We start from the raw sequence: 144,179 nt of genomic DNA on the forward strand, positions 1-144,179 counted from the left end.
AGCTCAGCAGTAGACTGCCAAGAGTTTCCACATTATGCTGAGTAAATGTTGAAAAGAAGATACTATGGGGCTAGGGGAGGATGGGGCTAGGGGAGGATGGGGCTAGGGGGGGATGGGGCTAGGGGGGATGGGGTTGGAGAGGGTTGGGGGAGGCATGCAACACACAAGTATACCATCAGAGACATCAACTAATCTTTAGAAGCGTGGTTATAGATTAATCAAATCAAACTTTATTTGTCACATGCACCGACTACAACAAGTGTAGACCTTACCGTGTAATGCTTACAAGCCCTTAACCAACAGTGCAGTTCAAGAAGAGTTAAGAAAATATTTACCAAATAAACGAAAATAAAAAAAGAACAAGTAACACAATAACGAGCTATATACAGGGGGTACAGGTTAGAGGTCATTTGTACACGTACAGTGCCTTGTGAAAGTATTCGGCCCCCTTGAACTTTGCAACCTTTTGCCACATTTCAGGCTTCAAACATAAAGATATAAAACTGTATTTTTTTGTGAAGAATCAACAACAAGTGGGACACAATCATGAAGTGGAACGACATTTATTGGATATTTCAAACTTTTTTAACAAATCAAACACTGAAAAATTGGGCGTGCAAAATTATTCAGCCCCTTTACTTTCAGTGCAGCAAACTCTCTCCAGAAGTTCAGTGAGGATCTCTTTAGGATGTTTTTAACGTACAAAACAATTGGCGATTAAATCAAACATAACGAACTCACATCAATGAGCTTGGAAAAAAATGTCAGTTTTTCCAGAGCGCGCTCCTGTAAACGCGTGACACCCAAGTGTTTGGCCCACCAAGCAGTCAAAACTCGTGCCATTTTCTCCGTTGCACGTTTCACTGTAAGACGGGAGCGCACCGAAGAGACAGAAACTGTTCCCAGAGCCATAGCTGGTTGGGAAGGGTGGGGGCGATGACGTCAAAGTTGGGGGAATTTTCTAAGGAGGGAGACAGAGTTTGGAAGAATGGCTGCCCTGTGAGTTCTGCTTTACATACAGACATAATTCGAACGGTTTTAGAAGCTTTAGAGTGTTTTCTATTCAATAATAATTATTATATGCATATATTAGCAATTTTGAACAGTTTTTATTTTAGTTTACTTTGGGCACACCATTCATCCAAAAGGGGGCAGTATTTCCCATAGCCCTAACTTGGCTCTCCGGTACTGCTTGCCGTGCGGTAGCAGAGAAAACAGTCAATGACTTGGGTGATTGGAGTCTCTAACAATTTTATGGGCTTTTTCATTTGACACTGACTATTATATAGGTCCTGGATTGCAGGAAGCTTGGCCCCAGTGATGTGCTGGGCCATACGCAGTACCATACCAGGTGGTGACGCAACCGGTCATGATGCTCTCGATGGTGCAGCTGTAGAACTTTTTGAGGATGTTGGAACCCATGCCAAATCTTTTCAGTCTCCTGAGAGGGAAAAGGTTTTGTTGTGCCCTCTTCACAACTGTCTTGGTGTGTTTGGACCATGATAGATCACTGGTGATGTGGACACCAATGAACTTGAAACTCTCGACTCGCTCCACTACAGTCCCGTTGATGTTAATGGGGGCCTGTTCGGCCCGCCTTTTCCTGTAGTCCATGATCAGCTCCTTTTTCTTGCTCACATTGAGGGAGAGGTTGTTGTCCTGCCACCACACTGCCAGTTCTCTGACCTCCTCCCTAAAATCAAATCAAATCAAATTTATTTGTCACATACACATGGTTAGCAGATGTTAATGCGAGTGTAGCGAAATGCTTGTGCTTCTAGTTCCGATAATGCAGTAATAACCAACAAGTAATCTAACTAACAATTCCTAAACTACTGTTTATACACAGTGTAAGGGGATAAAGAATATGTACATAAGGATATATGAATGAGTGATGGTACAGAGCAGCATAGGCAAGATACAGTAGATGGTATCGAGTACAGTATATACATATGAGATGAGTATGTAAACAAAGTGGCATAGTTAAAGTGGCTAGTGATACATGTATTAAATAAGGATGCAGTCGATAGAGTACAGTATATAGGTATGCATATGAGATGAATAATGTAGGGTAAGTAACATTATATAAGGTAGCATTGTTTAAAGTGGCTAGTGATATATTTACATAATTTCCCATCAATTCCCATTATTAAAGTGGCTGAAGTTGAGTCAGTGTCAGTGTGTTGGCAGCAGCCACTCAATGTTAGTGGTGGCTGTTTAACAGTCTGATGGCCTTGAGATAGAAGCTGTTTTTCAGTCTCTCGGTCCCAGCTTTGATGCACCTGTACTGACCTCGCCTTCTGGATGATAGCGGGGTGAACAGGCAGTGGCTCGGGTGGTTGATGTCCTTGATGATCTTTATGGCCTTCCTGTAACATCGGGTGGTGTAGGTGTCCTGGAGGACAGGTAGTTTGCCCCCGGTGATGCATTGTGCAGACCTCACTACCCTCTGGAGAGCCTTACGGTTGAGGGCGGAGCAGTTGCCATACCAGGCGGTGATACAGCCCGCCAGGATGCTCTTGATTGTGCATCTGTAGAAGTTTGTGAGTGCTTTTGGTGACAAGCCGAATTTCTTCAGCCTCCTGAGGTTGAAGAGGCGCTGCTGCGCCTTCTTCACAATGCTGTCTGTGTGAGTGGACCAATTCAGTTTGTCTGTGATGTGTATGCCGAGGAACTTAAAACTTGCTACTCTCTCCACTACTGTTCCATCGATGTGGATAGGGGGGTGTTCCCTCTGCTGTTTCCTGAAGTCCACAATCATCTCCTTAGTTTTGTTGACGTTGAGTGTGAGGTTATTTTCTGACACCACACTCCGAGGGCCCTCACCTCCTCCCTGTAGGCCGTCTCGTCGTTGTTGGTAATCAAGCCTACCACTGTTGTGTCGTCCGCAAACTTGATGATTGATAGGCTGTCTCATCGTTGTCAGTAATCAGGCCTACCATTGTTGTGTTCTCAGCAAACTTAATGATGGCGTTGGAGTCGTGTTTGGCCACGCATTCATGGGTGAACAGGGAGTACAGGAGGGGACTAGGTACACACCCCTGAGGGGCCCCAGTGTTGAGGATCAGCATGGCAGGTGTGTTGTTGCCTACCTTTACCACCTGGGGGCATCCCAACAGGAAGTCCAGGATCCAGAGGGATGTGTTTTGTCCCAGGGTTCTTAGCTTATTGATGAGCTTCGTGGGCACTATGGCATTGAACGATGAGCTGTAGTCAATGAACAGCATTCTCACATATATGTTCCTTTTGTCCAGGTGGGAAAGGGCAGTGTGGACTGCGATTGAAATTGTGTCATCTATGGATCTGTTGGGGCGGTATGCGTTTTGGAGTGGGTCTAGGGTATTCGGGAGGATGCTGTGGATGTGAGCCATGACCAGCCTTTCCAAGCACTTCAAGGCTAACAGAGTTCAACACAATCGGTAACTGTTGGTATCTGTTACCAAATTATGCCTAGTAGTGCTTGATTGAATGAATACCAAAGTGGTAGGTAGAAATGACATGTAAATACCTAGTGATTTCTGTACTGTAAGCTAGAGTGCTAAAGTATTATCAGAGGCTGGTGCAGAAGGTAATGTCTTGGCAAGGCCACCAGGGGAGTGTTTCTAACAGCAGAACCAGTCTGTCACCCAGGTTAGGTACATACAGTTACTACCTGCTCACTGCTTAGACCAGGGGTCCACCTGGCCTTACACCTCAGGATGTAGAGGATTCATTGATGTTTATATTGTATTTCCTGTCCCAGATGCTCACATTGAAAAGCACTATTTTGTGTGCCTTTCATGTTTTTCTCCCATTATGACAAATCTAGTGTTTTGTGATCTTGTTGTACAGGTCCTGAACAGGCATTGATATCATAGCAAATCATGAAATAGTGATTATTTTTTCTTCCCAATAAAACAACGTTTTTACATTTTCTGAAATGTTTCCTTTATTGAGAAGGTGTGACACAACCAGAATTGATACAAATTTGACCTAAAAAGGTACCTTATGAAATATGAATATGTACATTAGGTGTGTTTTTCTAAATGTTGTCTTCAGGTTATCTTGGTTAGTATTTAAGTCAATAAATAAGTTTTAAAAAGACTAGTAAAGTTTTCCTCAACATCATGCCATCCTTCACATGCCATTTTCACCACTGAACTCAAGTAACCCCACCAGTCAGGCAGCGTTTCTGATTACATCCCCATCCTTGCTGCCCTGGCAACAAGCTCCTCCCCTCATTGTCATCACATCACCCTATCTCTTAGCAATACCCTCACACCCACACACCCCTGCTCTGTGATTGGTTCATTCATTTTCATTATAAAATATGACAACTAGCTATGGGTACATTCGTAAATTTTTACTCTGGAGTGCCAGAGGGATTTCGTAAATTCAGAGCGAACTCTCGGAGAGTTCAGAGAGCACACTGGCCGCTCTGGCTGAGGAGTAGGGTTGATCCGAGCAATCTGACCTCACAACAGCAGTCAAGCACCCAAGCTAACGTTGGCTAGCTTGCTAGCTACTTCCAGACACAAATTAAAGAACACCTCACTCTGACCATTACTCGCCCTAGCAGAGCTGATTAGGCTGTTTTAATTGTATCCTGAGCGTTGGTGCCTGTAACTGTGCTGCTGGCAACAATTAAATTACGCGTTTTATTGCCGACGTTTACTGACACCGGCCATATTCAACGGGTGTTGAGCGTTTCAGTTATTCTGCGATCTGGCACACCCAGACGAGTGTTTTGAAATCAGAGTAGATAGCCAGAGTGAATTTACAAACGCACCCTATGATCACAGCTGTCGGAATTTGGGTGTGTACTAACTACCACGTTTGTCAGCGCTAACTGTACATTCACCACAATAACCCGTTTCAGGTGTGATGTGGTTGCTCCACAAGTTCAACCTAAAGAATGTCAGTGGCCTACTGACTTTGTTAAAACTTCCAGTAACACTATAAGAAAACGTACATGAATAAGCATTAATAAACTATTTTATAACCTATAAAGTAAATACCTATCCAGTTATTCATTACAATTTACTCCTCATATTATAAGCATTACCATTCATGAACATTTGCATTTGACTGTATAAAGCATTATAAGCAATTATAAACATTTTATAATGGATTATTCATGAACGCCATTATAAATAGTTACCAAACCTCTTGTTAAGCAATACAAAAGCCGCTGAATACTTTGCTGCAATAAAAATAAATTATCCCTCTATACACGTGAAACAATGGGAATGCAATGTTTCAATGATTAAAAAGTGAAATGTTATATATATATATATATATATATATATATATATATATATATATATATATATATATATATATATATATATATATATGACTCCCTAAATTCGACCAGGTGATCGAACACATGCGTTGATATATACCTTTTACAATGTCAACCACAGGTGACCGACCATACAATTCTTACTAATGATATTAAACATAGTATTGGCCTAATCTGCGCTAGTAGATTTCCAAATACATTACATATACTGTAAAAAAAAAATACATTCGTTTATTAATTCATGATTAATAGTTTAGGGGAACAATATTTACCTGGTCTAGGCTAAATCCACCATTCTTTAATGGCATATCCATCTCCAATAAATTGCATTGCAAAAAAATCCTACACATTCTGAATAAAAAGGGGGAAAATCTAATTGATCAAGATAGTCAAATATGTGTTTCCCAAAGTCCATGGACTATTGCAACCGCATGTGTCCTCCTTTCTGCAAGATTTCGAAATTAGTTATTGTTCAATCAGAGTGAAATCTGAACACGGCTCAGGTAAGTGATGGTTCTACGCTTTGAATTTGAGTGATGAACTTGGCTTTGGGTTTGACCAATATAAAAGGGCGGGGGAAACTGAGCTAGGTTACTGGTGTACTCGGATGATCCATCCAGTGCTACCCGAATGAACTACAGTAACCTTGCCATCCTGTTTCTTCCGTTTTTTTTCTCCCGAATCCACAGCGGCGTTCAGCGAATCACCCCATCACTGGCTGAGACTGGGAGTCCTGCCTCTTTTCTCATTGGACTGAACAGCCCAGAGAAGCTGTCAGCCCATGTGGCGTGGCCGGGGAGAGCATGTCAGACATTTAAATGAAATAGAGAAAGGGATTCATAGAAGCGAGAGAAATTAGAAGGGCTTGGCAGGGAACGGAAGCAGAGACACACACTGACACAGGCAAGCGCACTCTCACCGACGGAAGATAAGGGATTTTCGAGGAACATTTTGCTAACCGTTTCCTCACTAACATTTCGCAATCCCTTTGGTGTTTTCTACTGATATTAAAACACCTAACTACAGGTAAGTTGTTCTGATATTGCGAGACTATCAATGCTTTACCGATGTTAGCTTGCTCTAGCTTCTTCATCAAGTTGGCGGATGAGATGCCCATGATGACCGGCATAGTATAAACATCAACGAACTCGGAACTGGATTTCACTTAGCTGGCTATTATCAGCCACACACTTCCTCGTTACAACGTTCATGCATTTTAGAGTTATAATAGCTAGCTGACTAATTCCCAGAAATAGCGACATTTTAGCGAGGGTAACTATCAAGTTAAAGCCAATATGACTCCAAGTGATGCGGCAACCTCTGCTAGGGCTAGGCTAGCAGTTGTCACTCTTGCTCAATAATAAAATATGTAGTCATCACTGCTTGGATGCCAAGTTAGCACGTTGTAATCAATTACTATTCACTGATGCCCTTGTTCTTCTGCTTGCTAGAGGGTTGTTTGCGTGTCTGGCCCTGGTCTACATTTGGTAGCAGCACAAGATACAGTAACAGGCTGCGTAGTTTACACTACAGGTCTTGTCTGAATATTTGTGGAGGAGCGCAAAGGCCCAGTGATTATCTAGGCCTACTGTACATAAAAGGGTAATTAATCATTCAAGAAATTGTCTTGTTTTTTTTCTCCAGCTGTGGTGCTGCCTTGGATGGTATTGAGTTGGATGCCTATTGCCTACCTTGTGAGAGCCTTTTTGCTGATACTAGCCTTTCTGATCCAATTTTGGTTAATTTTTTTTTTGCATGTTTGACATCTAATCTCGTGAGAGCTGAGCATGATACAGTTTTCTCAACCTCTTACTGTAATCACACAATGAGTCATATTGTAAAACTCAGTGTAGCTATCCTTGTCTCTGAACACAATCTGTTTCACTGTCAAGTTCCACCCCTGTCACCTCCTGAACTTGACTTAATAAGTCCCCAAGGGTCTAGTATGAATCTGAGATTTGTGCCTAAGCCATTGAAAAGAGATGGCCTAATCTAACTGCAGACTAATACAGAGCAATACACAGACCAATATCACAAATGGATACCAATGTTTGGTGAGCCTACCTATCCCAGTACCCTAGCTCTCTATACTCTCCCTGAGTGAAGGAGCTGGACTGGTGAGAGGCAAGAGAAGGCCCATTCTAAAGCCTAGGTGTGGAATTTACCATGTTTCAAGTGTGTGTCAAGCAACCTTTCCACATGTGACCTAGCTGGACAAATCACCAACAGAGCTCTGTCCTACCAGCCAATATGTTGGGTGTTTCTCAAGATGTTCATGTTCCATTACCTGGCATTTGCAGACCGATGACATGCAGTGCTCTTTAGCCCTCCCGTAGAGAGCGGTATTCTAGGCACGGGATGAAATGTCCTGGCTTTGAGAGATGTAGTCTATAACTAGTGGAATTAGTCATGTTGCTCTGTATTACCCTCCAGGTGTTTTTCAGGTGTTCTAATATATAACCTAAGTGACAAGTTGAGTCAAGTCGTGTACCTCTATTTTTATTTAACCTATTTAACTAGGGAAGTCAGTTAAGAACACATTCTTATTTACAAGGACGGCCTACCAAAAGGCAAAAGGCCTCCTGCGGGGACGGGGTCTGGGATTTAAAAAATTTAAATAACATGTATAAATATAGGACAAAACACACATCACGACAAGGGACAACATTACATAAAGAGAGACCTAAGACAACAACATGTTAGCAGCACAGAACATGGAACATTGGGCACAGACAACAGCACAAAGGGCAAGAAGGTAGAGACCACAATACATCATGCAAAGCAGCCTATTTGAGGCAGGTGAAACTATTACACAAGGTACATGGCCTAGATTGGAACACATTGTATTTTTGATAGATTGTCATCCATACAGATTCATTGTCATCCGTACAAGAACACGGATATTATTTTCCTGTACAGATGTTGGTCAGTAGCATGTCACTCCCTCATCAATTGAGTTATTAAATTAAACAACATGGCTGTGGAGGACTGAGTGAGACTGTGGCAGACAGAAAACGCGGGAGAGAGGGAAAAGAAGGGAGACCGAGACTGGGGGGAGAAAGAGACGGAAGCACCAAGGGACAGGGAGAGAGAGAGAAACACCCACAAGGGAAAGCGGTGTTATCTATGGCATGGTGCCACTGTAGTTGTCATTGTGTTGCTTCAGCTAGGCCTATATCCAACACATGTAATCAATCAAGGCCCTGCCTCAGTGATGTGATCCAGGTCAGGTAGATGATAATCCACCGTAATCCCTGTAAGATATTTACAAACCTGCTCCTACCCATCCCTCTGGGGGGAATGGTGATCAGGAGGAGGTGTTTATACTCTATTGTGACTGCTGTTTAGAGTGTAGACTATTATTAGTGAGAAGGTTGGTTCTCTGAACTAAATGAGAAAGACGTGTTCAACAGGCCTCTCTTCTTCAAGCTTCAAGCTCTTCAAGCAACCGTTCACCTACAGCTTCTTTGTTTAGCCTTGTCTCGTCCAATGGATCTTGATTTACCTATTTGTCTGTATATTGTGATAGACAGGTAATCGGCTAATACAGCAGTGGTCTTTACTGAGCTGTTAGCATGGAGCTAAGGGACACACACACACACACACAAAGCCTATACATCAGGGATCATCAACTAGATTCACTCGCAGGCCAATTTCTTTCTTGAGGGAATGGTTGGGGGGCTGGAACATAATTACAAATCATTTCGGCTTCTTACGGTCAATTTGCAGTTTACAAACAGATAATGTTTGACTAAAACAATAATTTCAAACCTTGCTTATATTTAGTATACGATTTGTGTCTCTGTTAGTGTAACGGATGTGAAACGGCTAGCTAGTCAGCGGTGGTGTGCGCTAAATAGTGTTTCAATCTGTGACGTCACTTGCTCTGAGACCTTGAAGTAGTGGTTCCCCTTGATCTGTAAGGGCCGTGGCTTTTGTGGAGCGATGGCTAACGATGCTTCGTGGGTGACTGTTGTTAATGTGTGCAGAGGGTCCCTGGTTCGCGCCCGGGTATGGGCGAGGGGACGGTCTAAAGTTATACTGTTATGCGTGGGAATAATTGGGAAATTATTTCCAAAAATTAAAATCACCTGGAGCTGGCTACCTGCTGTTTTTAGTCCTTTATGTCCAATAATAAAATTAACTTTTTTGGAGAACCCCATAGTAACAAAGGATTGGAAAAAAACATTCCATCTTTCACTCATCCTCTTCTAATTATCCCCTATTTTCTCTTGCTTTATCGCCTCTGTTTCGTTCTCTCTGAGGTGTGAGAGTAAGGGGACCCAGTGCCTTGGCAAGAGTTGAATAGGTTCCCATGCAATGCAGTTCTCAGACCTGTGTGTTGGAATGTGTGTCCATTTTGGCTGCTATTTGCCCTTTGAAAGCCAAGATTAGTATTTTAACCTGTCAACTATTTTCTAAAGAGACAAGCTCAGGCCTAGTTATTTTCATTTTAATCCTCCCAAACAAGTTATTTTTCAAATTTTATTTCACATTTTATTTTTTTACAGATAAATCAGTTAACTAATTCTTATTTACATTGACGACTGTCCAACAAATCATTAAACAACATATCTATAAACAACAATTACACTATACACACAACTTTCTATGGCAGAGTGACCAAATGATCCCTTATTGATGTCACTTAAATCCACTTCAATCAGTGTAGATGAGAGGTTGTTAACCCTTTTTTTAACCTTTATTTAAGAACAAATTCTTGTTTTCAATGACAGCCTAGGAACAGTGGGTTAACTGCCTTGTTCAGGGGCAGAACGGCAGATTTTTACCTTGTCAGCTCGGGGATTTGATCTTGCAACCATTCCAGTTACTAGTCCAACGCTCTAACCACTAGGCTACCTGCTGCCCCAAATGATCTGTTTTTAAGCCTTGAGACAATTGAGACGTGGATTGTGTATGTGTGTCATTCAGAGGGTGACTGGGCAAGACAAAATATTAAAGTGCCTTTGAACGGGGTATGGTAGTAGGTACCAGGAGCACCGTTATTTGCCAAGAACTGCAAGGCTGCTTGGTTTTTCTTATGCTCAACAGTTTCCTGTGCCCTAGGCTTCTAGCAGAATGTAGGCCTAGCCACACACATTTGAATGACAGCACCGCTTTGTACTGTCGGCCGTTTCCACGCCAGTTGGAGTGGAAAATACCTTTAGTCATGTAGTGTATGTGGACACCTGCCCGTTGAACATCTCATTTCAAAATCCTGGGCATTAATACGGAGTTGTCCCCCCCCAATCCACTAATTTGAAAGGGTGTCCACATACCTTTGTGTGTGAGATTGAGATATATATATATCTCAATCTCAATCTCAAACTCAGCAAAAAAAGAAACGTCCTCTCACTGTCAACTGCATTTATTTTCAGCAAACTTAACATGTTTAAATATTTGTATGAACATAACAAGGTTCAACAACTGAGACAAACTGAACAGGTTCCACAGACATGTATGTCCTGTAGGAAATCACTCACAGAACAAGCAGTATGGCTGGTGGCATTGTCATGCTGGAGGGTCATGTCAGGATGAGCCTGCAGGAAGGGTACTACATGAGGGAGGAGGATGTCTTCCCTGTAACGCACTACATTGAGATTGCCTGCAATGACAACAAGCTCATTCCGATGATGCTGTGACACACCGCCCCAGACCATGACGGAACCCCCACCTCCAAATCGATCTTGCTCCAGAGCACAGGCCTCGGTGTAACGCTCATTCCTTTGACGATAAACGTGAATCCGACCATCACCCCTGGTGAGACAAAACCGCGACTCGTCAGTGAAGAGCACTTTTTGCCAGTCCTGTCTGGTCCAGCAACGGTGGGTTTGTGCCCATAGGCGGCTTTGTTGTCGGTGATGTCTGGTGAGGACCTGCCTTACAACAGGCTAACAAACCCTCAGTCCAGCCTCTCTCAGCCTATTGTGGACAGTCTGAGCACTGATGGAGGGATTGTGCGTTCCTGGTGTTACCCAGGCAGTTGTTGTTGCCTTCCTGTACCTGTCCTGCAGGTGTCATGTTCGGATGTACTGATCCTGTGCAGGTGTTGTTACACGTGGTCTGCCACTGCGAGGACGATCAGCTGTCCGTCCTGTCTCCCTGTAACACTGTCTTAGGCGTCTCACAGTACGGACATGGCAATTTATTGCCCTGGCCACATTTTTTTATTTCACCTTTATTTAACCAGGTAGGCAAGTTGAGAACAAGTTCTCATTTACAATTGCAACCTGGCCAAGATAAAGCAAAGCAGTTCGACACATACAACGACACAGAGTTACACATGGAGTAAAACAAACATACAGTCAATAATACAGTATAAACAAGTCTATATACGATGTGAGCAAATGAGGTGAGATAAGGGAGGTAAAGGCTAAAAAAGGCCATGGTGGCAAAGTAAATACAATATAGCAAGTAAAACACTGGAATGGTAGATTTGCAATGGAAGAATGTGCAAAGTAGAAATAAAAATAATGGGGTGCAAAGGAGCTAAATAAATTAATTAATTAAATACAGTAGGGAAAGAGGTAGTTGTTTGGGCTAAATTATAGGTGGGCTATGTACAGGTGCAGTAATCTGTGAGCTGCTCTGACAGTTGGTGCTTAAAGCTAGTGAGGGAGATAAGTGTTTCCAGTTTCAGTGCTTTTTGTAGTTCGTTCCAGTCATTGGCAGCAGAGAACTGGAAGGAGAGGCGGCCAAAGAAAGAATTGGTTTTGGGGGTGACGAGAGAGATACACCTGCTGGAGTGTGTGCTACAGGTGGGAGATGCCATGGTGACCAGCGAGCTGAGATATGGGGGGACTTTACCTAGCAGGGTCTTGAAGATGACATGGAGCCAGTGGGTTTGGCGACGAGTATGAAGCGAGGGCCAGCCAACGAGAGCGTACAGGTCGCAATGGTGGGTAGTATATGGGGCTTTGGTGACAAAACGGATTGCACTGTGATAGACTGCATCCAATTTGTTGAGTAGGGTATTGGAGGCTATTTTGTAAATGACATCGCCAAAGTCGAGGATTGGTAGGATGGTCAATTTTACAAGGGTATGTTTGGCAGCATGAGTGAAGGATGCTTTGTTGCGAAATAGGAAGCCAATTCTATATTTAACTTTGGATTGGAGATGTTTGATGTGGGTCTGGAAGGAGAGTTTATAGTCTCACCAGACACCTAGGTATTTGTAGTTGTCCACGTATTCTAAGTCAGAGCCGTCCAGAGTAGTGATGTTGGACAGGCGGGCAGGTAGCGATCGGTTGAAGAGCATGCATTTACTTTTACTTGTATTTAAGAGCAATTGGAGGCCACGGGAGGAGAGTTGTATGGCATTGAAGCTAGCCTGGAGGGTTGTTAACACAGTGTCCAAAGAAGGGCCAGAAGTATACAGAATGGTGTCGTCTGCGTAGAGGTGGATCAGAGGCTCACCAGCAGCAAGAGCGACCTCATTGATGTATACAGAGAAGAGAGTCGGTCCAAGAATTGAACCCTGTGGCACCCCCATAGACTGCCAGAGGTCCGGACAGCAGACCCTCCGATTTGACACACTGAACTCTATCAGAGAAGTAGTTGGTGAACCAGGCGAGGCAATCATTGAAGAAACCAAGGCTGTTGAGTCTGCCGATGAGGATGTGGTGATTGACAAGAGTCGAAAGCCTTGACCAGATAAATGAATACGGCTGCACAGTAATGTTTCTTATCGATGGCGGTTAAGATATCGTTTAGGACCTTGAACGTGGCTGAGGTGCACCCATGACCAGCTCTGAAACCAGATTGCATAGCAGAGAAGGTATGATGAGATTCGAAATGGTCGGTAATCTGTTTGTTGACTTGGCTTTCGAAGACCTTTAGAAAGGCATGATAGGATAGATCTAGGTCTGTAGCAGTTTGGGTCAAGAGTGTCCCCCCCTTTGAAGAGGGGGATGACCGCAGCTGCTTTCCAATCTTGGGGAATCTCAGACGACATGAAAGAGAGGTTGAACAGGCTAGTAATAGGGGTGGCAACAATTTCGGCAGATAATTTTAGAAAGAAAGGGTCCAGATTGTCTAGCCTGGCTAATTTGTAGGGGTCCAGATTTTGCAGCTCTTTCAGAACATCAGCTGAACGGATTTGGGAAAAGGAGAAATGGGGAAGGCTTGGGCGAGTTGCTGTGGAGGGTGCAGTGCTGTTGACCGGGGTAGGAGTAGCCAGGTGGAAAGCATGGCCAGCCGTAGAAAAATGCTTATTGAAATTCTCAATTATGGTGGATTTATCAGTGGTGACAGTGTTTCCTATCTCCAGTGCAGTGGGCAGCTGGGAGGAGGTGTTCTTATTCTCCATGGACTCTACAGTGTCCCAGAACTTTTTTGAGTTAGTGTTGCAGGATGCAAATTTCTGCTTGAAAAAGCTAGCCTTGGCTTTTCTAACTGTCTGTGTATAATGGTTTCTAGCTTCCCTGAACAGCTGCATATCACGGGGCTGTTCGATGCTAATGCAGAACGCCATAGGATATTTTTGTGTTGGTTAACCTCTCTGGGACACCCGACACGCAAGCGTCCCACCTTGCCAACAATAAATGCAAATGCGCTACACCAAATGCTAATAGCACTCGTGAAAACTCAAACGTTCATTAAAACTCACATGCAGGGTACTCAATTCAAGCTACACTCGTTGTGAATCTAGCCAACGAGTCAGATTTTTAAAATGCTTTTCGGCGAAAGCATGAGAAGCTATTATCTGATAGCATGCAACACCCCGAAATACCAGAAGGGGACGTAAACAAAAGAATTAGCGTAGCCGGCACTACACAAAACGCAGAAATAAAATATAAAACATTCATTACCTTTGACGAGCTTCTTTGTTGGCACTCCTCTATGTCCCATAAACATCACAATTGGGTATTTTTTTTTCGATTAAATCGGTCCTTGAATACCCAAAATGTCAATTTATGAAGACCGTCAGATCCAGGAAAAACACAGTTTTTAAACGCAACGTTATTTTTTAAAATTAAAAAAGTTGCCTATAAATTTTGACAAAACACTTCAAACTACTTCTGTAATCCAACTTTAGGTATTAGTAAACGTTAATAAACAATCAAATTGATCACGAAGCGATCTGTATTCAATAGGCACAAGTTTGGAAAACGTAGCCCACTTTTCCGGTTGCATTTTTCCCAGCTGTGGACGTGAAAACCGGATGTGGCTATTACTCAGATGACCAAGGATTTAGTTGCATCGAAATCACAACACTGGCGACATCGTGTGGAAGCTGTAGGAACTGTAATCCCATCCTTAAGTATTTTTCCTTCCAATAGACAATACATAGACTGGCGGATTGATTTTTTTCTCAGTCGATTTTGTGATCAGGTTTCCTTGCGATTTTGACCACGGAACTCGTTCTGTTGTACAGTGTCTTGCGAAAGTATTCGGCCCCCTTGAACTTTGCGACCTTTTGCCACATTTCACCCTTCAAACAAAGATATAAAACTGTATTTTTTTGTGAAGAATCAACAACAAGTGGGACACAATCATGAAGTGGAACGACATTTATTGCATATTTCTAACTTTTTTAACAAATCAAAAACTGAAAAATTGGGCGTGCAAAATTATTCAGCCCCTTTACTTTCAGTGCAGCAAACTCTCTCCAGAAGTTCAGTGAGGATCTCTGAATGATCCAATGTTGACCTAAATGACTAATGATGATAAATACAATCCACCTGTGTGTAATCAAGTCTCCGTAAAAATGCACATGCACTGTGATAGTCTCAGAGGTATACATCAAAAAATTACATGGAATCATAACACTCATCTCAACAGGCAAATATCATGGGGTAGCCTAGTGGTTAGAGCATTGGACGAGTAACCAGAAAGAAGGTTGCAAGTTCAAATCCCTGAGCTGACAAGGTACAAATCTGCCGTTCTGCCCCTGAACAGGCAGTTGACCCACTGTTCCTAGGCCAACATTGAAAATAAGAATTTGTTCTTAACTGACTTGTCTAGTAAAATAAAGGTTAAAAAAAGGCATCATAATTAATACACACAAATATCATGATGTTATCATAAGGTGCCAGATAACTCAAACCAAGTATATTTCTGTGTATCTTAGGCACCTTTGGATCTGTCTGTGTCCTCCCGACTGGTGGTTATTTTTTTAAACAAACTAAATCTGCTTCTCTGCATCTCTGTGTAAAAGCTTGAAAGGATGTGAGTCTTATTCTGTATGTTTAGTAATTTTGTGCTATACGGAAGTCTAGCAACCTTGCCAGCAGGCATGCCAGCTAAGATGGTTAGACAAGCTACTCTAACTTGATTGAAGCCTGAAATAGCTTGGTAGTTAGGTTCCCATCTCCCAACCTCAACTATCTAGCTGGCCAGCCAAAACCAACTTCATAAAATTGCAATAGTGGCTGGTATTGCAGACAAACATGTATTTATCAAAAAGGAATCAATAGGTTACATAAATCAAATGAATTTACACACGAGTCCTGTCCATCACCAGCACCTAAAATCAAATCAAACTCTGTGTGTCACTTTACACTCTCTCTCTCTCTCTCTCCACTGATGATACTGTCTGCACACACTGGTGTATCTAGTGTCCTGCCAAGCATACCTTTGGTCCATGGAGCACCTTGGAAGGAACCACCTACTGGGGGGGACTCTGCCTGGTCCAGTCATCGTGCCCCCTCTGCAAAATACCGCTGACAGATCATTTTAGAAATGATTAGTACCAAACGTGGGCTTACAAAATTAAGTTTAGTAAAAAAAAAATGTAAACAGGACAAATCTGAGGAGCTTGTGCCCCCTATGAGCGTGACACCTCTGTTAATATATTTTAATGTTGAATAAATTAATGTGAAATTGTATTTCAGAATGAAGACTTACTCCATACTTTAGAGCACACTAGAAGGAGTATAATGACACCAAGATGTTGTCTGTGCCATATACGGTTCATAGGGTCTTAGAGGACACATGTATAGGTCGAAAATTAAAATTTCTTCATGGATTTTGTCAAAGGGTTTGTGATACAAATGTAGAAAGCATGTTAAACATCCTTCCTCCCAAATGAAGTTCCTATGTGAGAATTGCCGGAACAATCTGCGATACCAAAAATATTTTCCGTTCCCGCTGGCGTGGATTCGGCCGTTACGTTAAATGGGACGCTGTGGAAGGAAGGGGACTCTGTTCCATTCTCATTTAATTTTGTAGAGTTATCAGGGGAAGGTAGATATGCGTCAGTGGACTGACACAGACACACTGGCTCACAAACTCACTGGGCTCTTTGTATTCAGATGTTACACACACACATAGCAGCCAATCATCTGGTGTTATGATAATATGCTGCATTCACAGCAGCTAATTTTTATTTATTTAACCTTTTTTTAACTAGGCAAGTCAGTTAAGAACAAATTGTTATTTTACAATGACGGCCTCCCAGATGGCCTTACCAGAAGGTCTCCTGCTGGGACGGGGGCTGGGATTGAAAATAACTGATGTCAGAAGGTGAATTCACCAATTTGTTAGTCGCTCTGGATAAGAGCGTCTGCTAAATGACTTAAATGTAAATGTTAAATGAACTAAATAAATCAAATATAAATATTGGACCAAACACACAGCACGACATGAGACAACACTACATAGAGAACTAAGAAGACAACGACACAGCATGGTAGCAACACATAACGACACGGCATGGGTAGCAACACATAACGACACGGCATGGTAGCAACACATGACGACACGGCATGGGTAGCAACACATAACGACACGGCATGGTAGCAACACATGACGACACGGCATGGTAGCAACACATGACGACACGGCATGGTAGCAACACATGACGACACGGCATGGGTAGCAACACATAACGACACGGCATGGGTAGCAACACATAACGACACGGCATGGTAGCAACACATGACGACACGGCATGGGTAGCAACACATGACGACACGGCATGGTAGCAACACATGACGACACGGCATGGTAGCAACACATGACGACACGGCATGGTAGCAACACATGACGACACGGCATGGGTAGCAACACATGACGACACGGCATGGTAGCAACACATGACGACACGGCATGGTAGCAACACATGACGACACGGCATGGTAGCAACACATGACGACACGGCATGGTAGCAACACATGACGACACGGCATGGTAGCAACACATGACGACACGGCATGGTAGCAACACATGACGACACGGCATGGTAGCAACACATGACGACACGGCATGGTAGCAACACATGACGACACGGCATGGTAGCAACACATGACGACACGGCATGGTAGCAACACATGGCGACACGGCATGGTAGCAACACATGGCGACACGGCATGGTAGCAACACATGGCGACACGGCATGGTAGCAACACATGGCGACACGGCATGGTAGCAACACATGGCGACACGGCATTGCAGCAACACATGGCGACACGGCATTGCAGCAACACATGGCGACACGGCATTGCAGCAACACATGGCGACACGGCATTGCAGCAACACAAGGCGACACGGCATTGCAGCAACACATGGCGACACGGCATTGCAGCAACACATGGCGACACGGCATTGCAGCAACACATGGCGACACGGCATTGCAGCAACACATGGCGACACGGCATTGCAGCAACACATGGCGACACGGCATTGCAGCAACACATGGCGACACGGCATGGCAGCAACACATGGCGACACGGCATGGCAGCAACACATGGCGACACGGCATGGCAGCACAAAACATGATACAAACATTATTGGGCACAGACAACCGCACAAAGGGAAAGAAGGTAGAGACAACAATACATCACGCGAAGCAGCCACAACTGTCAGTAAGAGTGTCCATGATTGAGTCTTTGAATGAAAAGATGGAGATAAAACTGCCCAGTTTGAGTGTTTGTTGCAACTCTTTCCAGTCGCTAGCTGCAGTGAACTGAAAAGAGGAGCGACCCAGGGATGTGTGCTTTGGGGACCTTTAACAGAATGTGACTGGCAGAACGGGTGTTGTATGTGGAGGATGAGGGCTGCAGTAGGTATTTCAGATAGGAGGGAGTAAGGCCTAACAGGGTTTTATAAATAAGCATCAACCAGTGGGTCTTGCGATGGGGAACACAGAGATGACCAGTTTATAGAGGAGTATAGAGTGCAGTGATGTGTCCTATAAGGAACACTGTTGTTATAAGAATGCTGCATTCACAGCAGCCAATCATCTGGTGTTATTAATAATAAAGAGAAACCGAACGTGCTGTCCTTGTCTCTGTATGGTACATCATCGCCACTCTTGATTGGTTAACCAGGTTAACTCTCACTGTCCGACGAGCTAACTAGGTTAACTGCGTAAAGCAGTGTTTTTCAATTCTGGTGCTGGGGACCCACAGGGTGTGCACTGTGCAGGCTTTTGTTCTAGCCCAGTAACTCATCTGTAGCCTACATGAAGACCTTGATAAGTTGAATGAGCTGGGTGGGCTGGAACAAAAGCCTGCACTTTCTATACCGTAGCTCTCTAGGATTTAAAGAGCACTGCTGTAAAACTCTTCCAAAAGAGTTCTTGGTACTGTAGGGACTGAGTTCTACTAGCTGTATGGGGGGCTCCGGTTGGTGCCCCTGCCTTGTGTGAGAGGGACAACCGTAGTCTACTGTGTGTTGGACGAGGGAACAGCTAGCTACAGCTAGGAGCAGAGCACTTCTTAGTCAACTGGGATTCACTGGTTGGCCAATCCCCTGCTGTCTCATTGGTTGGCTGGCCTGCATGGAATTGCCTGTCCCAGAAACCAGGAACAAAGTTTGAGCTGGATGATGAGTTGACTCTACTGTTCACTTGCTCTCGACTGCTCACACAGAGTAGCCTACCATCTCTACTTCTCTTCTTAAACCGATGCAGATATTGACCCCTCCCTCTGTCTCAGTGAGTGTTGCCCAGCCCGGTGCTGTCGCCTGCGGTGAACTAGCTGGTTTATAATGCTGGGCTGAACGTGACCTTGTGTTATAGAGGCTTTCATGGCTGGTTTCCACAAGGTAATGCAGACCCTCCTTGCTGCCTGGTCAAGCAGTTACAGAGAATCTATTGTCAGTCTAATAAGATGCCTTGCAGGGGGTGAGGGAGTTTATAGCCGCCGGCTACTGTCTGTCCGTGTGGCTGCAAGCACTGACATGTTTGTGTGGGGAATGGGAACGCCACAATAGAGTTGTTTTTTGTCTAGACTTTTATGTCTCCTCTCTTCATTTCTTTAAATTGTCTCGGTCTCCACTTCCCTACTCCGAGTTCACCATTTTCTCATGCTGTAGTTTTCTGATTATCTGTGGTGCTGCTGCCATCTTGCACCAGTTCTTGTGTAATAGATTGTGTGTCAATGAAATGACAGTAATGTGGAGAAATACAGGTTAAATGAAATGACCCTCTAACTAGGATTGTGATGATACTAGTATACCTGATCTTTCCATGGCAGAAAGAGTGAAAGAAGCAGACAACTCTTTGGTCCTTTTGTCAAACAGACTATTGTGTGCTATAGCTTAAATAATGTTCTTAATTCATCCGCTTCATGTTTCTCAGCTGTGATTTACATGTTGTTATTTAACTCGGCAAGTCAGTTAAGAACAAATTCTTATTTACGATGATGTCCAAACCCGGATGATGCTGGGCCAATTGTGCCTCGAATCGAACCAGGGTCTGTAGTGACGCCTCTACGACTGAGATGCCTTAGACTGTAGCGCCACTCGGGAGCCCCACAATAAAGACTGAAAAGCACTTTCCCATCGGGCAAGTCAGGAGCATTTCTTTGATTTTGGTTGCCTTGGTGTTAATTAGCTATTCACCTGCAGAAGTAGCATGTATTGCCTGCGTTTCACATAGACACGGAATCAGAAAGATCACTATTGGAATTCTTTTATATTTTGGTTGTCATCAGTAAAATACATTCTCAGAGCAGGCTCAACTTGTCTGTCTCCACTTTAAGCGGGAGGAACCCGAAAGATCAGTTTTAGGCTACTGGAGGTAGGCTCCACTTGTTTCGACAGCTCCATTCACTTGCCCCAGGCAATAAGGCAACTCTTAATGTCAATCCCTGCTTCTGAGTATCGTGATACTGGTACCTTGTCAACACTACTTCTAACGCTCTCTCTCTCCCACAGTAACCCTTCCTTCCCAGGATGGAGGAGATTGTTGTAGCAGGGATATCGGGCCGCCTTCCTGAGTCGGACAACCTGGAGGAATTCTGGGAGAACCTCTTCAATGGGGTTGACATGGTAACAGAAGATGACCGACGGTGGAAGCCAGGTGAGCCCCTGTGACCTTTCCATGACCCGGACTATTATGACCCACAAACATCAGACTTGTTGCTGTTGTTTATTTCAAAATCATTTGAACTCTGAAAGGACTCTGAAAACCTCAGACTGACACACAGGCTACCTTGCATCCCAGCGTTCTGCTCTGTAAACTGATGAGTAGCTTGTTGTATCCTGATGTGCGTGTACTGCCTAGTCCTGGATGTTGCATCAACCACATGACAGGAAATACTTCCCTTCCCGAGAAGAACATTCTGATCACAGACCTGGTTAGCTGTACTTTGCATCACCATCAATGTCAGCAGTTCAATGAGTAGAATGCTGAATGCTTCCTCCACAGGCCTTACTGGCCCATTCAGTCAGTGCCCAGCACCCACTACCCACATGAAGTAACCCACATGAACACAAATGAACCCTGGCTAGCGCTGGTGGCCATTAGCTGTAAGATGAGCCTTTGATGTGTGAGACTGTGAGAGAGTTGCTCTGTAGTCACTGAAGGAGTTTTGTGTCTGTCTGCTCTGCTGCCGTTGCTGTTCACCACCTGGCTGGGGTGCTGGGCTGTTGGCACTGCTTCTCCTTCGTGGCTTGGCTTGCTTAGATTCTCTCTCATCTCTCTCTCTCTCTCTCTCTCTCTCTCTCTCTCTCTCTCTCTCTCTCTCTCTCCTCTGCCTAATTCACTCCCTCTTTATTTCCTCTCTTGTTTTGCCTTTCTCTCCATATTTTTCTTCTTAGCCCCGTCTCACCTCCGTAGCTCTCTCTCTCTCTCTCTCTCCCTCTCTCTCTCTTTTTCCTCTCTGTGAATAGCACCTCTCATCAGTCAGTGCCTGGCAACCAGCTAAAGCTCGCATTCATGTGCAAAAAGGCCCTGGGCTGATGGCACCTCAACCCTAAGACCACACACCACAGGAGAGGAGGGAAAGAAGGGAGGAGAGGGCCTTGTATGCTGCATAGAAACACTGAGAGGAATGAACAGTCCTGCTTTAGATGTGTGTGTGAAACTATGACATTCATTCACTATTACATTCATGTCCCATGAATCTGTTCAGATGATCCAGTCAGTGACTACAGGTAGAACATGATGACTGGGACACGCGGTGACATGGTTATTTATCCCTTAATGCTCACTGTGCCATTCCCATTCATTCCTAGGTCTGTACGGTCTTCCCAAGAGGAACGGCAAGCTGAAGGATATCAGCCGGTTCGATGCTGCGTTCTTCGGGGTCCATCCCAAACAGGCCCACACCATGGACCCTCAGCTTCGCCTCATGCTGGAGATTGCCTACGAAGCCATTGTAGACGGAGGTGAGGAGAGGGATGAGTAGATGTGTATAGATACATTTTACTGTGTCTCTCTTTTACAAAGATTTCCAAATAAAATGTATTTGTTTATTTGGATCCCTGTGAATAGCTGTTACTAACAGCTGCTCTTCCTGTCATCCATAGATGACATTATCCACATGTCAAAAAGTGAATGTTTCAACGCTCATAGACCTGTGTGTGAGATTAGTTAATGTGTGTGTACAGGTCTGAACCCGACAGAGCTGCGTGGCAGCAGGACAGGTGTTTACATTGGGGTGAGCGGCTCGGAGGCGGGCGAGGCCTTCAGCAGAGACCCCGAGGAGTTGCTAGGATACAGCATGACGGGCTGCCAGCGTGCCATGTTTGCCAACCGTCTGTCCTACTTCTTTGACTTCAATGGTATGACCTCATCTAGCACGGCTGTGGCTTCTCTTAAGCTCTTATGGTATCAGCTGTCATCAAAAAGATAATCTTATCCTTAACTGAACATTCTCCTGTGTTTGTCTCATCTCTCTCTGTCCCCCTCTCTCACCATCTCTCTCTCTCACCATCTCTCTCTCCGTCTCTCTCACCATCTCTCTCTCCGTCTCTCCGTCCCTCTCTCTGTCCCTCTCTCTCTCCGTCTCTCTGTCCCTCTCTCTCTCCGTCTCTCTGTCCCTCTCTCTCTCCGTCTCTCTGTCCCTCTCTCTCTCCGTCTCTCTGTCCCTCTCTCTGTCCGTCTCTCTGTCCCTCTCTCTGTCCGTCTCTCTGTCCCTCTCTCTCTCCGTCTCTCTGTCCCTCTCTCTGTCCGTCTCTCTGTCCCTCTCTCTCACCGTCTCTCTGTCCCTCTCTCTGTCCCTCTCTCGCCCCCTCTCTCGCCCCCTCTCTCTCTCTCGCCCCCTCTCTCTCTCTCGCCCCCTCTCTCTCTCGCCCCCGCTCTCTCTCTCGCCCCCTCTCTCTCTCTCTCTCGCCCCCGCTCTCTCTCTCGCCCCCGCTCTCTCTCTCTCTCTCGCCCCCTCTCTCTCTCTCTCTCGCCCCCTCTCGCTCTCTCTCTCGCCCCCTCTCGCTCTCTCTCTCGCTCTCTCTCGCCCCCGCTCGCTCTCTCTCTCGCCCCCGCTCGCTCTCTCTCGCCCCCGCTCGCTCTCTCTCTCGCCCCCGCTCGCTCTCTCTCTCGCCCCCGCTCGCTCTCTCTGTCCCTCCAGGGCCTAGCACAGCAATCGACACTGCCTGCTCCTCCAGCCTATTGGCTTTGGAGAACGCCTTCAATGCCATTCGCCACGGACACTGTGACTCCGCCCTGGTGGGAGGGGTCAACCTGCTGCTCAAGCCAAACACCTCGGTGCAGTTCATGAAGCTGGGCATGCTCAGTCCGGACGGAACCTGCAAGTCCTTCGACTCCTCAGGTAAGAGGGTGAGAGACCTGGGTTGTGTTCGGAATGTGGCAGTGTGCAGCATTAAATGTTGGAGATAAAATGCTTCTCATGCTGAAAGCACACCCGCATACAGCAGAACTATTATCTGGTTTGGCCCTGAAAGCACACTAACATTACTTTCTGGTGCGGTCCTCTATGTGTTCCCCCAGGAAACGGGTACTGTCGTTCAGAGGCTGCAGTGGCGGTGCTTTTGACCAGACGCTCCATGGCTAAGAGGGTATACGCCACGGTACTCAACGCTGGTAACAACACTGACGGATACAAGGAGCAGGGTGAGAGAACGCCTCATTATAACACACCACTGAGAGTACCTGCCCAGTCTGGAATGAAACCCTGGACCTAGTCACTATCCCCAAGGTACTGAGAGGAAGAACTCTCAAACCTAGCATGGTTTCTGTCTTATATACACTTCTAGCACCTCTCTTTAACTTTTTCCACATCTAAAAGGGTTTTAATATTGTAAGTAACATTGTCATATTTCTGCCTAACTCTCTGGTAGGTTGCATATAGTTTTCACAGCAATTTTCACCCCAACGTGTGGCCTGCCTTACGTATGTGCCCTGTACTATAAATGCCAAGCAGTAACCCAGTAGAAACATACTTTTTGTGGAGAAACACAATTCCCTTGGCCTCTTATTTCCCATAATCCCTTTTGGTCTATTGTCCAATGGGTTGTGAGGCCTCACTGACCCACCCATTGTTTTCCTGATGCCCCAGTGTAACTCCCCTGTTATCTGTGGTGTACTCAGGAAGAGCCAGGTCCAACTCTTTGAAGTACAGATGGACGTACAGATGAGAGTGTAATAGAGATTCCCAGTCATTCCATACCACACTTCACCCCCATGCCCCCCTCCCTCTGCTCTGCCAAGTCTGTCTGCCTGTCACACACAACAGTAAACACACTCCCAGACTGGTGATCCAGTCACAACGTACTGGCCTGCCGTATTTTGAAGATCAGGCCGGCCCCATTCTTAGCTCCTCCGGGGTGATGTTTCCCCCAGGTACAGATCTAGGATCAGCTTCCCCTTACTCAAACCTTTACCATTAGTGCGGAAAATTCAAAACTGACCCGCGATCAGGGGCAACCTTACCCTACACCGCTCTTATCCATGTGGGTGACATTTATTATACAACATTACATAACAGTTCTCTATGAATGGCTACAGAAAATACCAATTAATTGATTGAAGTGTTTGTCCCAGGTGTGACGTTCCCTTCAGGTGAGATGCAGCAGAGGCTGGTACGTTCTCTCTACCAGGAGGTCAACATCACCCCTGACCAGGTGGAGTACATTGAGGCCCACGGCACCGGGACCAAGGTGAACACACACACTTGATTCATTGTTGTTGGATCATGTTCCAGAATGTTCTGTGGACGGTGTTCTGTCCCATTCCTCCCCCCTGATACATCTGGTTCCCCTGGTGACCTCAGCCCATTCTCCTTCCAGGTCGGCGACCCACAGGAAGTGAATGGGATTGTCAGTGTGTTCTGTCAATCAAAGCGTGACCCGCTGCTCATTGGGTCCACCAAGTCCAACATGGGCCACCCAGAGCCCGCCTCTGGCCTGTCTGCACTGGCCAAGGTGAGAACTGGTCTGGGTTAACCTCTAGAACACCCGTTGTCATGTACAAAATCACAATATGTGCAGGCTTTTGGCCAAGCCCAGCACTAAGACATGTCTCTCTCTCTCCCTCCAGGTCGTGTTGTCTCTGGAGCGAGGTGTGTGGGCTCCCAACATCCACTACAACAGCCCCAACACCGACATCCCTGCCCTTAGTGACGGCCGCCTCCGCGTCGTCAACGAGCCCATACCAGTCCGCGGCGGCATCGTTGGCATCAACTCCTTCGGATTTGGAGGCTCCAACGTTCATGTGATCCTCCGCCCCCCTGGTTTTGACACCCCAAAAAACATCAAAGCGCCTCCCAAGATCCCCTCTGAGTCCTCTCCAGTACCCAGGCTCCTCCAGGCCTGCGGGCGCACAGAGGAGGCTGTCTCCACCCTCCTCAGCAAGGGGAAGGAACACTCGGGCAATGACAACTTCCTGTGTCTGCTGAACGAGGTGTCTGGGGTGCCCACAGCGGGGATGCCCTACAGGGGCTACGCTCTGATTGGCTCCAAGGATGATGTCACAGAGGTGCAGAAGAATGAGGCCACGCCCCGACCACTGTGGTACGTCTGCTCAGGTAAGAGAGAGGACTGGGTAGGAGAGGAAATGAGAAGTTGCCTCTAACCACTGCTTCAGGGTCAGATGTAACAATTATTCAACCCTTAACCTAATGGTTGGTGTTAGTGTTAGGGTTGGGGGCAGGGGGCAGGATAATGTGTTCCTAGATCTGTGGTTAAGGGCAACTTCTACCTCGAGTGATGACAGCAAAGAGGTTTAAGAGAGAGGTGTGTGTGTGTGTGTTGTGTATATCTCAGGTATGGGCACCCAGTGGGGTGGGATGGGGCGCAGTCTGATGCAACTGCCAGACTTTCGGGAGTCCATCTTGCGTTCGGACATAGCATTGAAGGACACAGGGATGTGTGTGTCCAGTCTGCTCATGGAGGCTGATGAGAGCACCTTCGAGGACACAGTCCAAGCCTTCGTAGGCCTCGCTGCCATACAGGTACGCTGGTGCAGTCGTCTTAACTAAGAGCAGACCACCATTTTTACAGAAGGAGGGGCACCATTTTAACTAAGAGGAAGGGGGAAATAGCACTGAAACCAAAAGGCTATGGCCTCCAAAGGCCACACAATGCCTCTGACACATCAAGGTGTTGTACTAGGTTCCTAAAGATAACCCCGGTCTGTCCCCCCCTCTCAGATCGCCCAGATTGACCTGCTCCAGAAGCTGGGTCTGCAGCCAGACGGCATTGTGGGCCACAGTGTGGGAGAGCTGGCCTGTGGCTATGCAGACGGATCCCTCAGTCACAGTGAGGCTATCCTGGCAGCCTACTGGAGAGGGAGGTCCATTAACGAGGCTAACCTGCCCCCTGGTGGCATGGCTGCAGTCGGTAAGTGTGTGTGTGTGTGTCTTTTGAATTGGGATCAGTTGGTTTGCCTCTAACTCGCTCTCTCTTCTTCAGGTCTGACCTGGGCAGAGTGTAAGGCACAATGTCCCCAGGGTGTGGTTCCAGCCTGTCACAACGCTGAAGACACCGTCACCATCTCTGGCCCTGCGGTAACACATTTTGGTCCAAATCCCTGCAGTTGTATCTATCATTAGCGTTATACATTGTCAAAGATCATTTTATACTGTTGAGACCAATTGTGTCTGTAACCTACATTTTTTGTCTGTGAAAACCATCTTCCTGAAACTGGCACTGTGTACCTGTTTTCTGTCTGCAGGAGGCAGTGAGGAGGTTTGTATCAGAGCTGAAGGAGAGTGGTGTGTTTGCCAAGGAGGTTCGTAGTGCTGGTGTAGCCTTCCATTCTTACTACATGGCCTCCATCGCTCCCGCCCTGCTGGCTGCTCTCAAGAGGGTAAGACGACGTGTGTCAAACGGTTTGGGGTTTTAACTGTCATTTCAGGAGGAGAATCTAAACTACCTTCATGAACTGAAAAATTCCTATTCACTCGAAATTCATTTAATTTCACCTGCCAAATGTACTTAATTTTGTCTCTCCCTCCTCCCCCTTTGTAGGTGATCAAGGAGCCTAAGCAGAGGTCTGCCAGGTGGATCAGTACATCTATCCCCCAGAAGGACTGGAACAGCCCGCTGGCTCTGTACTCCTCAGCAGAGTACCATTGTAATAACCTGGTCAGCCCTGTCCTCTTCCAGGAGGGCCTGAGCCTGGTGCCTGATAACGCTGTGGTTGTGGAGATAGCACCACACGCTCTGCTGCAGGTTAGACTACACACTATATAGACAGCACCACACGCTCTGCTGCAGGTTAGACTACACGCTATATAGACAGCACCACACGCTCTGCTGCAGGTTAGACTACACGCTATATAGACAGCACCACACGCTCTGCTGCAGGTTAGACTACACGCTATATAGACAGCACCACACGCTCTGCTGCAGGTTAGACTACACGCTATATAGACAGCACCACACGCTCTGCTGCAGGTTAGACTACACGCTATATAGACAGCACCACACGCTCTGCTGCAGGTTAGACTACACGCTATATAGACAGCACCACACGCTCTGCTGCAGGTTAGACTACACGCTATATAGACAGCACCACACGCTCTGCTGCAGGTTAGACTACACGCTATATAGACAGCACCACACGCTCTGCTGCAGGTTAGACTACACGCTATATAGACAGTACCACACGCTCTGCTGCAGGTTAGACTACACGCTATATAGACAGCACCACACGCTCTGCTGCAGGTTAGACTACACGCTATATAGACAGCACCACACGCTCTGCTGCAGGTTAGACTACACGCTATATAGACAGCACCACACGCTCTGCTGCAGGTTAGACTACACGCTATATAGACAGCACCACACGCTCTGCTGCAGGTTAGACTACACGCTATATAGACAGCACCACACGCTCTGCTGCAGGTTAGACTACACGCTATATAGACAGCACCACACGCTCTGCTGCAGGTTAGACTACACGCTATATAGACAGCACCACATGCACTGCTGCAGGTTAGACTACACGCTATATAGACAGCACCACACGCTCTGCTGCAGGTTAGACTACACGCTATATAGACAGCACCACACGCTCTGCTGCAGGTTAGACTACACGCTATATAGACAGCACCACACGCTCTGCTGCAGGTTAGACTACACGCTATATAGACAGCACCACATGCACTGCTGCAGGTTAGACCACATGCTATATAGACAGCACCACATGCACTGCTGCAGGTTAGACTACACGCTATATAAACAGCACCACACGCTCTGCTGCAGGTTAGACTACACGCTATATAGACAGCACCACACGCTCTGCTGCAGGTTAGACTACACGCTATATAGACAGCACCACACGCTCTGCTGCAGGTTAGACTACACGCTATATAGACAGCACCACATGCACTGCTGCAGGTTAGACTACACGCTATATAAACAGCACCACACGCTCTGCTGCAGGTTAGACCACACGCTATATAGACAGCACCACACGCTCTGCTGCAGGTTAGACTACACGCTATATAGACAGCACCACACGCTCTGCTGCAGGTTAGACTACACGCTATATAGACAGCACCACACGCTCTGCTGCAGGTTAGACTACACGCTATATAGACAGCACCACACGCTCTGCTGCAGGTTAGACTACACGCTATATAAACAGCACCACACGCTCTGCTGCAGGTTAGACTACACGCTATATAGACAGCACCACACGCTCTGCTGCAGGTTAGACCACACGCTATATAGACAGCACCACACGCTCTGCTGCAGGTTAGACTACACGCTATATAGACAGTACCACACGCTCTGCTGCAGGTTAGACTACACGCTATATAGACAGCACCACACGCTCTGCTGCAGGTTAGACTACACGCTATATAGACAGCACCACACGCTCTGCTGCAGGTTAGACTACACGCTATATAGACAGCACCACATGCACTGCTGCAGGTTAGACCACATGCTATATAGACAGCACCACACGCTCTGCTGCAGGTTAGACTACACGCTATATAGACAGCACCACATGCACTGCTGCAGGTTAGACCACATGCTATATAGACAGCACCACACGCTCTGCTGCAGGTTAGACTACACGCTATATAGACAGCACCACACGCTCTGCTGCAGGTTAGACTACACGCTATATAGACAGCACCACACGCTCTGCTGCAGGTTAGACAACACGCTATATAGACAGCACCACACGCTCTGCTGCAGGTTAGACTACACGCTATATAGACAGCACCACACGCTCTGCTGCAGGTTAGACTACACGCTATATAGACAGCACCACACGCTCTGCTGCAGGTTAGACTACACGCTATATAGACAGCACCACACGCTCTGCTGCAGGTTAGACTACACGCTATATAGACAGCACCACACGCTCTGCTGCAGGTTAGACTACACGCTATATAGACAGCACCACACGCTCTGCTGCAGGTTAGACTACACGCTATATAGACAGCACCACATGCACTGCTGCAGGTTAGACCACATGCTATATAGACAGCACCACACGCTCTGCTGCAGGTTAGACTACACGCTATATAGACAGCACCACACGCTCTGCTGCAGGTTAGACTACACGCTATATAGACAGCACCACACGCTCTGCTGCAGGTTAGACAACACGCTATATAGACAGCACCACACGCTCTGCTGCTGTTTAGACTACACGCTATATAGACAGCACCACACGCTCTGCTGCAGGTTAGACTACACGCTATATAGACAGCACCACACGCTCTGCTGCAGGTTAGACTACACGCTATATAGACAGCACCACACGCTCTGCTGCAGGTTAGACTACACGCTATATAGACAGCACCACACGCTCTGCTGCAGGTTAGACTACACGCTATATAGACAGCACCACACGCTCTGCTGCAGGTTAGACAACACGCTATATAGACAGCACCACACGCTCTGCTGCAGGTTAGACTACACGCTATATAGACAGCACCACACGCTCTGCTGCAGGTTAGACTACACGCTATATAGACAGCACCACACGCTCTGCTGCAGGTTAGACTACACGCTATATAGACAGCACCACACGCTCTGCTGCAGGTTAGACTACACGCTATATAGACAGCACCACACGCTCTGCTGCAGGTTAGACTACACGCTATATAGACAGCACCACACGCTCTGCTGCAGGTTAGACTACACGCTATATAGACAGCACCACACGCTCTGCTGCAGGTTAGACTACACGCTATATAGACAGCACCACACGCTCTGCTGCAGGTTAGACTACACGCTATATAGACAGCACCACACGCTCTGCTGCAGGTTAGACTACACGCTATATAGACAGCACCACACGCTCTGCTGCAGGTTAGACTACACGCTATATAGACAGCACCACATGCACTGCTGCAGGTTAGACCACATGCTATATAGACAGCACCACATGCACTGCTGCAGGTTAGACTACACGCTATATAAACAGCACCACACGCTCTGCTGCAGGTTAGACTACACGCTATATAGACAGCACCACACGCTCTGCTGCAGGTTAGACTACACGCTATATAGACAGCACCACACGCTCTGCTGCAGGTTAGACTACACGCTATATAGACAGCACCACATGCACTGCTGCAGGTTAGACTACACGCTATATAAACAGCACCACACGCTCTGCTGCAGGTTAGACCACACGCTATATAGACAGCACCACACGCTCTGCTGCAGGTTAGACTACACGCTATATAGACAGCACCACACGCTCTGCTGCAGGTTAGACTACACGCTATATAGACAGCACCACACGCTCTGCTGCAGGTTAGACTACACGCTATATAGACAGCACCACACGCTCTGCTGCAGGTTAGACTACACGCTATATAAACAGCACCACACGCTCTGCTGCAGGTTAGACTACACGCTATATAGACAGCACCACACGCTCTGCTGCAGGTTAGACCACACGCTATATAGACAGCACCACACGCTCTGCTGCAGGTTAGACTACACGCTATATAGACAGCACCACACGCTCTGCTGCAGGTTAGACTACACGCTATATAGACAGCACCACACGCTCTGCTGCAGGTTAGACTACACGCTATATAGACAGCACCACACGCTCTGCTGCAGGTTAGACTACACGCTATATAGACAGCACCACATGCACTGCTGCAGGTTAGACCACATGCTATATAGACAGCACCACACGCTCTGCTGCAGGTTAGACTACACGCTATATAGACAGCACCACATGCACTGCTGCAGGTTAGACCACATGCTATATAGACAGCACCACACGCTCTGCTGCAGGTTAGACTACACGCTATATAGACAGCACCACACGCTCTGCTGCAGGTTAGACTACACGCTATATAGACAGCACCACACGCTCTGCTGCAGGTTAGACAACACGCTATATAGACAGCACCACACGCTCTGCTGCAGGTTAGACTACACGCTATATAGACAGCACCACACGCTCTGCTGCAGGTTAGACTACACGCTATATAGACAGCACCACACGCTCTGCTGCAGGTTAGACTACACGCTATATAGACAGCACCACACGCTCTGCTGCAGGTTAGACTACACGCTATATAGACAGCACCACACGCTCTGCTGCAGGTTAGACTACACGCTATATAGACAGCACCACACGCTCTGCTGCAGGTTAGACTACACGCTATATAGACAGCACCACACGCTCTGCTGCAGGTTAGACTACACGCTATATAGACAGCACCACACGCTCTGCTGCAGGTTAGACCACACGCTATATAGACAGCACCACACGCTCTGCTGCAGGTTAGACTACACGCTATATAGACAGCACCACACGCTCTGCTGCAGGTTAGACTACACGCTATATAGACAGCACCACACGCTCTGCTGCAGGTTAGACTACACGCTATATAGACAGCACCACACGCTCTGCTGCAGGTTAGACTACACGCTATATAGACAGCACCACACGCTCTGCTGCAGGTTAGACTACACGCTATATAGACAGCACCACACGCTCTGCTGCAGGTTAGACTACACGCTATATAGACAGCACCACACGCTCTGCTGCAGGTTAGACTACACGCTATATAGACAGCACCACACGCTCTGCTGCAGGTTAGACTACACGCTATATAGACAGCACCACACGCTCTGCTGCAGGTTAGACTACACGCTATATAGACAGCACCACACGCTCTGCTGCAGGTTAGACTACACGCTATATAGACAGCACCACACGCTCTGCTGCAGGTTAGACTACACGCTATATAGACAGCACCACACGCTCTGCTGCAGGTTAGACTACACGCTATATAGACAGCACCACACGCTCTGCTGCAGGTTAGACTACACGCTATATAGACAGCACCACACGCTCTGCTGCAGGTTAGACTACACGCTATATAGACAGCACCACACGCTCTGCTGCAGGTTAGACCACACGCTATATAGACAGCACCACACGCTCTGCTGCAGGTTAGACTACACGCTATATAGACAGCACCACACGCTCTGCTGCAGGTTAGACTACACGCTATATAGACAGCACCACACGCTCTGCTGCAGGTTAGACCACACGCTATATAGACAGCACCACACGCTCTGCTGCAGGTTAGACTACACGCTATATAGACAGCACCACACGCTCTGCTGCAGGTTAGACCACACGCTATATAGACAGCACCACACGCTCTGCTGCAGGTTAGACCACACGCTATATAGACAGCACCACACGCTCTGCTGCAGGTTAGACTACACGCTATATAGACAGCACCACACGCTCTGCTGCAGGTTAGACTACACGCTATATAGACAGCACCACACGCTCTGCTGCAGGTTAGACTACACGCTATATAGACAGCACCACACGCTCTGCTGCAGGTTAGACTACACGCTATATAGACAGCACCACACGCTCTGCTGCAGGTTAGACCACATGCTATATAGACAGCACCACACGCTCTGCTGCAGGTTAGACTACACGCTATATAGACAGCACCACACGCTCTGCTGCAGGTTAGACTACACGCTATATAGACAGCACCACACGCTCTGCTGCAGGTTAGACTACACGCTATATAGACAGCACCACACGCTCTGCTGCAGGTTAGACTACACGCTATATAGACAGCACCACACGCTCTGCTGCAGGTTAGACTACACGCTATATAGACAGCACCACACGCTCTGCTGCAGGTTAGACTACACGCTATATAGACAGCACCACACGCTCTGCTGCAGGTTAGACTACACGCTATATAGACAGCACCACACGCTCTGCTGCAGGTTAGACTACACGCTATATAGACAGCACCACACGCTCTGCTGCAGGTTAGACTACACGCTATATAGACAGCACCACACGCTCTGCTGCAGGTTAGACTACACGCTATATAGACAGCACCACACGCTCTGCTGCAGGTTAGACTACACGCTATATAGACAGCACCACACGCTCTGCTGCAGGTTAGACTACACGCTATATAGACAGCACCACACGCTCTGCTGCAGGTTAGACTACACGCTATATAGACAGCACCACACGCTCTGCTGCAGGTTAGACTACACGCTATATAGACAGCACCACACGCTCTGCTGCAGGTTAGACTACACGCTATATAGACAGCACCACACGCTCTGCTGCAGGTTAGACTACACGCTATATAGACAGCACCACACGCTCTGCTGCAGGTTAGACTACACGCTATATAGACAGCACCACACGCTCTGCTGCAGGTTAGACTACACGCTATATAGACAGCACCACACGCTCTGCTGCAGGTTAGACTACACGCTATATAGACAGCACCACACGCTCTGCTGCAGGTTAGACCACACGCTATATAGACAGCACCACACGCTCTGCTGCAGGTTAGACCACACGCTATATAGACAGCACCACACGCTCTGCTGCAGGTTAGACTACACGCTATATAGACAGCACCACACGCTCTGCTGCAGGTTAGACTACACGCTATATAGACAGCACCACACGCTCTGCTGCAGGTTAGACTACACGCTATATAGACAGCACCACACGCTCTGCTGCAGGTTAGACTACACGCTATATAGACAGCACCACACGCTCTGCTGCAGGTTAGACCACATGCTATATAGACAGCACCACACGCTCTGCTGCAGGTTAGACTACACGCTATATAGACAGCACCACACGCTCTGCTGCAGGTTAGACTACACGCTATATAGACAGCACCACACGCTCTGCTGCAGGTTAGACTACACGCTATATAGACAGCACCACACGCTCTGCTGCAGGTTAGACTACACGCTATATAGACAGCACCACACGCTCTGCTGCAGGTTAGACTACACGCTATATAGACAGCACCACACGCTCTGCTGCAGGTTAGACTACACGCTATATAGACAGCACCACACGCTCTGCTGCAGGTTAGACTACACGCTATATAGACAGCACCACACGCTCTGCTGCAGGTTAGACTACACGCTATATAGACAGCACCACACGCTCTGCTGCAGGTTAGACTACACGCTATATAGACAGCACCACACGCTCTGCTGCAGGTTAGACTACACGCTATATAGACAGCACCACACGCTCTGCTGCAGGTTAGACAGCACACTGCTGCAGGTTAGACTACACGCTATATAGACAGCACCACACGCTCTGCTGCAGGTTAGACTACACGCTATATAGACAGCACCACACGCTCTGCTGCAGGTTAGACTACACGCTATATAGACAGCACCACACGCTCTGCTGCAGGTTAGACTACACGCTATATAGACAGCACCACACGCTCTGCTGCAGGTTAGACTACACGCTATATAGACAGCACCACACGCTCTGCTGCAGGTTAGACTACACGCTATATAGACAGCACCACACGCTCTGCTGCAGGTTAGACTACACGCTATATAGACAGCACCACACGCTCTGCTGCAGGTTAGACCACACGCTATATAGACAGCACCACACGCTCTGCTGCAGGTTAGACCACATGCTATATAGACAGCACCACACGCTCTGCTGCAGGTTAGACTACACGCTATATAGACAGCACCACACGCTCTGCTGCAGGTTAGACTACACGCTATATAGACAGCACCACACGCTCTGCTGCAGGTTAGACCACACGCTATATAGACAGCACCACACGCTCTGCTGCAGGTTAGACCACACGCTATATAGACAGCACCACACGCTCTGCTGCAGGTTAGACTACACGCTATATAGACAGCACCACACGCTCTGCTGCAGGTTAGACCACACGCTATATAGACAGCACCACACGCTCTGCTGCAGGTTAGACTACACGCTATATAGACAGCACCACACGCTCTGCTGCAGGTTAGACTACACGCTATATAGACAGCACCACACGCTCTGCTGCAGGTTAGACTACACGCTATATAGACAGCACCACACGCTCTGCTGCAGGTTAGACCACACGCTATATAGACAGCACCACACGCTCTGCTGCAGGTTAGACTACACGCTATATAGACAGCACCACACGCTCTGCTGCAGGTTAGACTATAGACAGCACCACGCTATATAGACAGCACCACACGCTCTGCTGCAGGTTAGACTACACGCTATATAGACAGCACCACACGCTCTGCTGCAGGTTAGACCACATGCTATATAGACAGCACCACACGCTCTGCTGCAGGTTAGACTACACGCTATATAGACAGCACCACACGCTCTGCTGCAGGTTAGACTACACGCTATATAGACAGCACCACACGCTCTGCTGCAGGTTAGACTACACGCTATATAGACAGCACCACACGCTCTGCTGCAGGTTAGACCACACGCTATATAGACAGCACCACACGCTCTGCTGCAGGTTAGACCACACGCTATATAGACAGCACCACACGCTCTGCTGCAGGTTAGACCACACGCTATATAGACAGCACCACACGCTCTGCTGCAGGTTAGACTACACGCTATATAGACAGCACCACACGCTCTGCTGCAGGTTAGACCACATGCTATATAGACAGCACCACACGCTCTGCTGCAGGTTAGACCACATGCTATATAGACAGCACCAGACGCTCTGCTGCAGGTTAGACCACACGCTATATAGACAGCACCACACGCTCTGCTGCAGGTTAGACCACACGCTATATAGACAGCACCACACGCTCTGCTGCAGGTTAGACTACACGCTATATAGACAGCACCACACGCTCTTCTGCAGGTTAGACTACACGCTATATAGACAGCACCACACGCTCTGCTGCAGGTTAGACTACACGCTATATAGACAGCACCACACGCTCTGCTGCAGGTTAGACTACACGCTATATAGACAGCACCACACGCTCTGCTGCAGGTTAGACTACACGCTATATAGACAGCACCACACGCTCTGCTGCAGGTTAGACTACACGCTATATAGACAGCACCACACGCTCTGCTGCAGGTTAGACCACACGCTATATAGACAGCACCACACGCTCTGCTGCAGGTTAGACTACACGCTATATAGACAGCACCACACGCTCTGCTGCAGGTTAGACTACACGCTATATAGACAGCACCACACGCTCTGCTGCAGGTTAGACCACACGCTATATAGACAGCACCACACGCTCTGCTGCAGGTTAGACCACACGCTATATAGACAGCACCACACGCTCTGCTGCAGGTTAGACCACACGCTATATAGACAGCACCACACGCTCTGCTGCAGGTTAGACTACACGCTATATAGACAGCACCACACGCTCTGCTGCAGGTTAGACTACACGCTATATAGACAGCACCACACGCTCTGCTGCAGGTTAGACTACACGCTATATAGACAGCACCACACGCTCTGCTGCAGGTTAGACCACACGCTATATAGACAGCACCACACGCTCTGCTGCAGGTTAGACCACACGCTATATAGACAGCACCACACGCTCTGCTGCAGGTTAGACTACACGCTATATAGACAGCACCACACGCTCTGCTGCAGGTTAGACCACACGCTATATAGACAGCACCACACGCTCTGCTGCAGGTTAGACCACACGCTATATAGACAGCACCACACGCTCTGCTGCAGGTTAGACTACACGCTATATAGACAGCACCACACGCTCTGCTGCAGGTTAGACCACACGCTATATAGACAGCACCACACGCTCTGCTGCAGGTTAGACCACACGCTATATAGACAGCACCACACGCTCTGCTGCAGGTTAGACTACACGCTATATAGACAGCACCACACGCTCTGCTGCAGGTTAGACTACACGCTATATAGACAGCACCACACGCTCTGCTGCAGGTTAGACTACACGCTATATAGACAGCACCACACGCTCTGCTGCAGGTTAGACTACACGCTATATAGACAGCACCACACGCTCTGCTGCAGGTTAGACCACACGCTATATAGACAGCACCACACGCTCTGCTGACAGCAGGTTAGACTACACGCTATATAGACAGCACCACACGCTCTGCTGCAGGTTAGACTACACGCTATATAGACAGCACCACACGCTCTGCTGCAGGTTAGACTACACGCTATATAGACAGCACCACACGCTCTGCTGCAGGTTAGACTACACGCTATATAGACAGCACCACACGCTCTGCTGCAGGTTAGACTACACGCTATATAGACAGCACCACACGCTCTGCTGCAGGTTAGACTACACGCTATATAGACAGCACCACACGCTCTGCTGCAGGTTAGACTACACGCTATATAGACAGCACCACACGCTCTGCTGCAGGTTAGACTACACGCTATATAGACAGCACCACACGCTCTGCTGCAGGTTAGACTACACGCTATATAGACAGCACCACACGCTCTGCTGCAGGTTAGACTACACGCTATATAGACAGCACCATAGACAGCACGCTCTGCTGCAGGTTAGACTACACGCTATATAGACAGCACCACACGCTCTGCTGCAGGTTAGACTACACGCTATATAGACAGCACCACACGCTCTGCTGCAGGTTAGACTACACGCTATATAGACAGCACCACACGCTCTGCTGCAGGTTAGACTACACGCTATATAGACAGCACCACACGCTCTGCTGCAGGTTAGACTACACGCTATATAGACAGCACCACACGCTCTGCTGCAGGTTAGACTACACGCTATATAGACAGCACCACACGCTCTGCTGCAGGTTAGACTACACGCTATATAGACAGCACCACACGCTCTGCTGCAGGTTAGACCACACGCTATATAGACAGCACCACACGCTCTGCTGCAGGTTAGACCACACGCTATATAGACAGCACCACACGCTCTGCTGCAGGTTAGACTACACGCTATATAGACAGCACCACACGCTCTGCTGCAGGTTAGACTACACGCTATATAGACAGCACCACACGCTCTGCTGCAGGTTAGACCACACGCTATATAGACAGCACCACACGCTCTGCTGCAGGTTAGACCACACGCTATATAGACAGCACCACACGCTCTGCTGCAGGTTAGACTACACGCTATATAGACAGCACCACACGCTCTGCTGCAGGTTAGACCACACGCTATATAGACAGCACCACACGCTCTGCTGCAGGTTAGACTACACGCTATATAGACAGCACCACACGCTCTGCTGCAGGTTAGACTACACGCTATATAGACAGCACCACACGCTCTGCTGCAGGTTAGACTACACGCTATATAGACAGCACCACACGCTCTGCTGCAGGTTAGACCACACGCTATATAGACAGCACCACACGCTCTGCTGCAGGTTAGACTACACGCTATATAGACAGCACCACACGCTCTGCTGCAGGTTAGACTACACGCTATATAGACAGCACCACACGCTCTGCTGCAGGTTAGACTACACGCTATATAGACAGCACCACACGCTCTGCTGCAGGTTAGACCACATGCTATATAGACAGCACCACACGCTCTGCTGCAGGTTAGACTACACGCTATATAGACAGCACCACACGCTCTGCTGCAGGTTAGACTACACGCTATATAGACAGCACCACACGCTCTGCTGCAGGTTAGACTACACGCTATATAGACAGCACCACACGCTCTGCTGCAGGTTAGACCACACGCTATATAGACAGCACCACACGCTCTGCTGCAGGTTAGACCACACGCTATATAGACAGCACCACACGCTCTGCTGCAGGTTAGACCACACGCTATATAGACAGCACCACACGCTCTGCTGCAGGTTAGACTACACGCTATATAGACAGCACCACACGCTCTGCTGCAGGTTAGACCACATGCTATATAGACAGCACCACACGCTCTGCTGCAGGTTAGACCACATGCTATATAGACAGCACCAGACGCTCTGCTGCAGGTTAGACCACACGCTATATAGACAGCACCACACGCTCTGCTGCAGGTTAGACCACACGCTATATAGACAGCACCACACGCTCTGCTGCAGGTTAGACTACACGCTATATAGACAGCACCACACGCTCTGCTGCAGGTTAGACTACACGCTATATAGACAGCACCACACGCTCTGCTGCAGGTTAAACTACACGCTATATAGACAGCACCACACGCTCTGCTGCAGGTTAGACTACACGCTATATAGACAGCACCACACGCTCTGCTGCAGGTTAGACTACACGCTATATAGACAGCACCACACGCTCTGCTGCAGGTTAGACTACACGCTATATAGACAGCACCACACGCTCTGCTGCAGGTTAGACCACACGCTATATAGACAGCACCACACGCTCTGCTGCAGGTTAGACTACACGCTATATAGACAGCACCACACGCTCTGCTGCAGGTTAGACTACACGCTATATAGACAGCACCACACGCTCTGCTGCAGGTTAGACTACACGCTATATAGACAGCACCACACGCTCTGCTGCAGGTTAGACCACACGCTATATAGACAGCACCACACGCTCTGCTGCAGGTTAGACCACACGCTATATAGACAGCACCACACGCTCTGCTGCAGGTTAGACCACACGCTATATAGACAGCACCACACGCTCTGCTGCAGGTTAGACCACACGCTATATAGACAGCACCACACGCTCTGCTGCAGGTTAGACCACACGCTATATAGACAGCACCACACGCTCTGCTGCAGGTTAGACCACACGCTATATAGACAGCACCACACGCTCTGCTGCAGGTTAGACTACACGCTATATAGACAGCACCACACGCTCTGCTGCAGGTTAGACTACACGCTATATAGACAGCACCACACGCTCTGCTGCAGGTTAGACTACACGCTGTATAGACAGCACCACACGCTCTGCTGCAGGTTAGACCACACGCTGTATAGACAGCACCACACGCTCTGCTGCAGGTTAGACCACACGCTATATAGACAGCACCACACGCTCTGCTGCAGGTTAGACTACACGCTATATAGACAGCACCACACGCTCTGCTGCAGGTTAGACCACACGCTATATAGACACACACAGGAGGTGGCTCCACTCATTCACTACTGCTGTGAATACACAGTGTCACAATGTGACCGTTTTCTCCTCTCAGAAACACACACACCTGACATGTATGCACATACTTACAGTTGAAGTCGGAAGTTTACATACACTTAGGTTGGAGTCATTAAAACTCATTTTTTAACCACTCCACAAGTTTCTTGTTAACAAACTATAGTTTTGGCAAGTCGGTTAGGACATCTACTTTGTGCATTACACAAGTAGTTTTTCCAACAATTGTTTACAGACAGATTATTTCACTTATAATTCACTGTATCACAATTCCAGTGGATCAGAAGTTTACATACACTAAGTTGACTGTGCCTTTAAACAGCTTGGAAAATTCCAGAAAATGTCATGGCTTTAGAAGCTTCTGATAGGCTAATTGACATCATTTGAGTCAATTGGAGGTGTACCTGTGGATGTATTTCAAGGCCTACCTTCAAACTCAGTGCCTCTTTGCTTGACATCATGGGAAAATCAAAAGAAATCAGCCAAGACCTCAGAAAAAAATTGTAGACCTCCACAAGTCATCCTTGGTAGCAATTTTCAAACACCTGAAGGTACCACCGTTCATCATTACAAACAATAGTATGCAAGTATAAACACCATGGGACCATGCATCCGTCATACCGCTCAGGAAGGAGACGTGTTCAGTCTCCTAGGACGTACTTTGGTGTGAAAAGTGCAAATCAATCCCAGAACAACAGCAAAGGACCTTGTGAAGAAGCTGGAGGAAACAGGTTCAAAAGTATCTATATCCACAGTAGAATGAGTCCTATATCGACATTACCTGAAAGGCCGCTCAGCAAGGAAGAAGCCACTGCTCCAAAACCGCCATAACAAAAGCCAGACTACGGTTTGCAACTGCACATGGGGACAAAGATCGTAATTTTTTTCTGGTCTGATGAAACAAAAATAGAACTGTTTGGCCATAATGACCATCGTTATGTTTGGAGGAAAAAGGGGGAGGATGCTTCCAAGCTGAAGAACACCATCCCAACCGTGAAGCACAGGGTTGGCAGTTGTGGGATTGCTTTGCTGCAGGAGGGACTGGTTGCTTCAATATACACTGCTCAAAAAAATAAAGGGAACACTAAAATAACACATCCTAGATCTGAATGAATGAAATATTCTTATTAAATACTTTTCTTTACATAGTTGAATGTGCTGACAACAAAATCACACAAATTATCAATGGAAATCAAATTTATCAACCCATGGAGGTCTGGATTTGGAGTCCCACTCAAAATTAAAGTGGAAAACTACACTACGGGCTGATCCAACTTTGATGTACTTGTGTGGGTTGTAGACTCAGTCTCATGCTACCACTAGAGTAAAAGCACCGCCAGCATTCAAAAGTGACCAAAACATCAGCCAGGAAGCATAGGAACTGAGAAGTGGTCTGTGGTCACCACCTGCAGAACCACTCCTTTATTGGGGGTATCTTGCTAATTGCCTATAATTTCCACCTGTTGTCTATTCCATTTGCACAACAGCATGTGAAATGTATTGTCAATCAGTGTTGCTTCCTAAGTGGACAGTTTGATTTCACAGAATTGTGATTGACTTGGAGTTATATTGTTTTGTTTAAGTGTTCCCTTTATTTTTTTGAGCAGTGTATCTACCATCTATTTTGTGAAGTGCACATCTCAAGACATCAGTCAGGAAGTTAAAGCTTGGTCACATGGGTCTTCCAAATGAACAATGACCCCAAGCATACTTCCAAAGTTATGGCTTAAGGACAACAAGGTCCAGGTATTGGAGTAGCCTTCACAAAGCCCTGACTTCAAACCTATAGAAAATGTGTGGGCAGAACTGAAAAAGCGTGTGCGAGCAAGGAGGCCTACAGACTTGACTCAGTTACGCCAGCTCTGTCAGGAGGAATTTATTGTGGGAAGCTTGTGGAAGGCTCCCTGAAACGTTTGACCCAAGTTCAACAATTTAAAGGCAATGCTACCAAATACTAATTGAGTGTATGTAAACGTCTGACCCACTGGGCATGTGATGAAATAAATAAAAGCTGAAATCAATCATTATCTCTACTATTTTTCTGACATTTCACATTCTTAAAACAAGGTGGTGATCCTAACTGACCTAAGACAGGGAATATTTGCTAGGATTAAATGTCAGGAATTGTGAAACTGAGTTTAAATGTATTTGGCTAAGGTGTATGTACACTTCCAACTTCAACTGTATCTGTTGTGGTCATTACTCTGTGTGAAACTGCTCTGTCTCCCCCTGCAGGCGATCCTGAAGCGCAGCCTGAAGCCCACGTGTTCCATCCTGCCCCTGATGAGGAGAGGCCATGCCAACAACCTGGAGTTCTTCCTCTCTCACATCGGCAAGGTCTACATGAACGGGTCCGTCTGCTGACATGCCATGCCTCTAATGTCATCATTATGCAACTGATGCACTTCTATTCTGAACCTAATTCAGCTTTATATGGTGTTGTTGTTTTAATAAAGACACCAGCTATGTTCCAATACTGCAAGATGGCATTCTGACCTTGCTTTGACATAATGTTAATCTCATAAACTCTGATGGTCCATAGTACAAGCCAAAACATGCATGTAATAAAATGTTTAGTTTTGAGTCCTAGAAAAGCTATACTTGTGTCAGATGCCTCAATACCAAGCATCTCTCCTTTGTGTCCAGGATCAACGTGGCCAGTAAGCAGCTGTACCCGCACGTGGAGTACCCGGTGCCCGCGGGCACCCCTCTGATCTCCCCCCTGGTGCAGTGGGATCACACCCAGACCTGGGATGTACCCAAGGCTGAGGACTTCCCTGCTGGTTCTGGAGGGTCCACCTCAGCTACCATCTATAACATTGGTGAGAGACATGCATACACCGACACAGAACACACACATACAAAGTTGTACGTCCACACACACTCTATCGGACAATAACAGAGTTGTTCTCCTCTTCCCCTAGACATGAACCCAGAGTCTCCAGACTACTATATGATTGGCCACTGCATCGATGGGCGTGTCTTGTACCCGGCCACGGGTTACCTGGTGCTAGCCTGGAGGACCCTGGTGAGGAGCCTTGGAGTTGTCATGGAAACCACCCCTGTCAACTTCGAGGACGTCACCATCCACAGGGCCACCATCTTACCCAAGACTGGTGAGAGAGGGATGGATGAAGGCAGGGGAGGTATTCGATCATGGGTTGTCTGTTTGGGTTGTCAATCTTTTGCTGTGGTTCATTGCTGACCTTCAATGTGCACTCACCCGGTCTCTCTCCCTCTCCCCCACACCCATCCCTCTCTCCCCCCTCCCTCTCTCTCCACGCGCTCTCTCTCTCTCCACACCCTCTCTCTCTCCCCCCACGCTCTCTTTCCACGCCCGCTCTCTCTCTCCCCCCACGCTCTCTCTCTCCCCCCACGCTCTCTCTCTCCCCCCACGCTCTCTCTCTCCGTCTTCTCTCTGTCAGGTTCAGTCCAGTTGGAGGTGCGTGTCATGCCCGCCACCAGTCGGTTTGAGGTGTCTGAGAATGGCAACCTGGCTGTCAGTGGTATGTATACTCTCCTATAAGCATCCAAGATAAATGTTTGATTTGTAAATCAGGATGGTTTCTACATGCTCTGTTACATGCTAATAACTACTGTATACACAGTCACTATGAACTCTACATGCATGCCTTCTCCTTGGTCCTCCACATGGTCTCTCACCTTATCCCATGCTCCTCGCTGTCTGTGCAGGCAAGGTGAGCATTCTGGAGGACTCTGCTCTGGACTCATTTTGCTCTCAGATCGGTAAGCCTGTCGCCGGGGACGACGGTGACCCCGAACTGCGCCTGACGGCCCATGACATCTACAAGGAGCTCCGTCTCCGCGGTTACGACTATGGCAAGACCTTCCAGGGCATCCTGGAGTCCAACAATGCAGGTGTGTGTCTGTCAGAGAGAAAGACTCTGTGAACCTCTTTATGAAGGCTTATTTCCTACTGGGTGGCTACTAAGATGGGTCGTTCGTTGTAGTAAGTACTAGAAGTTGTTTTCCTCAGTCATTGGTTGATTCCCTCTGATCTTGCTCTATCCCTGTCTGTGATTGGTTGTAGGTGACAGTGGGAAGCTGCAGTGGACCGGTAACTGGGTGACCTTCCTGGACACCATGCTGCAGATGATCGTGGTTGGCCTATCAGGACGCAGCCTTCGCCTACCCACGCGGATCCGCTCTGTATGTGTGGACCCCAACATCCACCAGGAGAGGGTCACTGACTATGCAGAGGGGAAGAAAGGTGTGTAACAACACACACTCGCTCCACTCAATATTAAGTGTGTTTATTATTTCCTCTGACTGTTCCCTCTCTCATCCCAGTGGTGGACGTCCACGTCAGCCGTTGCCTTGACAACATTGTGGCCGGCGGAGTCCAGATCTGCGGCCTGCACGCCACGGTAGCGCCGCGTCGTCAGCAACAACAGAGCCCGCCCACCCTGGAGGAATTTGTGTTCGTTCCCTACCTGGAGACAGAATGCCTGTCAGCCAATGACAAACTAGGAGACCAACTAAAGAACTGTAAAGGTTAGATGTCTACTTCCTGTTGCCTTTATCATCCCAACAGTGAGAAAATAATTTGACTTTCAGCTTCACTGTTTTAAAATATGTATTGCAGCCCTTACCTATACAGCCCCTACCTATACAGCCCCTACCTATACAGCCCCTACCTATACAGCCCCTACCTATACAGCCCCTACCTATACAGCCCCTACCTATACAGCCCCTACCTATACAGCCCCTACCTATACAGCCCCTACCTATACAGCCCCTACCTATACAGCCCCTACCTATACAGCCCCTACCTATACAGCCCCTACCTATACAGCCCTTACCTATACAGCCCTTACCTATACAGCCCCTACCTATACAGCCCCTACCTATACAGCCCTTACCTATACAGCCCCCACCTATACAGCCCCTACCTATACAGCCCCTACCTATACAGCCCCTACCTATACAGCCCTTACCTATACAGCCCTTACCTATACAGCCCTTACCTATACAGCCCCTACCTATACAGCCCCTACCTATACAGCCCCTACCTATACAGCCCCTACCTATACAGCCCTTACCTATACAGCCCTTACCTATACAGCCCCTACCTATACAGCCCCTACCTATACAGCCCCTACCTATACAGCCCTTACCTATACAGCCCCCACCTATACAGCCCCCACCTATACAGCCCCCACCTATACAGCCCCCACCTATACAGCCCCTACCTATACAGCCCCTACCTATACAGCCCTTACCTATACAGCCCCCACCTATACAGCCCCCACCTATACAGCCCCCACCTATACAGCCCCTACCTATACAGCCCCTACCTATACAGCCCCTACCTATACAGCCCCCACCTATACAGCCCCTACCTATACAGCCCCTACCTATACAGCCCCTACCTATACAGCCCCTACCTATACAGCCCCTACCTATACAGCCCCTACCTATACAGCCCCCACCTATACAGCCCCTACCTATACAAATAATACTAAAAATAATCACAAAGGGTTAAATACTGTCAATCTAAGTGGATTCCTTTTTAAAATACAAGTTCTGTGTTTCATGCATCTCTCCAGGTCTGATCCACAAGCTGCAGAAGAAGCTGGCTCCTCAGGGCGTCAAGCTCTCCATCCCTGGTCTAGAGGGGGTGTCTGGCCCTGCTGTACCCAGCCCAGAGCCCTCTGAGCCTGGCTTGCTGCGGCTGCTGTCTCTGCTGTGCGGTCTGGAGCTGAACGGTAACCTGCGGTCAGAGCTGGAGCAGACTGTTGAGAAGGAGAGGGCTTGTCTCCTCCAGGACACCCTGCTACATGGACTGCTGGACGGCCCAGCCCTCAGACACTGCCTGGACACAGCCCTGGAGAACTCTACCCCCGGGAAGATCAAAGTCTTGGAGGTGAGCTAGACTCGTGATACTACAAAGCCTTTGTCTGGGGACGCGATAAAGAGATTTAACAAGAAGAAAGTGACAAAGAAAACATATTTGAATGAATCTTTAGTTCTTCTCCTAGACCATCAGGCTCTCCTCTCTAACCCGGCTCTGTCTCTCCCCGTCAGGCTCTCTCCAGCGACGGTCGTCTCTTCTCCCGCGCCGTGCCCCTCCTCAACATCCAGCCAATGCTCCGCCTTGACTATGTTGCCACGGCAATGACCCTCGACCTCCTGACCCCTCATCAGACCACCCTGGACGCCCTGGGAGTCACAGCGGCACAGTGGGACCCCCACCAGGGCCCCGTGCCCGGGGGAGAAGTCGGAGGGGCTGACCTGGTGGTGTGTAATCACGCCTGGGGGCCCCTGGGAGTCGGGGCAGAGGTGGTGGTAGAGAACCTGGCCTCTGGGGCCAAAGAAGGGGGCTTTGTGATGCTCCACACCCTATTGAAGGGAGAGACTCTGGCGGAGACCGTGGCCTTCCTCACCTCCAAGGACAGCAAGACCAACCATCAGAGACTGTTCTCGCAGGTCAGTCACACTGCAATGGACAACCGAAGCCCATAACTATTCTTAGCCCTTAGCTACTCTTCAAGTATCATAGCAGGGCCCTATCAGCTTCAGGCAGTATTTAGTGAGGATCCATAAACTGACCATACAGTCACCTGTGACCGTTCTCTCAGTGATGACCTGTTATGATGTCTAATCCTGCAGCTGTTCTTCTCCTCCTATTCTCTAGGCTGAGTGGGAGAAGTTGTTCTCTGATGCGTCTCTCAAATTGGTGGCTGTTAGGAAGTCCTTCTATGGCTCTGCCCTATTCCTGTGTCGCCGTCGGTTACCCAGCAAACAGCCCATCTTCCTGCCTGTTGACAGCATGGACTACCAGTGGGTGGACACACTCAAGGTGAGGGAGTGTGGCTCTGCGTCTGTGTTAACTCCTTTTTAAGTGCTTATAAGCCTTTATAACTGTCTCTCCTCCCCAGGCGACGCTGGCTGAGCCCTCGGACTCTCCGGTCTGGCTGACTGCTACCCAGACCCACTCTGGGGTGGTGGGCATGGTCAACTGTCTGCGCCAGGAGCCTGGTGGCAACCGCATACGGTGAGATGAAGCCTGGTTTGAAACAAGCCCGCCCCTTCCCCTAGACTGTTGATCTGAAAGGATTGAATTGGTATTAGCAGCACAGTTGTGTACGCCTTAAAAGCACAGATGTGTGTGTCTGTGTATATATTAGAAAGGTAGTAGCTTGGCTGTGAATCACAGACTAAAGCTGTACCTCTCTCTCTCCCCCCACAGGTGTGCATTTGTGTCCAACCTGTGTGAGTCCACTGTGGGGCCCACCCTGCAGCCTACCCATAGTTCCATGAGGTCTGTGCTGGAGGGAGACCTGTGTATGAACGTGTTCAGGGATGGACACTGGGGAATGTTCAGACACCAGCTCATCTCTCAGGGTACGACAACACGCTGCCATCTCTCTTCTCACACGTTCAGTTATTACATAGGAGCTTGATGATATAATTATTCCCTAATGATAAATACTAGAAGAGTTGATGTCAGACTAGCCCTAGGCTCAAGAATACCAATCTTAACATCTCTCCTCTCAGATCTGAGTGAGGAGTTGACAGAGCAGGCTTACGTTAACGTGTTGACCCGCGGTGACCTCTCCTCCCTGCGTTGGATCGCCTCGCCCCTCCGTCATTTTGTGGCGAGCAGCCCCCACGTGCAGCTGTGTCGGGTCTACTACAGCTCCCTCAACTTCAGAGACATCATGCTGGCCACCGGGAAACTGCCACCGGACGCCATCCCAGGTACACACATCACTTTGGAGACAAACGCACAGGGACACTCCCGCACAGCCAGATTTACTCACACACACACACACACACACACACACACACACACACACCCACAACAACCTGACTACCCTCTCCCTCTGTAGGTGACCTGGCCCTGCAGCAGTGCATGTTGGGTATGGAGTTCTCAGGTCGTGACCCCAGCGGTAGGCGTGTGATGGGGCTGTTGCCTGCTAAAGGCCTGGCCACTTGCGTTGACGCTGACACACGCTTCCTCTGGGACGTCCCAGACAGCTGGTGAGGCACTGGGATGATCCCAAAGGACACCCTATTCCCTATGCAGTGCACTTAAGTGGGGGTGGCAGGTAGCCTAGTGGTTAGAGCATTGGCCTAGTAAACAAAAGTTTGCAAGATCGAATCCATGAGCTGACAAGGTAAAAATCTGTCGTTCTGCCCCTGAACAGCCAGTTAACCCACTGTTCCTAGGCCGTCATTGAAAATAAGAATTTGTTCTTAACTGACTTGCCTAGTTAAAAAAAGTAGCATTTTAAATCCTAATAAATAAGAGGGAACCTAATCCAAGATCAGCGCTCCTATAATTTGGGAATACAGAGCCATAGTCCGTTCCCAGAACATCACAGATTTTCTATCTATTTACTGGTGATGTCTTATGCATTTTGACTAAGGTATCGTTAGTAACTTAAGGTTTCTCTCTAGGACCCTGGAGCAGGCTGCGTCGGTGCCAGTGGTCTATTCTACAGCCTACTACTCGCTGGTGGTGCGAGGCAGGCTCCGCCCAGGCGAGAGTGTCCTCATCCACTCAGGGTCAGGGGGCGTTGGCCAGGCTGCCATCGCCATTGCACTCAGTCAGCACTGTAGGGTTTTCACTACTGTTGGTGAGTACTGGAGACACACTCAGCCTGTTAGTGCCAGGATTGTCAGTGCATTTAGCCATAGATGTGTGTCTGTAACCTGTGTTTGTGTTCTGTCTCAGGTTCAGCAGAGAAGCGTGCCTACCTACAGGAGCGCTTCCCCCAGCTCACCGCTGAGTCCTTCGCCAACTCTAGAGACGCCACCTTCGAACAGCACGTCCTGCTACACACACAGGGAAAAGGTCAGACACACTTTAGATATCAGCTCCTTTCCAAACTTGCCTCACACAAAACACTTCAACGATACTCACCCAACATGTCACTGAACTATGCAGTCATACCTTGCACACATACCTTATGTTAAGCCATCAAATCCAGCATACGTTTTACCCACCAATATATTGGTGGCCCCAGCGGGAATTGAACCCACGACCCTTGGCACTGCATGCTCCAATGAGCCACAAAGGACAAATTAAATGTGGTCTTATTTATCCTGAATGTCTCTGTGTTTAGTGAACATGTTATTGTGTATCCTGGATGTCTCTGTGTTTAGGAGTGAACATGGTATTGTGTATCCTGGATGTCTCTGTGTTTAGGAGTGAACATGGTGTTGTGTATCCTGGATGTCTCTGTGTTTAGGAGTGAACATGGTGTTGTGTATCCTGGATGTCTCTGTGTTTAGGAGTGAACATAGTGTTGTGTATCCTGGATGTCTCTGTGTTTAGTGAACATGGTGTTGTGTATCCTGGATGTCTCTGTGTTTAGTGAACATGGTATCGTGTATCCTGGATGTCTCTGTGTTTAGGAGTGAACATGGTGTTGTGTATCCTGGATGTCTCTGTGTTTAGGAGTGAACATGGTGTTGTGTGTCCTGGATGTCTCTGTGTTTAGGAGTGAACATGGTGTTGTGTATCCTGGATGTCTCTGTGTTTAGGAGTGAACATGGTGTTGTGTATCCTGGATGTCTCTGTGTTTAGGAGTGAACATGGTGTTGTGTATCCTGGATGTCTCTGTGTTTAGGAGTGAACATGGTGTTGTGTATCCTGGATGTCTCTGTGTTTAGGAGTGAACATGGTGTTGTGTATCCTGGATGTGTCTGTGTTTAGGAGTGAACATGGTATTGTGTATCCTGGATGTCTCTGTGTTTAGGAGTGAACATGGTGTTGTGTATCCTGGATGTGTCTGTGTTTAGGAGTGAACATGGTGTTGTGTATCCTGGATGTCTCTGTGTTTAGGAGTGAACATGGTGTTGTGTATCCTGGATGTATCTGTGTTTAGGAGTGAACATGGTGTTGTGTATCCTGGATGTCTCTGTGTTTAGGAGTGAACATGGTATTGTGTATCCTGGATGTCTCTGTGTTTAGGAGTGAACATGGTGTTGTGTATCCTGGATGTCTCTGTGTTTAGGAGTGAACATGGTGTTGTGTATCCTGGATGTGTCTGTGTTTAGGAGTGAACATGGTGTTGTGTATCCTGGATGTCTCTGTGTTTAGGAGTGAACATGGTATTGTGTATCCTGGATGTCTCTGTGTTTAGGAGTGAACATGGTATTGTTAATCCTGGATGTCTCTGTGTTTAGGAGTGAACATGGTGTTGTGTATCCTGGATGTGTCTGTGTTTAGTGAACATAGTGTTGTGTATCCTGGATGTCTCTGTGTTTAGGAGTGAACATGGTGTTGTGTATCCTGGATGTCTCTGTGTTTAGGAGTGAACATGGTGTTGTGTATCCTGGATGTCTCTGTGTTTAGGAGTGAACATGGTGTTGTGTATCCTGGATGTCTCTGTGTTTAGGAGTGAACATGGTGTTGTGTATCCTGGATGTCTCTGTGTTTAGGAGTGAACATGGTGTTGTGTATCCTGGATGTGTCTGTGTTTAGGAGTGAACATGGTATTGTGTATCCTGGATGTCTCTGTGTTTAGGAGTGAACATGGTGTTGTGTATCCTGGATGTGTCTGTGTTTAGGAGTGAACATGGTGTTGTGTATCCTGGATGTCTCTGTGTTTAGGAGTGAACATGGTGTTGTGTATCCTGGATGTATCTGTGTTTAGGAGTGAACATGGTGTTGTGTATCCTGGATGTCTCTGTGTTTAGGAGTGAACATGGTGTTGTGTATCCTGGATGTCTCTGTGTTTAGGAGTGAACATGGTGTTGTGTATCCTGGATGTGTCTGTGTTTAGGAGTGAACATGGTGTTGTGTATCCTGGATGTCTCTGTGTTTAGGAGTGAACATGGTATTGTGTATCCTGGATGTCTCTGTGTTTAGGAGTGAACATGGTATTGTGTATCCTGGATGTCTCTGTGTTTAGGAGTGAACATGGTATTGTTAATCCTGGATGTCTCTGTGTTTAGGAGTGAACATGGTGTTGTGTATCCTGGATGTGTCTGTGTTTAGTGAACATAGTGTTGTGTATCCTGGATGTGTCTGTGTGTAGGAGTGAACATGGTGTTGTGTATCCTGGATGTGTCTGTGTTTAGTGAACATGGTGTTGTGTATCCTGGATGTGTCTGTGTTTAGTGAACATGGTGTTGTGTGTCCTGGATGTGTCTGTGTGTAGGAGTGAACATGGTGTTGTGTATCCTGGATGTGTCTGTGTTTAGTGAACATAGTGTTGTGTATCCTGGATGTGTCTGTGTTTAGGAGTGAACATGGTGTTGTGTATCCTGGATGTGTCTGTGTTTAGGAGTGAACATGGTGTTGAACTCCCTGGCTGAGGAGAAGCTGCAGGCCAGTCTTCGCTGTCTGGCTCGACACGGACGCTTCCTGGAGATCGGCAAATACGACCTGTCCAACAACTCCCCTCTGGGTCAGTACACTGCAACTCCCCTCTGGGTCAGTACACTGCAACTCCCCTCTGGGTCAGTACACTGCAACTCCCCTCTGGGTCAGTACACTGCAACTCCCCTCTGGGTCAGTACACTGCAACTCCCCTCTGGGTCAGTACACTGCAACTCCCCTCTGGGTCAGTACACTGCAACTCCCCTCTGGGTCAGTACACTGCAACGGCTCTCTGCATGGCAGCTATTTTGTCCCCAACTCACTGTGCCACTGCAGCTGATCTATCTGACATGCGTTCCTGTTTCCCTCAGGAATGGCTCTCTTCCTGAAGAACGTGGCGTTCCACGGAATCCTACTGGACGCCCTGTTTGAGGAGGGGAACCGGGAGTGGGAGGAGGTGTCCCAGCTGCTGAAGGAGGGCATTGTGGGAGGTGTAGTCAAGCCTCTGAGGACTACAGTGTTTGAGAGAGACCAGGTGGAGGAGGCCTTCAGATACATGGCCCAGGGAAAACACATCGGCAAAGTACAGCTGCAGGTCAGTTACTGAACTCGTTCCTTAGCTGATTTTTCTTCCTCACAAAAAAAGCTTTTTCCATTTCCTCAATTTGCTTTTTAAACCTTTCCATCACTTGTTTTTTATATTTTTCCTCTCAACACTAATTTGCTTACAACACTACTTTACAGACATATTACACGTTTATGATGCTGTTGTAACACAGTTATTTCTACTAATCACACTTATCACTGTTTTTAATTCTAGTCTGATATATATTTGTGTTGTATCTGATGTCTTTCTCTAGGTGCGTTCTGAGGAGATGGGTAATGGTACCCAGGCGGTGGGCTCGCCCCTCTCCCTCCCCGCCATCTGCCGTACCTTCTGCCCCGCCTCCCACTCTTACATCATCACCGGGGGACTGGGTGGCTTCGGGCTGGAGCTCGCCCATTGGCTGACGGAGAGGGGCGCCCGCAAACTGGTGCTCACCTCCAGATCGGGCATCCGCAACGGTAAGAGAGACAATAACTTTTACGGCTAACCAAGCCATTGTGCTTGGCAAGTCCGTTAAGAACAAATTCTTATTTTACAATAACGGCCTACCAGAGAACGGTGGGTTAACTGCCTGTTTCAAGGGCAGAACACCAGATTTTTACCTTGTCAGCTCTAACCACTAGGCTACCTAGTCGGCACCCTCCACTTGTCTAGGTGGAGGGTGCCGTTAGCGACACGCAGAAGTTAGCTACACGCTGCTGATTTGTTAGTGACAGTTCAGTCACCTTTGTCATTGTCGGTTCATGTTGCTAGGTTACCAGGCCAAGCGTGTGCGTGAGTGGCAGGGGATGGGCGTGCAGGTGCTGGTTTCCACCAGTGACGTCAGCACCCAGGAGGGGGCAGAGCAACTCATTAACGAGGCCTGCAGGTTGGGGCCTGTGGGAGGAGTCTTTCACCTTGCCATGGTAACGACCCCCTCCTACCTGTACACTGTTCTCACCTGTCTTAACCTGTCTCCTTCACCTGTCCCTGTTTCACCAGTCTCATCTCTCTCTCTAACCTGTCTGTCTCTCTCCTGTCTGTGTGTGTACCAGGTGTTGAAGGATGGTATGCTAGAGAATCTGACTCCTCAGCTGTTCCTGGATGTCAACCAACCCAAATACAACGGCACCCTCCACCTAGACAAGTGAGATGGCATTCTCCAGCCTAATATAGTGCTATCCTCAACCTTGGCTCTGCCTCGCTTCCCTCAGAAGAGAGTCAAATTAGTTTGGTTTGAATTTAAGGTGAAATCCAAAACAATGGTTGAAAAACAAAAATAATATATATTTTAGATCAAGAAATATTTGAGACTCAAGAACCCACATTATCAAATTGTGGAGACAAAAATTAATATCTCATATTCTTATTTTTTTCTCCTCAGTGTGACCAGAAAGATGTGTCCAGACCTCAGTTACTTCGTAGCCTTCTCCTCTGTGAGCTGCGGCCGCGGCAACGCCGGCCAGAGTAACTATGGTTACGCTAACTCTGCCATGGAGCGCGTGTGTGAGCAGCGGCTCCACGACAGCCTGCCTGGATTGGCTGTCCAGTGGGGCGCCATTGGTGACGTGGGCGTTGTCCTGGAGACCATAGGCGGTAATGACGTGGTAGTGGGTGGAACTCTCCCACAGCGCATCACTTCCTGTTTGGAGGTGCTGGACCGCTTCCTGTGCGAGCGGCGTCCGGTGATGTCGAGCTTCGTGCTGGCAGAGAGGAGCGTGGTGAAGAGCGAAGGAACCGGACAGAGAGACCTGGTGGAGGCTGTTGCTCATATACTGGGTAAGAGAGGTTCCATTCTGATATTCCAGAAGTCATGCTGGCGCCCCATTGTTGGTCAGGATTTTGCATCCCTAATTTGGTATGTATTCGTGATGTGTGTTTGATATGTAACTTCTCACCCTCCCTCCCTCTCTCAGGTGTACGTGATGTCAGCAGCCTGAACGCTGACGCCTCATTGGCTGATCTGGGTCTGGACTCTCTTATGGGCGTGGAAGTGCGTCAGACACTGGAGCGCGACTACGACATTGTCATGGCAATGAGGGAGATCCGACAGCTCACCATCAACAAGCTCAGAGAGCTGTCTAGCCAACCGGCAGGAACAGCAGGTGTGTGTGTGTTGTGTGTTTGTGTGTGTTTCTTGGGATCATGTCTCTCACTCTCTCTCTTACTCTAGAGTCCCGTCAGTCTCCAGTGAAGAAGGGAGGAGTGCGTTCTCTGTTGGAGTCGGACCTCAGTTTGATGCTGGTCAACCCAGACAGCCCCACGGTCTCACGTCTCAACGAGGTGCAGAGTGTTGAGCGCCCGCTGTTCCTGGTCCACCCTATAGAGGGATCCATCGCTGCCTTCCGAACGCTCACCGCCAAGCTCAGTGTTCCCTGCTACGGCCTGCAGTGCACTAAAGGTACACATGAAGACATATACAGACGCGCGCACAAATGCCTTGCAAAAGTATTCATTCCCTTGGTGTGTTTCATATTGTCTTGCATTACAACCTGTAATTTAAATGGATTTTTATTTGGATTTCATGTAATGGACATACACAAAATATTCCAAATTAAAAAGGGAAAAGTGGTGCGTGCATATGTATTCACCCCCTTTGCTGTGAAGCTCCTAAATAAGATCTGGTGCAGCCAATTACCTTCAGAAGTCACATAACTAGTTGGATTGCACACAGGTGGACTTTATTTAAGTGTCTTATGATCTCAGTATATACAGTGGGGCAAAAGAGTATTTAGGCAGACACCAATTGTGCAAGTTCTCCCACTTAAAAATATGAGAGGCCTGTAATTTTCATCATAGGTACACTTCAACTATGACAGACAAAATGAGATTTTTTATTTATTTATTTGCAAATTTTGGTGGAAAATAAGTAAATCTTAACTCTATTTCTTGAACTGTATTGTTGGTTAAGGGCTTGTAAGTAAGCATTTCATTGTAATGTCTAGACCTGTTGTTTTCGACGCATGGGACAAATGAACTTTGATTTAACCTTGATCTAAATGACTCAACCATCCATCTCTCTAGCTGCTCCGTTGGACAGTATCCAGTCTCTGGCTGCATACTATGTGGAGTGTATATGTCAGGTACGTAATATACTAACCACAGCTTTGTTTGTCATGTACATTTAGGTCAATTATAGATAATTAGTGATTTATAAATAACTGTCTCTGTTTTTTGTGTGTAAAGGTGCAATCAGAGGGTCCGTACCGGATCGCCGGATACTCCTTTGGAGCCTGCGTGGCGTTTGAGATGTGTTCTCAGCTGCAGGCACAGGGTAGGACCGTAGAGTACCTCTTCCTCTTCGACGGATCACACTCCTACGTCGCCGCTTACACACAGGTGAGCACTTAAGGACACGTGGATACACAGACGGACACGGATAGATACACGGATAGACACGTGGATACACAGACGGACACGGATAGATACACGGATAGACACGTGGATACACAGACGGACACGGATAGATACACGGATAGACACGTGGATACACAGACGGACACGGATAGACACACAGACGGACACGGATAGACACACAGACGGACACGGATAGACACAGACGGACACGTGGATACACAGACGGACACGGATAGACACACAGACGGACACGGATAGACACACAGACGGACACGGATAGACACACAGACGGACACGGATAGACACACAGACGGACACGGATAGACACACAGACGGACACGGATAGACACACAGACGGACACGGATAGACACACAGACGGACACGTGGATACACAGACGGACACGGATAGACACACAGACGGACACGTGGATACACAGACGGACACGGATAGACACACAGACGGACACGGATAGACACACAGACGGACACGGATAGACACACAGACGGACACGGATAGACACACAGACGGACACGGATAGACACACAGACGGACACGGATAGACACACAGACGGACACGGATAGACACACAGACGGACACGTGGATACACAGACGGACACGGATAGACACACAGACGGACACGTGGATACACAGACGGACACGGATAGACACACAGACGGACACGTGGATACACAGACGGACACGGATAGACACACAGACGGACACGGATAGACACACAGACGGACACGTGGATACACAGACGGACACGGATAGACACACAGACGGACACGGATAGACACACAGACGGACACGTGGATACACAGACGGACACGGATAGACACACAGACAGACACGGATAGACACGTGGCTACACAGACGGACACGGATAGACACACAGACAGACACGGATAGACACGTGGATACACAGACGGACACGGATAGACACACAGACGGACACGGATAGACACACAGACGGACACGTGGATACACGGACGGACACGGATAGACACACGGACGGACACGGATAGACACACAGACGGACACGTGGATACACGGACGGACACGGATAGACACACGGACGGACACGGATAGACACACGGACGGACACGGATAGACACACGGACGGACACGGATAGACACACGGACGGACACGGATAGACACACGGACGGACACGGATAGACACACGGACGGACACGGATAGACACACGGACGGACACTGATAGACACACGGACGGACACGGATAGACACACGGACGGACACGGATAGACACACGGACGGACACGGATAGACACACGGACGGACACGGATAGACACACGGACGGACACGGATAGACACGGATAGACACGTGGATACACGGACGGACACGGATAGACACACGGACGGACACGGATAGACACACGGACGGACACGGATAGACACACGGACGGACACGGATAGACACACGGACGGACACGGATAGACACACGGACGGACACGGATAGACACACGGACGGACACGGATAGACACACGGACGGACACGGATAGACACACGGACGGACACGGATAGACACACGGACGGACACGGATAGACACACGGACGGACACGGATAGACACACGGACGGACACGGATAGACACACGGACGGACACGGATAGACACACGGACGGACACGGATAGACACACGGACGGACACGGATAGACACACGGACGGACACGGATAGACACACGGACAGACACGTGGATACACGGACGGACACGGATAGACACACGGACGGACACGGATAGACACACGGACGGACACGGATAGACACACGGACGGACACGGATAGACACACGGACGGACACGGATAGACACACGGACGGACACGGATAGACACACGGACGGACACGTGGATACACGGACGGACACGGACAGACACGTGGATACACGGAAGGACACGGACAGACACGTGGATACACGGACGGACACGGATAGACACGTGGATACACGGACGGACACGGATAGACACGTGGATACACGGACGGACACGGATAGACACGTGGATACACGGACGGACACGGATAGACACGTGGATACACGGACGGACACGGATAGACACGTGGATACACGGACGGACACGGATAGACACGTGGATACACGGACGGACACGGATAGACACGTGGATACACGGACGGACACGGATAGACACGTGGATACACGGACGGACACGGATAGACACGTGGATACACGGACGGACACGGATAGACACGTGGATACACGGACGGACACGGATAGACACGTGGATACACGGACGGACACGGATAGACACGTGGATACACGGACGGACACGGATAGACGCGTGGATACACGGACGGACACGGATAGACGCGTGGATACACGGACGGACACGGATAGACACGTGGATACACGGACGGACACGGATAGACACGTGGATACACGGACGGACACGGATAGACACGTGGATACACGGACGGACACGGATAGACACGTGGATACACGGACGGACACGGATAGACACGTGGATACACGGACGGACACGGATAGACACGTGGATACACGGACGGACACGGATAGACACGTGGATACACGGACGGACACGGATAGACACGTGGATACACGGACGGACACGGATAGATACACAGTCGGACAGACGCGAATACACACAAACACACAAACGGATACACGCGAATACACACGCACACACACATCGGTGACAAGTGTGTCTACATACTGACCCACAGATGACATGTTAACAGGATGTACATGTAAACAGAGGCCCTCAGGCACATGCATACTCAGTTACCTCAAAGTGAACTCTACTGCAACACTCCTAACCTCATGATTAACCACAGTGTAGAGTTAGAATGCCAACACGAACCACGGTGTAGAGTTAGAATACCAACACAAACCACAGTGTAGAGTTAGAATACCAACACAAACCACAGTGTAGAGTTAGAATACCAACACAAACCACAGTGTAGAGTTAGAATACCAACACAAACCACAGTGTAGAGTTAGAATACCAACACGAACCACAGTGTAGAGTTAGAATACCAACACGAACCACAGTGTAGAGTTAGAATACCAACACGAACCACAGTGTAGAGTTAGAATACCAACACGAACCACAGTGTAGAGTTAGAATACCAACACGAACCACTGTGTAGTGTAGAGTTAGAATACCAACACGAACCACTGTGTAGTGTAGAGTTAGAATACCAACACGAACCACTGTGTAGTGTAGAGTTAGAATACCAACACGAACCACTGTGTAGTGTAGAGTTAGAATACCAATACGAACCACTGTGTAGTGTAGAGTTAGAATACCAACACGAACCACTGTGTAGTGTAGAGTTAGAATACCAACACGAACCACAGTGTAGTGTAGAGTTAGAATACCAACACGAACCACAGTGTAGTGTAGAGTTAGAATGCCAACACGAACCACAGTGTAGTGTAGAGTTAGAATACCAACACAAACCACAGTGTAGTGTAGAGTTAGAATACCAACACAAACCACAGTGTAGTGTAGAGTTAGAATACCAACACAAACCACAGTGTAGTGTAGAGTTAGAATACCAACAAGAATCACAGTGTAGTTAGAATACCAACAAGAATCACAGTGTAGTGTAGAGTTAGAATACCAACACAAACCACAGTGTAGAGTAGAGTTAGAATACCAACAAGAATCACAGTGTAGTTAGAATACCAACACGAGCCACAGTGTAGTGTGGAGTTAGAATAACAACACGAACCACAGTGTAGAGTGAGAATACCAACACGAACCACAGTGTAGAGTTCTGTGGAGTTTGAATACCAACATTAGTTTATTTTCCTTTCAGAGCTACAAATCCAAGCTGACGCCTGGTAATGAGTCAGAGGCAGAGACTGAAGCTATGTGTGCCTTCATCCAGCAGTTTACTGGCATCGAGTACAGCAAGGTACCCATCTCTCTCTCCCTCTCTCTCTCTCTGTGTACCTCTCTCTGTGTAGGGAAATAAATAATAGAATTAATAATAATATAATATAATATTCCAAAAGCATAAAGACATTTCAAATGTCTATGTGCAAATAGTTCAAAGGGAAAATAAATAAACATAAATGTGGGTTGTATTTTTCAATGGTGTTTGTTCTTCACTGGTTGCCCTTTTCTTGTGGCAAACAGGTCACACATCTTGCTGCTGTGATGGCACACTGTGGTATTTCACTCAATAGATTCATTAAAATTGGATTTGTTTTCAAATTCTTTGTGGGTCTGTGTAATCTGAGGGAAATATGTGTCTTTAATATTGTCATACATTTGGCAGGAGTTTAGGAAGTGCTCAGTTTCTACCTCATTTTCTGGGCAGTGTGCACATAGCCTGTCTTCTCTTGAGAGCCAGGTCTGCCTACGGCGGCCTTTCTCAATAGCAAGGCTATAATCACTGAGTCTGTACATAGTCAAAGATTTTCTTAATTTTGGTCAGTCATAATCTGCCACTGTGTACTATCTGTTTAGGGCCCAATAGCTTTCTAGTTTGTTCTGTTTCTTTGTTAATTATTTTATAATGTATTAGGGTAGCCTAGTGGTTAGAGTGTTGGACTAGTAACCGAAAGGTTGCAAGTTCAAATCCCCGAGCTGACAAGGTACAAATCTGTCCTTCTGCCCCTGAACAGGCAGTTAACCCACTGTTCCTAGGCTGTCATTGAAAATAAGTATTAGTTCTTAACTGACTTGCCTAGTTAAATAAAGATAAAAAAGATATATTTTTTGTTTTCTCATGATTTGGTTGGGTCTAATTGTGTTGCTGTGCTGGGGGTGTGTTTGTGAACAGAGCCCCAGGACCAGCTTGCTTAGGGGACTCTTCTCCAGGTTCATCTCTCTAGGGGATGGCTTTGTTATGGAAGGTTTGAGATTCACTTCCTTTTAGGTGGTTGTAGAATTTAACGTCTCTTTTCTGGATTTTGATTAGCTGGATATCGGCCTGCATTATTTAGTGTTTTACATTGTTTTTGCAAAATTCTGCATTCAGTCTCAATTTGGTGTTTGTCACATTTTAATTTATTTTATTCTTGGTTGGTGACCAGACCCCAGACCTCACAACCATAAAGGACAATGGGTTCTATAACTGATTCAAGTATTTTTAGCCAGATCGTAATTGGTATGTCAAATTTTATGTTCTTTTGATGGCAAATAAGGACTTTCTTGCCTTGTCTCTCAGATCTTACACAGCTTTGTGGAAGTTACCTGTGGTGTTGATGTTTAGGCCGAGGTATGTATAGTTTGTGTGCTCTAGGGCAACAGTGTCTAGATGCAATTTGTATTTGTGGTCCTGGCAACTGGACCTTTTTTTGGAACACCATTATTTTGGTCTGAGATTTACTGTCAGGGCACAGGTCTGACAGAATCTGTGCAGAAGATGTAGGTGCTGCTGTAGGCCCTCCTTGGTTGGTGACAGAAGCACCAGGTCATCAGTAGTCATTTGACTTCAGATTCTAGTGGGGTGAGGCTGGGTGCTGCAGACTGTTCTAGTTCCGTTGCCAATTCGTTGATATATCTGTTTAAGAGGACGGGGCTTAAGCTGCATCCCTGTCTCACCCCATGGCCCTGTGGAAAGAAATGTGTTGACACATTTAACCCCACACCTGTTTGTTTACATGGAGGAAAAACATACAACATTATAAAATCCAACACCACTTTCCATAAATTTATATACCAGACCCTCATGCCAAATTGAATCAACAAAGCCTTTGTTTCGGGTTGTTTGTTTGTCACAGGGTGTGCATGGTAAATACTTGGTCTGTCATCTGGTAATTTTGTAAAAATCCAATTTGATATTTGCTCAGTACATTTTTTTCACCGAGAAAATATATGTCTGCTATTAATGATAACTCTCTCTCTCCTTCTACCACCCTCCCCCTCTCTGTCTAGTTGTTGGAGACCCTCCTCCCTCTGTCTGATCTGAAAGCCCGTGTCAACATGGCGGTGGACCTCATCACCTCCAGCCATAAGAATGTCAGCAAAGACTCCCTGCGATTCGCCGCCGCCACCTTCTACTACAAACTCAAGGCTGCCGACGGTTACGTCCCGGCAACCAAATACCATGGCAACGTCACCCTGCTCCGCGCCAAGGCCAGCAGCGACTACGGAGACAACTTGGGGGCCGACTACAAACTGAACGAGGTGATTGCACACACACACACACACACACACACACACACACACACACACACACACACACACACACACACACACACACACACACACACACACACACACACACACACACACACAACTATAATAACTATAATAACTGTTTTTGTTTCTCCCCAGGTGTGTGATGGTAAGGTGTCGGTTCACGTCATCGAGGGAGACCACCGCAGCTTCCTGGAAGGAGAGGGGGTTGAGTCTATCAGCAGCATCATCCACAGCTCATTGGCCGAGCCACGCATTAGTGCCCGAGAGGGTTAGACCAGTCCCGCCCATTCCCAGCCCTCTCCCCCAATAGCATCAACTTCTCCTATCATCAAATCTAAACCCCATTGATCAATACATATAATGGACGCAATCCCCCACCAATTAAAGCTCGTCTGGCTGCACAGGGTATGTTCCCATGGGAACAAATCGTGCTGTATGTTATGCTACCAATAAGCTCCTCTGTTTTATTTATTTTTTACCCTGTCTCTTTATCATGTTTGGAACGGTATAATAAATGTCCATACTGGTAATCCTGCTACAACTGGAAACACGCTGGCTCAACCCAATAGCTAGCCTAGCATGTGAGCCTGGCTGTGTTGCCAACTGACCAATGACTAGATAACCTACCTAGCTGCTGTGTTATGATACTGCTAAACGGTGTGTCGTTACCTTGATGATAAAGCTGTGTGGGTGGACCCTTTTTATCTACTCATGGTGTGTTTGTGCATGTATTTGCATGTTTTATCTTATGCCAAACCCTAGCAGTGCCCTAATGATGCAGACATAGGTCTGTTCCACCTGGACGTAGCCTCCTGCCTCTTTCACATGTCTAACACCTGTTCAAGCACTGTACCTGTTACCAAGTGTGACGTTGACATTGTTACATGGTTGTCTTGTGTTTGGGTAGGTTTTATTCTGTTTGTTTTGCATCAGGGTTTCTTTATCAGATTTGGTCAGAAGTTAAGTTATGATCCCTATTTTAGTAGATTTTGATGTGTTTTGTTGCCTTGCAGAGATGGTGACTGTTGTAGTATTGTTACACTGGTCTACTTAAGGTAGGTTCACACAGTGACATGCAGAAGACTCCTCGTCTTGAGAACTAAAGGTGTTATGGTCGCTACAAGGAAATGGATCAAGTGTTTGACTGATGCCATATTTGATCAAGTTAATGACTTTATTACCTATTCAGCTGTTTCCTAGACTCCATGTCTTCCCAGTTAAGAACTGAACCTTTTGAAAACAACCGTATTCTTCTGGGTTGAGATTTGTGTGTGTTTTCTTTCCTGTGTGAGGACACCTTTTTAAGAGGACTGATTAGATATCTACAGTTCACGTTTCTATGATGTCGGGTTATTTGACAGAAAAAGTCATTTAAATTGCTGCTGTTTAAAAATGTATGATGTTCTGTGACTACAATGGATTACTGAATTAACATTGCTGTCTTTTCCTTAAATGGGAAGACATTTTCCAACATTCCTGAAATATTGTTACACAAGACTAATTTTAAATACTTGAATAATACTGCTGTCAACCTGCAATGCTTCAAAACTCTTTGGCACTTATTTGAAAGGAAATTGAGCAATAGTCCAGTATTTGGGTAGTGCCATACAAGTGATGTCCTGCTAAACATATGGTCGTGTTCACTATAGGGCACAACGTAGCAAAATGCTTTGCAACTGAAGATGAGCTTTCATTTTTGGTGCCCACTGAACATGACCAGATTTGACTGTCTCACTGAAAGAGTAGTAGTTTGTCCAAGCTTCCATTTAGTTTGTACTGTGGAGTCATTGATCTGAAGAATGGGCCTCGTTGAGGAGTAGGTAGAATTGACCCCTAACCACTAGTCCAGAAACAGGTATTTTACTGTCTTCCCGTTAGGACTGTTGGGAGGGTAATCTGATCCTATTGTACATCTGTGGTTACGAGGCAACTTTAGACCTCTATCTTGTTTTTGACTCCCATGATCTTTGCTGTCCCCTAAAGGTCCTCTAAGATCTTGGGTCCAATCCCAGAATGCAACAGACTGACCTGACTTCTGAGACTTCTAATCAGGTCTATGAAGAGTCGGGTGACTAATTTGAACCCTGTGATTGGCTGCAGTAAAAAGGAGGAGGAAATTGACGGTGTGCTCCTCTAGTTGTATTTATTGTATTAGTCCAAATAAAGAACTATCACTAACATCCTGCCTCACTGTCTGTTCTATGTAAACTTAACAAGGACATTATAGTTCTCAGCAAGTAGTGTATTCAACAGATTTGAGAGGTTGGCATGGAATATAATGAGAGCACTTGTTATGCACCAAATACGTATATGGGGTTACTTTATTGCCCTGGGCAAGTTCAGGCTGATCTGTGGTTGCCCCGTTAGGCAGGTGACATTTTTCACTGAAAACAACCAACCACTGCCTGTATCCTGATCTTTCTTGTTCTTCCCAATTGTCAGTATTTCAATTAAACAAGTTATGTTTGTGTAAACAGCTTTTTTCACAAGTGTCTATAATCTTTGGGCATTCATGACATACTCCTGGCCTTTCACACCTTAATGTCAATCCCTGCGTATAACTGACCATACATCCCCACACATTCCTTATGCAATCAGATGTCCTGTGTCTCTAAATGGCTGTTATTCCTTTGCTGGTCATGTGTTTGTGTCATATAGAAGTTACCACTAAAAAGTTACACAGCATTCGGCTATGAGGGCCATCTGCTTCTACGTTCACGACAGGTCTGCCTCTGCCTTTAAAGTTAGTGTGGACAGAGAAGTGTTTTGTGTGTGTTCCTTTGAGGTTGAGTACAGATGATGTGAGAGTGATAAAATGTATGCACACATGACTTTTTTTATTTTACTAGGCAAGTCAGTTAAGAACAAATTCTTATTTTCAATGAAGGCCTAGGAACAGTGGGTTAACTGCCTGTTCAGGGGCAGAACGACAATTTTTACCTTGTCAGCTCGGGGATTTGAACTTTCAACCTTTCAGTTACCAGTCCAACGCTCTAACCACTAGGCTACCCTGCCGCCCCGTTAGTCATGTTGGTTAAAAGCATCTGCTAAATGGAATGTTATGTATTATAAGAAACAAGACCACTGGATTGGCCTTTCAGTCCAACAGGGGGCTATCTAGTGCTCAGACACAAGGGAAGCTTCCCAAATGAAACCCTATTCTCTACATAGTGCACTGCTCTGGTCAATGTAGTGCACTATGTAGGGAATAGGGTGTCATTTGGGACAAAGGTAGGGCTGGGACACTCAGAGGAGCAACAGATTGTTTTTCAGAAAAGGACCACCCTGCGAGGCAGACTGATTAAACCACAGCCTTGGATGTTCAAAGGCTGTTATGATACAGAGAGGGAGAGATATACATCGAAATGCATATACACTCACTGTCCTCTCTCTGTTGATGTTCATCATCTGAATAAAGCCAATGAACTGCTGTCTATCTGTCCTATCCTGTGACAGGTGGAATTTAAAATGAGGCGTGTGTTAATCACCTCAAATTTCTTTCCCTGGAAATCAGAGGTTGAGAAGAAAAGGTTTGCAGAAAAGCACAATAATTATTTATATCCACGGCCACAAAGTTGAAGTGAGGACAAGTTTACAACAGCCTGCATGTTAGGATTGCACTTCCTCAATGATGATAAATGATAGATATGTGTTTTATGATGCTATCTGTGTTGGGGGGATGAATGCCTGCTGGTCTAGGACGAGGTAATGATGTTATACTGAATGGTTATTAGAGACTACAGCAGCAGAAGTCATCTCACAGAGGATCAGTCAAAGATCCATCTCTTTTTCTGTAACACACTATTCTCTCTCTCTCTCTCCTCCTATCCTGTCTTTCATCCTCTCACTCTCCTTCCAGAATCCTCTGTCCCTTCATCACCTTCTCTCATTCCTTCCATCTATCCTTGTTGTCACAGTCATGGCTTAAGGGCTCTGTGGTAATATCTTCCTCAATGCCAAGACACAGGTTGTCCTCTACAGAGCCTTGGATTTAACAAGAGCCACATCTCAGAGGACGGCGAGAGAGAAATTACTTTTCCCCTTAAGTGGAAATGAAGCGCCAGTCAACTCCTCAGAGCCTCGTCCTTTCTCCTGAAAAATGACCCTTCTCTCTCGTCCTCCTTCCTTCCCTCCCCGAAGACAGGTTTCCATCTGTGAGTGGTAAATTACCCCTCCAAGTGGCTGTGTCGAGACAGTGGAAAATGAATTAAGGTTGGTCTGCATCCATGGTGTGATTCTAACTCATCTGCTCCTGTCAAAGTGGAAGTCTCTCTAAATCTGAGAGTTCTGGTTCAGTGTTCTGGGCCAATGGGGCAACAGACTGGCGTCACAGGAAGAGTGGGATGGGATGGAGTTTGGGGGGTTGAGAGGGGCATCACTCAACACTGATAGAGTGTGTGTGTAGGGGAGGCTTGTGTGTGTGTTTGTGTGAGAGCTAAAGTGAGTGAGAGAAAGAGAGCACAGAGAGTGAGAGAAACTTTCACTTGAGTCAGTGTGTCTGTGTATCTTCAGGAAGTAGAGGTACAGTGTAAGCCCCAATGTGCTGTCATTACTCAAAACATTGAAGGAAACCTGTTGCACTTAATTCAAATATCAGAGTACAGTTACTAAAGTGATGTTGTAGTCATTACTCAAACCGATAGAGTCACTGTGACCCTGTAGGGGGTCCAAGTTTGAGTTGTATCAGCTTGAACATTTTTAGGAAGCCTCACCTCCAATACAATTTCCCAGTGTGCCTTGCCTTTTCGAGTGAATTGTAGGATTACCACCCATGACTGTGTTTGTTAGTGACATAGACATGGTTGTTGAATTCGTTCATTCCAGTCCTGTGGCCTTCACCAAGTGAGTTCCTAGGTAAATATTATAATTACAGTTTTTATGACAATACATTACATACCTAATGAGACCTTATTTTTAGGCCTAGATTTACCCTAACACAGTGGCCTGAAACTCATGGTGAGGGTTGCAAAATTCCAGTAAGTTTCCCAGAAATCTTCCAACCTAGATTTCTGGAAAAAATGGGACTACCTAGCCATTTAAACTGGAACAACCATTTCAGTAACGGGCTAAAAAGAATCTAACTAAATGATTGGATTAGTTTAGAAAAATTCATATTATTTATCTTTGTGTAGCTAGCATAAGATGAATTAATTAATCAATCAATGTACTTGAAAAAACACAGATATTAAAAACTTTAAAAAAAATACTTTCAGTAAAGCATGCTGAGTAAAAAGTGAATCTGTTATTATAATTTAAAATAATGTAGTTGGTGTGACTTCTCATTTAGTTTTGAGTCAGAACCACATAAACATTTGAAGTAATAATGGCTTTACCTTGACTTTGATTGTCAAAACATGATCTGTTTCACCTGTCTTTGTGCTTGTCTGCACCCCCTCCAGGTGCTGCCCCTCTTCCCCATCATCCCCAGTGTACATATACCTGTGGTCTCTGTTTTGTTTCGTCAAGCCTATCAGTGGTTTTTCCCATGCTCCTGGCTGTCTCTAGTTCCTTTTTATTTTTTATTTTTTTGCTTTTCTGGTTTTGACCATTCTACCTGTCCTGACCCTGAGCCGGCCTGTCGTTCTGTACCTTGCCATACTACCCTGACCTCTGCCTGCCGTTCTGTACCTTGCCATACTACCCTGGATTACTGACCTCTGCCTGCCGTTCTGTACCTTGCCATACTACCCTGGATTACTGACCTCTGCCTGCTGTTCTGTACTGTTCAGATTCTGCTCTGGACTACTGACCTCTGCGTGCCCTTGACCTGTCGTTTGCCTGCCCTCCTGTTTAAGTAATACATGTTTGTTACTTTGAAACTGTCTGCATCTGGGTCTTTTCCTGAGCCTTGACATTGAGTTCAATTTACTAGAATTATTTGAGTAAGAAATGCCTTGGGATTAACAGTTTACCAGTAAAGATTTATGAAGTAGGAAATGAAGATACCACACTTCCTGGAATATGTTGGATTCCCAGTAATCCCTATCCTGTCCCTCGTCTACCTTCTGACAGTTAATAATGTGTGCTGAAGTTGCCTCTGTAGATACACACCTGTTTCTCTTCAAATCCCTTACGTTCGTTGAAATTTAGAACAAATCCTGCAGGGGAGACAACAAATGCAGAACCACTTATTAAAGTTCTTGTGGATGCTTATTTTTTAGTGCCACTGAAGCCCTGTTTATACGTGGTTCTAACATGCGGCCTTCATCCTGATCTTGTTCACATGCTGATTGTGCCCAGATTTTTAGACAACTGTAGATGATTAAAAGACGCATTGTGATCTGATTGTTATTGTGACACTTATAAGTGTAAACAGACAACATCAGGTTAAGATCAGGACAAGTTCAGGACATGTGTAAATGGCAGGTATAAACAGGACTAGAGAGAAACTCAAGGGAAACCTGTATTTTCTCTAATAGTGGCAGAAGACGACTTATAGTTATTTCTGCTGGCCATGATGCACGGTTCCAATTTCATATGATGACCCTTGCATTATAACACAAGGATGATATCACACCTTTTGTGTGCAGTAAGGGAGAAGCTGGGCAGATCGACACGTACACACACACCTAAATGAACCACGCACACACACACACACACACACACACCAGGCACGTCCATAGATAGGAGTCTACATGTCCCTTTGTGCTCTCACTAGCCAAGTGAAGTGTCATTTTGGGTGGTATATAACAAAAACATAGTATTGTTGTTCTGAACGCCCGGTATCCAAACATGCATGGCTTGAGAGGCTTGAGATGTGGTCCAGTAGAGTGTGTGAAGCTTGCTACCTAGTTTAAATATCAACAGTAGTGCCACAGCTACATAACATTTTATTAACACCTGATAACACTTGATTTACATCATTATAGAGCTGCTGCTTCAAGGAGCGGGATTCTAACCCAGAAGATATCCTGCTATGCACTCCGACAAACCATCAAACAGGCAAAACTTCCGTACAGGGCCAAGATCGAATCGTACTGCACCGGCTCCGACGCTAGTCGGATGTGGCAGGGCTTGCAAACTATTACAGACCACAAAGGCAAGCACAGCCTCAAGCTGCCCAGTGACACAAGCCTACCAGATGAGCTAAATTACATCTATGCTCGCTTCGAGGCAAGTAACACTGATACATGCATGAGAGCATCAGCTGTTCCGGACGACTGTGTGATCATGCTCTCTGTAGCCGATGTGAGTAAGACATTTAAACAGGTCAACATTCAGACGGATTACCAGGACGTGTACTCCGAGCATAAGCTGACAAACTGGCAAGTGTCTTCACTGACATTTTCAACCTCTCCCTGTCTGTAATACCAACATGTTTCAAGCAGACCACCATAGTGTTGGGCACAGGGACTAACGTAACCTGCCTAAATGACTACCGACCCGTAACACTCACTTCTGCGGCCATGAAGTGCTTTGAAGGCTGGTCAGGGCTCACATCAAAACCATTATCCCAGAAAACCTAGACCCACTCCAATTTACATACCTCCCCAACAGATCCACAGATGATGCAATCTCTATTGCACTCCACACTGCCCTTTCACACCTGGACAAAATGAACACCTAAGTGAGAATGCTATTCATTGAGAACAGCTCAGCATTCAACACCATAGTGCCCTCAACGCTCATCACTAAGCTAAGGGCCCTGGGACTAAACACCTCCCTCTGCAACTGGATCCTGGACTTCCTGACGGGACGCCCCCAGGTGGTAAGGGTAGGTAACAATACATCTGCCACGCTGATCCTCAACACGGGGGCCCCTCAGGGGTGCGTGCTCAGTCCCCTCCTGTACTCCCAGGCACGAATCCAACACCGTCATTAAGTTTGCCGATGACACAACAGTGGTAGGCCTGATCAACAACGAGACAGCCTATAGGGAGGAGGTCAAAGACCTGGTCGTGTGGTGCCAGGACAACAACTTCTCCCTCAGTGTGATCAAGACACAGGAGATGATTGTGCACTACAGGAAAAGGAGGAGCGAACACGCTCCCATTATCCTTGTTGAGGCTGTAGTGGAGCAGGTCAAGAATTTCAAGTTCCTTGATGTCCACATCACCAACAAACTAACATGATCCAAGCACACCAAGACCGTCGTGAAGAGAGCATGACAAAACCTATTCCCCCTCATCACTGGGGCCAAGCTTCCTGCCATCCAGGACCTCTATACCTGGCGGTGTCAGAGGAAGGCCCTAAGAATGGTCAAAGACTCCAGCCACCCTAGTCATAGACTGTTCTCTCTGCTACCACACGGAAAGCAGTACCGGAGCGCCAAGTCTAGGTCCAAGGCTTCTAAACAGCTTCTACCCCCAAGCCATAAGACTCCTAAACAGCTAATCAAATGGTTACCCAGACGACTTGCATTGCCCCCCATTTTACTCTGCTGCTACTCTCTGTTAATTATGTATGCATAGTCACTTTAATAAATCTAACTAGATGTGTATATTACCTCAACAACCTTGACTAACCTGTGCCCCAGCACATTGACTCTGTACCGGTACCCCCGCTATTGTTATTTTACTGCTGCTCTTTTATTATTTGTTACTTTTGGTTCTTATTTTCTTTTCTTATTTTTTCTCCTTAAAACTGCATTGTTGGTCAAGGGCTTGTAAGTAAGCATATCACTGTAAGGTCTAAACCCATTGTTTTCGGCGCACGTGACAAAAACAATTTGATTTGATCATCAATTTTCTGTCTGGTTGGCTGTTTCAGAGAGAGGCAGAAAGACATGCTGAAGAGTGGCTGTATCAACGACCCTTCACTCAACACCATCCCTTCATCAGCCAAGAGTAGCACGTGTGTCTGGGCAGCAGCACATATACTAACATATCCACACATGCCACCAGCCAGCCAGTCATATATCGTGGGTTATTAATATTATATTAAGAACTTATTATTTAAGAACTTATTAAGAGCTTTGAAGATAAACCCAAATCAGTAAAACATTTTTTTACATCAATCATAGCCCACATTTTTTTTACATCAATCATAGCCCACCCTCTTTTCCGGATGTCAATCATCCTGATGTCAATCATTCTGATGTCAACCATGTCTTTAGGAGGAACTGTAGCTTAACTAGCTTGCTTACAATTTGTGATGTGTGTGTCTTTTTTTAAGCAGGGGGGTTAATTTTGATCACCTGCCCCCTGAAAGGTCTGTGCATGGCCCTGACACACACACACACACCACATAACCATTCAATTCAATTCAATCATTTCATTGTTATTCATATTGTTATTCACATACTTCATGAACTCAACGGATTTCTTTGAGGTGTTTTCTGGAGAGCTCTCCTGAAACTGATTCATTCTGATTCTGCCTTTCTCCACTTCATCTACTTACTCCTTACAGGAGATGAGACCCAGGAGTGGCTGTGGGTTAACACAGTGATTTCTGTAGTCATCATGTTGACTTGGGATGAATTTCTGGCTCCTCAAGTTTTGAGGTTGCAGCCCAAGCCAACATCTGTGATATCTGTGCTATTTCACTCATTTCAGTATTCATGGCTTAGTTGTTATTGTGTTGTTGTTTTAATGTGTTATTTTTGTCTAAAAAGACAAATGTCTTGTGCCATTGTTAGAAATGTCTTAAATCCACTCTTACCCTATAATGTCCGGAGCCTGCTGGTTTTCTGTTCTACCTGATCATTATTTGCACCCACCAAGTGTCCCAGGTCTAACTCAGTCCCTGGTTAGAGGGGAAACATTTAAAAAGCAGTCGAACTGGCTTCGAGATCCAGAGTTGAGTTAGAGGGCACTAGAGCTTCAAAAGTATATGGGTTGCTGTGTAGCCTGAATATCTTTCACTCAGTTTCCCTGTATTCCAAAACATACAATGACAACAATGCCCTTTCTGTCTCTGTTTTTTTCTCTCTCTCTCTCTCCTCCTCATCCTCACTCCATCCTAGTCTTTGTGTTAACCATGAGCATCTAGCAGTAGGTACAGTACATGAGATGTTTCTGCTTCCTCTCGCTCTCTCTCACCTCCCTCTCTCCCTCTCCATTATCACCTGGGCTGTATATCCACTCTAACAGAAAACGGTCATTTATATGGTAATTCTGGGTATATCCATCAATGTAAAAATGTATAGGGGACAGATTGGAGTGGCTGCAAGTCTTGAACCTTTACTAGTTGAGCATTTTGCCATGTGTCGTGGAGATTCAGTGCTGAGAGAGATTTGGTCATTTCTTCAAACAATCATCTTTATTTAATATCGATTAATTATTGCAATAATGATGCTGGTCGATCCCCCACCCTTGTGTTGGACCGAGTAACCTAACCTTTACACAAATGCAGAGTACTATACATAGCTGACACTAACAATGCTCAGTCATGGTTGGTTCAACCCCCCTCAAAGTGCATCATAAGCAACACTGGGTTCGTCCTGTCGTTATCTGCATGTGGGTTGTAGTCTTAACCCCACTCTGACTTAGTTTACCAGATGCAAGGATGATTTTGAGACATTGAGGAATTGTTCTACTCCTAAACTATCCCTAGATAAACACGTGATTGTCTATGTAATGCAGTCTTTAACTTACTTGTCAGCTCAAACCATCTCTGTTGACCATACGCCCAGATGAGCTGCAGGGAACTAGAGTGCAGACCATAAAAACACAGGATTTGTTCCTTCTGTAGCAATCTATTGGTCTCTATTGTCTAACCATTCGTGACGTCCAAGTTCACACCATCCGTCTCTTTGGTTTGTAGAGATTGTAATTCCAACCATTTCAACATGTACAGTGCCTTGCAAAAGTATTCCGTGAATAGTTATGACGCTCAAGTTTCCTTTTTTTGTGTCTTATTTCTTGTTCGTTTCACAATAAAATATATTTTGCATCTTCAAAGTGGGAGGCATGTTGTGTAAATCAAATGATACAAACTGCCCAAAAATCTATTTTAATTCCAGGTTGTGAGGCAACAAAATAGTAAAAATGCCAAGGGGTGTGAATACTTTTGCAAGCCACTGTAGTTATCACACCTTAATCATCTAATTGTACTCTATTCTATATACGACCAAGGTCTTGGCATAATGACCCTATCATGTCATTGCCTAACGTCACATCTAGGACGTTCCTAATTCGCGGTGTGTTGCTTAGGGCACTATCCTAAGTTGATAACTACATAAAAAGTCTACAGCTGTAAGGCAGCAGTTTTAGGCAGTCTACAGGGATGACCTATGGAACTCTGTGGAGAAACTGGTGAGTACTGTAGCTGTAGAGTCAAATGCCTCAGAGTAAATGTTAAACTTCACTAAGGCTGGTATTTTGTTCGGAACCTTAAGTGATCCGGCCATAAATCCTCATTAAATATTCCATTGTACATGTGTGTTTGTGCTTACACAAGCGCACATACTGTAACGGCTTTCTTCTACCTCCTTCTCTGACGAAGAGGTGGAATAAGGATCGGACCAAAATGCAACGTGGTTCGTTCGATACATCTTTAATGAAGAAGAACACGAAGAATACAAAACAACAAACGTCGAAAACCGAAACAGCCCTGACTGGTGCAACAAACACAGAGACAGGAACAATCACCCACAAACACACAGTGAAACCCAGGCTACCTAAATATGGTTCCCAATCAGAGACAACTATAATCACCTGACTCTGATTGAGAACCGCCTCAGGCAGCCACAGACCAATCTATACACCCCACACAACCCCAAGACGAAACACACTACAAATAAACCCATGTCACACCCTGGCCTGACCCAATAAATGAAAATAACATAATAAATACAGACCAGGGCGTGACACATACCAAGGGAAAGAAACCAAGTATCCAGGGAGGCTGAAACCTGTTCAGAATGAGTCTGATGTCACCAGACAATTTCCAGGTCATTGCCTGGAGGTCAGTAAGAATTGATGTCGACCTCGATATGTGTTAAGGGGACCTGTAGTAGTTTTACTACACGTCAATGTGTCTTACACCATTTTATTGGTTATAGGTATGAAGGTGTCTATTTCACAGCTATGTTATCCACGGAGGAGCTAACCTCACGATGGAAGTACTCTCTTAGCACTGAACCAGTCGTATGCAGTGTGATCATGGTTCATGACTTCTAATAACCTTCTTCCTGAATGAAGGGTTCTATTTATTAGTGGGCATGTGTGTTAACCATCAGAAGAATGTTCTGGAGAATCCCTTACACGTGTTGCAATCTGAGTGACTACTGTCGTAGATAATTGTTACAGAAATATAATACTGTCTATAGAAATATAATACTCTCAGAAGAAACTTTTGAATTCAATGTAGACTTTAATACAAATTATTAAAAGCCGTGCTGATCCGCGGAAAAGCCGCCGCTTCTCAACACTGGTCTGCTTTTATACATACATAGTATTGGGGTACATCACATATGTAAATAAAGTTACTCCCCCTTAGTATCTGCTTTTGGTTACAACGATGGCAGAACTCTTTCCATGTTCTAAAAATAATGTATGTACTGCATGCCTATGTTTTACGTGTTAGTCATCAGTTATCTTGCCTACATCTTTCTTCCTGTACCCTGCTGACCACAGCACGTTCAGCTGTCATGAATGCACGTATGGTCTTGGTTAATGTATTCCTACAAAAATAGAGTATGGTCTGGGTGTCATATGGCCTGGATATCATCTTCTCTTAATGTGCATGTCCTTGCTACTTCAGCCTAGCAGCCAAACCTATCTACATGCAATGCTGAGCTTTCTTCAATGGTTTGCTCCAACACTACTAACTAACTAATTTGACCGATTGTGGCTGGACTGACTGTGCTGGCATTGTCACTGGTACTCAAGGGGACCAGTTGTCCTATCAATTTATTTTGAAATGTTATCCTACTAGAACACATAATTAGAGCATGTTACAAGTTGCATTGTAGTTGAAACTACACATGGCAAGGAATGATTCTTTTTTTCCATTTGTTTTGGAGGTATAACGTCCACTGGACCTTTACAACCAGTGTGGTACACCTCAGTAATATCTTAGATGTGTTCTAAGGTTATCCCCGTCGAGGGGCCTGTCTGAACCACACTGTTCTCATAGGGACATTTACAACTAGATTTGTTTTCTGCTCTGGCGGCCTTGTACAGTGTTGCACGTTCATCTCAACTACAAGCAGGAAGGATGTTGCTCATTCACCGAGACTGCTGGCTTGAAATCATGAAAAGAATGGTCAATCAAGTTTGCCGATGGAATGTGTCGAGATATCGTAATATCTCCTTGGATCGTATTCTGCATTGGTCTATCTTTTGATCGTCCTTTAACCCTTGTGCTCTGACAATTGGACAATTGGTATGGGTTGAGTGCAGGAACGTAGAGAACAGCGGTAGCGGTAGTTATGTCGATTTACTTTACAGTTATTTTGACCGCGGTGGTTATTGGAGTTTTGGTTCATGGTAGAAACAGTTGTTGTGCGTCATCTCTCAACGCTCCAATACCTGATAATGCAGCCTCTAACTGGAGTGAGTGGTCCTGGTCAAACTTCAAAACCGAGATGTCAAGACTCTTGGGGTTTTGATGCCTCAAAATCTGTGCTTGCAAGCTCTCTGAGTTGTAAGATAGGCAAGCCAATGTGGGCTGTAGGGCCCAAGTAGGTAATGAAGGTGGGATACATGTTCGACAGAAACATTTGTTTCAGTGGTAACAGCTCTTCCATTCCTGTTTCAGTGAGAAGCCAAAGGTAAGCTGAACGAAGCCTATGATATTAAGCTTGTGGGTGTTCATTCCGTGCTTGTTTGACAGTGTTAGCCAGTGAGCTATTGTGTTTGTGAGAATCAGCACTATAAAAATTGGCTTAATTATTTATTTACTAACTAAATAACAACAGAATTACATAAACACACACACAATAGATCATATGTTGGTTACTAACATGATACAAAGAAAAGTCCCTGATGGACGAAATCGATATGACGGCTTGGTAGACAAAGGAAAGGGGTGGGGACAGCTCAAGAGCGGGAAACTCAGAGTGGACCCACGTACATGCAGTTGATAACTACAATCGTGGAAATGCTAATACTTTGAACATGAACAGACACTCATTTGAAAAGGAATGGCAATTTACATATTTACGAGAGTATGCATGTGTCTCTCTCTGTGATCGCCAGTCCTTCTGCTGGAGAGAGTCGACAAAGTCTATGGTTGCGCTCCTCTGGTCGCCAAGAACTTTGTAGCTCTGTTATTATGGAAACGTCAGGCGTACTGATGGTTGTTGCATAGGGAAATGTTCTTGAGAATGGATCTTTCAGAGTAGCATTGTTCTTAGAGTTGAGCTGTTAGAATAGATGCTTCTGCTGTAGTCGGTATCCTCGTCCTAGTCCTACGCACATTTTCAGCTGCAGACTGGTAAAGCGGTGTCTAAGATTTGCTCCTTCTGTAGAAATAAATTGGTCTCTATTGTAGAACCATTCGTGACGTCTCCTTGGTTTGTAGAGATTTAAATTCCAGCAATTTCACCATGTAGCTACCGCTCCATGCTCTCTGGTCTAATGTACATTTTGTCACGGGTGGTTTTATACCCTTCTGGAAAAAGGGGGCATTCTATGACTCCGTCGTATTGTCTGTGCTCACGTGGGTGTGGTCACCGACTAGTTAAATCTTTATATGAAAAACCATTCTCTCATTTAGAAGGCTAACATCACATTTCATCTTCTCATAATTAGTTTCATATTTAATCATATACATTCCACAACATTCAGAGATACAGTTATGTTGTTCTGCTGTGGTAGTTACATTACAAATAATTAAGGAATTTGACATGATTGTTCTTTATGTATCCACGGACAATTTCAACTGATTGGAATACAGAAATATTGTTATATTATTCAACCTTTTGAGGTTGCCATACTGCAAAGTCTTTCTCTGTGGTAACAAAGGGATTATCGACTTTCATTTTGGCTGAGTGGGGAAAGGAGTTTCGATATTTAAGACCGTCATAAACCTGATGTGGGAGAGAGAGAGGGGGGCCTATGATCCTCACCAAAAAGGGGATGTCATGACAATGTTTATCACCGACAGTATGTAGGTAGAGGTACATATTTATCAATGACAGTAGGTAGGTAGAGGTACATATTTATCAATGACAGCAGGTAGGTAGAGGTCCATATTTATCAATGACAGTAGGTAGGTAGAGGTACATATTTATCAATGACAGTCAGCAGCTAGAGGTCCATATTTATCATTGACAGTAGGTAGGTAGAGCTACATATTTATCACTGACAGTAGGTAGACAGAGTACATATCACTGACAGTAGGTAGGTAGAGGTACATATTTAATACTGAGCGTAGGTAGGCAGAGTACATATCACTGACAGTAGGTAGAGCTACATATTTATCACTGACAGTAGGTAGGTAGGTAGAGGTACATATTTATCACTGACAGTAGGTAGGCAGAGTACATACCACTGACAGTAGGTAGAGCTACATATTTATCAATGACAGTAGGTAGGTAGAGGTTCATATTCATCACTGACAGTAGGTAGGTAGAGGTCCATATTCATGACTGACAGTAGGTAGGTAGAGCTACATATTTATCACTGACAGTAGGTAGACAGAGTACATATCACTGACAGTAGGTAGAGCTACATATTTATCAATGACAGTAGGTAGGTAGAGTACATATCACTAAAAGTAGGCAGGTAAAGGTATATATTTATCACCGAGATTAGGTAGGTAGAGTACATATCACTGACAGTAGGTAGGTCGAGTACATATCACTGACAGTAGGTAGTGGTACATATTTATCACTGACAGTAGGTCAGTAGAGGTACATATTAATCACTGACAGTAGGTAGTGGTACATATTTATCACTGACAGTAGGCAGGTAGAGGTACATATTAATCACTGACAGTAGGTAGGTAGAGGTCCATATTCATCACTGACAGTAGGTAAGTAGAGATCCATATTCATCACTTACAGTAGGTAGGTAGAGCTACATATTTATCACTGACAGTAGGTAGACAGAGTACATACTGACAGTTGGTAAGGTAGAGGTCCATATTCATCACTGACAGTAGGTAGAGCTACATATTTATCAATGACAGTAGGTAGGTAGAGCTACATATTCATCACTTACAGTAGGTAGGTAGAGCTACATATTTATCACTGACAGTTGGTAGGTAGAGGTCCATATTCATCACTGACAGTAGGTAGGCAGAGTACATATCACTGACAGTGGGTAGAGCTACATATTTATCAATGACAGTAGGTAGGTAGGTAGAGGTACATATTTATCACTGACAGTAGGTAGGCAGAGTACATATCACTGACAGTAGGTAGAGCTACATATTTGTCAATGACAGTAGGTAGGTAGAGATATATATTTATCACTGACAGTAGGTAGGCAGAGTACATATCACTGACAGTAGGTAGAGCTACATATTTATCACTGACAGTAGGTAGGTAGGTAGGTAGGTAGGTAGAGGTACATATTTATCACTGACAGTAGGTAGGCAGAGTACATATCACTGACAGTAGGCAGGTAGAGATGCATATTTATCACTGACAGTAGGTAGGCAGAGTACATATCATTGACAGTAGGTAGGTAGACGTTTATTTTTATCACTGACAGTAGGTTATAAGAGTGCATATCAATGACAGTAGGTAGAGCTACATATTTATCACTGACAGTAGGTAGGTAGAGGTCCATATTTATCAATGACAGTAGGCAGGTAGAGGTACATATTTATTACTGACAGTAGGTAGGTAGAGTACATATCACTGACAGTAGGTAGAGGTACATATTTATTACTGACAGTAGGTTGTTAGAGTACATATCACTGACAGTAGGTAGGTCGAGTACATATCACTGACAGTAGGTAGAGGTCCATATTTATCACTGACAGTAGGCAGGTAGAGGTCCATATTTATCAATGACAGTAGGCAGGTAGAGATATATATTTATCACTGACAGTAGGCAGGTAGAGGTCCATATTCATCACTGACAGTAGGTAGGTAGAGGTCAATATTCATCACTGACAGTAGGCAGGTAGAGGTCCATATTCATCACTGACAGTAGGCAGGTAGAGGTCCATATTCATCACTGACAGTAGGCAGGTAGAGGTACATATTTATTACTGACAGTAGGTAGGTAGAGTACATATCACTGACAGTAGGTAGAGCTACATATTTATCAATGACAGTAGGTAGGTAGGTAGAGGTCCATATTCAGCACTGACAGTAGGTAGGTAGAGGTCCATATTTATCAATGACAGTAGGCAGGTAGAGGTACATATTTATTACTGACAGTAGGTAGGTAGAGTACATATCACTGACAGTAGGTAGAGGTACATATTTATTACTGACAGTAGGTAGGTAGAGTACATATCAATGACAGTAGGTAGGTCGAGTACATATCACTGACAGTAGGTAGAGGTCCATATTCATCATTGACAGTAGGCAGGTAGAGATATATATTTATCACTGACAGTAGGCAGGTAGAGGTCCATATTCATCACTGACAGTAGGTAGGTAGAGGTATATATTCATCACTGACAGTAGGCAGGTAGAGGTCCATATTTATCAATGACAGTAGGCAGGTAGAGGTATATATTTATCACTGACAGTAGGCAGGTAGAGGTCCATATTCATCACTGACAGTAGGTAGGTAGAGGTCAATATTCATCACTGACAGTAGGCAGGTAGAGGTCCATATTTATCAATGACAGTAGGCAGGTAGAGATATATATTTATCACTGACAGTAGGCAGGTAGAGGTCCATATTCATCACTGACAGTAGGTAGGTAGAGGTATATATTCATCACTGACAGTAGGTAGGTAGAGGTCACTATTCATCACTGACAGTAGGTAGGTAGAGGTCAATATTCATCACTGACAGTAGGTAGGTAGAGGTCAATATTCATCACTGACAGTAGGTAGGTAGAGGTCAATATTCATCACTGACAGTAGGTAGGTAGAGGTCAATATTCATCACTGACAGTAGGTAGGTAGAGGTCAATATTCATCACTGACAGTAGGTAGGTAGAGGTCAATATTCATCACTGACAGTAGGTAGGTCGAGTACATATCACTGACAGTAGGCAGGTAGAAGTATATATTTATCACTGACAGTAGGCAGGTAGAAGTATATATTTATCACTGACAGTAGGCAGGTAGAAGTATATATTTATCACTGACAGTTAGTAGGTAGAGGTACATATTTAATACTGAGCGTAGGTAGGCAGAGTACATATCACTGACAGTAGGTAGAGCTACATATTTATCACTGACAGTAGGTAGGTAGGTAGAGGTACAAATTTATCACTGACAGTAGGTAGGCAGAGTACATATCACTGACAGTAGGTAGGTAGAGGTACATATTTAATACTGAGCGTAGGTAGGCAGAGTACATATCACTGACAGTAGGTAGAGCTACATATTTATCACTGACAGTAGGTAGGTAGGTAGAGGTACATATTTATCACTGACAGTAGGTAGGCAGAGTACATACCACTGACAGTAGGTAGAGCTACATATTTATCAATGACAGTAGGTAGGTAGAGGTCCATATTCATCACTGACAGTAGGTAGGTAGAGGTCCATATTCATGACTGACAGTAGGTAGGTAGAGCTACATATTTATCACTGACAGTAGGTAGACAGAGTACATATCACTGACAGTAGGTAGAGCTACATATTTATCAATGACAGTAGGTAGGTAGAGTACATATCACTAAAAGTAGGCAGGTAAAGGTATATATTTATCACCGAGATTAGGTAGGTAGAGTACATATCACTGACAGTAGGTAGGTCGAGTACATATCACTGACAGTAGGTAGTGGTACATATTTATCACTGACAGTAGGTCAGTAGAGGTACATATTAATCACTGACAGTAGGTAGTGGTACATATTTATCACTGACAGTAGGCAGGTAGAGGTACATATTAATCACTGACAGTAGGTAGGTAGAGGTCCATATTCATCACTGACAGTAGGTAAGTAGAGATCCATATTCATCACTTACAGTAGGTAGGTAGAGCTACATATTTATCACTGACAGTAGGTAGACAGAGTACATACTGACAGTTGGTAGGTAGAGGTCCATATTCATCACTGACAGTAGGTAGAGCTACATATTTATCAATGACAGTAGGTAGGTAGAGCTACATATTCATCACTTACAGTAGGTAGGTAGAGCTACATATTTATCACTGACAGTTGGTAGGTAGAGGTCCATATTCATCACTGACAGTAGGTAGGCAGAGTACATATCACTGACAGTGGGTAGAGCTACATATTTATCAATGACAGTAGGTAGGTAGGTAGAGGTACATATTTATCACTGACAGTAGGTAGGCAGAGTACATATCACTGACAGTAGGTAGAGCTACATATTTGTCAATGACAGTAGGTAGGTAGAGATATATATTTATCACTGACAGTAGGTAGGCAGAGTACATATCACTGACAGTAGGTAGAGCTACATATTTATCACTGACAGTAGGTAGGTAGGTAGGTAGGTAGGTAGGTAGGTAGGTAGGTAGGTAGGTAGAGGTACATATTTATCACTGACAGTAGGTAGGCAGAGTACATATCACTGACAGTAGGCAGGTAGAGATGCATATTTATCACTGACAGTAGGTAGGCAGAGTACATATAATTGACAGTAGGTAGGTAGACGTTTATTTTTATCACTGACAGTAGGTTATAAGAGTGCATATCAATGACAGTAGGTAGAGCTACATATTTATCACTGACAGTAGGTAGGTAGAGGTCCATATTTATCAATGACAGTAGGCAGGTAGAGGTACATATTTATTACTGACAGTAGGTAGGTAGAGTACATATCACTGACAGTAGGTAGAGGGACATATTTATTACTGACAGTAGGTTGTTAGAGTACATATCACTGACAGTAGGTAGGTCGAGTACATATCACTGACAGTAGGTAGAGGTCCATATTTATCACTGACAGTAGGCAGGTAGAGGTCCATATTTATCAATGACAGTAGGCAGGTAGAGATATATATTTATCACTGACAGTAGGCAGGTAGAGGTCCATATTCATCACTGACAGTAGGTAGGTAGAGGTCAATATTCATCACTGACAGTAGGCAGGTAGAGGTCCATATTCATCACTGACAGTAGGCAGGTAGAGGTCCATATTCATCACTGACAGTAGGCAGGTAGAGGTACATATTTATTACTGACAGTAGGTAGGTAGAGTACATATCACTGACAGTAGGTAGAGCTACATATTTATCAATGACAGTAGGTAGGTAGGTAGAGGTCCATATTCAGCACTGACAGTAGGTAGGTAGAGATGCATATTTATCACTGACAGTAGGTAGGTAGAGGTCCATATTTATCAATGACAGTAGGCAGGTAGAGGTACATATTTATTACTGACAGTAGGTAGGTAGAGTACATATCACTGACAGTAGGTAGAGGTACATATTTATTACTGACAGTAGGTAGGTAGAGTACATATCACTGACAGTAGGTAGGTCGAGTACATATCACTGACAGTAGGTAGAGGTCCATATTCATCATTGACAGTAGGCAGGTAGAGATATATATTTATCACTGACAGTAGGCAGGTAGAGGTCCATATTCATCACTGACAGTAGGTAGGTAGAGGTCAATATTCATCACTGACAGTAGGCAGGTAGAGGTCCATATTTATCAATGACAGTAGGCAGGTAGAGATATATATTTATCACTGACAGTAGGCAGGTAGAGGTCCATATTCATCACTGACAGTAGGTAGGTAGAGGTATATATTCATCACTGACAGTAGGTAGGTAGAGGTCAATATTCATCACTGACAGTAGGTAGGTAGAGGTCAATATTCATCACTGACAGTAGGTAGGCAGAGGTCAATATTCATCACTGACAGTAGGTAGGTAGAGGTCAATATTCATCACTGACAGTAGGTAGGTAGAGGTCCATATTTATCAATGACAGTAGGCAGGTAGAGGTACATATTTATTACTGACAGTAGGTAGGTAGAGTACATATCACTGACAGTAGGTAGAGCTACATATTTATCAATGACAGTAGTTAGGTCGAGTACATATCACTGACAGTAGGTAGGTAGAGTACATATCACTGACAGTAGGTAGTGGTACATATTTATCACTGACAGTAGGCAGGTAGAAGTATATATTTATCACTGACAGTAGGTAGGTAGAGGTCCATATTCATCACTGACAGTAGGTAGGCAGAGTACATATCACTGACAGTAGGTAGAGCTACATATTTATCAATGACAGTAGGTAGGTAGAGATGCATATTTATCACTGACAGTAGGTAGGCAGAGTACATATCAATGACAGTAATTAGAGCTATATATTTATCACTGACAGTAGGTAGGTAGAGATGCATATTTATCACTGACAGTAGGTAGGCAGAGTACATATCAATGACAGTAATTAGAGCTACATATTTATCACTGACAGTAGGCAGGTAGAGCTACATATTTATCACTGACAGTAGGTCGGTAGAGGTCCATATTTATCAATCACAGTAGGCAGGCAAAGGTACATATTTATCACTGACAGTAGGCAGGTAGAGGTATATAGTTATCACTAAGATTAGTTAGGTAGAGTACATATCACTGACAGTAGGTAGGTCGAGTACATATCACTGACAGTAGGCAGGTAGAAGTATATATTTATCACTGACAGTAGGCAGGTAGAAGTATATATTTATCACTGACAGTAGGTAGGTAGAGGTCCATATTCATCACTGACAGTAGGTAGGCAGAGATGCATATTTATCACTGACAGTAGGTAGGTAGAGTACATATCACTGACAGTAGGTAGAGCTACATATTTATCAATGACAGTAGGTAGGTAGAGATACATATTTATCACTGACAGTAGGTAGGCAGAGTACATATCACTGACAATAGGTAGGCAGAGTACATATCACTGACAGTAGGCAGGTAGAAGTATATATTTATCACTGACAGTAGGCAGGTAGAAGTATATATTCATAACTGACAGTAGGTAGGCAGAGATTTATATTTATCACTGACAGTAGGTAGGTAGAGGTCCATATTCATCACTGACAGTAGGTAGGCAGAGATGCATATTTATCACTGACAGTAGGTAGGTAGAGTACATATCACTGACAGTAGGTAGAGCTACATATTTATCAATGACAGTAGGTAGGTAGAGGTCCATATTTATCACTGACAGTAGGTTATAAGAGTGCATATCAATGACAGTAGGTACGTAGAGGTCCATATTTATCACTGACAGTAGGTCGGTAGAGGTCCATATTTATCACTGACAGTAGGTCGGTAGAGGTCCATATTCATCACTGACAGTAGGCAGGTAGAGGTATATATTTATCACTGACAGTAGGTCGGTAGAGGTCCATATTTATCACTGACAGTAGGCAGGTAGAGGTATATATTTATCACTGACAGTAGGCAGGTAGAGATATATATTTATTACTGACAGTAGGTAGGTAGAGTACATATCACTGACGGTAGGTAGAGCTACATATGTATCACTGACAGTAGGTAGGTAGAGTACATATCACTGAAAGTAGGTAGAGCTACATATTTATCACTGACAGTAGGTAGGTAGGTAGGTAGGTAGGTAGGTAGGTAGGTAGGTAGGTAGGTAGGTAGGTAGGTAGAGGTACATATTTATCACTGACAGTAGGTAGGCAGAGTACATATCACTGACAGTAGGCAGGTAGAGATGCATATTTATCACTGACAGTAGGTAGGCAGAGTACATATCATTGACGATAGGTAGGTAGACGTTTATTTTTATCACTGACAGTAGGTTATAAGAGTGCATATCAATGACAGTAGGTAGAGCTACATATTTATCACTGACAGTAGGTAGGTAGAGGTCCATATTTATCAATGACAGTAGGCAGGTAGAGGTACATATTTATTACTGACAGTAGGTAGGTAGAGTACATATCACTGACAGTAGGTAGAGGTACATATTTATTACTGACAGTAGGTTGTTAGAGTACATATCACTGACAGTAGGTAGGTCGAGTACATATCACTGACAGTAGGTAGAGGTCCATATTTATCACTGACAGTAGGCAGGTAGAGGTCCATATTTATCAATGACAGTAGGCAGGTAGAGATATATATTTATCACTGACAGTAGGCAGGTAGAGGTCCATATTCATCACTGACAGTAGGTAGGTAGAGGTCAATATTCATCACTGACAGTAGGCAGGTAGAGGTCCATATTCATCACTGACAGTAGGCAGGTAGAGGTCCATATTCATCACTGACAGTAGGGAGGTAGAGGTACATATTTATTACTGACAGTAGGTAGGTAGAGTACATATCACTGACAGTAGGTAGAGCTACATATTTATCAATGACAGTAGGTAGGTAGGTAGAGGTCCATATTCAGCACTGACAGTAGGTAGGTAGAGATGCATATTTATCACTGACAGTAGGTAGGTAGAGGTCCATATTCAGCACTGACAGTAGGTAGGTAGAGGTCCATATTTATCAATGACAGTAGGCAGGTAGAGGTCCATATTTATCACTGACAGTAGGCAGGTAGAAGTATATCTTTATCACTGACAGTAGGTAGGTAGAGCTACATATTTATCACTGACAGTAGGTAGACAGAGTACATATCACTGACAGTTGGTAGGTAGAGGTCCATATTCATCACTGACAGTAGTTAGGCAGAGATGCATATTTATCACTGACAGTAGGTCGGTAGAGTACATATCACTGACAGTAGGTAGAGCTACATATTTATCAATGACAGTAGGTAGGTAGAGATACATATTTATCACTGACAGTAGGTAGGCAGAGTACATATCACTGACAGTAGGTAGACAGAGTACATATCACTGACAGTAGGCAGGTAGAAGTATATATTTATCACTGACAGTAGGCAGGTAGAAGTATATATTCAGCACTGACAGTAGGTAGGTAGAGGTCCATATTTATCAATGACAGTAGGCAGGTAGAGGTACATATTTATTACTGACAGTAGGTAGGTAGAGTACATATCACTGACAGTAGGTAGAGGTACATATTTATTACTGACAGTAGGTAGGTAGAGAACATATCACTGACAGTAGGTAGGTCGAGTACATATCACTGACAGTAGGTAGAGGTCCATATTCATCATTGACAGTAGGCAGGTAGAGATATATATTTATCACTGACAGTAGGCAGGTAGAGGTCCATATTCATCACTGACAGTAGGTAGGTAGAGGTCAATATTCATCACTGACAGTAGGCAGGTAGAGGTCCATATTTATCAATGACAGTAGGCAGGTAGAGATATATATTTATCACTGACAGTAGGCAGGTAGAGGTCCATATTCATCACTGACAGTAGGTAGGTAGAGGTATATATTCATCACTGACAGTAGGTAGGTAGAGGTCAATATTCATCACTGACAGTAGGTAGGTAGAGGTCAATATTCATCACTGACAGTAGGTAGGCAGAGGTCAATATTCATCACTGACAGTAGGTAGGTAGAGGTCAATATTCATCACTGACAGTAGGTAGGTAGAGGTCCATATTTATCACTGACAGTAGGCAGGTAGAGGTCCATATTTATCAATGACAGTAGGCAGGTAGAGATATATATTTATCACTGACAGTAGGCAGGTAGAGGTCCATATTCATCACTGACAGTAGGTAGGTAGAGGTCAATATTCATCACTGACAGTAGGCAGGTAGAGGTCCATATTCATCACTGACAGTAGGCAGGTAGAGGTCCATATTCATCACTGACAGTAGGGAGGTAGAGGTACATATTTATTACTGACAGTAGGTAGGTAGAGTACATATCACTGACAGTAGGTAGAGCTACATATTTATCAATGACAGTAGGTAGGTAGGTAGAGGTCCATATTCAGCACTGACAGTAGGTAGGTAGAGATGCATATTTATCACTGACAGTAGGTAGGTAGAGGTCCATATTCAGCACTGACAGTAGGTAGGTAGAGGTCCATATTTATCAATGACAGTAGGCAGGTAGAGGTCCATATTTATCACTGACAGTAGGCAGGTAGAAGTATATCTTTATCACTGACAGTAGGTAGGTAGAGCTACATATTTATCACTGACAGTAGGTAGACAGAGTACATATCACTGACAGTTGGTAGGTAGAGGTCCATATTCATCACTGACAGTAGTTAGGCAGAGATGCATATTTATCACTGACAGTAGGTCGGTAGAGTACATATCACTGACAGTAGGTAGAGCTACATATTTATCAATGACAGTAGGTAGGTAGAGATACATATTTATCACTGACAGTAGGTAGGCAGAGTACATATCACTGACAGTAGGTAGACAGAGTACATATCACTGACAGTAGGCAGGTAGAAGTATATATTTATCACTGACAGTAGGCAGGTAGAAGTATATATTCAGCACTGACAGTAGGTAGGTAGAGGTCCATATTTATCAATGACAGTAGGCAGGTAGAGGTACATATTTATTACTGACAGTAGGTAGGTAGAGTACATATCACTGACAGTAGGTAGAGGTACATATTTATTACTGACAGTAGGTAGGTAGAGAACATATCACTGACAGTAGGTAGGTCGAGTACATATCACTGACAGTAGGTAGAGGTCCATATTCATCATTGACAGTAGGCAGGTAGAGATATATATTTATCACTGACAGTAGGCAGGTAGAGGTCCATATTCATCACTGACAGTAGGTAGGTAGAGGTCAATATTCATCACTGACAGTAGGCAGGTAGAGGTCCATATTTATCAATGACAGTAGGCAGGTAGAGATATATATTTATCACTGACAGTAGGCAGGTAGAGGTCCATATTCATCACTGACAGTAGGTAGGTAGAGGTATATATTCATCACTGACAGTAGGTAGGTAGAGGTCAATATTCATCACTGACAGTAGGTAGGTAGAGGTCAATATTCATCACTGACAGTAGGTAGGCAGAGGTCAATATTCATCACTGACAGTAGGTAGGTAGAGGTCAATATTCATCACTGACAGTAGGTAGGTAGAGGTCCATATTTATCAATGACAGTAGGCAGGTAGAGGTACATATTTATTACTGACAGTAGGTAGGTAGAGTACATATCACTGACAGTAGGTAGAGCTACATATTTATCAATGACAGTAGTTAGGTCGAGTACATATCACTGACAGTAGGTAGGTAGAGTACATATCACTGACAGTAGGTAGTGGTACATATTTATCACTGACAGTAGGCAGGTAGAAGTATATATTTATCACTGACAGTAGGTAGGTAGAGGTCCATATTCATCACTGACAGTAGGTAGGCAGAGGACATATCACTGACAGTAGGTAGACAGAGTACATATCACTGACAGTAGGCAGGTAGAAGTATATATTTATCACTGACAGTAGGCAGGTAGAAGTATATATTCAGCACTGACAGTAGGTAGGTAGAGGTCCATATTTATCAATGACAGTAGGCAGGTAGAGGTACATATTTATTACTGACAGTAGGTAGGTAGAGTACATATCACTGACAGTAGGTAGAGGTACATATTTATTACTGACAGTAGGTAGGTAGAGAACATATCACTGACAGTAGGTAGGTCGAGTACATATCACTGACAGTAGGTAGAGGTCCATATTCATCATTGACAGTAGGCAGGTAGAGATATATATTTATCACTGACAGTAGGCAGGTAGAGGTCCATATTCATCACTGACAGTAGGTAGGTAGAGGTCAATATTCATCACTGACAGTAGGCAGGTAGAGGTCCATATTTATCAATGACAGTAGGCAGGTAGAGATATATATTTATCACTGACAGTAGGCAGGTAGAGGTCCATATTCATCACTGACAGTAGGTAGGTAGAGGTATATATTCATCACTGACAGTAGGTAGGTAGAGGTCAATATTCATCACTGACAGTAGGTAGGTAGAGGTCAATATTCATCACTGACAGTAGGTAGGCAGAGGTCAATATTCATCACTGACAGTAGGTAGGTAGAGGTCAATATTCATCACTGACAGTAGGTAGGTAGAGGTCCATATTTATCAATGACAGTAGGCAGGTAGAGGTACATATTTATTACTGACAGTAGGTAGGTAGAGTACATATCACTGACAGTAGGTAGAGCTACATATTTATCAATGACAGTAGTTAGGTCGAGTACATATCACTGACAGTAGGTAGGTAGAGTACATATCACTGACAGTAGGTAGTGGTACATATTTATCACTGACAGTAGGCAGGTAGAAGTATATATTTATCACTGACAGTAGGTAGGTAGAGGTCCATATTCATCACTGACAGTAGGTAGGCAGAGTACATATCACTGACAATAGGTAGGCAGAGTACATATCACTGACAGTAGGCAGGTAGAAGTATATATTTATCACTGACAGTAGGCAGGTAGAAGTATATATTCATCACTGACAGTAGGTAGGCAGAGATGCATATTTATCACTGACAGTAGGTAGGTAGAGGTCCATATTCATCACTGACAGTAGGTAGGCAGAGATGCATATTTATCACTGACAGTAGGTAGGTAGAGTACATATCACTGACAGTAGGTAGAGCTACATATTTATCAATGACAGTAGGTAGGTAGAGGTCCATATTTATCACTGACAGTAGGTTATAAGAGTGCATATCAATGACAGTAGGTACGTAGAGGTCCATATTTATCACTGACAGTAGGTCGGTAGAGGTCCATATTTATCACTGACAGTAGGTCGGTAGAGGTCCATATTCATCACTGACAGTAGGCAGGTAGAGGTATATATTTATCACTGACAGTAGGTCGGTAGAGGTCCATATTTATCACTGACAGTAGGCAGGTAGAGGTATATATTTATCACTGACAGTAGGCAGGTAGAGATATATATTTATTACTGACAGTAGGTAGGTAGAGTACATATCACTGACGGTAGGTAGAGCTACATATGTATCACTGACAGTAGGTAGGTAGAGTACATATCACTGAAAGTAGGTAGAGCTACATATTTATCACTGACAGTAGGTAGGTAGGTAGGTAGGTAGGTAGGTAGGTAGGTAGGTAGGTAGGTAGAGGTACATATTTATCACTGACAGTAGGTAGGCAGAGTACATATCACTGACAGTAGGCAGGTAGAGATGCATATTTATCACTGACAGTAGGTAGGCAGAGTACATATCATTGACAGTAGGTAGGTAGACGTTTATTTTTATCACTGACAGTAGGTTATAAGAGTGCATATCAATGACAGTAGGTAGAGCTACATATTTATCACTGACAGTAGGTAGGTAGAGGTCCATATTTATCAATGACAGTAGGCAGGTAGAGGTACATATTTATTACTGACAGTAGGTAGGTAGAGTACATATCACTGACAGTAGGTAGAGGTACATATTTATTACTGACAGTAGGTTGTTAGAGTACATATCACTGACAGTAGGTAGGTCGAGTACATATCACTGACAGTAGGTAGAGGTCCATATTTATCACTGACAGTAGGCAGGTAGAGGTCCATATTTATCAATGACAGTAGGCAGGTAGAGATATATATTTATCACTGACAGTAGGCAGGTAGAGGTCCATATTCATCACTGACAGTAGGTAGGTAGAGGTCAATATTCATCACTGACAGTAGGCAGGTAGAGGTCCATATTCATCACTGACAGTAGGCAGGTAGAGGTCCATATTCATCACTGACAGTAGGGAGGTAGAGGTACATATTTATTACTGACAGTAGGTAGGTAGAGTACATATCACTGACAGTAGGTAGAGCTACATATTTATCAATGACAGTAGGTAGGTAGGTAGAGGTCCATATTCAGCACTGACAGTAGGTAGGTAGAGATGCATATTTATCACTGACAGTAGGTAGGTAGAGGTCCATATTCAGCACTGACAGTAGGTAGGTAGAGGTCCATATTTATCAATGACAGTAGGCAGGTAGAGGTCCATATTTATCACTGACAGTAGGCAGGTAGAAGTATATCTTTATCACTGACAGTAGGTAGGTAGAGCTACATATTTATCACTGACAGTAGGTAGACAGAGTACATATCACTGACAGTTGGTAGGTAGAGGTCCATATTCATCACTGACAGTAGTTAGGCAGAGATGCATATTTATCACTGACAGTAGGTCGGTAGAGTACATATCACTGACAGTAGGTAGAGCTACATATTTATCAATGACAGTAGGTAGGTAGAGATACATATTTATCACTGACAGTAGGTAGGCAGAGTACATATCACTGACAGTAGGTAGACAGAGTACATATCACTGACAGTAGGCAGGTAGAAGTATATATTTATCACTGACAGTAGGCAGGTAGAAGTATATATTCAGCACTGACAGTAGGTAGGTAGAGGTCCATATTTATCAATGACAGTAGGCAGGTAGAGGTACATATTTATTACTGACAGTAGGTAGGTAGAGTACATATCACTGACAGTAGGTAGAGGTACATATTTATTACTGACAGTAGGTAGGTAGAGAACATATCACTGACAGTAGGTAGGTCGAGTACATATCACTGACAGTAGGTAGAGGTCCATATTCATCATTGACAGTAGGCAGGTAGAGATATATATTTATCACTGACAGTAGGCAGGTAGAGGTCCATATTCATCACTGACAGTAGGTAGGTAGAGGTCAATATTCATCACTGACAGTAGGCAGGTAGAGGTCCATATTTATCAATGACAGTAGGCAGGTAGAGATATATATTTATCACTGACAGTAGGCAGGTAGAGGTCCATATTCATCACTGACAGTAGGTAGGTAGAGGTATATATTCATCACTGACAGTAGGTAGGTAGAGGTCAATATTCATCACTGACAGTAGGTAGGTAGAGGTCAATATTCATCACTGACAGTAGGTAGGCAGAGGTCAATATTCATCACTGACAGTAGGTAGGTAGAGGTCAATATTCATCACTGACAGTAGGTAGGTAGAGGTCCATATTTATCAATGACAGTAGGCAGGTAGAGGTACATATTTATTACTGACAGTAGGTAGGTAGAGTACATATCACTGACAGTAGGTAGAGCTACATATTTATCAATGACAGTAGTTAGGTCGAGTACATATCACTGACAGTAGGTAGGTAGAGTACATATCACTGACAGTAGGTAGTGGTACATATTTATCACTGACAGTAGGCAGGTAGAAGTATATATTTATCACTGACAGTAGGTAGGTAGAGGTCCATATTCATCACTGACAGTAGGTAGGCAGAGTACATATCACTGACAGTAGGTAGAGCTACATATTTATCAATGACAGTAGGTAGGTAGAGATGCATATTTATCACTGACAGTAGGTAGGCAGAGTACATATCAATGACAGTAATTAGAGCTATATATTTATCACTGACAGTAGGTAGGTAGAGGTCCATATTCATCACTGACAGTAGGTAGGCAGAGTACATATCACTGACAGTAGGTAGAGCTACATATTTATCAATGACAGTAGGTAGGTAGAGATGCATATTTATCACTGACAGTAGGTAGGCAGAGTACATATCAATGACAGTAATTAGAGCTACATATTTATCACTGACAGTAGGCAGGTAGAGCTACATATTTATCACTGACAGTAGGTCGGTAGAGGTCCATATTTATCAATCACAGTAGGCAGGCAAAGGTACATATTTATCACTGACAGTAGGCAGGTAGAGGTATATAGTTATCACTAAGATTAGTTAGGTAGAGTACATATCACTGACAGTAGGTAGGTCGAGTACATATCACTGACAGTAGGCAGGTAGAAGTATATATTTATCACTGACAGTAGGCAGGTAGAAGTATATATTTATCACTGACAGTAGGCAGGTAGAAGTATATATTTATCACTGACAGTTGGTAGGTAGAGGTCCATATTCATCACTGACAGTAGGTAGGTAGAGGTCCATATTCATCACTGACAGTAGGTAGGCAGAGATGCATATTTATCACTGACAGTAGGTAGGTAGAGTACATATCACTGACAGTAGGTAGAGCTACATATTTATCAATGACAGTAGGTAGGTAGAGATACATATTTATCACTGACAGTAGGTAGGCAGAGTACATATCACTGACAATAGGTAGGCAGAGTACATATCACTGACAGTAGGCAGGTAGAAGTATATATTTATCACTGACAGTAGGCAGGTAGAAGTATATATTCATCACTGACAGTAGGTAGGCAGAGATGCATATTTATCACTGACAGTAGGTAGGTAGAGTACATATCACTGACAGTAGGTAGAGCTACATATTTATCAATGACAGTAGGTAGGTAGAGATACATATTTATCACTGACAGTAGGTATGCAGAGTACATATCACTGACAGTAGGTAGGCAGAGTACATATCACTGACAGTAGGTAGAGCTACATATTTATCAATGACAGTAGGTAGGTAGAGATACATATTTATCACTGACAGTAGGTATGCAGAGTACATATCACTGACAGTAGGTAGGCAGAGTACATATCACTGACAGTAGGTAGAGCTACATATTTATCAATGACAGTAGGTAGGTAGAGATACATATTTATCACTGACAGTAGGTAGGCAGAGTACATATCACTGACAGTAGGTAGGTAGACGTTTATTTTTATCACTGACAGTAGGTTATAAGAGTGCATATCAATGACAGTAGGTAGAGCTACATATTTATCACTGACAGTAGGCAGGTAGAGATGCATATTTATCACTGACAGTAGGTAGGTAGAGCTACATATTTATCACTGACAGTAGGTAGGTAGGTAGAGGTCCATATTTATCACTGACAGTAGGTTATAATAGTGCATATCAATGACAGTAGGTACGTAGAGGTCCATATGTATCACTGACAGTAGGCAGGTAGAGGTCCATATTCATCACTGACAGTAGGTCGGTAGAAGTCCATATTTATCACTGACAGTAGGCAGGTAGAGGTACATATTTATCACTGACAGTAAGCAGGTAGAGGTATATATTTATCACTGACAGTAGGCAGGTAGAGATATATATTTATTACTGACAGTAGGTAGGTAGAGTACATATCACTGACAGTAGGTAGAGCTACATATGTATCACTGACAGTAGGTAGGTAGAGTACATATCACTGAAAGTAGGCAGGTAGAGGTATATATTTATCACTGACATTAGCTAGGTAGAGTACATATCACTGACAGTAGGAAGGCAGAGTGAATATCACTGACAGTAGGTAGGTAGAGCTACATATTTATCACTGACAGTATTTAGGTAGAGGTCCATATTCATCACTGACAGTAGGCAGGTAGAGGTATATATTTATCAATGACAGTAGGCAGGTAGAGGTCCATATTTATCACTGACAGTAGGTAGGTAGAGGTATATATTTATCAATGACAGTAGGCAGGTAGAGGTCCATATTCATCACTGACAGTAGGTAGGTAGAGGTCCATATTCATCACTGACAGTAGGTAGGTAGAGGTATATATTCATCACTGACAGTAGGTAGGTAGAGGTATATATTCATCACTGACAGTAGGCAGGTGGAGGTATATATTTATCAATGACAGTAGGTAGGTAGAGGTATATATTTATCAATGACAGTAGGCAGGTAGAGGTATATATTTATCACTGACAGTAGGCAGGTAGAAGTATATATTCATCACTGACAGTAGGTAGGCAGAGATGCATATTTATCACTGACAGTAGGGAGGTAGAGTACATATCACTGACAGTAGGTAGAGCTACATATTTATCAATGACAGTAGGTAGGTAGAGGTCCATATTTATCACTGACAGTAGGTTATAAGAGTGCATATCAATGACAGTAGGTACGTAGAGGTCCATATTTATCACTGACAGTAGGCAGGTAGAGGTCCATATTCATCACTGACAGTAGGTCGGTAGAGGTCCATATTTATCACTGACAGTAGGCAGGTAGAGGTATATATTTATCACTGACAGTAGGCAGGTAGAGATATATATTTATTACTGACAGTAGGTAGGTAGAGTACATATCACTGACGGTAGGTAGAGCTACATATGTATCACTGACAGTAGGTAGGTAGAGTACATATCACTGAAAGTAGGCAGGTAGAGGTATATATTTATCACTGACATTAGCTAGGTAGAGTACATATCACTGACAGTAGGAAGGCAGAGTGAATATCACTGACAGTAGGTAGGTAGAGCTACATATTTATCACTGACAGTATTTAGGTAGAGGTCCATATTCATCACTGACAGTAGGCAGGTAGAGGTATATATTTATCAATGACAGTAGGCAGGTAGAGGTCCATATTTATCACTGACAGTAGGCAGGTAGAAGTATATCTTTATCACTGACAGTAGGTAGGTAGAGCTACATATTTATCACTGACAGTAGGTAGACAGAGTACATATCACTGACAGTTGGTAGGTAGAGGTCCATATTCATCACTGACAGTAGTTAGGCAGAGATGCATATTTATCACTGACAGTAGGTCGGTAGAGTACATATCACTGACAGTAGGTAGAGCTACATATTTATCAATGACAGTAGGTAGGTAGAGATACATATTTATCACTGACAGTAGGTAGGCAGAGTACATATCACTGACAGTAGGTAGGTAGACGTTTATTTTTATCACTGACAGTAGGTTATAAGAGTGCATATCAATGACAGTAGGTAGAGCTACATATTTATCACTGACAGTAGGCAGGTAGAGATGCATATTTATCACTGACAGTAGGTAGGTAGAGCTACATATTTATCACTGACAGTAGGTAGGTAGGTAGAGGTCCATATTTATCACTGACAGTAGGTTATAATAGTGCATATCAATGACAGTAGGTACGTAGAGGTCCATATGTATCACTGACAGTAGGCAGGTAGAGGTCCATATTCATCACTGACAGTAGGTCGGTAGAGGTCCATATTTATCACTGACAGTAGGCAGGTAGAGGTACATATTTATCACTGACAGTAAGCAGGTAGAGGTATATATTTATCACTGACAGTAGGCAGGTAGAGATATATATTTATTACTGACAGTAGGTAGGTAGAGTACATATCACTGACAGTAGGTAGAGCTACATATGTATCACTGACAGTAGGTAGGTAGAGTACATATCACTGAAAGTAGGCAGGTAGAGGTATATATTTATCACTGACATTAGCTAGGTAGAGTACATATCACTGACAGTAGGAAGGCAGAGTGAATATCACTGACAGTTGGTAGGTAGAGCTACATATTTATCACTGACAGTATTTAGGTAGAGGTCCATATTCATCACTGACAGTAGGCAGGTAGAGGTATATATTTATCAATGACAGTAGGTAGGTAGAGGTATATATTTATCAATGACAGTAGGCAGGTAGAGGTATATATTTATCAATGACAGTAGGCAGGTAGAGGTATATATTTATCACTGACAGTAGGCAGGTAGAGGTATATATTTATCAATGACAGTAGGCAGGTAGAGGTATATATTTATCAATGACAGTAGGTAGGTAGAGGTATATATTTATCAATGACAGTAGGCAGGTAGAGGTATATATTTATCACTGACAGTAGGCAGGTAGAGGTATATATTTATCAATGACAGTAGGCAGGTAGAGGTATATATTTATCAATGAGAGTAGGCAGGTAGAGGTATATATTTATCAATGACAGTAGGCAGGTAGAGGTATATATTTATCAATGACAGTAGGCAGGTAGAGGTATATATTTATCAATGACAGTAGGTAGGTAGAGGTATATATTTATCGATGACAGTAGGCAGGTAGAGGTACATATTTATTGATGACAGTAGGCAGGTAGAGGTATATATTTATCGATGACAGTAGGCAGGTAGAGGTATATATTTGTCAATGACAGTAGGCAGGTAGAGGTATATATTTATCAATGACAGTAGGCAGGTAGAGGTATATATTTGTCAATGACAGTAGGCAGGTAGAGGTATATATTTATCAATGACAGTAGGCAGGTAGAGGTCCATATTTATCAATGACAGTAGGCAGGTAGAGGTCCATATTTATCAATGACAGTAGGCTGTTAGAGGTATATAATTATCAATGACAGTAACATTTAACATTTAAGTCATTTAGCAGACGCTCTTATCCAGAGCAACTTACAAATTGGTCGATAGAGGTATATATTCATCACTGACAGTCGGTAGGTAGAGGTCCATATTCATCACTGACAGTAGGTAGGTAGAGGTCCATATTCATCACTGACAGTAGGTAGGTAGAGGTCCATATTCATCACTGACAGTAGGCAGGTAGAGATATATATTCATCACAGACAGTAGGCAGGTAGAGGTCCATATTCATCACTGACATTAGGCAGGTAGAGGTCCATATTCATCAATGACAGTAGGCAGGTAGAGATGTATATTCATCACTGACAGTAGGCAGGTAGAGGTCCATATTCATCACTGACAGTAGGCAGGTAGAGGTCCATATTCATCAATGACAGTAGGCAGGTAGAGATATATATTCATCACTGACAGTAGGCAGGTAGAGGTCCATATTCATCACTGACAGTAGGCAGGTAGAGGTCCATATTCATCACTGACAGTAGGCAGGTAGAGGTCCATATTCATCACTGACAGTAGGTAGGTAGAGGTCCATATTCATCACTGACAGTAGGCAGGTAGAGATATATATTCATCACAGACAGTAGGCAGGTAGAGGTCCATATTCATCACTGACATTAGGCAGGTAGAGGTCCATATTCATCAATGACAGTAGGCAGGTAGAGATGTATATTCATCACTGACAGTAGGCAGGTAGAGGTCCATATTCATCACTGACAGTAGGCAGGTAGAGGTCCATATTCATCAATGACAGTAGGCAGGTAGAGATATATATTCATCACTGACAGTAGGCAGGTAGAGGTCCATATTCATCACTGACAGTAGGCAGGTAGAGGTCCATATTCATCACTGACAGTAGGCAGGTAGAGGTCCATATTCATCAATGACAGTAGGCAGGTAGAGATATATATTCATCACAGACAGTAGGCAGGTAGAGGTCCATATTCATCACTGACAGTAGGTAGGTAGAGATATATATTCATCACTGACAGTAGGCAGGTAGAGATATATATTCATCACAGACAGTAGGCAGGTAGAGGTCCATATTCATCACTGACAGTAGGCAGGTAGAGGTCCATATTCATCAATGACAGTAGGCAGGTAGAGATATATATTCATCACAGACAGTAGGCAGGTAGAGGTCCATATTCATCACTGACAGTAGGCAGGTAGAGGTCCATATTCATCAATGACAGTAGGCAGGTAGAGATATATATTCATCACTGACAGTAGGCAGGTAGAGGTCCATATTCATCACTGACAGTAGGCAGGTAGAGGTCCATATTCATCAATGACAGTAGGCAGGTAGAGATGTATATTCATCACTGACAGTAGGTAGGTAGAGGTCCATATTCATCAATGACAGTAGGCAGGTAGAGATATATATTCATCACTGACAGTAGGCAGGTAGAGATATATATTCATCACTGACAGTAGGTAGGTAGAGGTCCATATTCATCACTGACAGTAGGCAGGTAGAGGTCCATATTCATCAATGACAGTAGGCAGGTAGAGATGTATATTCATCACTGACAGTAGGTAGGTAGAGGTCCATATTCATCAATGACAGTAGGCAGGTAGAGATATATATTCATCACTGACAGTAGGCAGGTAGAGATATATATTCATCACTGACAGTAGGTAGGTAGAGGTCCATATTCATCAATGACAGTAGGTAGGTAGAGGTCCATATTCATCAATGACAGTAGGCAGGTAGAGATTTATATTCATCACTGACAGTAGGCAGGTAGAGATATATATTCATCACTGACAGTAGGTAGGTAGAGGTCCATATTCATCAATGACAGTAGGCAGGTAGAGATATATATTCATCACTGACAGTAGGCAGGTAGAGATATATATTCATCAATGACAGTAGGTTGGTAGAGGTCCATATTTATCACTGACAGTAGATAGGTAGAGTACATATCACTGACAGTAGGCAGGTAGAGGTCCATATTTATCACTGACAGTAGGCAGGTAGAGGTCCATATTCATCACTGACAGTAGGTAGGTAGAGGTCCATATTTATCACTGACAGTAGGCAGGTAGAGGTATATATTTATCACTGACAGTAGGCAGGTAGAGGTATATATTTATCACTGACAGTAGGCAGGTAGAGGTCCATATTCATCACTGACAGTAGGTAGGTAGAGGTCCATATTTATCACTGACAGTAGGCAGGTAGAGGTCCATATTTATCACTGACAGTAGGTTATAAGAGTGCATATCAATGACAGTAGGTACGTAGAGGTCCATATTTATCACTGACAGTAGGCAGGTAGAGGTCCATATTCATCACTGACAGTAGGTCGGTAGAGGTCCATATTTATCACTGACAGTAGGCAGGTAGAGGTATATATTTATCACTGACAGTAGGCAGGTAGAGATATATATTTATTACTGACAGTAGGTAGGTAGAGTACATATCACTGACGGTAGGTAGAGCTACATATGTATCACTGACAGTAGGTAGGTAGAGTACATATCACTGAAAGTAGGCAGGTAGAGGTATATATTTATCACTGACATTAGCTAGGTAGAGTACATATCACTGACAGTAGGAAGGCAGAGTGAATATCACTGACAGTAGGTAGGTAGAGCTACATATTTATCACTGACAGTATTTAGGTAGAGGTCCATATTCATCACTGACAGTAGGCAGGTAGAGGTATATATTTATCAATGACAGTAGGCAGGTAGAGGTCCATATTTATCACTGACAGTAGGCAGGTAGAAGTATATCTTTATCACTGACAGTAGGTAGGTAGAGCTACATATTTATCACTGACAGTAGGTAGACAGAGTACATATCACTGACAGTTGGTAGGTAGAGGTCCATATTCATCACTGACAGTAGTTAGGCAGAGATGCATATTTATCACTGACAGTAGGTCGGTAGAGTACATATCACTGACAGTAGGTAGAGCTACATATTTATCAATGACAGTAGGTAGGTAGAGATACATATTTATCACTGACAGTAGGTAGGCAGAGTACATATCACTGACAGTAGGTAGACAGAGTACATATCACTGACAGTAGGCAGGTAGAAGTATATATTTATCACTGACAGTAGGCAGGTAGAAGTATATATTTATCACTGACAGTAGGTAGGTAGAGCTACATATTTATCACTGACAGTAGGTAGACAGAGTACATATCACTGACAGTTGGTAGGTAGAGGTCCATATTCATCACTGACAGTAGGTAGGCAGAGATGCATATTTATCACTGACAGTAGGTAGGTAGAGTACATATCACTGACAGTAGGTAGAGCTACATATTTATCAATGACAGTAGGTAGGTAGAGATACATATTTATCACTGACAGTAGGTAGGCAGAGTACATATCACTGACAGTAGGTAGGTAGACGTTTATTTTTATCACTGACAGTAGGTTATAAGAGTGCATATCAATGACAGTAGGTAGAGCTACATATTTATCACTGACAGTAGGCAGGTAGAGATGCATATTTATCACTGACAGTAGGTAGGTAGAGCTACATATTTATCACTGACAGTAGGTAGGTAGGTAGAGGTCCATATTTATCACTGACAGTAGGTTATAATAGTGCATATCAATGACAGTAGGTACGTAGAGGTCCATATGTATCACTGACAGTAGGCAGGTAGAGGTCCATATTCATCACTGACAGTAGGTCGGTAGAGGTCCATATTTATCACTGACAGTAGGCAGGTAGAGGTACATATTTATCACTGACAGTAAGCAGGTAGAGGTATATATTTATCACTGACAGTAGGCAGGTAGAGATATATATTTATTACTGACAGTAGGTAGGTAGAGTACATATCACTGACAGTAGGTAGAGCTACATATGTATCACTGACAGTAGGTAGGTAGAGTACATATCACTGAAAGTAGGCAGGTAGAGGTATATATTTATCACTGACATTAGCTAGGTAGAGTACATATCACTGACAGTAGGAAGGCAGAGTGAATATCACTGACAGTAGGTAGGTAGAGCTACATATTTATCACTGACAGTATTTAGGTAGAGGTCCATATTCATCACTGACAGTAGGCAGGTAGAGGTATATATTTATCAATGACAGTAGGCAGGTAGAGGTCCATATTTATCACTGACAGTAGGTAGGTAGAGGTCCATATTCATCACTGACAGTAGGTAGGTAGAGGTATATATTCATCACTGACAGTAGGTAGGTAGAGGTATATATTCATCACTGACAGTAGGCAGGTGGAGGTATATATTTATCAATGACAGTAGGTAGGTAGAGGTATATATTTATCAATGACAGTAGGCAGGTAGAGGTATATATTTATCAATGACAGTAGGCAGGTAGAGGTATATATTTATCACTGACAGTAGGCAGGTAGAGGTATATATTTATCAATGACAGTAGGCAGGTAGAGGTATATATTTATCAATGACAGTAGGTAGGTAGAGGTATATATTTATCAATGACAGTAGGCAGGTAGAGGTATATATTTATCACTGACAGTAGGCAGGTAGAGGTATATATTTATCAATGACAGTAGGCAGGTAGAGGTATATATTTATCAATGAGAGTAGGCAGGTAGAGGTATATATTTATCAATGACAGTAGGCAGGTAGAGGTATATATTTATCAATGACAGTAGGCAGGTAGAGGTATATATTTATCAATGACAGTAGGTAGGTAGAGGTATATATTTATCGATGACAGTAGGCAGGTAGAGGTACATATTTATCGATGACAGTAGGCAGGTAGAGGTATATATTTATCGATGACAGTAGGCAGGTAGAGGTATATATTTGTCAATGACAGTAGGCAGGTAGAGGTATATATTTATCAATGACAGTAGGCAGGTAGAGTTATATATTTGTCAATGACAGTAGGCAGGTAGAGGTATATATTTATCAATGACAGTAGGCAGGTAGAGGTCCATATTTATCAATGACAGTAGGCAGGTAGAGGTCCATATTTATCAATGACAGTAGGCTGTTAGAGGTATATAATTATCAATGACAGTAACATTTAACATTTAAGTCATTTAGCAGACGCTCTTATCCAGAGCAACTTACAAATTGGTCGATAGAGGTATATATTCATCACTGACAGTCGGTAGGTAGAGGTCCATATTCATCACTGACAGTAGGTAGGTAGAGGTCCATATTCATCACTGACAGTAGGCAGGTAGAGGTCCATATTCATCACTGACAGTAGGCAGGTAGAGGTCCATATTCATCACTGACAGTAGGCAGGTAGAGGTCCATATTCATCACTGACAGTAGGTAGGTAGACGTCCATATTCATCACTGACAGTAGGCAGGTAGAGATATATATTCATCACAGACAGTAGGCAGGTAGAGGTCCATATTCATCACTGACATTAGGCAGGTAGAGGTCCATATTCATCAATGACAGTAGGCAGGTAGAGATGTATATTCATCACTGACAGTAGGCAGGTAGAGGTCCATATTCATCACTGACAGTAGACAGGTAGAGGTCCATATTCATCAATGACAGTAGGCAGGTAGAGATATATATTCATCACTGACAGTAGGCAGGTAGAGGTCCATATTCATCACTGACAGTAGGCAGGTAGAGGTCCATATTCATCACTGACAGTAGGCAGGTAGAGGTCCATATTCATCAATGACAGTAGGCAGGTGGAGATATATATTCATCACAGACAGTAGGCAGGTAGAGGTCCATATTCATCACTGACAGTAGGTAGGTAGAGATATATATTCATCACTGACAGTAGGCAGGTAGAGATATATATTCATCACAGACAGTAGGCAGGTAGAGGTCCATATTCATCACTGACAGTAGGCAGGTAGAGGTCCATATTCATCACTGACAGTAGGTAGGTAGAGGTCCATATTCATCACTGACAGTAGGCAGGTGGAGGTCCATATTCATCAATGACAGTAGGCAGGTAGAGATATATATTCATCACAGACAGTAGGCAGGTAGAGGTCCATATTCATCACTGACAGTAGGCAGGTAGAGGTCCATATTCATCAATGACAGTAGGCAGGTAGAGTACATATCACTGAAAGTAGGCAGGTAGAGGTATATATTTATCACTGACATTAGCTAGGTAGAGTACATATCACTGACAGTAGGAAGGCAGAGTGAATATCACTGACAGTAGGTAGGTAGAGCTACATATTTATCACTGACAGTATTTAGGTAGAGGTCCATATTCATCACTGACAGTAGGCAGGTAGAGGTATATATTTATCAATGACAGTAGGCAGGTAGAGGTCCATATTTATCACTGACAGTAGGTAGGTAGAGGTCCATATTCATCACTGACAGTAGGTAGGTAGAGGTATATATTCATCACTGACAGTAGGTAGGTAGAGGTATATATTCATCACTGACAGTAGGCAGGTGGAGGTATATATTTATCAATGACAGTAGGTAGGTAGAGGTATATATTTATCAATGACAGTAGGCAGGTAGAGGTATATATTTATCAATGACAGTAGGCAGGTAGAGGTATATATTTATCACTGACAGTAGGCAGGTAGAGGTATATATTTATCAATGACAGTAGGCAGGTAGAGGTATATATTTATCAATGACAGTAGGTAGGTAGAGGTATATATTTATCAATGACAGTAGGCAGGTAGAGGTATATATTTATCACTGACAGTAGGCAGGTAGAGGTATATATTTATCAATGACAGTAGGCAGGTAGAGGTATATATTTATCAATGAGAGTAGGCAGGTAGAGGTATATATTTATCAATGACAGTAGGCAGGTAGAGGTATATATTTATCAATGACAGTAGGCAGGTAGAGGTATATATTTATCAATGACAGTAGGTAGGTAGAGGTATATATTTATCGATGACAGTAGGCAGGTAGAGGTACATATTTATCGATGACAGTAGGCAGGTAGAGGTATATATTTATCGATGACAGTAGGCAGGTAGAGGTATATATTTGTCAATGACAGTAGGCAGGTAGAGGTATATATTTATCAATGACAGTAGGCAGGTAGAGTTATATATTTGTCAATGACAGTAGGCAGGTAGAGGTATATATTTATCAATGACAGTAGGCAGGTAGAGGTCCATATTTATCAATGACAGTAGGCAGGTAGAGGTCCATATTTATCAATGACAGTAGGCTGTTAGAGGTATATAATTATCAATGACAGTAACATTTAACATTTAAGTCATTTAGCAGACGCTCTTATCCAGAGCAACTTACAAATTGGTCGATAGAGGTATATATTCATCACTGACAGTCGGTAGGTAGAGGTCCATATTCATCACTGACAGTAGGTAGGTAGAGGTCCATATTCATCACTGACAGTAGGCAGGTAGAGGTCCATATTCATCACTGACAGTAGGCAGGTAGAGGTCCATATTCATCACTGACAGTAGGCAGGTAGAGGTCCATATTCATCACTGACAGTAGGTAGGTAGACGTCCATATTCATCACTGACAGTAGGCAGGTAGAGATATATATTCATCACAGACAGTAGGCAGGTAGAGGTCCATATTCATCACTGACATTAGGCAGGTAGAGGTCCATATTCATCAATGACAGTAGGCAGGTAGAGATGTATATTCATCACTGACAGTAGGCAGGTAGAGGTCCATATTCATCACTGACAGTAGACAGGTAGAGGTCCATATTCATCAATGACAGTAGGCAGGTAGAGATATATATTCATCACTGACAGTAGGCAGGTAGAGGTCCATATTCATCACTGACAGTAGGCAGGTAGAGGTCCATATTCATCACTGACAGTAGGCAGGTAGAGGTCCATATTCATCAATGACAGTAGGCAGGTGGAGATATATATTCATCACAGACAGTAGGCAGGTAGAGGTCCATATTCATCACTGACAGTAGGTAGGTAGAGATATATATTCATCACTGACAGTAGGCAGGTAGAGATATATATTCATCACAGACAGTAGGCAGGTAGAGGTCCATATTCATCACTGACAGTAGGCAGGTAGAGGTCCATATTCATCACTGACAGTAGGTAGGTAGAGGTCCATATTCATCACTGACAGTAGGCAGGTGGAGGTCCATATTCATCAATGACAGTAGGCAGGTAGAGATATATATTCATCACAGACAGTAGGCAGGTAGAGGTCCATATTCATCACTGACAGTAGGCAGGTAGAGGTCCATATTCATCAATGACAGTAGGCAGGTAGAGATATATATTCATCACAGACAGTAGGCAGGTAGAGGTCCATATTCATCAATGACAGTAGGCAGGTAGAGATATATATTCATCACAGACAGTAGGCAGGTAGAGGTCCATATTCATCACTGACAGTAGGCAGGTAGAGGTCCATATTCATCACTGACAGTAGGCAGGTAGAGATATATATTCATCACTGACATTAGGCAGGTAGAGGTCCATATTCATCAATGACAGTAGGCAGGTAGAGATATATATTCATCACAGACAGTAGACAGGTAGAGGTCCATATTCATCACTGACAGTAGGCAGGTAGAGATATATATTCATCACTGACAGTAGGCAGGTAGAGGTCCATATTCATCAATGACAGTAGGCAGGTAGAGATATATATTCATCACTGACAGTAGGCAGGTAGAGGTCCATATTCATCACTGACAGTAGGCAGGTAGAGGTCCATATTCATCAATGACAGTAGGCAGGTAGAGATGTATATTCATCACTGACAGTAGGTAGGTAGAGGTCCATATTCATCAATGACAGTAGGCAGGTAGAGATATATATTCATCACTGACAGTAGGCAGGTAGAGATATATATTCATCACTGACAGTAGGCAGGTAGAGATATATATTCATCACTGACAGTAGGTAGGTAGAGGTCCATATTCATCAATGACAGTAGGTAGGTAGAGGTCCATATTCATCAATGACAGTAGGCAGGTAGAGATTTATATTCATCACTGACAGTAGGCAGGTAGAGATATATATTCATCACTGACAGTAGGTAGGTAGAGGTCCATATTCATCAATGACAGTAGGCAGGTAGAGATATATATTCATCACTGACAGTAGGCAGGTAGAGATATATATTCATCAATGACAGTAGGTTGGTAGAGGTCCATATTTATCACTGACAGTAGATAGGTAGAGTACATATCACTGACAGTAGGCAGGTAGAGGTCCATATTTATCACTGACAGTAGGCAGGTAGAGGTCCATATTCATCACTGACAGTAGGTAGGTAGAGGTCCATATTCATCAATCACAGTAGGCAGGTAGAGATATATATTCATCACTGACAGTAGGCAGGTAGAGGTCCATATTCATCAATGACAGTTGGCAGGTAGAGATATATATTCATCACTGACAGTAGATAGGTAGAGGTCCATATTCATCAATGACAGTAGGTAGGTAGAGGTCCATATTCATCAATGACAGTAGGCAGGTAGAGATATATATTCATCACTGACAGTAGGCAGGTAGAGATATATATTCATCAATGACAGTAGGTAGGTAGAGGTCCATATTTATCACTGACAGTAGGTAGGTAGAGGTCCATATTCATCACTGACAGTAGGCAGGTAGAGGTCCATATTCATCACTGACAGTAGGCAGGTAGAGGTCCATATTCATCACTGACATTAGGCAGGTAGAGGTCCATATTCATCACTGACAGTAGGCAGGTAGAGGTCCATATTCATCACTGACAGTAGGTAGGTAGAGGTCCATATTCATCACTGACAGTAGGTAGGTAGAGGTCCATATTTATCACTGACAGTAGGTAGGTAGAGGTCCATATTCATCACTGACAGTAGGTAGGTAGAGGTCCATATTCATCACTGACAGTAGGCAGGTAGAGGTCCATATTCATCACTGACAGTAGGCAGGTAGAGGTCCATATTCATCACTGACAGTAGGCAGGTAGAGGTCCATATTCATCACTGACAGTAGGCAGGTAGAGGTCCATATTCATCACTGACAGTAGGCAGGTAGAGGTCCATATTCATCACTGACAGTAGGCAGGTAGAGGTCCATATTCATCACTGACAGTAGGCAGGTAGAGGTCCATATTCATCACTGACAGTAGGTAGGTAGAGGTCCATCTTGAGCATTACAATTGGCGGCTCTCAATACTCTGAACCAGATTTCTCAGGCTAATCAATGAGAACATGAACGATGAATCTTCCGCTCATCACTGAGATGACTGCGCTGATATCTCCCAGGCCCATTTCCCTCGGAAAGGTCCAATCTTCCAAATGGAAGTAATAAAATATGGTTGAACCACTGATTTGGAACTGCTGTTATTGCAATGAGTCCTCAAACTGCTGAGGTCTGAGTCTTCACTAGGGATTTTTTTTCTGACCATGTCAAAGAAACAGGAAAAACTCCAGTTCTTGGTAATGAGGACAGAGGGAGAATCTCAATTGCATAGTCATCGTGTCCTCACTTCTTGCCTCCTTCTCAAAACCCATTGGACGAAAAATCCAGAGGTCCCACCCCTCTGACCTTCTCCTCCAATTTGTTTTGAGAAGGAGGTGAAGAGTATTCAATAACTCTCTCTCCCTCTTTCTTTCTCTCTCCTCTCTCTCCTCTTTCTCATTTTATCTCCCATTCTCTCGCTCCTTCTTTCTCTCTCCTTCTCTCTCTCTCAGACATCAAGTACATTCAGTCTCTGATTGACAGTCCCTGAGTGGTATGGTAGGTAGATAAATAGCACCAGACTTCCCATTGGGTTTCTTAACCTTAACTGCTCTCTGCAAAAAAACCTGCCTTATTGAGGAAAACTACAGAAGAGAATTGCTTATAACTGAAGACATCATTTGGCTTCTAATCTCTAGAAAGTATTTGTTGTTCCTGTTTAGTTGTATCGTGTCCAAAATGACTTTTAAGATTAGATTACCTCAGAGAACGTATCCCAAGTCTGACTGGTGTTTCACTTAACAGCAGGTGTTTGGCTATATTGAGCCCAATTGCGTTTGAAATTGAGATTTGCACAACAGGTTGTGCTTACAGAAAAAGTTAAGACAGACTTGAACAAAGCTCTCAGTCTAGGGCTGTTAGAATGGACATTTGATTTGATTGAATAGGTTGCCATGATTATCCGGGATAAAAGGACAGAGAACCTGTGGTAAACCATAATCTATTATTATTATGAATTCTCTAAATATGAATCCACATTTCCATTAGTGCAATTAAGAAAGCATTTAAAAATCGGACACCAAAAACACAAAACATGTCATGTCCTGACCGTAGAGATGTTTTTATTGTCTTTGATTGGTTGGTCAGGGTGTGACTCGGGTGGGAAACTCTATGTTCTTTATTTCCATGTTTTGACCGGGTATGGTTCTCAATCAGGGACAGCTGTCTATCGTTGTCTCTGATTGGGAATCAAACTTAAGCAGCCTGTTTTGCCACCTTAGTTTTGTGGGATGTTGTTTTTGTACATCTCTGTGTAGCCTACCGAATGTTACGTTCGTTTTCCTTTTTGTTGTTTTTAGGTGTTCATTTTTAATAAAAACAAAATCTACGACTACCACGCTGCACCTTGGTCCGATCATTTCGACGAGCGTAACAAAACATGCTACATTAAAAGATAAATCTGTGAGCTGCCAGTAGTGACCTGGCCTTAAGAAAAAAACACAAAAAAAACAAGCATCTTTGCCTTTCTTGCGCTGACACTTGACTGCTAAATGACTCAAATGTAAATGTCAACCCAGTCACTGTGACATCATCAGTCTGTTCTGGTGAGGTGTGCGTCTGTGTTATTAGAAACGCCTCACCAGAACAGGCTGGTGATGTCACGATGATTGGTTTGACATTAAGTACAGCCAGGGATAAGGCCAGGTCTCTAATGGTGGGTTCTACTTTGTGTTAACCTGACCCTCTCACTCCGGCTATCTCGTGTTTCAACGTTTGTGTTGACTGAGAGAGAAAGGAGCTCAGGTCCTTTATCATGCTAGAGTGGCATATTTATTAACCATTCACCTGATGAACCTGTTTTCACCAGACAGGAAAAGCAATTCCAAGAGTTCAAACAGAGGTTAACTCCACACCCTCCAAATTAACCAAACGTTTCATTAAAATTACATTCAAATTTGAACCATAGAATAAGATCGGTCAATTAATCGAATTTCCTCAAATACATAGACCAGGATTCAGACTGCTCCGCACTAGGTCCGGGTTAATCTCAAACTGAGTTTGCCAAACGGTGTAAATCTATGACTCTGTAGTATGTCTGTACTTCAGTTAACAAGGCCTTGGTGACAGCTTGGAATGGGATTACACAGTGTAGCCTACAGCAGGTGGGTTATGATAGGCAGGGAGGTCACGGGTCGAATCAAATTAGAATGTAATGTGTAATTTCTTCAGGAGCACAGCATGTTCCAGGATTCAGTCAGGAGCACAGCACGGTCCAGGATTCAGTCAGGAGCACTGCACGGTCCAGGATTCAGTCAGGAGCACTGCATGGTCCAGGATCCAGTCAGGAGCACTGCATGGTCCAGGATCCAGTCAGGAGCACTGCACGGTCCAGGATTCAGTCAGGAGCACTGCATGATCCAGGATTCAGTCAGGAGCACTGCATGATCCAGGATTCAGTCAGGAGCACTGCACGGTCCAGGATTCAGTCAGGAGCACTGCACGGTCCAGGATTCAGTCAGGAGCACTGCATGGTCCAGGATCCAGTCAGGAGCACTGCATGGTCCAGGATCCAGTCAGGAGCACTGCACGGTCCAGGATTCAGTCAGGAGCACTGCATGATCCAGGATTATGTCAGGAGCACTGCATGGTCCAGGATTTTGTCAAGAGCACTGCACGGTACAAGATTCAGTCATGAGCACTGTACGGTCCAGTATTCAGTCAGGAGCACTGCATGGTCCAGGATTCAGTCAGGAGCACTGCACGGTCCAGGATTCAGTCAGTGTAGCAAAGATGTACTCCAAAATCAACTTGAGAACAATATTTATTTCACCTCCCAAGTTGATCAATCATCACTCATAGACACAAACTCACACAACATCACTCCTACAGACAATAACACACAACTTCACTCATACAGATAGTATCTCACACAAAATCACTCATACAGACAGTAACTCATACAGACTGGTATTTCCCTCAACAGCATCCAGGTGCAGTGCTTTACAGAACACATCTAAAGTACCCACACCCCTGCTCTCATCTCTTATCCTTCCATATGCCCTGCCATACCCTGTCATACCCTGCTGTACCCTGCCATAACCTGTCATACCCTGCTGTACCCTGCCATAACCTGCCATACCCTGCTGTACCCTGCCATACCCTGCTGTACCCTGCCATAACCTGCTGTACCCTGCTGTACCCTGCCATAACCTGCCATACCCTGCCATACCCTGCTGTACCCTGCTGTACCCTGCCATACCCTGTCATACCCTGCTGTACCCTGCCATACCCTGCCATACCCTGCTGTACCCTGACATGTTTGAGTAAGTAATAGCGCAGATGGTTTCAGCTTGAACATCCTAACACACACCAGATGGCCATGCCCTTGGTCATCTCATCAGCATATTTCTGCTGGAAATACTCCAGAGCTGCCATGTCTACTCACTGTCTCAACTGTCCTATGGGTAGAGTTATCTTAGCACCCTGGGTAGAAGAACTGTCTAATTGGGATTAAAATTACACAGGGTTGGAGGGCGTTCTGTATATCCTTCCTCTGGACACTCCTCCCATTTCCATGTCTATTTTGATCAGGTTTTGTGCGTGTTTCTGAAATGGTCTCAGTATGAGTTTGTTGTGTGTTTGAGTGTGTGTTTGAGTGTGTGTTTGAGTGTGTCTTAGTGGAGGCTTCTGAGGGGAGGACAGTTTACAATAATGGCTGGAACAGAGCAAATTAAATGGCATCAAACCATGTGTTTGACGTATTTGATACCATTCCACTCATTCTGCTCCAGCCATTACCAGGAGCCCATCCTCCCAAATTAAGGTGCCTTCAACCTCCTGTGGTCTGTCTGTAGGACATTCAGGGTTCGGGCTATGTATCCTTCCTTTTTATGTATTCTCCCTTTTGTTATTGGTTAAGATTTGGGCACATTGGTGCGGCAGGGTAGCCTAGCGGTTAGAGTGTTGCACTAGTAACCAGAGGGTTGCAAGTTCAAATCCCCAAGGTACAAACCTGTCATTCTGCCCCTGAACAAGCAGTTAACCCACTGTTCCTAGGCTGTCATTCAAAATAAGAATTATTTCTTAACTGACTTGCCTGGTAAAATAAATGTTTCTGAATTGGTGTCTGTACTGTATTTCAGGGTTACACCATGACCAAATTATATGCATGATCATTTTTTTCTACCCTGACCAGATGTGATCATGACACACAGGTTAAATCATCCTCTTGGTTTTTCTTGTATTGCTCTTTGTTTTTGTTGTCAGTGTTGTTTTGTTTCGCATTGTATGAATGCTGTCACGTAGCTGTCACGTAGCTCGGAGTGGTGGGTGCGGAGTCAGGCGCAGAGAGCAGAGGTTTAGCGAAAACCGCATTTATTCCGGTAAGGTAAGGTCATGCCAACAACATCAGGCGAAAATAATGACAGACCCAAAACAGGACACCAAACAGTCAAAAAAAAACTAAAAAACACAACCATCCACAAACAGAACAGAGAACAAGCCCGCACAAAAGCAGGCGGGAATAGAAGTTTTAAATAGCCCTGAACCAAACCCCAAACGAGAAACAGGTGAAGCCAATACAGACATAACCAACAGAAAAGGAAAAGGGAATCGGTGGCAGATAGTAGACCGGTGACGACGACCACCGAGCGCCGCCTGAACAGGAAGAGGAGTCACCTTCGGTGGAAGTCGTGACAAATGCTGTGTGGCCCGTTTTCCCCGTGTGGCTCATGTGGCTCATTTGGGTCATGTGGGTCATGTACCACCAGATGGCTGTGTGGCCCGTGTGGCTAGTGTGGCCCATATACCACCAGGTAGCCGTGTGGCACGTGTACCACCAGATGGCTGTGTGGCCTGTCTGCTTTGTGTGGCCCGTGTGGCTTTTGTACCACCAGATGGCCATGTGTGGCCCGTGTGGCTTGTGTGGCCCGTGTGGCTTGTGGCCCATGTGGCTTGTGTGGCTTGTGTGGCCCATGTGACCTGTGTGGCCCGTGTGGCCACCAGATGGCTGTGTGGCTCGTGAACCACCAGATGGCTGTGTGGCTCGTTTACCACCAGATAGCTGTGTGACTCGTGTACCACCAGATGGCTGTGTGGCTCGTTTACCACCAGATGGCTGTGTGGCTCGTGTACCACCAGATGGCTGTGTGGCTCGTGTACCACCAGATGGCTGTGTGGCTCGTGTACCACCAGATGGCTGTGTGGCTCGTGTACCACCAGATGGCTGTGTGGCTCGTTTACCACCAGATGGCATGTATTGTTTTGTCTTCCACAAAAATAAATACCTTCAATAAAATATTTAAAAGAGAAAATATCCAAAATCAACTGTGAAACATTCATTGAGGTTTAGCTAGATAGTTGTTGCTAGCAGTTTGTCCTGAGAGATCAATTGGCTTCTTATTTTACCTGACATGCATATGGTTCTCTGTCTAGCTGGTTCTTGGTAGAATTTTGACCTGGAGTCATACAAAATCATGTGTTTCTACTCTACTTTTCTCTACAACAATTCATCCACAGATAAAAGGGGAAAGCTAGTTTGTTGTTAGTTATCTTTGAAGATTATGTGAATCCATTCCAACCCACTGAATGACTGGATGACCAGGACAGTGGCCCATAATAACTTCCCCCTCTCACATCACCTGCAGCCAGAGGGGTTAAAATGCATAATAACTTCCCCTCTCATATCGCCTGCAGCCAGAGGGGTTAAAATGCATAATAACTTCCCCTCTCACATCGCCTGCAGCCAGTGCGGTTAAAATGCATAATAACTTCCCCCTCTCACATCGCCTGCAGCCAGTGGGGTTAAAATGCATAATAACTTCCCCTCTCACATCGCCTGCAGCCAGTGGGGTTAAAATGCATAATAACTTCCCCTCTCACATCGCCTGCAGCCAGAGGGGTTAAAATGCATAATAACTTCCCCTCTCACATCGCCTGCAGCCAGTGGGGTTAAAATGCATAATAACTTCCCCCTCTCACATCGCCTGCAGCCAGAGGGGTTAAAATGCATAATAACTTCACCCTCTCACATCGCCTGCAGCCAGAGGGGTTAAAATGCATAATAACTTCCCCTCTCACATCGCCTGCAGCCAGAGGGGTTAAAATGCATAATAACTTCCCCCCTCACATCGCCTGCAGCCAGAGGGGTTAAAATGCATAATAACTTCACCCTCTCACATCGCCTGCAGCCAGAGGGGTTAAAATGCATAATAACTTCCCCCCTCACATCGCCTGCAGCCAGAGGGGTTAAAATGCATAATAACTTCCCCCTCTCACATCACCTGCAGCCAGAGGGGTTAAAATGCATAATAACTTCACCCTCTCACATCGCCTGCAGCCAGAGGGGTTAAAATGCATAATAACTTCCCCCTCACATCGCCTGCAGCCAGAGGGGTTAAAATGCATAATAACTTCCCCCTCTCACATCGCCTGCAGCCAGAGGGGTTAAAATGCATAATAACTTCCCCCTCTCACATCACCTGCAGCCAGAGGGGTTAAAATGCATAATAACTTCACCCTCTCACATCGCCTGCAGCCAGAGGGGTTAAAATGCATAATAACTTCCCCCCTCACATCGCCTGCAGCCAGAGGGGTTAAAATGCATAATAACTTCCCCCTCTCACATCGCCTGCAGCCAGAGGGGTTAAAATGCATAATAACTTCCCCCTCTCACATCACCTGCAGTCAGCGGGGTTAAAATGCATAATAACTTCCCCCTCTCACATCGCCTGCAGCCAGAGGGGTTAAAATGCATAATAACTTCACCCTCTCACATCGCCTGCAGCCAGAGGGGTTAAAATGCATAATAACTTACCCTCTCACATCGCCTGCAGCCAGAGGGGTTAAAATGCATAATAACTTACCCTCTCACATCGCCTGCAGCCAGAGGGGTTAAAATGCATAATAACTTACCCTCTCACATCGCATGCAGTCAGCGGGGTTAAAATGCATAATAACTTCCCCCTCTCACATCGCATGCAGTCAGCGGGGTTAAAATACATAATAACTTCCCCTCTCACATCGCCTGCAGCCAGAGGGGTTAAAATGCATAATAACTTCCCCTCTCACATCGCATGCAGTCAGCGGGGTTAAAATGCATAATAACTTCCCCCTCTCACATCGCATGCAGTCAGCGGGGTTAAAATACATAATAACTTCCCCTCTCACATCGCCTGCAGCCAGAGGGTTTAAAATACATAATAACTTCCCCTCTCACATCGCCTGCAGCCAGTGGGGTTAAAATGCATAATAACTTCCCCTCTCACATCGCCTGCAGCCAGTGGGGTTAAAATGCATAATAACTTCCCCTCTCATATCGCCTGCAGCCAGTGGGGTTAAAATGCATAATAAGAGTAGGGGGAAGGGGGCGGGTGGTGTAGAGACAGGTAATGACTCACTGTGTAATTGTGTCTCTCACTGCAACCATGTCTAAACAAACAATGGTCTGAAGAGGAAGGTTATACAGTTAATGTCTGGTCGGCATCTTACATTATCCACACACATACCAAAACGCACAAACACACATACCGATGCACGCCTAGGCAAACACAGACTCAAACACACACACGCACCCCCTAAGCCACACACACTGACCCCCACCGTCTCCATTAAGCAGGAATCACAGTGGGATCAGCCTTGATAAGCTCCAATCAGACCCCTCTCATTTAAACAAGCAGCACAGATGGAAATGAACCTAGCTATATGTAATGATGGGGCGGTGAGTCGGGAAGCAGGTGCAGGGGAAATGTTTCAATAAAACAACAAAAACAAAAACACGACACCAACATAAGGCAGAATGCCGATACACAAGAACAATACCAACTGGTGAGAGAACATGGGAGACTGACATATAAAGGGGAGGAGATGAAGGTAATGGAGTGCAGGTGTGAATCATAATGATTAACAGGTGCGCAAAATGATGAGTGCCAGGTGTGCGTAACGACGAATCCCAGGACCAGTGGGTAGTACTCTGGCGACGTCATAGGCCGAAGGGAAGGAGCAGGAGCAGACGTGACAGTACCCCCCCTCTGACATGCGGCCCTGGCCGCAGGACGACGCCGACCAGGGAGACAACCCCGAGGACGAGGAGCGGGTCGGTCCGGGTGGCGAAGGTGGAAATCAGGGATGATGTTGGGGTCCAGAATGTCCTCCACCGGAACACAACACCGCTCCTCTGGGCCATACCCCTCCCAGTCCACCGGATACTGTACCTGACCCCCACAAGTGGGTAGTCCAGTAGGGATCTGACAGCACACGCCGGGCCCCCCTTGATGTCCAGGTGGAGGTGTGTCGTGGGGGACAGCATCAGCATGGTGAACTAGAGGCTGGAGAGGGATCACACGTGACAGTACCCCCTCCCCAACGCGAGGCTCCGGCCGCAGGATGCTGACCAAAAGACGATCCCGGGGATCAGGAGCGGACCGGTCACCTCTGCAGAGGCGCAGGAAACCTGTCAATCCAGCTGAGACGCAGGAGCATGGCGACCTAGAGCGCTGGAGAGAGGAGCGGATCAGGAGCGGACCTGTCACCCCTGCTGATGCACGGGAACCTGTCGCGGACTGGGATGTGGGAACCTGACAGATGGCTGAGGCAGGGGAGCCTGGCGATCTGACTGAGGCACGAGAGACTTACGAGCTGGCAGAGGCAGGGGAACCTGGTGATCTGGCTGAGGCATGAGAGACTTATGAGCTGGCAGAGGCAGGGGAACCTGGTGATCTGGCTGAGGCATGAGAGACTTACGAGCTGGCAGAGGCTGGGGAGCCTGGCAATCTGGCTGAGGCATGAGAGACTTACGAGCTGGCAGAGGCTGGGGAGCCTGGCAATCTGGCTGAGGCATGAGAGACTTATGAGCTGGCAGAGGCAGGGGAACCTTGGGATTTGGCTGAGGCATGAGAGACTTACGAGCTGGCAGAGGCTGGGGAGCCTGGCAATCTGGCTGAGGCATGAAGGCCTGTAGCGGCTCCCGGACCTGACGTCATGCCACCTGACACAAAATACCAACTCACTGATGCTTCCCTTAGGTGAGGCATTATTCTGTCACCCCTGCTGATGCGCGGGAACCTGTCGCCAGCTGGGATGTGGGAACCTGACAGACGGCTGAGGCAGGGGAGCTTGGTGATCTGGCTGAGGCATGACAGACTTACGAGCTGGCAGAGGCTGGGGAGCCTGGCGATCTGGCTGAGGCATGAAGGAGTGTAGCGGCTTCCGGACCCAACGTCATGCCACCTGACACAAAATACCCACTCGCTGATGCTTCCCTTAGGTGAGGCGTTATTCTGTAGCGATGTGTGCTGAGAGTCTGGAAGCACATTCAGGGAGTGAGTGTTTTAATAAATAAATGCAACATAAAACAAGAACCACGAACAACACACAGACTAAACTCTAGAACAGAAACAATAACGCCTGGGGAAGGAACCAAAAGGAGTGACATATATAGGGAAGGTAATCAGGGAGGTGATGGTGAGTGATGATGTGCAGGTGCGCATAACGATGGTGACAGGTGTGTGCCATAATGAGCAGCCTGGTGACCTAGAGGCCAGAGAGGGAGCACACGTGACACTATAACCAGATGACCCAGAGAGCTGATATTCCTAACAACATAGTGGTGGCTGACACGAGTACAGTCCAATTTCATGCTTTATCAAAAAAAGATGCATAATTGTACTAGAGAAATGCCAGTCATACATAAGAGACAGGAAAATAATATAAGACCTAGATTTGTTCTTCATTGTCGTCCTGTTACACGCCACTCGCCACCATTTCTGGTTTTGGTGTGTGTTTAGAATGTTGCAACGGGAGATCATGCTATCATCATTTTAAAAATTTAAACATTTGTAGGATGATTTTTATTTGTATAATAACTAGATGATTCAAAACTGATAAGCCTGTCGTCTACATGTTGTAGATTAACTATACATAGCAAAAATATAAACGCAACATGCAAAAATGTACAAGATTTTACTGAGTTACAATTCATATAAGGAAATCACTCAATTGAAATAAATACATGTACATTACTGGGAATATGGATAAGCATCTGTTGGTCACAGACGCATTTTGAAAAAAATTAGGGGCGTGGATCAGAAAACTAGTCCGTATCTGGGTGTGACCACCATTTGCCTCATACAGCACGACGCATCTCCTTCACATAGAGTTGATCAGGCTGTTGATTGTGGCCTGTGGAATGTTGTCCCACTCCTCTGCAATGGCTGTGCAAAGTTGCTGGATATTGGCGTGAACTGGAACATGCTGTCGTACCAGAGCATTCCAAACATGCTCAATGGGTGGTGGCATGACTGGTGAGTATGCAGGCCATGGAAGAACTGGAACATTTTGAAGTTCCAGGAATTGTGTACAGATCCTTGCGACATGTGGCAGTGCATTATCATGCTGAAACGTGGTGATGACGGCAGATGAATGGTACGACAATGGACCTCAGGATCTTGTCACGGTATCTCTGTGCATTAAAATTGCCATTGATAAAATGCAATGTGTTCATTGTCCATAGCTTATGCCTGCCCATACCCTAACCCCACCACCACCATGGGGCACTCTGTTCACAATGTTGACATCAACAAACCGCTCACCTACATAACGCCATACACATGGTCTGCGGTTGTGAGGCTTGTTGGATGTATTGCAAAATTCTCTAAAACAACGTTGGAGGCGTCTTATGGTAGAGAAATTAATATTACATTCTCTGGCAACAGCTATGGCGGGCATTCCTGCAGTCAGCATCTCAACTGCATGCTCCCTCAAAACTTGAGACATCTGTGGCATTTTGTTGTGAGACAAAACTGCACATTTTAAAGTGGCCTTTAATTGTCCCCTGCACAAGGTGCACCTGTGTAATGATCATGCTGTTTAATCAGCTTCTTGATATGCCCCACCTGTTAGGTGCTTCTACACCTGCATTGCTTGCTGTTTGGGGTTTTAGGCTGGGTTTCTGTACAGCACTTTGAGATATCAGCTGATGTACGAAGGGCTATATAAATACATTTGATTTGATTTGATTAGGTGGATGGATTATCTTGGCAAAGGAGAAATTCTCACTAACAGGGATGTAAACAAATTTATGCACAAATTTTGAGAGCAGGCACGGCGCCAGGATTTTTTCTCTCCCGGTGCTTGGCCAATACGTGGGGGTGCTAAGAAAATAAAAAAATAGTCAATTTTCATGACTTCAAAGTTGTAAGGAAGTTCTTGTTTTTTCAATGAAAGCAGATATGGCACACAGCACATCCAAATGTTTAATTCAATTTGGCCAAAGAATATTCAACAAAATAGCTATAAGCCTAATACAAGTGACCACAAGGCAGTGACAAAAACGTCTTTCATGTGCAAAGTTGAAAGACCTCGGCACCAGACAGCGCCTATGCACTGCATGGGTGCTGTCCGGTGCTGAAGTCGTTCAGCAATAACAACACAATACATCCAAAATGTGACAACAACAAGTGCATTTATTCCATATACATAATCAAACAACATTGGTAATAATGTCTTGGATGAAATGTCTATCACAACATCAGAAATTAAATTAATAATATCTACAGTGCAGCTACAACAAGATGTGCATTTACCCTATGCCTGTCGACTGTGCACACATGGTGTAAAACAAGCCGGCTATCATCACAATCCTAGCGATTATATTTCTATTGCAGTAATATTTATAGGCAGACTGGTCAACAATATGCATGTGTCTTCTTGTTCCATGCAGATCCAGATCAGATTGAATCATGTTCCCACCACCAGACAGACGCTCTGTCAATAAATAAAAGGCCTTTCAGTTACTCACCAAGTGTTGTTTAATAGAAGGACGATGCGTCTGTTGTTGTGGTTCAGTGCAAATGATTCTATAATCTTCTGGACATCCAGGGCCTTGGTTCTTTCTATGTGTATGGACAGGCAGGCAAGGTTGCTGAGTTGAGGGTTTGCCATTCTGTTTCTCAGGTAGGTTTTTACACACCACATGCAGGAAAAACTGTGCTCACATGACACTGCGGTTACTGGCAGTGTGACAGATATGCGTAAAAGATTATAGATATCCACGAAGAAGTCTTTGTAAGATTTAAGCATGGACGGGAATTCCAGTGTGCTGCTAACTGTTTCGCCCTGTTCTTTTTTCTTTCCAAGAGCCGGCGCACTTGGTGCACCTCAGCCAGCAGATTGTCCTCTCTGATTCCATAGTGCTGTGCCATGGGCACAAGGCTGTTCTTTTCAAGGAATGTGTCATGCTTGGGGTTGAGGGCTTACGTTCCCATGAGAACTGCACCTGCTTCTGTGGAAAAGCGTTGGGTCATTTCATTCGCCAGTCGGTCAATGACAGGGTAGAATGAGGATGTTCGGAATTCATCCAGAGAGAGATTTAATGTACTTTAAGGTTGCAATGATACAAATGTCTTACATCATTTAAAACCTCTTGGGGCTAAGGGGCAGAATTCACTTTTGGATAAATAGCATGCCCAATTTAAACTTCCTGCTACTCATGCCAAGAATATAAGATATGCACATAGATTTGGATAGAAAACACTCTGAAGTTTCTAAAACGGTTTGAATCATGTCTGTGAGTATAACATAACTTATGTAGCAGGCAAAACCCTGAGGACTAACTGTTCAGATTTTCTTTCCCCTCTCTCTGTTCCCTATGTTGTCATTGCCCAGGGATATTTCTTAGGAGCCTGTTTTCAGTTCCTACCGCTTCCACTGGATGTCACCAGTCTTTGGAATTTGGTTGAGGTTATTCCTTTGTGCAATGAAGAAGTAGGCCCACTAGGAACTGGGTACACTTTTGTGAGTTGCGCAAGACGTGAAAAGTGGCGCTGGTTTGTTTTCATTCCTGTATTAAACACAGATTGCCCTGTCTACAATTTGATCAAATATTAACGTTTAAAAATACATAATTAATCGAACAAAAGGACCAATTGTGATGTTTATGGGACATATTGGAGTGCCAACAAAAGAAGCTTGTCAAAGGTAATGCATGTTTTATATTTTATTTCAGCGTTTTGTGTAGCGCCTGCAGGGTTGAAATATGCTAACGCTTTTGTTTACTGCTGGTGCAGATGGTGCAGGCTATCAGATAATAGCTTCTTATGCTTTTGCCAAAAAGCATTTAAAAAATCTGACATGTTGGCTGGATTCACAACGAGTGTAGCTTTAATTGAGTATCTTACATGTGTGATTTAATGAAAGTTTGAATTTTATAGTATTTTATTTGAATCTGGCGCTCTGCATTTTCCCTGGCAATTGGCCAGTTGAGACATTTGCGTCCCGCCTATCCCTAACTAGTTTTAAAAGTTTAACTTCTTGTTAATCCAACCTTTACAGCGAAAGCATACCATGCAATTAACTGAGGACAGCGCCCCACATCAAAATACTTTTCCAACCAGCACCGGCTTCACAAAAATCACAAATAGCAATGCAATAAATCACTTACCTTTGAAGATCTTCCTCTGTTTGCAATCACAACTGTCCCAGCTACACAATGAAGGTTTGTTTTGTTCGATAAAGTCCTTCTTTATATCCAAAAGGTCAGTTTAGTTGGTGCCATTGATTTAAGTAATCCACTCCTTCAACATGCAAACAAAGGAATCCAAAAAGCTACCGGTAAACTTCATCCAAACAAGTCAAACAATGTTTCTAATCAATCCTCAGGTACCCTAATATGTAAATAAACGATAATATTTCAGACGGAAAGAAGGGTGTTCAATAGAAAAGGAAAATAAGAAGAATGTACCCTCGTTCACACGCACCAAAAGTACACTTTGGATAAACTACAACTACTTGTTGTTTTTCAAGAAACAAGCCTGAAACCCTTTCTAAAGACTGTTGACATCTCGTGGAAGCCATAGGAACTACAATGTGGGTCCTATTTCTTTGTATATCCCATAGGCTCGCATTGAAAAGGCCTGTGACCTCAAAAAAGAAACGTTTCTGAATGGATTTTCCTCTGGTTTTTGCCATTTCAGTTTTGTTATACCCACAGACATTCCTTTAACAGTTTTAGAAACTTCAGAGTGTTTTCTATCCACTTCTACCAATTATATTCATATCCTAGCTTCTGGGCCTGAGTAACAGGCAATTTACTTTGGGCACGTCAGTCATCCTGAAATTCAGGATACTGCCCCCTAGCCTTTGAAATGGGCATGGACAAATGAGCCTGAGAAAACCTTGTACATGTCTTGCACAATAACAAAGAAATCCCCTGCTGGCTTCATGTTTCTGACACAGTCCACCAAAACAAGATTAAGACGGTGTGCGTGGCAATGAATGTAGATTGCCTGAGGGGCCTCTTCTCTGAATTTCTCCTGGACCTCGTTGTGAACACCGGACATGACGGCCGCGCTGTCATAACACTGAGCAATACAGGCCATGTGATCAAAGTTACATTTACTAAGAGTCTCTTTGATCGTAGTGAAAGGGGACTCATAATCTAATCTGTCAACTGGAGTGAAATGAAGAAATTCCCCCACAACTTCATATTTTTTTACGTTAACGCACCCCCACAGACACTTGTTCCGTTTTACTGAGGTCCTTACTCTCATCTACCATCAATGCAAATAGTTTGACCTTTTGTAATTCACCACTCATCTGATCATCTGATCCATAATCATATTTGCCATAATGTCTAGTATTTCATTCTGTATATCATGATGTGTGTATTTAGCATTTCTAAGATAATCTGACATTTTCTGTGCAACTGTTTTGTCGAATTTGCCTATGACCTGTAAAAGTTCAAGGAAGTTTCCCTGTTCGTCTTCTGTATCCACTCTGTAAAAGTCCCTGGTATTCAGTGTAACGCAATGACTCCACAACTGCTCTCATATACTCTCTGTTCTCTCAGACTATTTTCGAATGTCTATCACTTAGAGCATTGCATATTGTTGAGCCAAATTCTTTCTGAATAGTCCACTCATTCCACGCTGTCATTGAATATTTATGCTCCACACTAGCGTTGTGTGTCTTGAACAAACTTTTCTCCTTCTGCCAGTTCTGGTAGCCATCGTGGGTAAATGCCACCTTCTCTCCACCATGGTTTCCTGGACGTTGAAAGTGGTGGCATGCAAAGTAGAAAGCACAGTCCTTTGAAATAGAATATTCCAGACATTTGTAATCCTAATACCATCTACGATTGAAACAGCGATCCTGCTGTCTAACTTTTGTGGCTGGATAACGCCGAAGAAGAGGGCGACTTGGTTCTTCAACAGGTGACTGGCTTAAATCAGAGGGAGTGGTGGCTGTGCTAACAATGCAGCTAACGGTGGCTGTGGAACAGCTAGCAGCGACAACCTGCTCTGGTACTCCCTCACATCGTGGCTCAATAGTTTCTCTCTCTGACTCATCTTTCTTATCTCCCTCTTCTTCTTTTGCCCCCTCGGAGACAGGGTCTGGGTCTGGATTTTTATTTTCTAACCGCACTCAGAAAACAGCCCCATCGTAACGGGGCAAGATGGGCGACAAGCTAGCTAGAAGTTAGCTCACATTACGTAGCCTAACGTGCGAGAGCACACACATCAGACCCCCCCCCCCCCCCACACACACACATGTCATAGGGTACACAGGCGGCACGAGCACACAGCCAGGGATCAGATTGGGGAACAGAATGTCTGGTTATTAACTTTTACATATTTCTTTATTTAAAAATATAAAAAATACTAAAATGCTTGAGGCTTAACTGGGGCTACGTAGATTTGTGACATGGCTATTGCACCCCCTAGTCCCGGTGTAGCCTCAGTATATATAAAGTGCCTTCAGAAATTATTCATACCCTTTGACTTATTCCACATTTTGTTGCATTAAAGCCTGAATTCAAAATTGATTTTTTTTATCTCACCCATCTGCACACAATAACCCATAATGGCAAATTGAAAACATATTTTTAAGACATTTATGCTAATTTATTGAAAATAAAATACTGAAATATCCTTGAGTCAATTCTTTGTAACACCACCTTTGGCAGTGATTACAGATGTTAGTCTTTCTGGGTAAGTCTATAAGAGCTTTCTGCACCTGAATTGTGCATATTTTCCCATTATTGTTATCAATTGGTTCTTGATCATTGCGAGACAAACATTCTTTGACATAGATTTTCAAGAACATTTTAAACAAAACTATAAATCGGCCACTCAGGAACATTCACTGTCTTTTTGTAACCAACTCCACTGTAGATTTGGCCTTGTGTTTTAGGTAATTGTCCTGCTGAAAGGGGAATTCATCTCAGTGTCTAGTGGAATGCAGACTGAACCAGGTTTTCATCTAGGACATTGCCTGTGTTTGCCTGTGTTTACATTCCATTTATTTTTAATCTTGAAAAACTCCCCAGTCCTTAACGATTACAAGCACACCCATAACATAATGCAGCCACCACTATGCTTGAAAATATCGAGAGTGGTTCTCAGTAATGTGTTGTATTGGATTTGCCCCTTTCAGGTCAATGATAAAATATGCATTAAAGTTGTCAGTCTAACGCAGACCGTGGGGGACAGAAGAAGGACACCTGTCACGCCCTGGTCTATATTTATTATGTTATCTTCATTTATTGGGTCAGGCCAGGGTGTGACATGGGTTTATTTGTAGTGTGTTTCGTCTTGGGGTTGTGTGGGGTGTATAGATTAGTCTATGGCTGCCTGAGGCGGTTCTCAATCAGAGTCAGGTGATTATCGTTGTCTCTGATTGGGAACCATATTTAGGTAGCCTGGGTTTCACTGTGTGTTTGTGGGTGATTGTTCCTGTCTCTGTGTTTGTTACACCAGTCAGGGCTGTTTCGGTTTTCGACGTTTGTTGTTTTGTATTGTTCGTGTTTTTTCATCATTAAAGATGTATCGAACGAATCACGCTGCATTTTGGTCCGATCCTTATTCCACCTCTTTGTCAGAGAAGGAGTTAGAAGAAACCCGTTACACACCAGATTGGCACACATTCAACCAATTTGATCTAACAACCGATTTGATCTAAAATATGTATTGTAACAGGCCCACAATGTGGTTACTAAAGTCCAATTTTGATATTTTGGGCTGTTTCGCTGCATAACATTTTAGAAGTTATTCCTTTACAGGTTTATAAAAAGTGACTTCTAAATGCTAATTCCTGTTTGTAAAATCTGGTAGCATAGCTAGCATACAAGAATTAGTGGTGTTAAATCATTTTTAACTGAATTACTGTTGATTGGTGAAGATGACATGAACATGTATTGGGGTTGACATCCTTAGAAGCATTATACTACGATTTTTACAACATCACGTGAAATAGACATATAAACAATAGCCTAAATGTTGGCAAATTTTGCTGGGGGCGAATGAGGAAATTTGGGATCTTTCCCTCATAGCATCTTTCCCCATGAGTTTCCATAGCAATTCCATTGTTTGGGTCGAGTTCCATTGACCTCTTTACCGCATCTATGGGTAGACTGGTAGCCATTTTGAGTGTACCAATGCCAGGAAGTAAAACCAGGAAGTGTACCATTCAGTCTGTGCTGTGATTTGTTGAGTTAACTCAACTGACATTACAAAAAAATACATTCCATCGCAAGAGCCTCATCAGTTAATTTAATTTGAATGAACATTCTACATAACCTTGGAAATGATTGCATCACAATACCAGGCATCCATTGCGAGTGTAACCACGATTCTACCAGTCAAATTGACAGGGTTAGAGCTTCTGAGCTTCTATTCATTCTATGTATATGATCATAACAACAGGCCTTCTGCAACATTGATGCCTGCGCATCATTTTCGTGATGTTGTCAGGCAACCCGTCTATGGGACAAGGCCAAGGTAAAATGGAGACTCAACCTGAGGTAACTTTAATTGTGTGCCTCCCTTTCAAATGGTGCCTGAAGATCCGATTTCAGGACCTTGGAAAATCACCGCAACTCAGTGCAAGAAAAGAATCTGACCGCGACTTCAGCACCACCACTGGTGAAGAGCGCCACTCCAAGTGAGCCTTGCCAAGCACAGCAGTTGTGGATTCTACACACCTGTGTGGGCTTGCTGGTGTGTGGGTAGGCCTAAAACATTTATGTACTCCCTGTCCTTCCTCATGGGGCCCGGAGGGAACATCATGGCTCAACTGGCCCTCACCCGAAAGAGGACCGGTCTGGCGGGGGTGTCGACAACCCACAGACTGCTGGTCAATCTGGTGGTGTGACATGATGGTGGTGTGTGTGATTGACGGACCAGAGTTTGGGCATGAGGAAAGCATGGTGTAGCACAGCATCCTTCTAACATAATCTCTAGACACTTCATTAAGATTTCAGTGGTTGCCATGGCGCAGACTAGTTTGATTGCATTCTTATAGCCTACCTCTTCTTGTATATCATCCAAATCTTATAGCTCAACACCCATGATGATGTGAAGTGTGAAAATATTTTTTCAGCACCATCATCACCAAGCTACAGTGTAAAAGATGCATGTGCGTCACTTCCGGTGCCTACATTATAGGACAAGTTGATGGGCTACCGCAACGCAGAGAGAGAGAGAGAGAGAGAGACTCAATCCTATCCCTTCATTCAGAATGAGGGCTTTATTAATTTCTGGAAGCGTTCCATTGCAAAAGCTTTCACCTCCCATTGGCCCTCTTCCACTCACTTTCCCTTCACTGATCAGAATTAGTATCTTAGGTGAGGTCAATGGATCCAGTCAAAAGAGTTAGCTGTCATCTATCCATACCTGTGTAAGATATAGGAGAGGGGACGAAGACAGAGAGGATGCGACAACTTTTGGAATGAGATGCGGCCAGTGCTGGGTGCGTGCGGGGGATAGCGCAGCTCTTGCTTCCTGTCGTCACACGAATAAATATTCCATTGACCGGGGTCCGAGTGAACTACAGCGCTCGCTCCAGCGGAGGACCGCACTTCTTCAGTGGGGAAAATGTATCCTGTTTTTCAGTTAATCGCAATGGGTATTAGATAATTAGGATCTCTTTCGACAAGGCGTCAAAGATGTGTTGGTAAAATCCTCATCTCACCACGGAAACGGGCTGCGCGCAGCTCAGCTCTCTGTCTCACCTGTGTGCGCGTCTGATTTGGGCACTCCACGAAGCGCAAACGATGTAAGAACAAGCGGGAGATGAATCTAACGAATTTTTACTCAGATTTTGGACGTTTATTTTCTACGAATATTTCACTTGGGGGACCTCAACATGAGCACAACAACTGGAGTTTACCGGAGGATACCAAACCCTACCCGCAATTGTTCTTATTTTCGGGACACGAACCGAGTACCATCGTGTTGGTGGTTATGTACTCCCTGTCCTTCCTCACCGGGCTCGGAGGGAACATCATGGCTCTTCTGGTCCTCACCCGAAAGAGGACCGGTCTGGCGGGGGTGTCAGCGACCCGCAGACTTCTGGTCAATCTGGCGGTGTGTGACATGATGGTGGTGTGTGTGTGCATGCCAGTTAACCTGGGACACCAGGTCTACAACGCCTGGGTGTTCGGGGAGTTTCTGTGCCGCACCGTGCCGTTCGTTCAGGCTGTGTCGGTGTCTGCGAGCGTCCTGAGCCTGGCCGTGATCAGTCTGAACCGCTACTACAGCGTGCACAACCCTCTACACGCCCGGTCCTTTTTTACCGGGCGGCGGATACTGTGTATGATCTGTGTGGTGTGGATCGTGTCGTCGGGGCTGTGCATACCGCTCCTCTTCATGAATACCACCCAAACTTTGTCGCTGCTGGACATCACCCTCACTGTGTGCGTGGAGAGCTGGAACCAAGTCAAACTGAAACAGAGATATAGCTTTCTGCTCTTCTGCTCTCTCTATGGATTCCCTGTGTTGTTTAACCTGGTCATCAGCGTGCTGACGGGCTGGAAGCTGTGGGGCAACGACGAAAAACGGACGCAAGATTCGAATACATTTGGCGTTACGCTATCACTGTCTCGTCTGAAAGTGCGTAAAAGGATCGCCAAGATGGTGCTGTCGCTGGTTGTGCTTTTTACCTTGTCTTGGTTGCCTCTGTATGTAGTGGACATATGGTTAGACTTTAACATGACTTCATCTTTAGAGAAAGAGGAGGAGGATGTGAACCATGTATATCACGAGTGGATTCTACAGGGGAGACCCTTCGCGCTATGGCTGGGTCTAACCAACTCCGCTCTCAACCCGCTCTGTTATTGCTTCGTGGGTAATTTACACAGGTCTGCAAAACGATTCAGGAAAAGCTACAGACAGAAACTGTCGTCATTGTTAAGTCTGTCGCCACAGCAGTCCTCTATGCCTATGGGCAGCACCTCAGTGCCCAAGCTCGTGCCCTATAGCAGGGCGCAATCGGAGAAGCGCGACGCAGAAAGGCGCGCATCGAGCAGATTTGCCAATCCAGGCAACAAACTAATCAAAAGCAAGAGCCTGTCGTCTGTGACAGTGTGTGAGACCGTTTTTGACTGATTGACAGACAGACGGATCAAATGTTGGCCTACGTGGTATATCACATACATATTTGTCCAATGGACAGGAAAACGTTCGTCCTACAGTTAAAAATAGGATATTCTGTGAAAATGTGTGTCTGTTTTCCAACGGAACCTCCGAAGCAAATTGAGATATTTGCCATAACTGAGATTATAGAGTGTGTTGCCCTTTTAATTATGAAGTGTGGTGCCGTCTTTATTATGGAGTGTGTTGGAGTGTGTGCCCCATGATTCCAGGACCGTTGATTAATCAAACGGTCGATGTAAATGATGAGCATGAGGTCATACCTAATGATCTTTGGGGATTTGGTTTCACTGAATCCAATTTCAAATGAAAGATATTTGATGTTGTCCTCATGGAGTGTACACAATAATGACATGCATCTCATTAAAGATTTGTGCAAAAGGCTAGTAGCCTTTATTTCGTGATTTAAAATAACATTCGCATTTATACTGTATGTGTAGGCTACAATGTCTAGCCTATTCCCTGTTTAATTAAATAGTATTATTATATTTGTAATTTAAGTCCTATGAAGTAGAACTCATTCCATTCCAAAGTCAATAACAAAATGAGCTGTATCCAAAACTTAAATCTCGTCAATTATAATGAAACCATTATGCATTATTTCAATTATAAGGCTAATATTGTATGACTATCATCATAATCTGCAGTTATAAATCCATTCAAATTGCTTCCATAATTGTGTTAAATGAGATTATTATTATACTACTATCATCATCTTTTATATTCCTAGTAATTATTCCAAGTCCATTCAAATTGCCTCCATAAAGGACGGTAGAGGGTCTAGATTAGAGTCTAGATGGATATCTCCATTCATTATTTCTCTGGCGAGGCTGTGACGCGGGTCTCTTGGCAGACGGATCGCTCCCTGCTGAATGGCACCGTGACGAGTTGAGTTGGCTCCGCCGCGAGGTGTGATGTGGCCCCGCTGGCGGCCAGGACACGGAGCCCGATGTCCGGATTAATGGTACTGGTGAGACGGCCCGATCCATGGTCTGTGGTTGTCTATCGCTGCCCAACGACAATCCCATGTTGACGCATATAGCGGAGCCCTGGCACCAAAACCAATCTCCTACCATCTGCAGTTATTCCCATTAACTTTTCCAGTGATATTTTGTTGTTGTAGAAAGTTCGCATAGAAAATAGATTCGACAACTGCTACGGTTCGTTTCCATGTAACAATCTTGTGTCGATTAAAAAAAACTATAGACGTAATGATGTCACACAAAAAAAAACACTTTCACAAAAACCTACAGTGTCGAATAAAAATGAAGTGGTTGTTTCCATTTCCCATTTAGGCAAATTGTGCATTAATAAACTGGAAACAGCCTGTATTCCCCCCACTATCTGTTTTATGTCTCGGTTTGCCAGGTGTTGTCCCGAAAATCTTCCCCCTGACAAAATTATCCCCGCTCTTCGCGTGAACGTGCACACACTCAATGCTTCATTGATGCAATTTTCTTGCTAGTTGAGATTTCTGCTCTTCACTCCGTTGTCAGTTCAGCCTACATTTCACTGATCTTAGTAGCAGAAAGATTTTTTTATATATATATTTGTGTTCTTCAAGGCAGCTGTCAATTATCACATTCGGCTGCGTTTAAATTTTTAAATATATTTTTTTTATAGCGGTTTGATTGCAAAAAAGGCACAAGTAATGTCTGCAGTTTTCTGTTTGGCTATTTGTTTCAAGTGTATTAGTCTATATTTGTCATCTCTCCCATGTCTTATTCGACTAGTAGTTGTTCTGATGTGTTTATTGCTTGCCTACATTTTACTCCCTCCTCTATGTTTAATATAACACATACATTAATTATACATTTCGGTTGCCTATCCTGACGAGAAGTTTGTTCTATAGAAAGTATTTGACTCTGATGTGTGCCACGGAAAGTATTTGACTCTCGTGACAAAATTAAGGAAATTAGAAGTGGGGATTTCGGCAAAGCCATTTCTTTCCTGCTGAACCCTTCTATTTCAGGATTGCAAGGCCTGTCACCCTTCATAATAATTTTGGTAGCTCATGTTGACCAGTAGCGTGAACGTATATGGTGAAACTTGCACTCTACACTTCTGTATATCTGAAATAATTGGGTAGTGAAACCTGCATCCAGCCAACAAGAAAAGCAATTCAGCCGTTCTTGAAAGTCAGGACATTTTTATAGTTGAAAAATAGATTTAGCAGACTGTAGGTGCAACAGTATAGCTTCCGTCCCTCTCCTCGCCCCGAATCAGGGACCCTCTGCACACATCAACAACTGACACCCACGAAGCATCGTTACCCATCGCTCCACAAAAGTCGCGGCCCTTGCAGAGCAAGGGGAACAATTACTTCAAGGTCTTAGAGCGAGTGACGTCACCAATTGAAACGCTATTAGCGCGCACCACCGCTAACTAGCGAGCCATTTCACATCGGTTACATAGACATTTAGAATTAAATGTATATAGAACTTCACATTTGTGTGGAGTGAAGCCTCATAGTTTGACCTGCATGTTGACATGTACCTTCAAATTATTATTTATTAAAAAAATGTAGTTTCCATCATCATTTGTCGCAATTAAGACAGTTGGACAAAATTACAATCCACCTGTGTTGGATAAAAATGACGTAATTAACCAGGTTTCCAACCTTTTTATGCATGTAAAGTAGCCTACATGTCGGATAACATGACAGGCCCGATGGAAACAGAACATTTGTCTGTAAACTTTCCAAATGTCGACAAAACAAAATACGCTACACAAGGTGGAATCTTTTTGTGTCAAATGTATTATGTGAGAAATGTCGGTGGAAACGCTTTTATGTGAAAATATTGATATAACAACCATTATATGGAAGTAAACTTGGAGTCACATGATGACATGGTTTGAGGTCCTCCCACTACGACTCGTCAGGAAAGCATGCAATTTATTAGGCAACAGATTAAATAAATTATGATGAATTCCCCAGGGTTGTGAAAGTGCAAGGTGATAAGCTTGATGACCCTTTCCAGTAAATATAAAGGGTCTAATCAATTCTGGTGACATGATCATCGATGCTTGGCTGCCGTTTGACAAATAAAAATAATCTATACTTTGTCCATAATAATCTAATTGATGTGTGGGTCAATGGAAACCTGCCTACTGAGGCCAAATTTATCTACACACAACATGGAGCAACATCACTGGATATATTGGAAAAGTGTTACTTATTTTGCTTCTTTAAAGGGTGATGAATACGTTTACAGGGCTAATTGCAACCATCAATGGGCACCAGATTATTGCCAGCTAATAGATGCGACAGTTGCCTGCTAGGGTGTTTCCATTTAACTATCTTGTGTGGATAAAAACTGCTAGAACTATTGAAGTCCGCATTAGTAAATTGCCGTCAGCCTGTTTGCCCTTCCATCATAATTTATCACAATAAAGAAAGTTCGACAAAATAATGCTTTTACTTGTCTTATACGGGATCGGTGTCGCTATAAAGGAACAGTTGAGCTAACGTGCGTTAATGTGATTAGCATGGCAGTTGTAAGTAACAGCAAACCTTCCAGGATATAGACATGTCTTATATGGGCAGAAAACTTAAATTCTTGTTAATCTAACTGCACTGTCCAATTTACAGTAGCTATTACAGTGAAAAAAGACCATGGTATTGCTTAAGAGTGCACAACAATAAAAAACGTTTGTCACGGCAACTGGTTTGATACATTCACCTCTGAAGGTAAATAATGTCCTGACATTCAGTAAACTTGATCTGATTTGTCATCTTGATGGTCCCAGAGATAAAATATAGCATAGTTTTGTTTGATAAAATACATTTTTATATTCAAATGTAGGAACTGGGTTCTACAGTTTGAACCCATGCTCTCTCTGGCTCCACACCCACCCCGTCCGGTCATCTAGATGTGTGAAAGTTTGTGTATAAGCTAATGATGTATGACATTCTTGGGAGTGTGTCAACTTAAAAGTTGTATTGCCATATCCTTTTTGTATGTTCTCTATAGTTATGTACTTGAAAATGTATAAATTGACCAATTCGGCACATTTGGGCAGACTTGATACTGTGCGGTATTGCAATGCTCCGCTGGATAAATCTGAAACTTTGCACACACACTGCTGTCATCTAGTGGCCAACATCTAAATTGCGCCTAAACTGTAGTATTATATTATGGCCATTCTCTTGCATTTCAAAGATGAGAAAAAAAAATTTGAAAAACGCATGTTTTATCTTTTACCAGATCTATTGTGTTATATTCTCCTACATTAATTTCACATTTCCACAAACTTCAAAGAAGTTTCCACAAACTTATCAAGAATATGCACATCCTTGCTTCAGGTCCTGAGCTATAGGCAGTTAGATTTGGATATATAATTTTAGGCGAAAATTGAAAAAAGGGTCAGATCCTTAAGAGGGTTGGGGTTAGGGGGATAAGGTGACATTACCTAACATTCATTTAATACACCAATGGTAACATGATATTCTCTTACTTAATGTTAGCTAGTTACTGGCTAACTAGGTCTTCAGCCAGCATGATTCTAAAGGCATCAGAGGGTCGTTCAAAACTCTGACACAGTTGTCATATCAACACATCCCTCAGTGCTGCTGTTAACAGTCACAAAAGACATGCCAAATGGGAGATGTATAAACATTTTTACATCATTGATGCAATTTTAATGTTGTTTGAGTTGACTTTTTGTGTATCACCAAATTTGCTTGAGATAATTTTACTCTGTTCACTGCATCCAAGTTTCTTGACATAGCCATTTCAAAGAGCTGTCAGGCAAGCCGAGCTCATGAATATAAGCTCCATGTGCACTCAGCCTGTCTTTTCAAACTTCCTGGTAGTTAGCCATGAGAGAAAATATATATTTCCTCACATTTTTAGCATTTCTATCCCCCTAAAATATTATGGGTGATATTTTAATCACTCAAAGGGCTGTTTTACATGGGAATCGGAATGACTGTTTGGGACCTTTAATAAAACATGGCCCTTTCTGATCAAGAGGGTAAAAGGAAACATTCCTTAACTGTAGGCTTCACATTTGACATTTGAAACTAAATCATGATTGTGTTGTAGCCTATTTTAGATTAAACTATTTGACAATCAATCATTACAACTGAAATAAAGTATTTTATTTCTTCGTTTACCACAGCAAATCTATTGTGACAATTTATCCCACACATTTTATTAATTGAAAACTCATGTTGGTGCAAGCTCTTATACACGGAACAAAAATATAAATGCAACATGTAAAGTGTTGGTCTCATATTTCTTGAGCTAAAATAAAAGATCCCAGATATTTTTCATATGCACAAAAAGTGTATTTCCCTCAAATGTTGTGCACAAATTTCTTTACACCCATGTTAGTGAGCATTTCTTCATTTCCAAGATAATCCATCCACCTGACAGGTGTGACATATCAAGGATCTGATTAAACAGCATGATCATTACACAGCTGCAACTTGTGTTAAAGGCCACTCTAAAATGTGTAGTTTTGTCACACAACAGATGTCTCAAGTTTTGAGGAAGAGTGGATCTGGCATGTTGACTACAGGAATGTCCAGCAGAGCGGTTGCCACAGATTTGAATGTTCGTTTCTCCACCATAAGCTGCCTCCAATGTCGTTTTAGAGAATTTGGCAGTACGTTCAACCGGCCTTACAACCACAGACCACGTGTACCAAGGACAGCCCAGGACCTCTACATCCGGCTTCTTCACCTGCAGGATCTTCTGAGACCAGCCACCCGGACAGCTGATGAAACTGTGGGTTTACACAACCAAAGAAGTTGTCCTCACTAGGGTCTTGACCTGATTGCAGTTTGGCACACTGGCACACTGGAAAAGTGTGCTCTTCACGAATGAATCCCGGTTTCAACTGTACTGGGAAGATGGCAGACAGTGTGCATGGCATTGTGTGGGTGGTCGGTTTGCTGATCTCAACGTTGTGAACAGAGTGCTCCATGGTGGCGTTGGGGTTATGGTATGGGCAGGCATAAGCTACGGATAACGAACACAATTATATTTTATCGATGGCGATTTGAATGCACAGAGATACAGTGATGAGATCCTGAGGTCCGTTGTCGTGCCATTCATCGGCAGCCATCACCTCATGTTTCAGCATGACAATTCACGGTCCCATGTCACAAGAATCTGTACACAATTCCTGGAAGCTGAAAATGTCTCAGTTCTTCCATGGCCTGCATACTCATCAGACATTGAGCATGTTTGGGATGCTCTGGATCAACGTGTACATCAGCGCGTTCCAGTTCCTGCAATATCCAGCAACTTTGCATAACCATTGAAGAAAAGTGGGACAACATTCCACCGGCCACAATCAAACTCTATGATAAAGAGATGTGTTGCACTGCATGAGGCAAATGATGGACATACCAGATACTGACTGGTTTTCTGATCCACGCCCCTACCTTTATTAAGATATCTGTGACCAACAGATGCATATCTTTATTCCCAGTCATGTGAAAGCCATATATTAGGGCCTAATGAATTTATTTAAAATGACGGATTTCCTTGTATGAACTGTAACTCAGTAAAATCTTTGAAATTGTTGCATGTTGTGTTTACTACCTCATACCCCTGCACATTGACTCAGTACTGGTACCCCGTGTATAGAGCCAAGTTATCATGACTCATTGTGTATTTATTCTTGTGTTGTTTTTTCTCTCTGCATTGTTGGGAAGGGCCCGTAAGTAAGCATTTCACTGTTAGTCTACACCTGTTGTATACAAAGCATCTGACAAATACATTTGAATGGAAGAGAGAGTATGTGATACGTGATTGTGATACAACTCTGATATGTGGTTGTCTCGTCTGGCTATATTGAGATGAATGCCCTAGCTGTGGGTCCCTCTGGATGGGAGAGTCTGCTACATTGTAATGGAGTGCTTTATGTATTATTTTTCTTCTGTTTTGCTTCCTGTTTGGACCCCAAGAAGAGTAGCCTCTGCAGCAGAAAATTGGGGATCCTAATAAATACTACTAACACTACTAAATACTACCACAGCCAGTCATCAATGTTCTTACCAACAGCAGGAGCCGGGAGTGAGCATAGCTAGTTAAGCTCATCAGGCTCAGGTGCAGCAACTCCAAGTGTTTCGGTTGCCATGGTGACTAACAAGGGGGCGGTAATTACAATTAAACAATTAGGGATACAGAAAATAGAGAGCAAATCAAAATAACTTCAAAGACAAATAAGGACCTATAGTTAACAGTGTCTTCCACACCCTGGCTCAACCCTAAACCCAGCCATAACCCCAGCCATCACCTTAACCCTAACCCTATATTCATCAAACTGTTGCAGTTGATAGTTTGTTGAACATTTGAGCATCTACACATCACAGGAGGCTGGTGGCACCTTAATTGGGGAGGACAGGCTCGTGGTTATGCCTGGAATTAGTGGAATGTTTCCATGTCTTTGATGTCATTCCATTTACTCCGTTCCAGCCTTTATTATGAGCTGCCCTCCCTTCAGCAGCCTCTACTGCTACACATTATCTATATGGGACTCTATATGTTTTTTAAAATCTGTGAATAAAAGCAGGCCTAGCGTGTTGCTATGGTTTTACAGCCCCCATTCATCCAGCCAGTATACTCTTAGTATAATTACTGATAATTGTCGGTGATGGTTTTGACGGAGACATGAGAGAGAGAAGGGAACTCAGAGTACATTAACGAATCCTTCATGGTCTCTCACAACCCTTCAAGCTTCTCTGCCTCAGCGTCTTCTGTGAACTTAATGGAGATAGTGGAGTCGTGATTAAAATAGCCATGTAGGTCTTTCAATTAAGACATTTGAATAACTTTATTTTGATGAATGCATGTGAGATATACCAGAGTTCCCTAATACCACTTTTCCCTTAAAATGTGATTCATATCTCAATGGCAGTACTGGTCTGGATAAACAAAAGGAGAAATATAAAAATGACATTCTCCACGATGTGACATGATAGGCCTGCAACACAGTATAATTAAATCAAATCACATTGTATTAGTCACATGCACCGAATACAACAGGTGTAGACCTTACAAGTGAAATGCTTCCTTATGAGCACCTAACCAACAATGCAGGTGAAAAAAATATGGATAAGATTAAGAGATAAAAGTAACAAGTAATAAAGAGCAGCAGTAAAATAGTGAGACTATATACAGGGGGGTACCGGTACAGAGTCAGTGTGCAGGGGCACCGGTTAGTTGAGGTAATATATACGTGTTGGTAGCGTTATTAAAGTGACTATGCATAGATGATAACAACAGAGAGTAGCAGCAGTGTAAAAGAGGGGGAAAGGGGGGCTGGGGGCTTGATTTGATTTTGGATTGGAGATGTTTGATACGAGTCTGGAAGGAGAGTTTACAGTCTAGCCAGACACCTAGGTACTTATAGATGTCCATATATTCTATGTCGGAACCATCCAGGGTGGAGATGCTAGTAGGGCATGCGGGTGCAGGCATCGAATGGTTGAAAATCATGCATTTGGTTTTACTAGCGTTTAAGAGCAGTTGGAGGCCACGGAAGGAGTGTTGTATGGCATTGAAGCTCTGGAGGTTAGATAGCACAGTGTCCAAGGAAGGGCCAGAAGTATACAGAATGGTGTCGTCTGCGTAGAAGTGGATCAGGTAATCGCCCGCAGCAAGAGCAACGTCATTGATATTTACAGAGAAAATAGTCGGCCCGAGAATTGAACCCTGTGGTACCCCCATAGAGACTTCCAGAGGACCGGACAACATGCCCTCCGATTTGACACACTGAACTCTGTCTGCAAAGTAATTGTTGAACCAGGCAAGGCAGTCATTAGAAAAACCGAGGCTACTGAGTCTGCCGATAAGAATATGTTGGTTGACAGAGTCGAAAGCCTTGGCCAGGTCTATGAAGACGGCTGCACAGTACTGTCTTTTATCAATGGCGGTTATGATATCGTTTAGTACCTTGAGCGTGGCTGAGGTGCACCCGTGACGGCTCGGAAACCGGATTGCACAACGGAGAATGTACGGTGGGATTCGAGATGGATTGGCAGGGCAGGATGGAAATAAGTCTGTAACAGTTTGGGTCCAGGGTGTCTCCCCCTTTGAAGAGAGGGATGGCTTGGGGGTAGAATCTGTTTAGAAGCCTCTTGGACTTTGCACTCCTGTACTGCTTGCCGTGAAGTAGCAGAGAGAACAGTAACCAGTCAGGAGGCTCTCGATGGTGCAGCTGTAGAACCTTTTGAGGATCTGAGGACCCATGCCAAATCTTTTCAGCTTCCTGAGGGGGAATAGGTTTTGTCGTGCCCTCTTCACGACTGTCTTGATGTGATTGGGCGTTTGTTAGTTTGTTGGTGATGTGGACATCAAGGAAGTTGAAGCTCTCAACCTGCTCCACTGCAGCCCTGTCGATGAGAGTGGGGGCATGCTCGGTCCTCTTTTTCCTGTAGTCCACAATCATCTCCTTTGTCTTCGTCACATTGAGGGAGAGGTTGTTGTCCTGGCATCACACTGCCAGGTCTCTGACATCCTCCCTATAGGCTGTCTCGTCGTTGTCGGTGATCAGGCCTACCACTGTTGTGTCATCTGCAAATGTAATGATGGTGTTGGAGTCATGCCTGGTTGTGCAGTCATGAGTGAACAGGGAGTACAGGAGGGGACTGAGGGGCCCCTGTGTTGAGGATCAGCATGGGGATGTGTTGTTGCCTACCCTTACCACCTGGGGGTGGCCCGTCAGGAAATCCAGGATCCAGTTGCAGAGGGAGGTGTTTAGTCCCAGGGTCCTTAGCTTTTTGATGACCTTTGTGGGCACTATGGTAGTATAGCATTCTGACATAGGTGTTCCTTTTGTCCAGGTGGGAAAGGGCAATGAAGATTGCATCATCTGTGGATCTGTTGGAGCGGTATGTAAAATGGAGTGGGTCTAGGGGATAATGGTGTGAGCCATGACCAGCCTTTCAAAGCGGTTCTTGGCTACAGACATGAGTGCTACGGGTTGGTAGGTATTTAGGCAGGTTACCTTAGTGTTCTTGGGCACAGGTACTATGGTGGTCTGCTTAAAACATGTTGGTATTACAGACTCAGACAAGGAGAGGTTAAAAATGTCAGTGAAGACACTTGCCAGTTGGTCAGCGCATGCTCGCAGTACATGTCCTGGTAATCCGTCTGGCCTTGCGGCCTTGTGAATGTTGACCTGTTTAAAGGTCTTACTCACATCGGCTGTAGAGAGCGTGATCACACAGTCTTCCGGAACAGCTGGTGCTCTCATTTATGTTTCAGTGTTATTTGCCTCGAAGCGAGCATAGACGTAGTTTAGCTCGTCTGATAGGCTTGTGTCACTGGGAAGCTCTCGGCTGTGCTTCCCTTTGTAGTCTGTAATGGTTTGCAAGCCCTGCCACATCCGAGGAGCATCAGAGCCGGTGTAGTACGATTCGATCTTAGTCCTGTATTGATGCTTTGTCTGTTTGATGGTTCGTCGGAGGGCATAGCGGGATTTCTTGTAAGCTTCCGGGTTAGAGTCCCACTCCTTGAAAGCAGCAGCTCTAGCCTTTAGCTCAGTGCAGATGTTGCCTGTAATCCATGGCTTCTGGTTGGGGTATGTACGTACGGTCACTGTGCGGACAACGTCAATGACGCACTTATTGATGAAGCCAATGAATGATGTGGTGTACTCCTCAATGCCATCGGAGGAATCCCGGAACATATTCCAGTCTGTGCTAGCAAAACAGTCCTGTCGCTTAGCATCTGCTTCATCTGATCACTTTTTTATTGATCTAGTCACTGGTGCTTCCTGCTTTAATTTTTGCTTGTACGCAGAATCAGGAGGATAGAATAATGGTCAGATTTGCCAAATGGAGGGTGAGGGAGAGCTTTGTATGTGTCTCTGTGTGTGTAAGGGTGGTCCAGAGTTGTTATAACTACACTACATTTTTTCCTGTCTAAAGACAAGCTGTTTAGAGCAGAACCAGGAATGACACCCAGGCTAACAAGGAAGATATCAAAGCTTTGGTCCTCCTCACTGTGTTCTCTCCATGTGGATACTGCAGATACAAAACAATCTAGGATCAGATTACTTTCATAAATCGTAACCTTAACCATTAGGAGAGGAAATGCATCACTGACTTCAGATCCAGATTCCAGGGGATACTTCCTCCTACTCGCCCTGGACACAGAGAGTGGTTAGTGATTGGGATTCATTATACTCATGCAACAATGTTTGATTTGTGAGTTGGATTAAATGCATTCAAAGTGTGTCTTTTCTAGAAGACTAGCTTGGCACATTTGACTAGACTCATTATGACTTCTCATCATGCTATTTATTCTCAGGCTGGAAAAATTAAGATGGGCTGGATGTGAAACACTCAACTGGCCTGGCATGCCAACACACAGCTTTCATTACCTGTCTGCTCTCTCTCTCTCTCTCTCTCACACACACACACACACACACACACACACACACACACACACACACACACACACACACACACACACACACTCACACTCACACTCTTTCGCTCTCTCTTTCTCTTCTCGCCATCTCTTTTCTGCAGTTTCCCTGACTGTCTATTTCTCTGTCTCTCCAAGTCTCTCTCTCTCTCGTCACTCTCTCTTTCTGTCTTTTTCATACAGCTTCAACTAATGGTATTACCTTGTCCACCTCACTGTCCAGCCTGTAGACAGCTTCTCCTACAAGTCCTGCTATACTTACGTTGTTGACCATCTTAAACCTAACTCCATCTCTCAGAGTTATCTCCCATTTCCCAGAACTTTTTATGAAGGTTTCCACATTAATAAAACCAATGCATAGAATAATGAAACCAGCATTAGGTTCTTTATTATTATGCTGGTGGTGAAGCTGAGTGCTGCCCACATTTTTTCCACCAAACTGGCCTGCATATTGTGTTCTCTCATATTCATGAGAAGTGCTCAGGGAAAAAACAAACACATTGAAAATGTGGGCGGGGAGGAGCAATCAGTGCTTTAACGCTTTATTCTCAAGGCAGGTCAGAAAAAGTTTGATTGCTAAAATATCATCTGTATGTGATGTTAATGGTTTATCTGCTATTTGGCTTCCCATGGTCTCTGGAGTAATTCAAGCCCCAAAAATATAAGAGCAGGCGTAATTATGAAAAAATGACATATAATTCTGACTACCTTACATGAATACAAGAACAGCAAATTTATTTTCTACTCTGGGCAAACTAATGGTTGAGATATTCAGACATGTGCCCGACCCAGTGGCAAGCAGAGTTTAGATTTATTTTTATAGTTCCCATCTTTCCAGTATATCAAATCAAATTGTATTAGTCACTTGCGCCAAATACAACAGGTGTAGTAGACCTTACAGTGAAATGCTTACTTACGAGCCCCTAACCAACATTGTAGTTAAAAAAATACAGATCAGAACAAGAGATAAAAGTAACATTTGGCGCTCCGGTACCGCTTGCCGTGCAGTAGCAGAGAGAACAGTCTATGACTAGGGTGGCTGGAGTCTTTGCTCTCGATGGTGCAGCTGTAGAACATTTGAGAATCTGAGGACCCATGCCAAATCTTTTCAGTCTCCTGAGGGGGAATAGGTTTTGTCGTGCCCTCTTCACGACTGACATAGACATATCTGATATTGGCAGAAAGCATAAATTCTTGTTAAATCTAACTGCACTGTCCAATTTATAGTAGCTATTACAGTTAAATAACCCAATGCTATTGTGTGAGGAGAACGAACAATTTTGAACATGAAAAGTTATTAATAAAGACACATTTGGGGAGTCGATACAACATTTTGAACAGAAATGTAATGGTTCATTCGATCAGTCTAAAACTTTGCACACACAGTTGAAGTCGGAAGTTTACATACACCTTAGCCAAATACATTTAAACTCAGTTTTTCACAATTCCTGACATTTAATCCTATTAAACATTCCCTGTCTTAAGTCAGTTAGGATCACCACTTTATTTTAAGAATGTGAAATGTCAGAATAATAGTAGAGGGAATGATTTATTTCAGCTTTTATTTCTTTAATCACATTCCCAGTGGGTCAGAAATTGACATACACTCAATTAGTATTTGGTAGAATTGCCTTTAAATTGTTTAACTTGGGTCAAACGTTTTGGGTAGCCTTCCACAGGCTTCCCACAATAAGTTGGGTGAATTTTGGCCCATTCCTCCTGACAGAGCTGGTGTAACTGAGTCAGTTTGTAGGCCTGCTTGCTCGCACACGCTTTTTAAGTTCTGCCCACAAATCTTCTATGGATTGAGGTCAGGGCTTTATGATGGCCACTCCAATATCTTGACTTTGTTGGCCTTAAGCCATTTTGCCACAACTTTGGAAGTATGCTTGGGGTCATTGTCCATTTGGAAGGCCCATTTGCGACCAAACTTTAACTTCCTGACTAATGTCTTGAGATATTGGTTCAGTTTATCCACATCATTTTAATTCCTCATGATGTCTTCTATTTGTGAAGTGCACCAGTCCCTCCTGCAGCAAAGCACCCCCACAACATGATGCTGTCACCCCTGTGCTTCACGGTTGGGATAGTGTTCTTCGGCTTGCAAGCCTCCGTATTTTTCCTCCAAACATAACGATGGTCATCATAGCCAAACAGTTTTATTTTTGTTTCATCAGACCAGAGGACATTTCTCAAAAAAGTATGATCTTCGTCCCCATGTGCAGTTGCAAACCGTAGTCTGGCTTTTGTATGGCGGTTTTGGAACAGTGGCTTCTTCCTCACTGATCGGCCTTTCAGGTTATGTCGACATAGGCGTGGTCCCATGGTGTTTATACTTGCGTACTATTGTTTGTACAGATGAACGTGGTACCTTCAGGCGTTTGGAAACTGCTACCGTGGATGAACCAGACGTGTGGAGGTCTACATTATTTTTCTTTTAAATTTCCCATGATGTCAAGCCAAAAAGGCACTGAGTTTGAAGGTAGGTCTTGAAATACATCCACAGGTACACCTCCAATTGGCTCAAATTATGTCAATTAGCCTCTCAGAAGCTTTTAAAGCATTACTTCATTTTCTGGAATTTTTCAAGCTGTTTAAAGGCACAATCAACTGACCCACTGGAATAGTAATGCAGTGAATTATATGTGAAATAATCTGTCTGCAAACAATTGTTGGAAAAATGACTTGTGTCATTCACAAAGTAGATGTCCTAACTGACTTGCTAAAACTATAGTTTGTTAACAAGAAATTTGTTAACGAGTTTTAATGACACCAACCCAAGTGTATGTAAACGTCTGACTTCAACTGTACATTGATGCCATCTTGTGGCCAAAATCTAAATTGCACCTGGGCTGGAATAATACATTTAGGCCTTTCTCTTTTATTTCAAAGATGATGGTACAAAAAAATACAAAAGAACGGTTGTTTTTTTTCTCTGTATTATCTTTTACCAGATCTATCGTGTTATATTCTACAAAATTCCTTTCACATTTCCATAAACTTTAAAGTGTTTCTGTTAAATGGTGCAAAGAATATGCATATCCTTGCTTCAGGGCCTGAGCTACAGGCAGTTAGATTTGTATGTATGTCATTTTAGGCAAAAATTGAAAAAAAGGGGCTAATCCTTAAGATTAGCTCACGTAAAATAATAAACAAATATGCATTTTTTTTGTAATAAAATAAATGTGGCAAAAACAAATGTAGATATTAATAAATGCTTTACTATAACTTCCTAAATATATATTTTTTCACAAATTGTGTTTTGCCAAGATGGAGACAGTGGCTTCAACACAGCGCCCCCTATCAGTTATCTAGTGTATATATATAAATTATTACTTGCCACTTGCCAGTCACTTGATAAGCTGATTGTGGCCTGGCTTTTCAATGTGCCCGCTAGCTACTACTTGCTAGCTTTATTGACAAACACAGAGTTGCAACTTAGCTAGCTAGCAAGTTGTTTTAGGCACTGTAGCTTGTGCTTTATCTACGATAGTTTGACAGCTTGCAGATTAAGTTGTAGACGTGTGTTGTGGAAACTCAACACAAGGGACTCCTGAAGCCAGTCTTAAAACGAATAACTATTATCAGCAAGCTGGAGAGGTTACAACAAACTCTGCACACCGTTCAGGTCTATCAGAAGCTCTGTTGCATTGCTATGGGCTGATTTTGGAGTTAAGCTTGTTGACTGCCTTCCCACCTTTGGGACAACGACTCCTATTGTTAGAGCGGAGGCATGAGCATCTCCTTATTATATACAGATCTCTGGCTTCAGTCAAGGCCGGTAGCATTTCATGAGCAATCCAATCTTCAAAACAAGGCCAAATCAGGAAGTGCAATGATAAACTGTAGCCTGGGTATCAGACTTGTTTCTGTATTTCAACAATGCTACCTCACCGTAACAAATAAGACATCTTGACCTGACCGCTAAAAAATGATGTTAAAACATAGAGGCAGGCTGCAGGTGTATCCTTGATCCTGTTGAATAAAACAAAACATGAGGGAGACAAACAATCAATGCACTGAAAACAAACAGGACATACACTGAGTGGACAAACCATTAGGGACACCTGCTCTTTCCATGAAATGTTTTATTGAACCTTTATTTAACTATGCAAGTCAGTTAAGAACAAATTCTTATTTACAATGAAGGCCTACCCTGGCCAAACCCAGACGACGCTGGGCCAATTGTGTGCCGCCCTATGGGACTCCCAATCACGGCCGGTTGTGAGCCACATAGACTGAAAAGGAAACAGGGATACCTCGTCAGTTGTACAACTGAATGCATTCAGCTGAAATGTGTCTTCCGCATTGAACCCAACCTTTCTGACCAGGTGAATCCAGGTGAAAGCTATGATCCCTTATTGATGTCACTAGTTAAATCCACTTCAAATCAGTGTAGATGAAGGGGAGAAGACTGGTTAAAGAAAGATTTTTAGGCCTAGAGACAATTGAGATATGGATTGTGTATATGTGCCATTCAGAGGGTGAATGGACAAGTCAACAGGGTATGGTAGTAGGTGCCACCACCCAAAGGACTTCCAGTCAACAAGAACTGCGGGAAGCATTGGAGTCAACATCGGCCAACAAAACTGTGGAATGCTTTCGACACCATGTAGAATCCATGCTCCAACGAATTGAGGATGTTTTGAGGGCAAAAGGGGGTGCTACTCAATATTAGGAAGTTCCTAATATTTTGTCATCTCTGTGAATAGTACATACTAAATACACATCTCACACAAAAATGACAAAAAACTATAAATGCAATAAATTGTGCTGTCGTGAAAAGATTACACAATGGTTATGCTTTTATATAATCCAGTATTTGTGTTTTACAGTCTATCGGTGACGTGTAATCCACTTAGACGTCTCCCCTGTAAAAGAGGTATTCTGACCTCAAATGGGACTTCCTGGATAAATAAAGGTTAAATAAGAAATACAAATAAATGATTCTGACAACCACACTAATCTTTAGACCTCTCCCCTGTCTGGAAGGAGAGTTGTCCTTAAATTAAACCATGATTATGATCTATTTCTGAGGAGAGTCATTAATATGGACCTGACCCTGTAAAAGGCTCTGTGGTTTGGAAAGAAAAGGACATATCCGAAACAAATCAAGAATGTCCTGGAAGGACAAGAGCATAAAGTTAAGTTTGTAGACATCTTGTGGGTCAGTAGTCGTTTTGGACAGGTCAATAACTCAGTCCCCTAGATGTTTTATTACGACTCTGCAGTTATTTGTGTCAGAAACAGATCAGTTAAGAAGGACAGGTAGAGGGAGAGATAGAAGACTGACAAACAGACAGACAAAAGGAGGGATGAAAAGAGACCAGAAAGAGCGAGTACCAGATAGACAGAAAGACAAACCTCCCCAACATACAAAGCTTTCACAGACACTGAAATTCAGTATTTATAAAAGTAAACTTGGTCATTTTCCAACAAGTCTAACTAATCCTTTACCATCTGTTTTGGTATTCAGTATACCTGGGGGGAAAAGCTCTCCCTCGCTGTGAACCACGTGGGTCGCGTCAGCCAGGCTATACCAAAACACCTGCTGATACATACCAATAACGATAAACATTGCTGACAAAATAATTGGATCAAACATACACATACTAATTTCCCCTGTGAGTAAAGTTGTACCCCCAATATCTCTCTCATACATTTAAATAATGAAAACAAGTGTACAC

At 44.4% G+C, this 144,179-nt stretch overlaps 2 protein-coding genes and 1 long non-coding RNA gene across 4 annotated transcripts; 2 read left to right on the forward strand and 1 right to left on the reverse strand.

Annotated features, from left to right (window-relative positions):
• Positions 1-547: 547 nt before the first annotated feature.
• Positions 548-5,851, reverse strand: LOC135511574 (uncharacterized). Its single transcript, XR_010451273.1, has 2 exons — positions 5,557-5,851; positions 548-1,693 (listed from the first exon to the last, which is right to left on the reverse strand). It is a non-coding gene; the product is annotated as an uncharacterized LOC135511574 (long non-coding RNA).
• A 139-nt stretch (positions 5,852-5,990) lies between these two features.
• LOC135511930 (fatty acid synthase-like) lies at positions 5,991-63,865 on the forward strand. Of its 2 annotated transcripts, none has more exons than XM_064933458.1 (43): positions 5,991-6,310; positions 20,387-20,531; positions 21,689-21,841; positions 22,064-22,237; positions 23,020-23,220; positions 23,400-23,522; positions 24,453-24,568; positions 24,698-24,832; positions 24,948-25,434; positions 25,673-25,860; positions 26,059-26,248; positions 26,321-26,415; positions 26,583-26,717; positions 26,879-27,082; positions 42,517-42,632; positions 42,928-43,103; positions 43,206-43,397; positions 43,707-43,787; positions 43,975-44,160; positions 44,333-44,512; positions 44,593-44,796; positions 45,852-46,168; positions 46,330-46,731; positions 46,940-47,104; positions 47,184-47,299; positions 47,495-47,649; positions 47,803-48,006; positions 48,138-48,288; positions 48,709-48,887; positions 48,986-49,105; positions 51,546-51,668; positions 51,952-52,175; positions 52,441-52,645; positions 52,941-53,092; positions 53,222-53,313; positions 53,551-53,945; positions 54,083-54,271; positions 54,340-54,567; positions 55,191-55,249; positions 55,353-55,505; positions 59,350-59,448; positions 61,419-61,670; positions 61,821-63,865. In XM_064933458.1, the coding sequence occupies exons 2-43, from the start codon at positions 20,405-20,407 to the stop codon at positions 61,956-61,958; spliced, it is 7,581 nt and encodes a 2,526-aa protein (XP_064789530.1). In that variant the 5' UTR covers positions 5,991-6,310; positions 20,387-20,404; the 3' UTR covers positions 61,959-63,865. The 2 variants fall into 2 exon arrangements, with proteins under 2 accessions (XP_064789530.1, XP_064789531.1); XM_064933459.1 differs by lacking the exon at positions 5,991-6,310 and adding an exon at positions 19,224-19,273.
• Positions 63,866-125,571: 61,706 nt separating this feature from the next.
• Positions 125,572-127,319, forward strand: LOC135511575 (gastrin/cholecystokinin type B receptor). The gene has a single exon (XM_064933063.1). It carries the CDS (start codon positions 125,741-125,743, stop codon positions 127,052-127,054), a length of 1,314 nt encoding a protein of 437 aa, XP_064789135.1. The 5' UTR covers positions 125,572-125,740; the 3' UTR covers positions 127,055-127,319.
• Positions 127,320-144,179: the final 16,860 nt, after the last annotated feature.

This window comes from Oncorhynchus masou, chromosome 24 (assembly GCF_036934945.1).
Source record: "Oncorhynchus masou masou isolate Uvic2021 chromosome 24, UVic_Omas_1.1, whole genome shotgun sequence".
Taxonomy (NCBI): domain Eukaryota; kingdom Metazoa; phylum Chordata; class Actinopteri; order Salmoniformes; family Salmonidae; genus Oncorhynchus; species Oncorhynchus masou.

Coding starts and splice junctions, on each gene's coding strand:
- LOC135511575 (XM_064933063.1), top strand. CDS start 125,741: ATGAATCTAACGAATTTTTACTCAGATTTTGGACGTTTATTTTCTACG.
- LOC135511930 (XM_064933458.1), top strand. CDS start 20,405: ATGGAGGAGATTGTTGTAGCAGGGATATCGGGCCGCCTTCCTGAGTCG. Junction 59,449..61,418: donor CTGGCATCGAGTACAGCAAG/GTACCCATCTCT, acceptor CTCTCTGTCTAG/TTGTTGGAGACCCTCCTCCC. Junction 61,671..61,820: donor CCGACTACAAACTGAACGAG/GTGATTGCACAC, acceptor GTTTCTCCCCAG/GTGTGTGATGGTAAGGTGTC.